This window comes from Oncorhynchus masou, chromosome 10 (assembly GCF_036934945.1).
Source record: "Oncorhynchus masou masou isolate Uvic2021 chromosome 10, UVic_Omas_1.1, whole genome shotgun sequence".
NCBI lineage: Eukaryota > Metazoa > Chordata > Actinopteri > Salmoniformes > Salmonidae > Oncorhynchus > Oncorhynchus masou.
Genome location: NC_088221.1, coordinates 648,316 through 770,211, shown reverse-complemented (window position 1 = coordinate 770,211; position 121,896 = coordinate 648,316). Strand labels below are relative to the sequence as shown.

Genomic DNA, 121,896 nt, shown 5'->3' with positions numbered 1-121,896 from the left:
ACAGAAATGTTATTCCCATGAAACGTGTCTAGAACATTCATATCTTATGTTCTGAGAACATAGCAACCATATTCTGTGTATGTTTGGTGGGACGTTGATGGAATATTTTCCTAACCCACAGAAAACTGGACATATGAATGTTCTTGTAACATTCCCATGAAACGTGTCTAGAACATGAATGTATTATGTTCTGAATACATGGTAACCATGTTCTGGGTAAGTTCTACTTGACATTAAGGGAATGGTCTCTTGGAAACATTCCGTATACATCACGGGAACATTCCTATGAAATCATTAGTTAATGACCTAATGAGACTCTTAAAGTTCTCTGGTTGTGGGAACGTTTTATGTTAGCTGGGCAGGCCTTGTTTGTGTTCTTACGCTAAGCCCTTTAGACTGTAAACAGCTATCAGTGTCGTCATCATCACACAGAGCATGGCATATTGGCTGTGCCTGCATGACTGACTGGAAAACAGTTAGGGGTCAGAGTTCCGGTCATCAGAAGCGTGTGTTGGGTGAGATGGCTGGGTGTCTTCAGTAATTTAGGGAAATCTTGTGACTTGGGATGAATGACATCACAATATTCACTGTTCTGGAGAGGGGGGGGTCCTCACAAGGATAGTAGAACAGGGACATTTCGTAGGATCCCACAAGGAAAAAGGATATTTTAGGTTTAGGTTAGGGTTAGAATTACGGTCAGAATTACAGTTGGGGATTTGGTGTAAAGGTTAGAGTTATGGTTAGGGATAGTTTTAGGGTTTGGGAAAATAGGATTTTGAATGGGAATCAATTATTTGTCTGTGTGTGTTATCATGTACCTGGGGAGGATAACCCTAAGGAGTTAAATGACTGAAAAACACATCGCTCTTTCTTTCAGGGTGTGAGCTCACGATTGTGTTTGTTCGTGTGTGTGTGTATTGCAGGCACTTGAGGAATCATCCGGCCAGAGAGCCAGCAGCAGCAGAAGATTTAGAGAAGAGACAGTGGTTTCAGAGACAGCTGGTATAGTGGGAGAGAGGATATATTACCTACCTATACTGAGAGGAGGAGGACACAGGGTTCTAGACCACACAGCAGATCCCTGACAACACGCTCAAAGCAGCAGTGAGGGTATGGACCAACACACTCACTCACCTCACTCACCTCACTCAACTCACTCACTCACTCACTCACTCACTCACTCACTCACTCACTCACTCACTCACTCACAGACAGACTGACACACACATGTCAATCTCAATCGGACAGGACTTGAGTTGTGTGTGTGTGTTTGGTTCTACTTTGTTATGCTTCTACACACACGCACGCACGCACGTACGCACACACATCAATCTCAATTATCATGCACCCCAGTCGGACAGGACTTGAGTGTGTTTAGGTTTGACTTTTTATGCTGTGTTTTAGGCTCTTAGCAGTATACCTTTAGCCTCTATATCTTAGTCTGAAATGTTGAGTGGTAGTGTTAACGTGATGCTATTTCAAGGGTGGGTATCTATTTGTTTATTTTGGACTATCTGAGGTCATCTGTGAAGTTCACACTGAGCATGTTGATTTTACTGATACCAGGTCTTTGTTGGCATTTGACAGTGGGTGGACTAGTTTAGCGTTTCAGTCAGTAATTAGAGAGAGACTTGGCTCCCACTGTGAGCGACAGACCAGAGATACATTCCAGATGCTTCCACACCATCCTGTAAATTAAGCAAGGAGGGGGTAATAGGCCTCTGTTCCCAAAGCAATGCGCACCACCCCCTCTACCCTTGTACTGGTGTGTGTTCAGTGAGGTGAACGGTTCAGAATTTTAGTGAGGTGTTCAGTGAGGTGAAAGGTTCAGAGTCAGATGGACTGTTTTTATTGTCTCTGTGTCCAGTATGAAGGAAGTTATTGGAAGTTTTGTGAGCCACTGTTAGCATGAGTTCATTTGACTTTAAGGACATAGATAAAGGGCCTCATTCCCAAAATCCCAAAGTATCCCTTTAAGTATAGAGCTGACCAGATTCCCTATTTTATCTGCCAGACAATTATATCGCAAACAACACTTAGTAGACTTCTACTATTCCGACCTTTTCCCTGTCTCTCCTCCTGAACCGACCTCTGAACTCTACCCTCTTCCATTCTCTGCTCTCCACTGCCTTTTCCTCCCTCCTCCCACCATTCCCCTCACCTCCCTTCCTGGTCTCCACTTGTCCATTCTGTCTTTCACCTCTTCTCTCCCCTCTCTCAGAGCCCTCCCTCTTACTCTTTCCTGCCCCTCTAATCTCCACTGTCCTTCCCCTCCCCTCTTCCTTCACCTCGCACCTCAATTTGACCCCTTTTCCTTCTGTCTATCTCCTCATCCCCCACCTCTCCTCCCCCAGGTTGTGAGAGTGTCGCGGAGACGGACTCAGTCTTCAGGATGGCGGCAGACAGTAACAAGGATTCACTGCACTACCGCCGCTCGCTGGTCATCGAGCCGAAAACGACCACGCAGTTCAACCAGTTCCTGCCCACCAAGGACAAGCCAGCGGCCTATGTGCCAGCGCCGCTACGCAAGAAGCGGGCCGAGCGCCATGAGGACAGCCGCCGGAGCTGGGCCAGCCCCATGTACACGGAGGAAGATGGCACCTTCACCAGGTAGAAGAGTCATACACACATCTGTAGCCTATACATCAGAAATCAGCTGCCTCTAATCTTTGACCGCAGGTGCTGCTCTAGCAAATTCTTTTAGATCTCTCAATGGTTAAGTTATCCAGAGGGATGGGGCTCATTTCCTTACTCTTTCTTCCCTCCACTATTTTTAATGGCACATGCTTACATTACTTTATCACAACCGTTTCCAGTGATTCCCGTTAGCCTTTTTTTGTTGGTTAGTGATTCCATTCTCATTCATAAAACGTGGGTCTGCACTGCTTCACTCTACTTTTACACTACTTCACTGTGTTGATTCCACCTGTCTGACCTCTCTCCTCCCCACTCCCTCTCTCTTTCTCTTTCCTAAACCCTCTCCTCTCCCCTGGGCTGTAACCGAATGAAGTCTGGTGGACTGCATGTCAGTCGCTGGCTCTCCTCAGCCCCACCCTCTTCCGGCACCTCCCCCCTCTCCCTATGCACCTAATGGCTCCACCCACACTAGCCACCACGCTGCCGGTCAAAGGTCGATGCAGCTTTTCCATTGATTGTAACATCACAGGAGCACTCTAGATTGTTTTCGTACTAACAGCGATACAGTACTACAAAGCTAAGCTAATAACATTGTTCTTCCATGCCTTGAAGAGCAGTTTGTTTTGAGAGTTGTACCAGTTATATTATACTGAGGAATAATCACTTTGCTGTCTTGCTGTTTAGTCCAATTTGCATCTGAACATATGTTAAGATACTGGCCGTGTCTGAAATATGGCCTGCCTACTACTTACTTAAACTGTGTCCTAATCGTACTACATTCTATTTAAAACATACCGCTTAGTAAAAATATATTCAGTAAGCAACAAATATCAACATACTACTCATCTGAGGACGTAACCCATTTTACACATAATGTTCTGAAAACCATATGTTTCTTTGAGCTTTGTGAGAGTGTGGTTGTCCTATGGTTATTATGCATAAAACCATCCCACAACTTTCTCAGAATGGTGTAGGATCGTTGCTTGGCTTTGGAACATTGTCAGCACATTTTAAGGAACTTAACAAAAAAAACAATTGTCTTGGTATTTCGTTACTTAAACAGAATGATTCCTAAAAGTTCAAACATGGTTACAATTATTTTCCATTTTGGTAATGTTCTAGGAACATTGGGAATGTTCACAAATAGTTCAGAATATGTGAATAAACAACGTTTTTCTGTGGGAATTTCACAACGTCAGCATAACATTTCCTACAGCTTTCCTCATGGTTCTATTTAAAGTCATGTTCTCATTGTTCCGAGAACGAAAACTTTCCATAGAAACCACATGAAAGCTTTCGTAACGTTCAGAGAACGTTCTAAGAACGTTGTTTAAAAACATACACATTCCATTCTCGGCATCACCAAAACTCTCTCTAACCTTTTTCTCGTGAACTGTGTTCAGGTGTGTTGGCCGCACCCACTAATTGGCCACACCTGATCTTTATGAGTTCTTGTTTCCTTTGAAATGGGGTTGGTTTGAACAGACATAAATGAACAGGTTTATATGAGTAAAAAAAACATAGCATGCTACTGTAGCTCCATACTGGTGGCAAAGTGGACGGATTCCATGGATAGAGAAGAGAAAATCATAGGTTTAAATCTCACTGACGCCGTGCCACAATAAAACATAAATGTATTTCCATGATTAATGCCTAATTTCCATGTGTCCTATCTGTGCTTGGTGTTCAGTTAATCCAAACTAGCTAGCCGTGTAACTAAAAATCTTATTGAAACATGTTCCCAGAAGGTTATTTAGTTACTTTAAAATAACCTATAATGTCCTTCCAGGAAAACTTTCAGGGAACCATAGTAAAACGTTCATCATAACCTCACTGCAACCTAAAAAGTAAAGTTCCCAAAACAGGCGAAATTAACACTTCCGTTCTCAGAACGTTTAATGAACTTTTAATGGTTTTAATGGTCAGGAACCAATGGTCGCAGAACCAATGGTTGTTCACACAATTTCCAATGAACCAAACAAGCTATCTGGGAAGTATTGGTGTTCGGACACAGCCATAGTACTGTGTTTGCCAAACACTTACGATATGAATAAGCTGCTTCTGGATACTATTAAAAGGTCCCCTGGTTGATGGAGCCCTGTTTTAAATCCAACACAACCTTCCTTTTTTCTTTTGATCTATCTTCTCTCTGCTACTGCCCCCCCCCCACCTCCCTCCAGTACTTACAACACTTAGCCACCACACACTGCCCCTACCAGCCCCCCAAACTGAAACCCACTAACATCCCGTACGTTGAGCGCTCCCGGTGGTACTCCCCAGGAGCGACCGCACCTTGGTGCCCCGGCTGGTCAAATGAATGAAGCGTGCCCTCCTGAGGCATGAAAACCACCATCAAGACCATCATCCCCGACATCGAGCGGGACGGCGTCATCTTTCAGAAGGTAAATCCGCCCCAAGATGGTCGGCGGTGGAGACCACTGTTGGGTGCTGCTGACCGCTACCACCCGATGTCCAACCTGAGCCATGGGCAATGCCCGCTTGACCCAAGAGGCTGAGGGTGGGGAGAACCGGGAGCAAAGAGGGGATGGGCACCCCAAAATGGACTACATGCTGCTGAGGAAGTTTGGGGTGGTGCTCTGGGTGGAGGTGAGGGCAGTGGGTATCCAAGGTCAGAGGTCATATCTAGGTACATAAGCCAATCCGATGGTCGGTCTGTGCCCTCTACCTGTAGCGAGGTCAACCTGCAGAAGATATTGGCGATTAGGGAGGCGAGCCGGCTGAGATACAAGAAGAGTATGATGATGATTGAGAAGTTAGCCTTTCTGAACACTTAGGAACTAGAATGACAGTCGAAACAACAATACCGCTTCAGTGCCTGTTGCTCTCAGGGAAAATCTCATGTGGCACTCCAAACCCTATATAGGCCATTACTTTTGTCCAGAGCAACATAGGGCTGCCATTTTAAGGCTCTAGTGAAAAGTAGTGCACTATATAGGGAATAGTGTGCCATTTGAGATAGAGCCTGGAATCTCTGAATTGTGTATGGTTGTTTTCTTCTTACACCCCCCCGTTTGATGTGTGTGTGTGTGTGTGTGTGTGTGTGTGTGTGTGTGTGTGTGTGTGTGTGAGAGCTATTTAGTTCTAAGAACACTTTTCTGTCTGTTGTTGACATGCCCTAAATGGCATGTGGATATGCCTTGTTACCGAGTGCTGCTTGCCTCAGAGAAGGGTTAGTCAGGTAACTTAATTAAGCATGTGGATATGCCTTGTTACCGAGTGGTGCTTGCCTCAGAGAAGGGTTAGTCAGGTAACTTAATTAAGCATGTGGATATGCCTTGTTACCAGAGTGGGGCTTGCCTCAGAGAAGGGTTAGTCAGGTAACTTAATTAAGCATGTGGATATGTCTAGTTACCGAGTGGTGCTTGCCTCATAGAAGGGTTAGTCAGGTAACTTAATTAAGCATGTGGATATGTCTTGTTACCGAGTGCTGCTTGCCTCAGAGAAGGGTTAGTCAGGTAACTTAATTAAGCATGTGGATATGCCTTGTTACCGAGTGCTGCTTGCCTCAGAGAAGGGTTAGTCAGGTAACTTAATTAAGCATGTGGATATGCCTTGTTACCGAGTGGTGCTTGCCTCAGAGAAGGGTTAGTCAGGTAACTTAATTAAGCATGTGGATATGCCTTGTTACCGAGTGCTGCTTGCCTCAGAGAAGGGTTAGTCAGGTAACTTAATTAAGCATGTGGATATGCCTTGTTACCGAGTGGTGCTTGCCTCAGAGAAGGGTTAGTCAGGTAACTTAATTAAGCATGTGGATATGCCTTGTTACCGAGTGCTGCTTGCCTCAGAGAAGGGTTAGTCAGGTAACCTAATTAAGCATGTGGATATGCCTTGTTACCGAGTGGGGCTTGCCTCAGAGAAGGGTTAGTCAGGTAACTTAATTAAGCATGTGGATATGCCTTGTTACCAGAGTGGGGCTTGCCTCAGAGAAGGGTTAGTCAGGTAACTTAATTAAGCATGTGGATATGCCTTGTTACCAGAGTGGGGCTTGCCTCAGAGAAGGGTTAGTCAGGTAACTTAATTAAGCATGTGGATATGCCTTGTTACCAGAGTGGGGCTTGCCTCAGAGAAGGGTTAGTCAGGTAACTTAATTAAGCATGTGGATATGCCTTGTTACCAGAGTGGGGCTTGCCTCAGAGAAGGGTTAGTCAGGTAACTTAATTAAGCATGTGGATATGCCTTGTTACCAGAGTGGGGCTTGCCTCAGAGAAGGGTTAGTCAGGTAACTTAATTAAGCATGTGGATATGCCTTGTTACCGAGTGGTGCTTGCCTCAGAGAAGGGTTAGTCAGGTAACTTAATTAAGCATGTGGATATGCCTTGTTACCAGAGTGGGGCTTGCCTCAGAGAAGGGTTAGTCAGGTAACTTAATTAAGCATGTGGATATGCCTTGTTACCAGAGTGGGGCTTGCCTCAGAGAAGGGTTAGTCAGGTAACTTAATTAAGCATGTGGATATGCCTTGTTACCAGAGTGGGGCTTGCCTCAGAGAAGGGTTAGTCAGGTAACTTAATTAAGCATGTGGATATGCCTTGTTACCGAGTGGTGCTTGCCTCAGAGAAGGGTTAGTCAGGTAACTTAATTAAGCATGTGGATATGCCTTGTTACCAGAGTGGGGCTTGCCTCATAGAAGGGTTAGTCAGGTAACTTAATTAAGCATGTGGATATGCCTTGTTACCAGAGTGGGGCTTGCCTCAGAGAAGGGTTAGTCAGGTAACTTAATTAAGCATGTGGATATGCCTTGTTACCGAGTGGTGCTTGCCTCAGAGAAGGGTTAGTCAGGTAACTTAATTAAGCATGTGGATATGCCTTGTTACCGAGTGGTGCTTGCCTCATAGAAGGGTTAGTCAGGTAACTTAATTAAGCATGTGGATATTTCTTGTTACCGAGTGGTGCTTGCCTCATAGAATGTCTAGTTACCGAGTGGTGTTTGCCTCATAGAAGGGTTAGTCAGGTAACTTAATTAAGCATGTGGATATGCCTTGTTACCGAGTGGTGCTTGCCTCAGAGAAGGGTTAGTCAGGTAACTTAATTAAGCATGTGGATATGCCTTGTTACCAGAGTGGGGCTTGCCTCATAGAAGGGTTAGTCAGGTAACTTAATTAAGCATGTGGATATGCCTTGTTACCAGAGTGGGGCTTGCCTCAGAGAAGGGTTAGTCAGGTAACTTAATTAAGCATGTGGATATGCCTTGTTACCGAGTGGTGCTTGCCTCATAGAAGGGTTAGTCAGGTAACTTAATTAAGCATGTGGATATTTCTTGTTACCGAGTGGTGCTTGCCTCATAGAATGTCTAGTTACCGAGTGGTGTTTGCCTCATAGAAGGGTTAGTCAGGTAACTTAATTAAGCATGTGGATATGCCTTGTTACCGAGTGGTGCTTGCCTCAGAGAAGGGTTAGTCAGGTAACTTAATTAAGCATGTGGATATGCCTTGTTACCGAGTGGTGCTTGCCTCATAGAAGGGTTAGTCAGGTAACTTAATTAAGCATGTGGATATTTCTTGTTACCGAGTGGTGCTTGCCTCGTAGAATGTCTAGTTACCGAGTGGTGTTTGCCTCATAGAAGGGTTAGTCAGGTAACTTAATTAAGCATGTGGATATGCCTTGTTACCGAGTGGTGCTTGCCTCATAGAAGGGTTAGTCAGGTAACTTAATTAAGCATGTGGATATGCCTTGTTACCGAGTGGTGCTTGCCTCAGAGAAGGGTTAGTCAGGTAACTTAATTAAGCATGTGGATATGCCTTGTTACCGAGTGGTGCTTGCCTCATAGAAGGGTTAGTCAGGTAACTTAATTAAGCATGTGGATATTTCTTGTTACCGAGTGGTGCTTGCCTCGTAGAATGTCTAGTTACCGAGTGGTGTTTGCCTCATAGAAGGGTTAGTCAGGTAACTTAATTAAGCATGTGGATATGCCTTGTTACCGAGTGGTGCTTGCCTCATAGAAGGGTTAGTCAGGTAACCTAATTAAGCATGTGGATATGCCTTGTTACCGAGTGGTGCTTGCCTCAGAGAAGGGTTAGTCAGGTAACTTAATTAAGCATGTGGATATGTCTTGTTACCGAGTGGTGTTTGCCTCATAGAAGGGTTAGTCAGGTAACTTAATTAAGCATGTGGATATGCCTTGTTACCGAGTGGTGCTTTCCTCATAGAAGGGTTAGTCAGGTAACTTAATTAAGCATGTGGATATTTCTTGTTACCGAGTGGTGCTTTCCTCATAGAAGGGTTCATTCTATCCCAAGAACCAAACCTCACATACTTACTGGAACATGTTTATAAAAGACTATTTGACTGTAACTGTATTTTGAACACATAAACATTCCACCAGGGGTGGAAATGTAACAACATAACCCACTGCTTAAAAAGACCTTGGTTGTTTTAAATGTTTATATTCAGCTTTTGAGGAAGTGGATTGATCGATTAGGTCGTAGGATAAACAAATTGCCTTTTTTAAACCCAGGTTGTGGTATTTTCTGAAACCATACATGCTATACAATTCTGAATTTTTCTGTTCGTGAATTGACTTTGACGGTGAATTTAAAAAGATGTCACCACTATTTGAATAACACAGTGGGTGTTTCTCAATATGCATCCTACCTTGCTCAGAGCATGCAAATTGGCGCACGGGAGAGTTAGCGCATGAGTCAAAATCAAAGTATGCAAAACAGAGCACGGCGGGCACTTTTCGCATGTGTACTCCATTTGTACATTATTTGAAACATGCATAGATCGACGCAAGCCTCAATGAAAAGTATGCACAGAAATATGACGTACCATGTATAAAAAAGGAAGCAAAATGTATTGAAATCAATGACGGCTATTGAAGCGAGAGAAAATAATCTCTGACTTCGGAAATATTACCAATTCACATCTCATATTGCCTGACTACATTATTTTATCTTGATACCTTAATAAACACATACTGTGTTAATGTTGGCATGTTTACCTGCCTACGATACCCACTGAAGTGTGCATGGATCAATAGCCCATAGTAAGTCAATAGGGCTAACTGTCGGGCTAGTTAGCTAACCATGAAGAATTGGCTGTAGGAGTTTTGCCTTGTAAACTAGCTGGCTATCTAGATTATTACGTTTCACTTTTAGTTAGCTGATAATTAGTAAAAGTTTGCTTTGTGTGCATCTTGTTTATTCTCTTTTGCCATTGTCCTGGCTGGAACAAGGTTCAGTGAATAGGGAGGTGTAGCGTGAGGATTTAAAAAAAACGTGTACCTTTATTTAACTTGGCATGTCAGTTAAGAACAAATTCTTATTTACAGGGACTGCCTAGGAACAGTGGGTTAACCGCCTTGTTCAGGGGCAGAACGACAGATTTTGTTTTACCTTGTCAGCTCAGGGATTTGATCTTGCAACCTTTCAGTTATTGGTCTAATGCTCTAACCCAAAATAATGCAGTAGGGGGAGTACGAGTGCTTCTCAAATGTAATATTTTATGCATTCTCCACACTCTCATCCTCACAAGAACATACTCAAGAGAACGTCCTTTGAGAATACACTCAGAGCATGAGCGAGTGGAGCACGGGAGTAAGCATATTGAGAAACACCCAGTGTCTCCTCTCAACAGCAGGTAACTTCACATTGACTTGGGCAGCAGGGAGCAGTATTCGCACAGTGGGGCGAAAAGGGGTTTGAACATGGGTAAGCTCTACAATATATAAACTCAGCAAAAAAAGAAACGTCCCTTTTTCAGGACCCTTTCTTTCAAAGATAATTCGGAAAAATACAAATAACTTCACAGATCTTCATTGTGAAGGGTTTAAACACTGTTTCTCATGCTTGTTCAATGAACCATAAACAATTAATGAACATGCACCTGTGGAACGGTCGTTAAGACACTCACCGCTTACAGACGGAAGGCAATAAAGGTCACAGTTATGAAAACTTAAAACAATAAAGAGGCCTTTCTACTGACTCTGAAAAACACAAAAAGAAAGATGCCCAGGGACCCTGCTCATCTGTGTGAACGTGCCTTAGGCATGCTGCAAGGCGGCATGAGGACTGCAGATGTGGACAGGGCAATGAATTGCAACGCCTAAGACAGCGCTACAGGGAGACAGGACAGACAGCTGATTGTCCTCGCAGTGGCAGACAACGTGTAACAACACCTGCACAGGATCGGTACATCTGAACATCACACATGCGGGACAGGTACAAGATGGCAACAACAACTGCCAGAGTTACACCAGGAATGCACAATCCCTCCCCATCAGTGCTCAGACTGTCCGCAATAGGCCTGTTGTAAGGCAGGTCCTCACCAGATATCACTGGCAACAATGTTGCCTATGGGCACAAACCCACCATCGCTGGACCAGACAGGACTGGCAAAAAGTGCACTTCACTGACGAGTCGCGGTTTTGTCTCACCAGGGGTGATGGTCGAATTTGCGTTAATCGTCGAGGGAATGACCGTTACACCGAGGCCTGTACTCTGGAGCGGGATCGATTTTTCATTGCAGACAGTCTCAACGCTGTGCGTTACACGGAAGATATCCTCCTCCCTCATGTGGTACCCTTCCTGCAGACTCATCCTGACATGACCCTCCAGCATGACAATGCCACCAGCCATACTGCTCGTTCTGTGCGTGATTTCCTGCAATACAGGAATGTCAGTGTTCTGCCATGGCAGCAAAGAGCCCGGATCTCAATCCCATTGAGCACGTCTGGGACCTGTTGGATCGGAGGGTGAGGGCTTGGGCCATTCCCCCCCAAAATGTCCGGGAACTTGCAGGTGCCTTGGAAGAGTGGGGTAACATCTCACAGCAAGAACTGGCAAATCTGGTGCAGTCCATGAGGAGGAGATGCACTGCAGCTGGTGGCCACACCAGATTCTGGCTTTTACTTTTTATTTTGACCCCCCCGTTGTTCAGTGACACATTATTTCATTCCTGTTAGTCATGTCTGTGGAACATGTTAAGTGTATGTCTCAGGTGTTGACTCTTGTTATGTTCATACAAATATTTACACGTGTTAAGTTTGCTGAAAATAAACGCAGTTGACAGTGAGAGGACATTTCTCTTTTTTGCTGAGTTTATAACTCAAGCTATTGACTCAAGCTAATCTCCCAGACGCACGTAACATAGGATGACATCATGGCGTCTGTCAACAGACTGTGGGACAACTAACAAGGAACTTTGTTTCTGCGCAGATTTTTTCATCACTGATCATTTGGATATGATTTCGCAGGTGTTGCATCTTTTGAATTTCGGAAGGGGAGGGGACATTTGACCCAAGCTTTGGCTGAGAGTTTCCATTTAGGGAGGTCTTGGTCTTGTTAGTATCTTTACTCATAAATTATACAGTGCATTTGGAAAGTTTCAGGACCCTTGACTTTCTCCACATTTTGTTACATTACAGCATTATTCTAAAATGGATTCAATATTTTTTCCCATCAATCTACACACAATACACCATAAACAATTTTTTTGCAGATGTATTAAAAATAAAATCCCAAAATACCCTATTACCTACCTAATACCTCGAAATTGAGCTCAGGTGCATCCTGTTTCCATTGATCATCCGTGACATGTTTCTACAACTTGATTGGAGTCCACCTGTGGTAAATTCAATTAATTAGACATGATTTGGAAAGGCACACACCTGTCTATATAAGGTCCCACAGTTGACAGTGCATGTCAGATTAAAAACCAAGCCATGTCGAAGGAATTGTCCGTAGAGCTCCGAGACCTGATTGTGTTGAGGCACAGATCTGGGGAAGGGTACCAAAACATTTCTGCAGCATTGAAGGTCCCCAAGAACACAGTGTCCTCCATCATTTTTAAACGGAAGATGTTTGCCACCACCAATACTCTTTCTAGAGCTGGCCGCCCGGCCAAACTGAACAATTGGGGGAAGAGGGCCTTGGTCAGGGAGGTGACCAAGAACCCAATGGTCACTTTGACAGATCTCCAGAGTTCCTCTTTGGAGATGGGAGAACCTTCCAGAAGGACAACCATCTCTGCAGCACTCCATCAATCAGGCCATTATGGTAGACTGGCCAGACGGAAGGCACTCCTCAGTAAAAGGCAAATGACTGCCCGCTTGGAGTTTGTCAAAAGGCACCTAAGGACTCTCAGACCGTGAGAAACAAGATTCTCTGGTCTGATGAAACCAAGATTGAACTCTTTTGCCTGAATGCCAAGCGTCACGTCTGGAGGAAACCTGGCACCATCCCTACGGTGAAGCATGGTGGTGGCAGCATCATGCTTTGGGGATGTATTTCAGCGGCAGGGTCTGGGAGAGGGAAAGATTAACGGAGCAAAGTACAGAGACATCCTTGATGTAAACCTGCTACAGAGCGCTCAGGACCTCAGACTGGGGTGAAGGTTCACCTTCCAACAGGACAATGACCATGAGCACACAGCCAAGACAGCACATGAGTGGCTATGGGATACGTCTCTGAATGTCCTAGAGTGGCCCAGCCAGAGCCTGGACTTGAACCCGATCGAAGATAGCGGTGCAGCAAACCTTCCCATCCAACCTGACAGCTTGAGAGGATCTGCAGATGAATGGGAGAATCTTCCAAAATACAGGTGTGCCAAGCTTGTAGCGTCATATCCAAGAAGACTCAAGGCTGTAATTGCTACCAAAGGTTCTTCAAAAAAGTATTGTGCAAAGGGTCTGAATACTTGTGTAAATGTGATTTTTCACACACTGTTTTTTACTTTGTCAATAATAGGGTATTGTGTGCAGATTGAGGGATTTCTCTTTTGGGTTTAATTTTAGATTAAGGCTGTAATGTAACAAAACGTGGAAAAAGTTGAGGGGTCTGAATACTTTCCGAATGCACTGTATAATCTCCCCCCAGAACCAAATCGAAAATCTAATTCAAATAAGCTAAATTTTATTCCTGGATTTCCGAGATAAACCCCATACTGTCACCAAGACACTACACCAAAACAGACCTGGGTTCAAATACTATTTGAAATCAACTCTCAAAGTATTTTTTTTTATAGTATTTGAACCCAGGTCTGCACAGTAGCGGTAGATGATAATGGAGTGCAGGTTTGTTACTAAGGAAGACATGAAAACATGAAATTTCCCAATGCTGTGTGACGGGTGAAAGTTGTTGCCAGCCACTCTTGAGTCCATGGCCACGTGAAAACACATTCCGTGTACACACACTCACAAACACACATGCACGTTCCTTATCACTAACACACACACAGCATTTACACACACAAAAAACTATCCATTTAAAATCAAATCAAATTAGATTTGTCACACGCGCCAAATACAACGGGTATAGACTTTACTGTGAAATGCTTGCTTACGAGCCCTTGCAGCTTGCAGCTCATCCGGGATGGCACGTCAATGTGAGCTGTGGCAAGAAGGTTTGCTGTGTCTGTCAGCGTAGTGTCCAGAGCATGGAGGCGCTACCAGGAGACAGGCCAGTACATCAGGAGACGTGGAGGAGGCCGTAGGAGGGCAACAACCCAGCAGCAGGACCGCTACCTCCGCCTTTGTGCAAGGAGGAGCAGGAGGAGCACTGCCAGAGCCCTGCAAAATGACTTCCAGCAGGCCACAAATGTGCATGTGTCTGCTCAAACGGTCAGAAACAGACTCCATGAGGGTGGTATGAGGGCCTGACGTCCACAGGTGGGTGTTGTGCTTACAGCCCAACACCGTGCAGGACGTTTTTCATTTGCCAGAGAACACCAAGACTGGCAATTATGCCACTGGCGCCCTGTGCTCTTCACAGATGAAAGCAGGTTCACACTGAGCACATGTGACAGTCTGGAGACGCAGTGGAGAATGTTCTGCTGCCTGCAACATCCTCCAGCATGACCGGTTTGGCGGTGGGTCAGTCATGGTGTGGGGTGGCATTTCTTTGGGGGGCCGCACAGCCCTCCATGTGCTCGCCAGAGGTAGCCTGACTGCCATTAGGTACCGAGACCATATGCTGGTGCAGTTGGCCCTGGGTTCCTCCTAATGCAAGACAATGCTAGACCTCATGTGGCTGGAGTGTGTCAGCAGTTCCTGCAAGAGGAAGGCATTGATGCTATGGACTGGCCCGCCCGTTCCCCAGACCTGAATCCAATTGAGCACATCTGGGACATCATGTCTCGCTCCATCCACCAATGCCATGTTGCACCACAGACTGTCCAGGAGTTGGCGGATGCTTTAGTCCAGGTCTGGGAGGAGATCCCTCAGGAGACCATCCACAACCTCATCAGGAGCATGCCCAGGCGTTGTAGGGAGGTCATACAGGCACGTGGAGGCCACACACTACTGAGCCTCATTTTGACTTGTTTTAAGGAGATTACATCAAAGTTGGATCAACCTGTAGTGTGGTTTTCCACTTTAATTTTGAGTGTGACTCCAAATCCAGACCTCCATGGGTTGATAAATTTGATTTCCATTGATAATTTTTGTGTGATTTTGTTGTCAGCACATTCAACTATGTAAAGAAAAAAATGTTTAATAAGAATATTTCATTCATTCAGATCTAGGATGTGTTATTTTAGTGTTCCCTTTAGTGTTCCCTCTTCTGTTTGAGCGACATTTTGTTTTTCTAGCTGAGGAATGTAACAGCAGCATCCACATTAATGTAGAAGTGTTTAGAAAGATATTCTGTTCTTATCTACAATAAAAGTTACTCAAATGACACAATCTATTATTTACCATTAATATCTATTGGGCACAAAATCATCTGAAACACAACCAAAACAAACACCAAATGCATCCAACAAGTTTGTAGAGTCACAAGCTTGATGTTTTCATTGCGTGCTAGGAATATGGTTCCAAATACTACATTTTTGACTACTTTAATAGACATACAAGTGAATACTTTTGGTCCCCTAAAATAGGGGGACTGTGTACAAAAAGTGATGTTATTTCTAAACAGTTGAGCTGATATGGATGACAATACCGTCAAATTGAAGTTAGACAGTCTGCACTTTAACCTCAGTCATTGCATCATTTCAAATGTAAAGTGCTAGAGTACAGAGCCAAAACAACAACAACATTTTCTCTGTCTTTTTGTCTACTTTTGGAGTCCACTGTAGTTATTTCCACTCTTGTTCAGGTGGGAGAGGGCAGTGTGAAGTGCAATTAAGATTGCATCATCTGTGGATCTGTTGGGGCGAATTGGAGTGGGTCCAGGGTGTCTGGGATGGTGCTGTGTGTCATGACCAGCCTTCCAAAGCACTTCATCATTACAGATGTGAATGCTACAGGTCGGGAGTCATTTAGGCACGTTTCCTTGGAGTTCATGGGAACAGGGACAATGGTGGTCAGCTTGAAACATGTTGGGATTACTGACTGGGACAAGGAGAGATTTAAAATGTGTCTGAGGCATCTGGATGTATTTACCTCATGTAGACTCCTGTAGAGTTTTCAGTTACACCTACCTACCTACCTACCTACCTACCTACCTACCTACCTACCTACCTACCTACCCACCTACCCACCCACCCACCCAAACCCACCCAAAAGAAGGGGATACTTTAACTGTGATACAAAGCCACCTTCAACAAAAAGGAAACCAAAACCCCAGGAGAAAGTAGAGTGGCATTAGCCATCCCTTAACACAGGTTACTTTACCACCAATCCTGACATTAACCATTAGAGTGAGAGAAGAACCCCCAGACAGTGGTTAGGAATCACTTTACCTCTACTTACTCCCAGAATAGGGAAAAGAAGTCTGGCCCAAATGTGACATTTTTGTCTGTGTGGTTCTCTTCTCTGGTTCTCCTAGACTGCTCCAAAAGCGCGCCGTTGCTAACGAAGGGTGAGTTGACTATGTCTATTCCAAGGAATGTGGCCTGGTCGCTTACTCTCCGCTTTTGCCTTTGTGTTGCTGCTCTCGTTTACTAGCGCCCTCACTCGCTGGCTGACTGCTATACGCTGACACTGACACATTGCTGGGGATTGAGTGATGTAGGGCCAAGCCAAGGGGGGTGGGACACAGCAAGCTCCACAAATCTCTATTGACAAAGCAACAAAGTGGAGTGAGAGGATTGTACACACAATACCAATATGCTGTCATCCAATCAAACATACTATGTATTATGTACAGCTAAGAGTTATAATTGTTGAAGCACAGGTTGTAGACTACCGTAATAGGTTGGTTTTGTGTAACAGAAAGATATATTTATAGCATTATGATTCAGAAGTTCACAGGTAAGTCAGAGTGAATGTTTTTGGCCAAGTCAACTTCGAAAGCTTTTTTTGTATGAAAGGGATGGCTGAGATATACAGCTTGTGTTTTCTAACCCATTTGCCTAAAACCGCATTAGCTTGTGTTTTCTAACCCCTTAGCCTAAAACCGCATTAGCTTGTGTTTTCTAACCCATTAGCCTAAAACCACATTAGCTTGTGTTTTTTAATCCTTTAGCCTAAAACAGCATTAGCTTGTGTTTTCTAACCCATTAGCCTAAAACAGCATTAGCTTGTGTTTTCTAACCCATTAGCCTAAAACAGCATTAGCTTGTGTTTTCTAACCCATTAGCCTAAAACCGCATTAGCTTGTGTTTTCTAACCCATTAGCCTAAAACCGCATTAGCTTGTGTTTTGTGACTCAACTGTTGTTTATATGTTTGCTTACTAATACATGTTGTTACGTGTACTAATACAACATACGTGTTGTTTGTGATACTTTTTAGTCTTAATAGTGTTAAGTAGATGTTTTTCTTTCAATATTATTAATGAATGTTGAACCTTGAAATGGTATTGGTTTACTGTGTACTTACAATAAAAAAACGTTGTTTAAAAGTATGTTGCAGTTGAAAATCACAGTTAATTGAATTGAGATTTAGTTGAACATACCATTGTTGCTACACCTTTTGAGCACATTTCTGATTGGTATGTCCTATTGACATCATGATTTGCACAGTAGTCTGTTACTGACCTTATTTCACTATAGCACTATGTTAGTGTGAAGGAATGCAAGTGTCCCAGAATTCTGGGATAGGAGTGGATTTGATGCATACATTTATAGCCTACTTTATGACTAACATCAGTCTTGTGCACAGTAGGTTTATGCTCCTCGCTGGTGGTCCAATGCCTGTAACTGAGTTGACACTGAACCCGAACCTTTAAACCCTCTTCCCTGGCGGTGTGTAGGAGCAAATCAATGACAGACCTTGCAGTGGACCAGGCAGCACTGAAGCAGGTATGCTACGAGGAGCTACAGAAGATCAGAGAGCAGGTCAAGGAGAACGAGGACCAGTGGCAGGATGTGAGTGTATATATACCTGCAACCACCACACACCTGGGCTGTGTTCAGTAGGCATAATGTAACAAAATGTTTTGTAATGCTAAATAAAAATGTGTGTTTATTATTGGATTAGGATATCCTGGGGTGTATTCACTAGGAACCAAACAGGATGAAACTGGGAAGGACCTACCTCTATTTGTCCAATAGAAACCCTCGTTTTGGTTGCAATACGTTTTCCCTTGCAAAGCGTTTTTCGACAGTGTACACTAATGGATACACCCCTGCTAGTCCCTCCCTGTGTTCGCCCTTTGGTTAGGTTTGGTGCCAAATGAACCCTGTATGCCCCACATGTCCGCTCACCACCAGGGGTCGCACACATTCAACCCAAAAGACTGCTGTTACACTTGACTTAAACCCTCCCTAATATAATAATCAAGACATAACGAATTGATGAGCTAGGCCTGTTTAATCATCACCAATTGTAGTGTCTTCAATCATGTTAATATATAGGCCATGGTTATTGTGTCCTTGTCTGAAATTAGTACACAAGTCAAAGCCATCCCACCTGTCAACAAGTAGCAACATATGATAGATAAGCCTAGTAAGTATTTGATATGGGGAGAATGGAAATCTGAAGAGAACAGCTATTTTGGCCCAGTGTGGTGAAAGGAGAATGTGTTTTGTAAAGGTGGAGAGAGCGAGAGGGAGCTCAGGAGAAGACAAACAATTGTTTAAACATCACTGCCCTCGTTAAATGTCTTCATTGAAGGAAGCACAGCTGAGATTGTGTATTAATGATCACCACATAATACCTCATCCTACTTTTAGATCTATATTTCCTCATTTGAGTATACACTCAGGCCTGCAGTGGCAACTAAACGCTTATAACACCAAGACAATATTCTGGGAAAGATGACCAATCTTTCAAGGTCATTCCAGAACGTTCCACTGTGTCTAACTAAATTCATGTAATTATTCCACAAACTCCTACAACATGCAGTATATGAGTGCGTGTTTTTGGTAAAGGCATCATTCTTACACCTACTCATTTAAGGGTTTGTCTTTATTTTTACTATTTTCTACATTGTAGAATAAAAGTGAAGAGTTCAAAACTATGAAATACCACATATGAAATCATGTAGTAACCAAAAAAGTATTAAGTTATATTTTTTTATTTGAGATTCTTCAAATAGCCACCATTTGCCTTGATGACACCTTTGCACACTCTTGGCATTCTCTCAAGCATCTTCATGAGGTAGTCACCTGGAATGCCTTTCAATTAACAGGTGTGCATTCTTAAGTAAATTTGTGGAATTTCTTTCCTTTCTCAATGCATTTGAGCAATCAGTTGTGATGTGACAAGGTAGCAGTGGTATACAGAAGATATCCCTGTTTGGTTAAAGACCAAGTCCATATTATGGCAAGAACAGCTCAAATAAGCAAAGAGAAACAACAGTCCATCATTACTTTAAGACATGAAGGTCAGTCAATCCGGAAAATGTCAAGAACTTTCAAAGTTTCTTCAAGTGCGGTCGCAAAAACCATCAAGCGCTATGGTGAAACTGGCTCTCATGAGGATCGACAGAGGAAAGGAAGACCCAGAGTTACCTCTTCGGAGGTTATTAGAGTTACCAGCTCAAATAAATGCTTCACAGTTCAAGTAACAGACACATCTCAACATCAACTGTTCAGAGGAGACTCTGAATCAGGCCTTCATGGTCGAATTGCTGCAAAAAAAACACTACTAAAGGACACCAATAAGAAGAAGAGACTTGCTTGGGTCAAGAAACACGAGCATTAGACCAGTGGAAAATGTCCTTTGGCCTGGAGTCCAAATTGGAGATTTTTGGTTCCAACCGCTGTGTCTTTGTGAGACGCGGTGTGGGTTAACGGATGATCTCTTCATATGTATTTCCCACCATAAAGCATGGAGGAGGAGGTGTTATGGTGTGGGGGTGCTTTGTTTGTGACACTGTCTGTGATTTATTTAGAATTCACACTTAACCATCATGGCTACCACAGCATTCTGCAGCGATACGCCATCCCATCTGGTTTTCGCTTAGTGGGACTATCATTTGTTTTTCAACAGGACAATGATCCAACACACCTCCAGGCTGTGTAAGAGCTATTTTGCAAAGAATGAGAGTGATGGAGTGCTTCATCAGATGACCTGGCCTCCACAATCCCCCAACCTCAACCCAATTGAGATGGTTTAGGATGAGTCAGACTGTAGAGGTGAAGGAAAAGCAGCCAACAAGTGCTCAGCATATGTGGAAACTCCTTCAAGACTATTGGAAAAGCATTCCAGGTGAAGCTGGTTGAGAGAATGCCAAGAGTGTGCAAAGTTGTCAAGGCAAAGGGTGGCTATTTGAAGAATCTGAAGTATAAATATATTTGGATTTGTTTAACACTTTTTTTTGGTTACTACATGATTCCATATGTGTGTTATTTCATAGTTTTGATGTCTTCACTATTATTCTACAATGTAGAAAATAGTAAAAAATAAAGAGAAACCCTTGAAATAGTAGGTTTTCTACAACTTTTGACCTGTGGTGTATGTCTGTGGCGTGATAACATGGTGTCTTAACACAGCATTTAGGTCACACACGGGCCCCAATACACAGGGGACCAGAGGCAGGAGGAGCTAAACTCACACAAATAGGACACTTTCTCAGAATTTAGTCCTTTCTCTCGCTCTATAATCTGCAGCTAACCACGTTTACACTAGCCTTCCTGGCCATCCATTAGAGGATTTAACTGTGTCACATGGGCTTTTCCAAGATGAACGTTTCTGAGCTGGTCTCTAGCATGCATTTAATCTCCACAGGACCTCACCAAGTGGAAGAACCGTCGCAAGAGCGTCAACTCTGATATTGTGAAGAAGAAAGAGGAGAGGGAGCAGATTGAGCAGACCACAGAGAGCAGCGGAGGAGGGAGCGGTGGTTTCCTGAGGTCCAGCCGGAGGTAAGAGTGACACCTGAGGACAGGTAGACACCTGAGGACAGTTAGACACCAGGGTCAATACGTTCATTAAGGCACTCAATGTAAAAAACCTACGGAAAACAAATGAGGGTTTCTTACTGGACGTGTTGAGTTGATCCCTCCATGTTCAGGCAGTCCCTCCCTGTTCTTCCATTTGGTGCATTATGAACATGACAGTGGGGACAGGTAGATACCACACCTAGGTTGAATACATACTGGTCTGGAAATGAAACAGTTCCTTTTTTAAATCCATGTGCTGCAGGAAACTACATTGTTAATGTGACAAAACTGTCTGGCAAGGTGATGCCAATTACCACGTTGATTAGCAATCATCTAACAATAACCTATGTAATTAAAGATAGCCTAGTGGTTAAGAGCATTGGGCCAGCAACCGAAAAGTCACTGGTTCACAATCCTCAAGCCGACTAGGTGTTAATGAAATATGTCCTTGACGGTGCAGTTTTGGTTTGCCTGGTACAAGGGCACAACTTGAATACTTTCAAGGATTTGACATGTATTTGACCCTGCTCTAGTACAGTACATATTAGGTTTACTATACTGAGGAAAGGGCACACACTACATATGGCAAGGTGCAGATTGACTGAATGTAAGAAGGAATCCTCACAATGACTGAAAAATATGCTGCTAGAGTAGACACCCTCAAGGACAAATCCTGCCTGTTTATAGTTACTATGCTCTCTTTATTCTTTTAACACACAGATACCAAATGACATTTGGACTAGCCATGCTCCTACAAGGAACACGTCCTTCCATTTTTACAGACAATTAGAAACATAATTCATTGGTTGTAGATGTTTAACTACGTTTGAAGTATTTTGTCATCGGAATTCTCATCAGTATTTTTAGACGTGTGTTTTCACTCTCACTCAAAACTGTCCTCTTACTGTATATGTACTGATTGCACCAACACACGTGTCGATGAAAATGCAGGCACAGATACAGGACCATACAAAGTTAGTCAGTAATTGTCTCTCTGCTAAGTGTGAAAGTGTAGCATAATCGTGGTTTTAATCCTGCCTCCCCTCTACCCCCTCTTTGTTTTATTTTGCCCATCCCCTCTCTATTTTTTTACCCATCCCCTCTCTCTCTCTCTCTCTCTCTCTCTCTCTCTCTCTCCTCCCGCTCTTCCCTTTCTCCTTCACTGTCCTCCCTTTTTTTCCATCCCTCTCTCTCTTCCATTCCCACAGCTCCATCGGCAGTCGTCTCAACTCCCTCGCCGCCCTGGACCAGGACGTGTTTGAAGACTCCACTCCGGTCCTCCAAACCCGTACCCTCCCCCCCAGGAGCTACACCATCGACTATCCCTACACCCCCGTTGAGCGCCCCAGTCCCACACCCCCCTCCGTGCCCCACCCGAGAGAGGAGGACCCCGCCCCCACCACGGCAACCGACAGGGCCTACTCATCCTCCAGGGGTGACATGAGCAACAGTAGTGACCGTCCCTCCGGTTCAGGTAGCGACATCACAAACAACACTACCACCATCGGTCGTACCTCCAACTACAACCGCTACGTTCTGACACCCTCGGAGAGAACCCCGACCCCCTCGGAGAGAGCCCCGACCCCCTCGGAGAGAGCCCCGACCCCCTCGGAGAGAGCCCCGACCCCCTCGGAGATAGCCCCGACCCCCTCGGAGATAGCCCCGACCCCCTCGGAGAGAGCCCCGACCCCCTCGGAGAGAGCCCCGACCCCCTCGGAGAGAGCCCCGACCCCCTCGGAGAGAGCCCTGACCCCCTCGGAGAGAGCCCCAAGCCCGGCCTTGCGGTACACCAGCGCAGCCAAGATGGAGGAGACCTCCAGCACCACCACCACCCCCAGCTTCCTCCCAAAACTACCCGAGCCCAGGCGCCCGTGGGCAGGCAAGGTGGCTGAAGAAGTGACCACTTCCACTGGTGGTGGTTCTCTGTACAAACTACAGCCACTGTACAACTCAATGGAGCAAAAGCCTGTGCCTCCCAGTGTGTCTCGGGTTTCTGCCTCTCTCCCCAGGAGCTACATGAAATCGGATAGTGCTCGCCTCACCTCTGTCATCACGCCACGGCCCTTCGGGAGCCAGTCCACCTGCGTCGCATCGCTGCCACGCGCCTACACCGTGAGTACTGTAGTATACTGCAATATTACCACACCTTCCAGTTTTGTCTGTGTGTAGTTGTTTGTTACATCAGGACTGCTCTCTGCAGAAATAGCTTTTTAGGACATCTAGACGAGAGGAGTTGGGTGATATACTTCAATGGCTGTGTACTGGGTCATGTTCATTAGGACACGCAACATAAAACAAATGTTGCAACAAAAAACGAAAATGCCAGTTTCTTATTAGAGTCCAGATAATCGTTCCCTGTTTGTCTGTTTTCCTCCATTTGGTACATAATGAACATGACCTAAGACTGTAAGAAAGTTGTGTTGTTTGTTGCATTGTGGTCTATTTCCAATGTAGTAGTTGCTCACACCAACTAGCCTGGTCTGTGTACCTTAGGGGAGTAACAGTTCACCAAACCCACGGTTCGGTACGTTTTGCGGTTTTGGGGTCACGGTTCAGTTTTGGTACACTTTAAAATTAACTGCCATTCACAATGTTCTTTGTATTGTCTTTTGTGACCGGATTGTTAAGTTGGGCCTCACAAGTTTCCACTCTGATGCTGCATTTGTAACCATGTGGGAGGGGCGGAATTTACCAGTTGTGAAGTCTTAAATACCAGTCGGATGCATTCATGTTATTTGAACTCGTTGAGAAAAGCAGATTGATTAATGGCCAACAAGCTGTGTCAACCACAAACTAAACGTACAGCTATCATGCTTGTAAACAAATGATAGAATTTTTAAAAACACATTAACACTACAACTGCTAAAGCAGGTATTTTGACTGCTCGGGAATGTAAAAAAACACATTAACACTACAACTGCTAAAGCAGGCATTTTGACTGCTCGGGAATGTAAAAAAACACATTAACACTACAACTGCTAAAGCAGGCATTTTGACTGCTCGGGAATGTAAAAGAAACACATTAACACTACAACTGCTAAAGCAGGCATTTTGACTGCTCGGGAATGTAAAAAAACACATTAACACTACAACTGCTAAAGCAGGCATTTTGACTGCTCGGGAATGTAAAAAAACACATTAACACTACAACTGCTAAAGCAGGCATTTTGACTGCTCGGGAATGTAAAAAAACACATTAACACTACAACTGCTAAAGCAGGCATTTTGACTGCTAGGGAATGTAAAAAAAACACATTAACACTACAACTGCTAAAGCAGGCATTTTGACTGCTCGGGAATGTAAAAAAACACATTAACACTACAACTGCTAAAGCAGGCATTTTGACTGCTCGGGAATGTAAAAAAGACACATTAACACTACAACTGCTAAAGCAGGCATTTTGACTGCTCGGGAATGTAAAAAAACACATTAACACTACAACTGCTAAAGCAGGCATTTTGACTGCTCGGGAATGTAAAAAAACACATTAACACTACAACTGCTAAAGCAGGCATTTTGACTGCTCGGGAATGTAAAAAAACACATTAACACTACAACTGCTAAAGCAGGCATTTTGACTGCTCGGGAATGTAAAAAAAGTATTACTCTGCCATTTAAGTCATGCCCTCCTCCTTCCTTGACTTTTCGTTAGTAAGTCTATAAAACACACTACCGTTGTTAGAATATCACAAATTGAACTTGAGTTATAACCAGTTATAGAAGGGCATGCCATTTTTTGAATGGTTTTCCTCATTGCCCCTCCTTCGCTCCTTCTCCCGACAGTGGAAGGTGCCATGCCCAGTTGATTATCACCCCGAGATTTGCTTAGAAACTGAACCTAAACTAATTTCACACATGAAACAACAGATTATTAAGTAAGTGGCCTACTAAGAGTAGACAGTGAGAGCATGCGTAATTTACAATGGCAAGAAGGCCAAGACGAATGGATGCACATGCTGTGTTAGCGCTGCTACAACATCCGAATGAAAATGATGCTGATGGTGGGGAAGAAATTAATCAACATCTCAAATTCTTCTGAGTCTACTCCTCGGGGGCTTTTCTGAGCCTACACCTCGGGGGGCTTTTCTGAGCCTACACCTCGGGGGCTTTTCTGAGCCTACACCTCGGGGGCTTTTCTGAGCCTACACCTCGGGGGCTTTTCTGAGCCTACACCTCGGGGGCTTTTCTGAGCCTATACCTCGGGGGCTTTTCTGAGCCTACACCTCGGGGGCTTTTCTGAGCCTACACCTCGGAGGCTTTTCTGAGCCTACACCTCGGGGGCTTTTCTGAGCCTACACCTCGGGGGGCTTTTCTGAGCCTACACCTCGGGGGCTTTTCTGAGCCTACACCTCGGAGGCTTTTCTGAGCCTACACCTCGGGGGCTTTTCTGAGTCTACTCCTCGGGGGCTTTTCTGAGCCTATACCTCGGGGGCTTTTCTGAGCCTACACCTCGGGGCTTTTCTGAGCCTACACCTCGGAGGCTTTTCTGAGCCTACACCTCGGGGGCTTTTCTGAGCCTACACCTCGGGGGCTTTTCTGAGCCTACACCTCGGGGCTTTTCTGAGCCTATACCTCGGGGCTTTTCTGAGCCTATACCTCGGGGGCTTTTCTGAGCCTATACCTCGGGGGCTTTTCTGAGCCTACACCTCGGGGGGCTTTTCTGAGCCTACACCTCGGGGGCTTTTCTGAGCCTATACCTCGGGGGCTTTTCTGAGCCTATACCTCGGGGGCTTTTCTGAGCCTACACCTCGGGGGCTTTTCTGAGCCTATACCTCGGGGGCTTTTCTGAGCCTACACCTCGGGGGCCTAAACCGCAAAAATATAGAACAATGCGCACTAAGCAGGTTCCCGTGCCACCGCAATATGAAACATTGAGAGAGGAAGGAACGGCACCCTTTAGATAGAAAAAGCCATGACAAAATGTCATCACTGAGAGAGCAGGCCCTATGTCTCAAATAAAAAACAACATCAGCGACGCACTCACCAGCTTTCCTTGTTTGTGTCATGGACAGCACATCAGGGATTGTGGCTGAGGCGCAAAGGGAGCAAGGAGACACTGCCAGGATCTATCTGTTGATGAGCTGGATGCGTTCATTTCAATGTCCATGGAAGATTGCCCATGGAGGATTCGGTGGAAAGAGCATGTGATATGTAGAGCTTCTGGTCAGACATGTATTAGATATATTTCTTTGGAGAAACCATGTCAGTTCAGAAAGATCATGTGTTACCTCCGTTTGGATGACAAGAAACGAAAGCTCGACGCCTGGAAACCGACAAATTCGCCCTGGTATTCGATGTATAAATAATTGACTAATTTTACTGTTGTCATACCAACACTTATATTCATAATACCATTATTGTTTTTGTGCTGATTTTCACCATCAAGCACACTTGACGCTTATAATGATGTTTTCGGCATTTGACAGCAAGTCTTGCGTTGAGGTATTTTTTGTATTTTGTCGTTATAACAATAAGCTGTTACCATTTTTCCAATATGTATGCTTTCTGTTTCATAGTTGTAACAAAGGCAGTCTATGAATACAATATATTAAACACTAGAAGTCTTGTTTTTTGTTGTTGTTGTGTGTTTTATTTATTATCGCTTACAGTAACAAAATAATGGAAATGCTATTGTTATTTAAAAAAAAATAGTGTTTTAATATTACCTAAGACCTTCACAAACACTACCAAATCATTATTTTTGCGATAACATATATGAAATGTAATAATTACACTGTTAATAATGTGTTGTTGCATTTACCTGTCAAATGCTGTTCTAGAGGTCGTTTCCTTAGTCGCACTGAATAGATGAGTTTTCCACTAGTAATTACCAGTTTGAGGGCTGTTGAAGTGGATTTTCCCAGTCGTATGTGTTAAATTCCCACTTCCCACTTGGTTACATACACACCATGACCCTGCATTCTTCAGTGCCAGATGCACACTTGTGACTCTCATAAAAGGGAGGTGTCTGGCATGGTACTCCGGGGTAATGTGATGGGCTGTCACTGTTAAAGATCCAATGCAGATGTTTTTATCTCTATATCAAATCATTTATGGGTAACAATTAAGTACCTTACTGTGATTTGTTTGAAAGTAAAATGGTTAAAAAAATATATATAATAGGGCAATTTCTCAAGCAAGAATTTTTCCAGGATTGTCTGGTCTGAGTGGGAAGGGGAAAACTAGCTTTCATTGGCCTAGCGGTTTCTTATTGGTCTAACTAATTTACCACCTGGTGTTGTCACCAGACAGGCCAAATCCCATAAAAACAGGCAGAAATTTCAGGGGGTCTTTTAAAACAGGTCTTATGCTAAAAGGACATTAACATAATTTTCACAATTTCACAGTATTATTTCAAACGCATAGTGTGGAAATATATATAAAGCACTTGGAAATCATGTTTTTGACTGCAATGGGCCTTTGAGTAAGCGCAACAATGAATTGAAAACTTTGGCTTGCTTATATAGAGCGAGTAATACCTGTTTGCTAAAGTGGCTGCACAGGGGACGTTTGTAAAGTGTCTGGAGCACTTCCACCAGGCGCATATCCCCGGCTATAAACCAAAGACTGTAACAAATGTACAAAATAGCTCTTGTAATGTCTTTGGCCTGGTCAGTTTCTTTGCATTTCCGTCTTGCTTCAGTAGACTGGGGTGATGTCAGTGTAGATGTGTCAACACACTTGATGTGCCATTCTTGTTGAGCGTGGGGATATACTGTCAATGTTTAATCCACAACTCTGTCCATAGCCATTGGCCCAACGCGCTAACCACTAGGCTACCTGCCGCTCTGACAGTTTAGTCTAGAGATATCCATTTTTTTGCAGGGATGCATCTCAATCCACCACATCTGCCAATGTTGCACTTCCACATTTGCAGTGAAAGGTGGCAGAGCTAGAGCGGTGTTTGTCAGACCGAAAATTGGTCTCAATGCAAAAATGACTGACGCATCCGAACGGTTTGGCCTACAAACTATTAGGACCACTCTATGGAAATGGGAGACTCTCATAAACACGATGCCGTTTTTCCTCACCCAAAAGTGTCATGAGACTTGTCTGAAGGTAACCTTCGGGAAGTATTCAGGCCACTTGACTTTTTCTACATTTTGTTACGTTACAGCCTTAATCTACACACAATGCCCCATAATGACAAAGCGAAACAGGTTTTTAGACATTTTTGCAAATTGATTAAATATGGAATACAGAAATACCATATTTTACATAAGAATTCAGACCCTTTGATATGAGATTTGAAGTTGAGCTCAGGTGCATCCAGTGTCCATTGATCATCCTTGACGTGTTTCTACAGCTTGATTGTAGTCCACCTGTGCTCTATTTGTTTTTAACCTAAAAAACTCCCTAGTCATTGCCGATGACAACCATACCCATAGCATGATGCAGCCACCACCATGCTTGAAAACATGAAGAGTGATACACATTTTATGCAGTTTTACTTTTTAGTGTATTGTTGCGAACAGGATGCATGTTTTTGGAATATTAGTATTCTGTATGGGCTTCCTTCTTTTCACTCTGTAATTTATGTTAGTATTGTGGAGTTACTACAATGTTGTTGATCCATCCTCAGTTGTCTCCTATCACAGCCATTAAACTCTGTAATTGTCAGTCACCAATGGCCTCATGGTGAAATACTTGAGTGGTTTGCTTTTTCTCGGGCAACTGAGTTAGGAAGGCTGCCTGTGACTTTGTAGTGACTGGGTATATTGATACCCCATCCAAAGTGTAATTAGTAACTTCACCGTGCTCAAAGGGATAGTCAGTGTCAGCTTTCTCTTTTGACCCATTTCCCAATTTGTGCCCTCCTTTGCGAGGCATTGGAAAACCTTGGTGTTTGTGGTTGAGTCTAGGTTTATAATTCACTCCTCTACTGAGAGACCTTACAGATAATTGTATGTGTGTGGTATAAAGATGAAATAGTCATTCAAAAACCATTTTAAACACTATTATTGCACACAGAACTTATTTTTATCTATGTTTTATTTCACCTTTATTTAACCAGGTAGGCAAGTTGAGAACAAGTTCTCATTTACAATTGCGACCTGGCCAAGATAAAGCAAAGCAGTTCGACACATACAACGACACAGAGTTACACATGGAGTAAAACAAACATACAGTCAATAATACAGTATAGACATGTCTATATATGATGTGAGCAAATGAGGTGAGATAAGGGAGGTAAAGGCAAAAAAAAGCCATGGTGGCAAAGTAAATACAATATAGCAAGTAAAACACTGGAATGGTAGATTTGCAATGGAAGAATGTGCAAAGTAGAAATAAAAATAATGGGGTGCAAAGGAGAAAAATAAATTAATTAATTAAATACAGTAGGGAAAGAGGTAGTTGTTTGGGCTAAAATATAGGTGGGCTATGTACAGGAGCAGTAATCTGTGAGCTGCTCTGACAGTTGGTGCTTAAAGCTAGTGAGGGAGATAAGTGTTTCCAGTTTCAGAGATTTTTGTAGTTCGTTCCAGTCATTGGCAGCAGAGAACTGGAAGGAGAGGCGGCCAAAGAAAGAATTGGTTTTGGGGGTGACTAGAGCGATATACCTGCTGGAGCGTGTGCTACAGGTGGGAGATGCTATGGTGACCAGTGAGCTGAGATAAGGGGGGACTTTACCTAGCAGGGTCTTGTAGATGACATGGAGCCAGCGGGTTTGGCGACGAGTATGAAGCGAGGGCCAGCCAACGAGAGCGTACAGGTCGCAATGGTGGGTAGTATATGGGGCTTTGGTGACAAAACGGATTGCACTGTGATAGACTGCATCCAATTTGTTGAGTAGGGTATTGGAGGCTATTTTGTAAATGACATCGCCAAAGTTGAGGATTGGTAGGATGGTCAGTTTTACAAGGGTATGTTTGACAGCATGAGTGAAGGATGCTTTGTTGCGAAATAGGAAGCCAATTCTAGATTTAACTGTGGATTGGAGATGTTTGATATGGGTCTGGAAGGAGAGTTTACTGTCTAACCAGACACCTAAGTATTTGTAGTTGTCCACATATTCTAAGTCAGAGCCGTCCAGAGTAGTGATGTTGGACAGGCGGGTAGGTGCAGGTAGAGATCGGTTGAAGAGCATGCATTTAGTTTTACTTGTATTTAAGAGCAATTGGAGGCCACGGAAGGAGAGTTGTATGGCATTGAAGCTTGCCTGGAGGGTTGTTAACACAGTGTCCAAAGAAGGGCCAGAAGTATACAGAATGGTGTCGCCTGCATAGAGGTGGATCAGAGACTCACCAGCAGCAAGAGCGACCTCATTGATGTATACAGAGAAGAGAGTCGGTCCAAGAATTGAACCCTGTGGCACCCCCATAGAGACTGCCAGAGGTCCGGACAGCAGACCCTCCGATCTGACACACTGAACTCTATCAGAGAAGTATTTGGTGAACCAGGCGAGGCAATCATTTGAGAAACCAAGGCTGTCAAGTCTGCCGATGAGTATGTGGTGATTGACAGAGTCGGAAGCCTTGGTCAGATCAATGAATACGGCTGCACAGTAATGTTTCTTATCGATGGCGGTTAAGATATCGTTTAGGACCTTGAGCGTGGCTGAGGTGCACCCATGACCAGCTCTGAAACCAGATTGCATAGTAGAGAAGGTATGGTGAGATTCGAAATGGTCGGTAATCTGTTTGTTGACTTGGCTTTCAAAGACCTTAGAAAGGCATGGTAGGATAGATATATGTCTGTAGCAGTTTGGGTCAAGAGTGTCCCCCCCTTTGAAGAGGGGGATGACCGCAGCTGCTTTACAATCTTTGGGAATCTCAGATGACACGAAAGAGAGGTTGAACAGGCTAGTAATAGGGGTGACAACAATTTCGGTAGATAATTTTAGAAAGAAAGGGTCCAGATTGTCTAGCATTGTCTAGAATGAGTCTATGCAACTTATGTGACTTCTTATGCAATGTTTTATTCCTGAACGTACAGTATTTAGGCTTTCCATAACACATGAATTGAATGCTTATTGACTGTAGACATTTCAACTTTTCATTTTGAATTAATTAGTAAAAAACTCTAAACACAATTCCCCTTTGACTTTATGGGGTATTGCAGGCCAGTGACACAAAATGTCAATGTAATATATTTTTTAAAGGCTGTAAAACAACAAAATGTCAAAGGTCTGAAGGATCTGTAAATATAGGCTCCTTGTTAACCATATAAATATTGACTCCTCAGAAAAGTGTGAACGGCGAGATGGATGTCACCAAGAAGTCGTCGGCCCCCAGCCGCTATAGCCAGGTCATGACCTCCGAGGACGAGGCACGTTCCCACTCCAACTCTGCCAACAGCAGTGGAGGAGAGGAAGACGAGGAGGAGGAAGAAGAAAAGAGTGAGAGGGTAAGGGGAGTGAACCCCACACTGGTCCCTACCCTGGCCCCCTCTCCTGTCCCTCCTCAGACCAGGAGTCCTTTCACTGCACTCCAGCCCCCGAAAATGGCCTCCTCAGCCCCGGTCAGTCCTGTACCTGCAAAGGACACAAACCAGGTAGGCTTAGATTTTGTTTGCTATCAAGCCCCCCCCCCCCAAAAAAACAACAAACAAAAAAAAACACTGAACTAAACTTAAACAACTTAAACCAAATATAAAGTATGTCGAAAAGATGATTGCCTATATATTTGTTTATAATATAATCTTTGAGAACACCAAAATAAAGCTAAACAGTCAGGGGAATCAAAAATTCCCAAAACAATGAATTGAACAGTATTGTTTTTTAAGTTTGAGCAAAATAACACAGCATGAGCCATGGCAAAATGCATAGACTTGCAGGAAATGATAGTTAAAACTGCTAAATGTTCTCTCAGCTACATGGCGGAATATGTAGAATTTCTGGAAATTGGCTTAAGGTTTTATGTTTTAAACATCAAGATAGGGGGCCTCTAAAATGTTCAAACTAATTCATCCGCGCCGACTGCACCCATTGCCACACCACGAGCCAGGAAAAAACCTGATTAGGCAGATAAATATTTTTCAGAGCAAACTTGAGTGAGTGACTACGATTGACACTTGATACTGCATGCATACTGTACTATGTAGTAGTAATGGGGGGGGGGGGGTAGTTACATATCACAACATATTATTTTTGACAATATATCGTATTGTTTTGGCAATATCGTGAGGTCTCGGACAATTCCCAGCCCTTCTATGCAGCTAGTGCGAGAGACAGTAGGAGTGATGCTTGCCATTGTCAGACTGCAATTAATAATTCATAGTGAAGACCAAATGTTATCCGTTCCCTGGCTTGGAACACAGCCTAGCATTCTTAATGTGTGTTTGTGTGTTGTGTAGGAGAGCTACGCTGACATGCGGATCAGTCTCAACCAGAAGCCCAACAGCAGTCGAGACTTTGGCTTCCAGACTGAGTGGGACTCCACTGGAGCACACATCACCTCCATCCAACCAGGTAAACACACACACATACCACGCCACGCCACACCACACCACGCCACACCACGCCACACCACACCACACCACGCCACACCACACACAGACACCACACACAGACACCACACACAGACACCACACCACAGACACACACACCACACCACACCACGCCACACCACACCACACAGACACCACACCACACCACACCACTCACACACATCAGACACCACACACACACACACACACACACACACACACACACACACACACACACACACATATCAGACACCACACACCACACACACACACACACACACTGTAATCACAAAGTAACAACTTCCACATTATATACTTCAGTATTTACTGTAGTGGTTTTGCAGACATGACTGAAGTATCTTTAGAATTCACTATAGTGTTTTGCGGATGACTAGTGTGTTGTAGTAACACCTGCTGACTAGGGTTAGCTAAAATGGCAGACCAGACTATGCCAGTTAATGAGGGGAACACCTCAACCAGAACATAAGACACCGGTTCATGACAGACCACCTATTGAGTTGGGTCAACAGTTCAACAGCACACCAAAATGACTTCTCAGATCAGTCCCACTGGATAGCACTGTTGTATTTCAGAAAGCTTTCAGAGATTCAGCTGACCAAGTTCACAAGGTGACAAAAACAGTGACAAACAATACTGTACTTCTGAGGGTAGGAAATAAAGAACAGTTAACCACTGTATTTGCATAAACAATAGATATTTTAGAAATACATATTACTTTACTTAAAGACAGACTTTCACATGAGTACAGTAGACAGGGAAGAGGTAAGGGGGCAGGGGATCTTCATAAGAGGGAATGGAGGAAGTCTACGACATTAAAAAGGGCACTTACAACAACGAAAGGAATGTACAGTAATATCAGGCAAGTAACTAATCAGATTTTGGGTAATTTTACAACATGACATTCAACAGTTGTGACACAACAACAGTTATTCTGTACCTTTATTTAACTAGGCAAGTCAGTTAAGAACAAATTCTTACTTGAATTCTTACTTCAATTACGGCCTAGGAACAGTGGGTTAACTGACAGATTTGTACCTTGTCAGCTCGGGGATTCGATCTTGCAACCTTTTGGTTACTAGCCCAACACTCTAACCGCTAGGCTACCCTGCCGCCCCAAATGTACTTATAACATCCAGTGCAGTTGGGGCAGAGGTCAGTTGTGAGTGAATGTATCAATGTCCTCTGTTTTTAGTCTATGCAGTATAATGGGCTGACTAGTGATGTGTGTGATGTGAGAATGTATGTGTATGTGATCCTTTAATGTAAGGTGATGCCAAATAAAAATGTCCATCCTGGATGGACAGTTTTATTCTATTCTACATGACAGATTTGATACCATTGATTTGATTCTATTCCAGCCATTACAATGAGCCCTGTATTTCAGTCAGGCACTGCTGGTGTTCTTCAGTTCGTGAGCTAGTAGGACCCGATGGGACCAAGTAACAGAGCATGTGACAGGCCTTATGTAGGGCAGCCTCTATCTGGGTCAGATCTGCTGGCCCTGTCTCTCTCTAGCATATATATATATATATATATATATATATATATATATATATATATAAATGTATGTACTAAGGAATCACTTTGCTATCGCTGCACCACTGTTAAGAAAAGGTACTGATGTCACTCTGTGCACAAAATGGTGGAATCGCTGTTTCTAGTTATGGTAACGGTGATGCTCGCATTCATGCTTATACTGTAGGTTAGGTTTGCCCTAATTTGCTACGGGAGTAGCTGTCACCTGTTGTCATACCACCCCATCAGTGCAGATGAGGGGAGGAGACAAGAAGCAGAAGCCACTTTAAATAATTGAGATGGTTTATTGCAATCACTGACTTGTCCTATCTCGGGCATGTCTTTTATAAAAAAAAGATAATGTAAATGAATGTATTGAATATTCTAAACATACAATATAGTTGCAGTGAAGCCGCTCAACAACTACATCATACCAGTCATCCAACAGACTCCCATTAAGAGCGACACACAAGAAGCATCCAGGGTCAATGCCCTGCTCAAGGGCATGTTGACCGATCTACCACCAGGCCAAAAACCCTCCAAGATCCCCCCACAGTTCCCCAATAGCTGTCCCTCAACCATTCGAGACCCCTCCCACAGTCCCCCCCCCCATAAGAAAAATCTAAAATAAAGTCCATTCCCCACCCTCAAGAACCCCCCCAATACACCAACAACCAAGAGAATGAACTAAAGAGAAAAAAGGAAAAGACAGAAGAAAACATCAATGGAAAAACATTATAAAACTAAATAATATATTTAAATCAAAGGACATCAAGGACAACTAAAATCATAACAGCAATGCCAACTGTGTATGTTTGTGTGCATGTCTGGCACTATTGCATGTATGTGTGTGTTCTTGTACTGTATGTGTTTATTTGAATGAGAGTGTGTGTATATGCATGTGTACAAACACCTGCACTGCATCAGCCTCAGACAAACTGGCATTAGTTGTAAAAACACTGCCCCTCAGTGTCACTCAAACTTACTTTTATGTTATGTTTTATTTAGACTTTATTTTTTACTTTTATCTTTGACCATCATTCTATCTCCCACACATCAACACTCCCACTTTTCTCCAATTCCATATACCAACCCTCAGCTTCCCTCAGCCCATCCCACCTATCTCTGCTGGCCACCCACTTTGGGTTTTTACGCAACACATATCTTTCAACTATGCTGTGATGTTTAGGAAACAATTTCAATCTATCTAATTGAATAGAATGCAAAGGTTGCAAGTTGAAGAGTATTAGTATATAAGTAATTGACTGACCTGGTCTCTCCAGATCTCCTAACAGTACTATTTCTATGGTCAACTTTAGATCAATGCTATGCATTTTCAGCCATTTCTGAACCTGAGACCAGAAACAGACTACCTGAGGGCAATACCAAAATAAATGGTCTATTGGTTCTGCATCCTCACAACAAAATCTGCAGAGCTTCGATGATTTTAAGCCCCAAATATTCAACATTTTGTTAGTGGCAAAAATTCTATAAAATCATTTTAGCTGAAAAGCACTAAGACTTGAATCTTGCGTTGTTTTATATATCAATTCATACACCCTGTACCATGGAATCAGTACATCAAAAATCTCTTCCCAACTATTTTGCAATCTGTATGGTACAGTTGTCAACATCCTGGTCCTCAAATGAAAATGGTATACTTTCCCATTTATGCTATTTTTATTCCTCTTTATTCCTTTTATGCCAGTTTTGATCCTTTATATTGGGCAGACAGACCAGTTCCCAACCTCCTCCCGCTGCCACCTGCCTCCACCATTTTTGGGGTAATGCTGTAATCAATTGGTTGTATTCTTGGATTGCGCAGACCTTTCAGTACAATTATGATAACTCCATGAAGGACATAACTCTACCATTCCAATATACATTATAATTTAAGAACAAAATACCCTTTAAAACATCTTTCCCATAAATACAGGTGTTTTATCAACCAACACATTTGCGTTCAGCCATAATATGTGTTGTAATATTTGTTCTATCTTTTCTGGGGGTGAAATTGAAATTGTAGCCAGCTCTGCAATGCTTGTTTGAAAAAGAGAGATACTTTGAAAAAAGTATCATTTTCAGTTAATTGAAAATGAGACATGGCAATCTGCACAAAGGCAAAAAGGCTATTTTTAAACAATGGATGAGCTTTTCTGATTAATCTACTTGAGAACTATTTAGGGTTCAAATAAAACTTTTGAATGAGTGAAGCTTTTAGAGAGAACTTTAGTGCTTTTATATTTAATAATCTCAACCCACCCAAATCATATTCATTATATAGATAGGCACGTTTTATTATGTCTGGTTTAGCATCCCAGATAACGTTAAATATTCTTTGCTCAAATAATTTGAAAAACAAATAATCAGGAGTAGGCAGCGCCATAAGTAAGTGAGTAAACTGAGATATGACTAAGTAGTTAATCAGGGCAATTTTTCCATAAAGAGACCTCTCCATGGTTGCAGGATCTTGTCTATTTTTACAAGTTTTTTTTATTGAAATTCATTGTGGAGAGCTTATTTATATCTTTTGTGATATGAATACTGAGTATATCTACTTCACCATCAGCCCATTTTATAGGTAAACTGCAGAGAAATGTAAAAGTTGTACAATACGTAATATTGTACACTTATCATAATTAGGTTTTAATCCAGAGAGTACAATAAAGTTATCTAGATCTTCAATGAGACATTGCAGGGATCTAGCTTGCGGACTTAATATAAAACTTGAGTCATCGGCATACATGGACACTGTTCTTAAGCCTTGGATTTCTAATCCTCTAATGCTGTTATTGGCATACATGGACACTGTTCTTAAGCCTTGGATTTCTAATCCTCTAATGCTGTTATTGGCTTACATGGACACTGTTCTTAAGCCTTGGATTTCTAATCCTCTAATGTTGTTATCTGATTTTAGTAGCTAGCATTTCGATGGCCATAACGAATAGACATGGTGACAGCGGACACCCTTGTTTAACTCCTCTTGACAATTCAAAACTCTCTGAGAAGTAGCCGTTATTTACTATATTACACTTGGGGTTGCTATACATTATTTTTTACCCATTTTATAAGAGAATTACCGACATTGAAAAAATCCAGGCATTTATAAATAAAATCCAGTCTTACTTTATCAAATCCCTTTTCAAAATCCGCTATAAATACCATTCCTGGCTTCTTATGTTTCATGATGTTTTATTATTTCTAGTAGTTGTCGTATATTATTTCCAATGTATCGTCCATGTAAAAAACCTGTCTGATCAGGATGAACACAATCTGGTAAAACCCTTTTAATTCTGAGAGCTATGCATTTCGCTAGTATCTTTGCATCACAACATTGAAGTGTAAGGGACCTCCAGTTTTTTAGATTAGACTGGGTCTTTATATTTACCATCTGGGTCTTGTTTTAATAATAGAGACCTTCCTGCTGAGTACCTGACAGACTACCATTTCTATGGGAGTAGTTAAAACAATCTAGTAATGGAGCTTTTAGTATATCAAAAAATACTTGATATACCTCTCCCGGTATGCCATCAAGCACTGGTGAAAGGATTTAATAATTGCCGCAAAAAGTTATTCCTCTGTAATTTGGCCTTCGTACTGATCTTTCTGTACATTTGTTAATTTTCCATTTTTTTATATTATTTGGAAAGAATTCCTTACCATAATCTTCCTTTAGTGGGGAGAGGATGAGACGGAAAAGAGAACATCTGCCTCAAAATATTATTCGGAGAATCATAGATGACTCTGTCTTTAGTAACGAGTTTCTGCAAATTATTTTCTCGGGCCTGTCTTTCTATTGTGACATCTTACCCTTATCTTGAACTCTACATTGCTACTCTGACACCTGTCCTCTATCTCACCCCCTGTGCCCTCCACATTACATGATCTATATCAGAACCCTGTTTTTCTGACCTCTCTGCCCATCTCTGTGCCCCCAGGCAGCCCAGCGGAGCTGTGCCAACTGCAGGTGGGAGACGAGGTGCTGGCGGTGAGTGGACACAGGGTGGCAGAGATGAGCTACGGCGAGTGGAAGAGCAGCACAGAGCAGGCCCTGCAGCAGGGCAGCCTCACCATGGACATACGGCGCCACGGCAGGAACAGTGAGTAGACGACTGGAGAGAAAGAAAGTGTGCGGGCGTGTGCGTGCGTGCAAATGTCTGTGTGTGGTTGTTGGTTTGAGGCACGTTGAGAATTTGTATTTTTAGTGTCAGTGTTGTTTTTGTTTGTTGTGTTGGTAAACTATTGTGCCACATTGAATTGGTCAGTAAATTGTTGTGCTCAATTATTTCATGGCAGTTTAGTTATAATTTCATTGTCTCAATAGTTTTCTAGTCTCTTCTGGGATAAAATAAAATCAAGTTTATTGATCGTGTACACAGATTTGTAGGTGTTATAGCAGGTGCAGCAAAATACTTGTTACTAGCTCCAATAGCACAGTAGAATGTCTAGCAAATACAATACAAATGCACAATCTAAAAATCTGATCAAGAAATGTCAAAATGAGTCCTATTAACAATTCAAAGTAGATATATTAGAGTGAGCAGTGTCAGAGTCCAGAATATAAATATGTGGTCTGTATAGACAGTATATCATTTTGAAAAGAAAAGGGTATGCCCAGTAATAGTTATAGTAGAATGATCTATCTCAAGAATACAGTATATACATCCACAGTATATTAAAGTATATTAACAGTATATGAAGTCACCAGTGTTCAATGTCTCTACAGTATATACATGGGGCGTTAGTCTCAAGGTGCAGGACAGAGTACCGGGCAGGTAGCCGTTAGTGATGGCTGTTCAACAGTCTATTGGCCTGGTGATAGAAGCTGTTTCTCAGTCCCGGCTCTGATGCACCTGTACCGTCTCTGTCTGCTAGATGATAGCAGAGTGAGCAGACCGTTGCTTGGGTGGCTGAGGTCCTTAAGGATAACCTTTTAGTTAGTGATATGGGAGCTCAGTTTTGACTGTCTGTCTGTTTTACTTTTCGTCTGCCTGTGTTTCAGTACTTCTGTTTCTTTCTTCCCTTCTCTGTCTGTCTGTTTGTGTGTGTTTGTTTCTGAATGTTTATCTCTGTCTGTTTCTGTCTTCCCTATTTAGAGTATGTTTTCCCCAACAGGCTTACACATGCTATTATAACACGATTACACCACCAAAACATTAATCAGTCTATTACGTTGTATAATAGACACTTTTGCAGGAGAGCGTGTGAGCCTGTTGGTAAATCCTAGGGATTTGTAGATTGTGCATGGTTTGGGAAGGTGGTTTCTAAATCCTCCCGCTGTTCTTTAGAATAACAAAACAATCTTATTTTCCCTTCCAAGCTGTAGCGTCTGTACTTTGCCCTATAGTTGTGTAGTAGTACTTTTAAAGTACCTCTCCTAATATTGTGCTTTCACGCACACACACATACTCTCTCTTACACACATACATTGTCTTTCACTCTCTCTCACACACACACCCCTTTGATTCTTTTCCATTGTCATGTGTCTGCGATGTTCAGACTGGGACAGAGACCTACCTTCCCTGCCGTGCAAAAGCCATAAGACCATCAATCTGACCAGTATGAATCATCATCCAACACTTATAGGTTCCCCCAACACAGCCACTGTTAACTCAACCACCAGCTTGGCTTTCACATCTCAGGGATCCATAGAAACCACCAAGGAAATCGACATCCAACAAATCATTGTGAGTTTTACACGAAGACCTCATGGTGTTGATGTTCAAGTGTTCAAGTGTTTCTTGTTAGCTTTCTTATCTTACTCACAAATACCCAGATAAGATATTGCATTATCACAAAGTTGCAAATATGTTGTGAAACGTTTGGTAATGGCATTGATATAGGACACAATTGCAAAAAACTGTTGATTTTTGTTAGTTGCATGATCACATTTAATAACATGTATTGATTAAACCCCAAATAGTTCTCAACAGGCTTTTCCTTCATCTTGTTGCAGGATGTGGCATCCATTGGAGTGAATGGAGGTTCCCGTGACAAGACAGTGACCATGAAAAACAAAGGTAAAGAGCATAGAGCAGAGATACTAACCAGAGTTTTTATGACTAGCCTTTATTAACATCAACAAGCTTGAGAAAGCAATGACAACATTCTCTCTTTGGGATTGCATACATACGTGAAATGCTCATTGCTCAATTATGTACTGATGATATTATGATGTTCTGTTTGCTTGTCATGTTGGATATGTTTGTGTGAGCATTTTGGAAAGAGCTGGCCTGAGCTTATATAAGTTTGTTTTTATTTTGAGTGTGACGACGTAATCCTAATGAAATTGTCATGAAATTGTTATGTTTTCAGTGGGGGATAATGTAGATTTTGATAGATGTTACCAATGCCATGATACTGTAGAAGCTATTACTTCAATGTTTCTCTCCCAGCTCCTCCCTTACACTCTGTGTTCCTGTTCTGATTTCTCCATCTCTCACGTAGAGTCTGTAGAACCCATATCTTTGAAAAACTTAAAACGGAGGTCAGAGTTTTTTGAACAAGGTAAAAAGGGCCTGACTGTGCCCTGGTTTTGGTGACGGGTTATTATCAATAGTTTGTGTTACTATCAGGAGGCTGGGTGCTCTGGGCTTCCATCTCTTTCTCTCTATCCCAGTGGTTCTCCTATGGACCTACCTGGTATAAAGGTTTTAGGCTCAACTATGACTTAACCTAATCATTATGATCAATTGTTTTTTAAATTTAGATGATTACGGGAAGGTTGAGAGAAAAAAGTTGAATACTCAGCAGTTCCCCAGGGCTCCGTTTTGGTCCCGCTGCTTTTTTTGTTTTTGTTGTTTGTTTTTAGGTTGTCTTTGAAGCCAATGCCTTTTTCCATCCCCCCCTTTTTCCGACTGCATGTTTGCATTGATGGCAGCTTTGCATACTCTTGGCATTCTCTCAACCAGCTTCACCTGGAATGCTTTTCCAACAGTCTTTAAGGAGTTCCCATATATGCTGAGCACTTGTTGGCTGCTTTTCCTTCCCTCTGCGGTCCAACTCATCCCAAACCATCTCAATTGGGTTCAGGTTGCGTGATTGTTCAGGCCAGGTCATCTGATGCAGCACTCAATCGCTCTCCTTCTTGGTCAAATAGCCCTTACACAGCCTGGAGGAGGGTTGGCTCATTGTCCTGTTGAAAACAAATGATAGTCCCACTAAGCGCAAACCAGATGGGATGGCGTATCGCTGCAGAATGCTGTGGTAGCCATGCTGTTAAGTGTGCCTTTAATTCTAAATAAATAACTGACAGTGTCACCAGCAAAGCACCATCACACCTCCTCCTCCATGCTTTATGGTGGGAACTACGTCTCACAAAGACGTAGCGGTTGGAACCAAAAATCTTGGACTCATCAGACCATAGGACAGATTTCCACCCTTCTAATGTCCATTGCTCATTTTCTTGGCCCAAGTAAGTCTCTTCTTATTATTGGTGTCCTTCAATAGTTATTTCTTTGCAGAAATTTGACCATGAAGGCCTGATTTCACACAGTCTCCTCTGAACAGTTGATGTTGAGAGGTGTCTGTTAATTGAACTCTGTGAAGTATTTATTTGGGCTGCAATTTCTAATCTGGTAACTCTAATGAACTTATCCTCTGCAGCAGAGGTAACTCTGGGTCTTCCTTTCCTGTGGCGGCCCTCATGAGAGCCAGTTTCATCATAGCGCTTGATGGTTTTACTTGAAGAAACTTTCAAAGTTCTTGACATTTTCAAAATTGAGTGACCTTCATGACTTAAGATAATGATGGACAGTCGTTTCTCTTTGCTTATTTGAGCTGTTCTTGCCTTAATATGGACTTGGTCTTTTACCAAATAGGGCTATCTTCTGTATACCGACCCTACCTTGTTACAACACAACTGATTGGCTCAAACACATTAAGAAGGAAAGAAATTCCACTATTCAACTTTTAACAAGGCACACCTGTTAATTGAAATGCATTCCAGGTGACTACCTCATGAAGCTTGTTGAGAATGCCAAGAGTGTGCAAAGCTGTCATCAAGGCAAAGGGTGGCTACATTCAAGAATCTCACGTAAAATATGTTTTGATTTGTTTAACACCTTTTGGTTACTACATGATTCCATGTGAGTAATTTCATAGTTCTGATGACTTCACTATTATTCTACAGTGCAGAAAGTAGTAAAAAATAAAGAAAACCCCTTGAATGAGTAGGTGTCCAAACTTTTAACTGGTACTGAAAGTACCAAATAATGTCATTTCCCCCTTTTTGTTTTTGCATTCAATTTAGCCTATTAATTTGATACAGTCATATTTACTCCTTTAGCAAGTATGTCAATAATTTCAGACCTCACTGTACGTGCATCTATGGCTCTTAAGCCTGAAAAGTTATACTATCACAAGTCTAACTCAGGTGCCATGTGTTGTCAGGTGTGTGGTATAGAATGTTGGTGTGATGTCCAGGTCACACATTGGCTCCCCTCCTACTCAACCTTGCATGCTGTGCTGTGCTGTGCTATGCTGGTGCTCTTGTGTTTTTACTAATAGCCAATGCTTCTGCAATATATCAACATGATTTTTGGTGACTTATTTAGATTTTTGTGTGCTATTCCTGTTTGCATCTTGTGCATGCTTGTTGTGATCTGTTTAAAAATGATTTTATTTTCATGAGATGTTAATACACTGATCTAGTTAGTGTGATGTGCTTTGGTACCTACCATGCAGTATGTTGGTACCTACTATTTGACAGAATATCAAAGACTGGTATTCTGTCAAATAATATACTCCTTGTGGCATTATTGGCAACACTGGAGGTGAATTTAAAAAACACATTTTGTTTGCTTTAGGCTTTATTTTAAAAACTCTCAAATTATAGCTGAGGGTTTGGTTCAAGTTTAAACACCATTTAATAGTTTTAAAAGTTTAAACACTAAAATTCTAGGTGCCAGTCTATGTCCGCTTTAGCAAACTCTTCAGTTATCTTGACAAACGCGGCAATGATGTAGTATTTTGAAATATACAAACAGTGTACTTGACGTGGCAGCATACTGAATGATGTATAACACTCTGAGATATAACTGTAAACATTAGAGCTACTTGATTATGTTTATTATTTTTTTCAAGGAGGATCAGATTCTGCGATATCAGATGTAAGTAATACTATTTAAAAATTAAAAAAAAAGTTTTCTAAAACAAGTGGTTGGGGTTTTTGGGTTGAAAATAAAGCCTCTCAACTGCATTCTCAAGCATGACAGCTTCTTTGTGAGTGACATCTTTACTATGTGGAATAGTTATGGGTTATTTAACTACCACCCGAAGGGCAGGAGCCGTTGCTCCCTTAAACCCCTTGATTGCCCAGTTACCTTGACTACAGGGCAGAGAATTCCCCAACCTTTGTGTCGTTGAGTATTGTACAATGAACAATCTTTGAAACTGGATGATGATTATGATAACTTGAGTGGACTGAATCGTCTGCAGCTCACTTTGAAAAGGCTCACGGAAGGAATAACCTACTGTGGAACAGTTCAAGTACAAGTTTGTACTTCTCATCTTAGTCATAGAAACTGAAATACTGTACATGGGTAGCACATTAATACATAAACGATGAAACAACTAAATAAAAAACAAGTGAAATGTATGAAAATATGTATAAGGGTTGGGGAGACCCAAATAGTTTTGTTGATTGAATTACTTGTATTCATGCATCAGATAGGGGGAAAGAATGTTGTTATTAGTGTAATGGCAGGATAAGTTTGACCTATAAAGGCAATGTCTCTCTTCCGTCAGATGCCTGTTCCCTCCATCGCTCCCTCTAACCACTGGTCCTGGGACCTGGAGGAGGAGCGCCGGAGGCAGGAGAAGTGGCAGAAAGAGCAGGAGCGACTTCTACAGGTGAAACACTGTAGTGGGTGTTGGTGGTGGGGTTGTTTTGATGTGTATGTATGCACATGTGTGTGGACTCATGTGTGTGGGCTCATGTGCATCTGTGTCCACAGTAGAACATTTGGTTCCACATTATATTACATAGACCTTGCTTCAATAGGTGTCCAACCTGACCCCTGCAGAGCAGCTATAGACTGGGGGCCAAGGCTCGTTGTTCCTCCACTCTATATTCCCCGCAGGTCAAACGGCCTAATTTCTTAGTGAGACAGATAGATTTTCTGCCAAGCTTCTACCCAAGTTCACCTACTTTGGGGGACGTAGCTGGAGTATAGCTGAAATAAAATATTCCAGAAATGTTCTAAAAGCACAAAAACCTTATTTCTCTCAAATTTTGTGCACAAATTTGTTAACACCCCTGTTAGTGAGCATTTCTCCTTTGCCAAGATAATCCATCCACCTGACAGGTGTGTCATATCAAGAAGCGGATTAAAAAGCATCATCATTACACAGGTGTACCTTGTGCTGTGGACAATAAAAGGCCACTGTAAAACGTGCAGTTTTCTCACATAGCACAATGCGACAGATGTCTCAAGTTTTGACGGAGTGCGCAATTGGCATGCTGACTGCAGGAATGTCCACCAGAGCTGTTGCCAGAGAATTTGTTAATTTCTCTACCATATGCCGCCTGCAACGTCGTTTTAGAGAATTTGGCAGTAGGTCCGCAGACCATGTGTAACCATGCCAGCCCAGGACCTCCACATCCGGCTTTTTCACCTGCGGGATCATCTGTGATCAGCCACCCAGACAGCTAATGAAACTGAGTAGTATTTCTGTCTGTAATAAAACCTTTTGTGGGGAGAAACTCATTCTGATTGGCTTGGTCTGGCTCCCCAGTGGGTGGGCCTGGCTTGGAAGTGTGTGGGCCTATCCCCTCCCAGCCCACCCGTGGCTGTCCCCCTGCCCAGTCATGAGAAATCCATAGATTAGGGCCTAAGGAATTTATTTCAGTTGACAGATTTCCTTATATGAATGAACTGTAACTCAGTAAAATCTTTGAAATTGTTGCATTTATATTTATGTTCAGTATATGTTTGTCACGAAAGCTAGGAGTGGTGGGTGTGGAGTCAGACGCAGAGAGCAAAGCTTCCAATGTAGACATATTTATTCAGGTGGGTCTAGCCAACATACAGGCACAAGGACCAATAAACAGTTAAGTCCCCCAAAACCAGGCAAATAACGAACAGCAAAAATACATATAAGCAAAACGAAAATCTACCACTGACAGAGAGGAATAAGCCCGCACAAAAGCAGGCGGGCCTTGGAAGTCAAATCAAATCAAATTTATTTGTCACATACACATGGTTAGCAGATGTTAATGTGAGTGTAGCGAAATGCTTGTGCTTCTAGTTACGACAATGCAGTAATAACCAACGAGTAATCTGACCTAACAATTCCAAAACTACTACCTTATACACACAAGTGTAAAGGGATAAAGAATATGTACATAAAGATATATGAATGAGTGATGGTACAGAACGGCATAGGCAAGATGCAGTAGATGGTATCGAGTACAGTATATACATATGAGATGAGTAATGTAGGGTATGTAAACAAAGTGGCATAGTTTAAAGTGGCTAGTGATACATGTATTACATAAAGATGCAGTAGATGATAGAGTACAGTAAAAACATATACATATGAGATTAATAATGTAGGGTATGTAAACATTATATTAAGTAGCATTGTTTAAAGTGCCTAGTGATATATTTTACATCAATTTCCATCAATTCCCATTATTAAAGTGGCTGGAGTTGAGTCAGTATGTTGGCAGCAACCACTCAATGTTAGTGGTGGCTGTTTAACAGTCTGATGGCCTTGAGATAGAAGCTGTTTTTCAGTCTCTCGGTTCCAGCTTTGATGCACCTGTACTGACCTCGCCTTCTGGATGATAGCGGGGTGAACAGGCAGTGGCTCGGGTGGTTGTTGTCCTTAATGATCTTTATGGCCTTCCTGTGACATCGGGTGGTGTAGGTGTCCTGGAGGGCAGGTAGTTTGCCCCCGGTGATGCGTTGTGCAGACCTCACTACCCTCTGGAGAGCCTTACGGTTGTGAGCGAAGTATTTGCTGTACCAGGCGGTGATACAGCCTGACAGGATGCTCTAGATTGTGCATCTGTAGAAGCTTGTGAGTGTTTTTGGTGACAAGCCAAATTTCTTCAGCCTCCTGAGGTTGAAGAGGCGCTGCTGAGCCTTCTTCATGATGCTGTCTGTGTGGGTGTTCCAATTCAGTTTGTCTGTGATGTATACGACGAGGAACTTAAACCTTACTACCTTCTCCACTACTGTCCCATCGATGTGGATAGGGGGGTGCTCCCTCTGCTGTTTCCTGAAGTCCACAATCATCTCCTTAGTTTTGTTGACGTTGAGTGTGAGGTTATTTTCCTGACACCACAACTCCGAGGGCCCTCACTTCCTCCCTGTAGGCCGTCTCGTCGTTGTTGGTAATCAAGCCTACCACTGCAGTGTCGTCCGCAAACTTGATGATTGAGTTGGAGGTGTGCATGGCGACGCAGTCGTGGGTGAACAGGGAGTACAGGAGAGGGCTCAGAACGCACCCTTGTGGGGCCCCAGTGTTGAGGATCAGCGGGGTGGAGATGTTGTTACCTACCCTCACCACCTGGGGGCGGCCCGTCAGGAAGTCCAGTACCCAGATGCACAGGGCGGGGTCGAGACCCAGGGTCTCGAGCTTGATGACGAGTTTGGAGGGTACTATGGTGTTAAATGCTGAGCTGTAGTCGATGAACAGCATTTTCACATAGTTATTCCTCTTGTCCAGATGGGTTAGGGCAGTGTGGTTGAGATTGCATCGTCTGTGGACCTATTTGGGCGGTAAGCAAATTGGAGTGGGTCTAGGGTGTCAGGTAGGATGGAGGTGATATGGTCCTTGACTAGTCTCTCAAAGCACTTCATGATGACGGAAGTGAGTTCTACGGGGCGGTAGTCGTTTAGCTCAGTTACCTTAGCTTTCTTGGGAACAGAAACAATGGTGGCCCTCTTGAAGCATGGGGGAACAGCAGACTGGGATAAGGATTGATTGAATATGTCCGTAAACACACCAGCCAGCTGGTCTAAGCATGCTCTGAGGGCGCGACTGGGGATGCCGTCTGGGCCTGCAGCCTTGCGAGGGTTAACACGTTTAAATGTTTTACTCACGTCGGCTGCAGTGAAGGAGATTTTAAATAGCCCCGAATTAACAACAAATAAGGTACAGGTGAAAACAATCACGACAAAACCAACAGAAAAGAAAAAGGAATCGGTGGCAGCTAGTAGACCGGTGATGACGACCGCCGAGCGCCGCCCGAACAGGGAGAGGAGCCACCTTCGGTGGAAGTCGTGACAATATCTCAAATCAAATTATATTTGTCACATGCACCAATGTCAACCCTTGTAGACTTGAAATGCTTACTTACACGCCCTTTCCCAGTGATTTACAGTTAAAAATCAGAGAAAACATGAGGAATAAAGTACAAAAAAATTAAATAAACAAGAATGAAGATATATATAGTGAGTACCAGTAATACATAAATGTGCAGGGGTATGTGATGTTTGGACTTTGAACAGTCTATGGCTTGGGTGTAGAAGCCTGTCTCGGAGCCTGTTTGTCTGAGAACCGATGCTCTGGTATCATTTGCCGGACGGTAGCAGAGAGAACGGTCTATGGCTTGGGTGTAGAAGCCTGTCTCGGCGCCTGTTTGTCCGAGAACCGATGCTCTGGTGCCATTTGCCGGACGGTAGCAGAGAGCACAGTCTATGGCTTGGGTGGCTGAAGTCTTTGGCAATTTTTCAAGCCTTCCACCTGGTATAGAGGACCTGGATGGCAGGGAGCTCGGCCACAGTGATGTACTGGGCCGCGCACACCAACCATTGTAGCACTTTGCGGTCGATGGTGGTGCAGTTGCCATACCAAGTGGTGATTCAGCCATTCTCTCAATGGTGCAGCTGTATAACTTTTTGAAAATCTGCGGCCCATGCCAAATCTTTTCAGCCTCCTGACGGGGAAGAGGCGCTTTTGTGTCCTTTTCACAACTGTGTTGGTGTGTGTGGACCATGTTAAGTCCTTACTGATGTGGACAACAAGGAACTTGAAGCTCTCGACCCTGTTCTATTCTTCCTGCTTCCTGTAGTCTACTATAAACCCCTTGGTCTTACTGATGTCCTGGCACCACACTGGCACCACACTGCCAGGTCTCTGACCTACTCCCCGTAAGCTGTCTCATCTCTGTCTGTGATCAGGCCTACCAGTTGTTTGATTGTGATTAAACGTTGTTGTCAGTAAGTATAGGGGGCGGGTGACCAAAGCTCCAGAGAAACTTTGTGTGTGTTTGTAACAGGAAAAATACAGTCGTGACCAGGAGAAACTGGAGGAGGAGTGGCGTCGAGCCCAGCAGGATGCTGTGACTGACGGGGGCAGACACCACCAAGAAGTGAGGAACCAAAACATAATTTTCTGGTAGTAAACCGGGGTACAAACTCTGGCTTTGGCTTCATCCCTTTACTGTCTATTCCTCAGGAGCCGAGCAGCAAGAGTCTCAGCCTACCCTGCCCTCTCCGCCAGCCCATCCTGCCCTGGGAGGACCAGGAGGAAGAGAGGAGGAGGAGGAGGGAAGAGGAGGAGGCACAGCGAAGACAGGAGGAGGAGAAGAGGAGAATGGAGGACGAGCAGCGATGGCAGGAGGAGAGGATGAGAACGGAGGAGCGAGATCTGCTGCGTCTTCAGAAGGAGAGGAAGAGGGAGGAGCAAAAGGAGGAGGAGAGGAGACAAAGGAAAGAGGAGGAGCTGAGATGGCAAAGGAGGAAGGAGGAAGAGAGGGAGGAGGAGAGGAGGCACCAGGAGGCTGCTAATCAACAACACATGCAGAATGCCAGAATGCAGGAACAGCAGCAATGGTTCATAATAATAATATTTTCTTCAAAGGGAAATTTCACCCAAATTACAATATGACATATTGGTTTCCTTAAGCAGTCTATAGACAAGGTATCACAACAATCTATGCTTTGGTTTAGTTTCCCTGCCACTGTTTCCACATGCTAACGTTTTAGCATTTATGGCACAAATCCAATGCATGTCATGGTACCTATTTTGTACATCATGCCCAAATTATCCTAAAGTATCTCAAATGGATTATGTAGATGAACAAAGCAACTTTTAGATGATGGTCCACTTTCCATTTTAATGCTTTTTTATTTTGATCTTCTGTATACATAACAGGAATTATTTTTTAATTTTCACCCAGATTCTTTTGTTTAGATGTTTACAATGATAGAGAATTGCAATAATATCATATTTTTTCTTTTCCATAATTCCTCCTTCCCATCCCACCCAGTTAATATCTTGAAGAATATTTGCGTGCAGTCCAAATACACACTGAACAAAAATATAAACGCAACATACAATAATTTCAAAGATCTTACAGTTCATATAAGAAAATCAGTCAATTGAAATCACTTCATTAGGCCCTAATCAATGGATTTCACATGACTGGGAATACAGATATGTATCTATTGGTCACAGATACCTATAAAAAAATAATAAAGTAGGTGGAGTGGATCAGAAAACCAGTCCATCTCTGGTGTGACCACCATTTGCCTCATGCAGCATGACACAGCTCCTTCGCATAGAGTTAATCAGGCTGTTGATTGTGGCCGGTATAATGTTGTCCCAGTCCTCTTCAATAGCTGTGTGAAGTTGCTGGATATTGGTGGGAACTGGAACACGCTGTCGTACACGTCGATCCAAACATGCTCAATGGGTAAGTGTCTGTTGAGTATGCAGGCCATTGAAGAATTGGGCCATTTTCAGCTTTCAATTTTCAGTACCAATCTTATCAACATTGGGCCGTGCATTATCATGCTGAAACATGAGGTGATGGCGGCGGATGAATGGCACGACAATGGGCCTCGGGATCTTGTCACAGTATCTCTGTGCATTCAAATTGCCATTAGTAAAATGCAATTGTATTCGTTTTCCTTAACTTATGCTTGCCCATACCATAAACCCACCGCCACTATGGGGCACTGTTCACAACAACATTGACATAAGCAAACCGCTCACCCACACTACGCCATACACGCTGTCTGCTATCTGCCTGGTACAGTTGAAACTGAGATTCATCAGTGAAGAACACACTTCTCCTTCGTCGAAGGTGAGCATTTGCTCACTGAAGTCAGTTACAATGCCAAACTGCAGTCAGGTCAAGACCCTGAGGACGACAGACACCCATATGAGTTTCCCTGAGACGGTTTCTGACAGTTTGTGTGGTCAGCATGCCAAGTGCATGCTCCCTCAATATGTGAGACATCTGTGGCATTGTGGTGTGTAGCAAAACTGCACATTTTAGAGTGGTGTTTTCCCCAGCACAAGGTGCACCTGTGTAATGACCATGCTGTTTAATCAGCTTATCGATATGCCACACCTGTCAGGTGGATGGATTAATTTAGCCAAGGAGAAATGCTCATTAACAGGAATGTAAACAAATTTGTGCACAAAATTAGAGAGACAACAGTTTTTTGTGCATATCGAACATTTCTGGGATCTTTTGTTCCCTTTACATGTTGCATTTTATTTTTGTTCAGTATATATATTTTTATGGTAGTGGAAAAAGGATAAATTGGCAAATCTAGAGTTTAAGCTGAGTTAAATACTTTCAGCAAGCACACCAATAAAGAGAAGTATGCCAGATAACAGTAGTGGTCTGGCTGAAGCAAGTACACTAATAAATAAATACCAACAAATATCAATAGAAACAAAATACCATTTACATCGTCTTACATGTACAGTTTTAAACTAAATGTAAGGATTAGAAAATAAAATAAAAAGAGAAAAATAAGAAAAATGAAGGCAAAACTATCAACAATAATGTATACTATAGCAACTGCAAAATATATTTTTTTTAACTTAATTCTGTTCAATGGCTTCTTTGTGTGCAAATCATGGTTTCAAATGTTTGAGGGTCTAGTGCCTCTGCCTTATGCTAGTTACCTTCTTATAGAGCCACGGTTTTATTTACATTTATTATACACTACATGACCAAAAGTATGTGGACACCTGCTCGTCAAACATCTCATTCCAAATCATGGGCATTAATATGGAGTTCGTCCCCCTTTTGCTGCTATAATAGCCTCCACTCTTCTCGGAAGGCTTTCCACTAGACGTTGGAACATTTCTGCTTGGACTTGCTTCCATTCAGCCATGGGCAATTATGTTGGGCGGTTAGATCTGGCTCGCAGTCGTATTCCAATTCATCCCAAAGGTGTTTGATGGGGTTGAGGTCAGGGCTCTGTGCTTGCCAGTCAAGTTCTTCCACACCGATCTCGACAAACCATTTCTGTTGCTCCTAGACGTTTCCACTTAACAATAACAGCACTTACAGTTGACCCGGGCAGCTCAAACCAGCAGAGATTTGACGAACTGACTTGTTGGAAAGGTGGCGTCCTATGACGGTGCCACTTTGAAAGTCACAGCTCTTCAGTAAGTCCATTCTACTGTCAATGTTTGTTGATGGAGATCGCATGGCTTTGTGTTCGATTTCATACACCTGCCAGCAACGGGTGTGGCTTAAATAGATGAATTTACTAATTTGAAGGGGTGTCCACATACTTTTGTATATATAGTGTATATTTTTTATTCTAGCCTGTCGATCTTAACTTCTGTAATGACAAAAGTCATCTTAGTGCTTTTAAGGGTTTAAGATTTGTGTGTGTTAAATCTGTGCTTTAAGCTTCGAAGGCTATTTGTAAACATTATCGTTGCATTAATAACGTTTTTTTTGAATGCACTATTGTCTACTTTACATTGAGTAGTAACCTCAAACTCCCACTAATGGTCTTCCTGTGTTTTGTCCTCTCTATTTGTCCGTCTGTCCATGTCTGTCTGTCTCTGTACCCCCTCTCTCTGTTTCTGTCTGTATCCCCTATCCCGTATCTATATTCTCTCTGCTACTGCTGTAACCCCGTAACCCTCTCTCTGCTGGATGGCAGGGTGGGAGACTCCTGTGGCTATACCAAGGTCCAGCCTGAGATATCAATGGCAGACAGGTCAGTGTGTGTATCCCAAGGTCCAGCCTAGACATCCATTGAGTGTGTGTGAGTCAGATCTAGCCTTTTATAAACACATTTCATGCAATTCTACGTCATTTTACATAGAGACGAGCATAGACGAGTATAATTCTTTTTTTTGTGCAACACCAGAGCATGTGAGCTGAGTGGATTGGGGCCTCGCACGTGCTTAATTTGACGCAGTGGGTCAACACTCCAAAAAAAGACCCACTCTCCATCTCCAAATTCACTCTGGTGCCGCTCAAGCATGAGCTCTGGGAATGCTCTACCCAGCATATTTCAGTTCCTTTATCACCATTCTTTTATTTTTGCCTATTCTGTTGTATTTATTTAGCCTACCCTGCCACTAGTAATGCGCAGAGATGTTATGAATCGACCAAGAAGGAATTGGGTGACAAATCATGTATAGTAGCCTATCATTTCATTTGTTTAACAGGAAGCCAACCTCCTTGTTTCTTAAATAGAAATAAATAGGCTCCAACACAAAGCCCTATTGTTGTTAGTCAAATTAAAATTAAAATGGTTTCAATTAAATTTGGTCTTCTTGAGTTTAGCCTACTTGTGCGCTGTCCTTCTCCGATCGATTGTTACTCCTGAAGTGCCACTGTAGGCTACACAGCACAAAATGTTTTACATCAGCCAGAGCAGGCCAGTCAGAGCTCATGTTTGGGATAGCCGATCCACTACAGTGTGCATCCAATGCAGCCTCATTTTATTTTATTTTATTTTACACCAGCAGTGCAAAAACTCGGGAAGGAAGTACATTTTCTTAAAAATATAACTTTGTGCTGTGCTTCTCAAGCATATATTTCTTATTGTCCAGGCTTATTTGTATTTATTTTTATTTCACCTTTATTTAACCAGGTAGGCAAGTTCTCATTTACAACTGTGACCTGGCCAAGATAAAGCATAGCAGTGTGAACAGACAACAACACAAAGTTACACATGGAGTAAACAATAAACAATTCAATAAAAAAAAAAAAAAAAGAGTCTATATACATTGTGTGCAAAAGGCATGAGGAGGTAGGTGAATAATTACAATAGCCTATAGTATATCTGTATTACTATTTAATTTTTTTACCTTTATTTAACAAGTCAGTTAAGAACAAATGGTTATTTACAGTGACAGCCTAGGAACAGTGGGTTAGCTGCCTTGTTCAGGGGCAGAATGAAAAGATTTTTACTTTGTCAATCTAGCAACCTTTCAGTTACTGGCTCAATGCTCTAACCACTAGGCTACCTGCCGCCCCATGTATGCTATGGATCATTTGATTGAGACCACAGGCCCACCTGAAATTGCGCGTTCACCAAAAAATCAGGGATGAAGGGCAACATTGACCAAAATTGAAATGTAATCGATTACAAATTACTTGACCCTCCCCTGGACAATAAAAAAAAAATGGTAAACCCTCTGACTGACTGAAAATGAAAAAACATGGCCTTCCCACATTTTTCTCTGGGTCCCAGTTCTGAAAATGTTGAGCGTTCCCTTACTAGCAAGTACAAGGCATGGGTCAGCCTATAACTAATACAGTATGTTCTAAGAGTCAATACTTAACCATGTCCCCATGTGTTAACCTGGGTGGTGTCTTAAATGGCACCCTATTCCCAATATAGGGCACTACATCTCCCAGTTTATTCCATGTTTCATAATGTGCCAGCCAGATACAATATATTGGACTGTACGTTTTTGAAAATACATGTAATTACCTTCCTGTATTCAAGCACTCCTGAGCGTGTAAACTGTATTTCACTCCAAGGAAGCATCCCAAATGGCACCCTATCCCCTACATAGTGCACTACTTTTGACCAGAGCCATATGAACCCTGTCAAATGTAGTGCACTACAGTATGTAGGGAATAGGGTACCATTTAATCTGTACAAATTAATCTGTTTTCCAGTGTACATTGATTTGAGAGATAATTAATATTTAATATTTAATATTTGCAAATGATGTGTTTTTTTGTGTCTTGCAGGGCAAAGTCCAAATCTACTCCAGAGCTAGATGACGTGGAGAAACGAGAGACTAAAAGTCAGTGGGGATTAATTATAATAATGTGTTATTATTTATGTCTTCATCAATATTAATTAATCCTTATTGACAGGAGGCATGGATCACCTTCGGTGGAAGTTGAACCACACATTATTTAGCTGCTCACATTAGCAAGGGAAGCTGGTGTCGTGTGTGCGTGTATGTGTGTGTGTGTGTGTGTGTGTGTGTGTGTGTGTGTGTGTGTATGTGTGTGTGCATGTGTGTGTGCATGTGTGTGTGCATGTGTGTGCGTGTGTGTGTGTGTGTGCATGCCGTGGCACTAGCGTGCGTTTGGCAATTCATGGGTTGCACTTTTTCATTGTGTTGAACGTTCGTTCTCTTGAACATTCTCAATGGGTACTGATGAAGATTTAATCTAAAGTGCACTATAGAAGCTTGGAAACACAATGACATTTCAAAAGGAGGAAAATAATTAGTAGGAACGTCTTGTCATTCTTTTTATATCACCAGATTGACTTTAGGTGCAGTATAACTTTAGCTAGCTAAGATTGAGGGGACAGCACTGCATTTTTGCTAGATAGCATTAGCATTGCTAGCTTTTTTTTTTTACAAACTGTGCTAGCAAATGGCAACATTGCCATCTCTCTAAAGTAAATTAGAAAATAAAGTTGTGTCCTACTAATTATTTGCCTACTTGAGCAATATCATATTTCCATGCCACTATAGTATAATTTAGATGAAACAGTCATTAGCCTCCATTCAGAATGACTGGGCATCAGTCATCAGTCAGTCACCAAGATGTACGTTGTCCAAACAAAAACAGATCTTTTGAACAATGGGTAAATAATACAATTGTGCAGATACTCCTCTAAGAAAACCAATGGTCCAAACCTCATGTCTCTATCATAACCCATTCAAAAGTTATTGGACTTTTTACCCTTGTAGGATGGCCAAAATTAGGGTGATTTAAAGGAGGCCAGTGAGGAAAGAATTGTGTCAGCTCGGCTGGATGCTGTGCAAGAATTAAGGCTAACCGACAGGCTCACCTTTTAACTAGTCATCTTTCTTATCGATTCCGGATGGATTTAAAACCATAGAGGTAACATAGGTAGTTATGTGTACGCTTAATCTGAAATTCCTGTTATTTTCCGAAGATTGCGCCACTGAGCATACTGCAAGCTTTTTATTTTCAAAGCCTTTTAAATGTATTCAGTTTGTGTTCATTTGGCTTTTTGCAACTTTTTGCACGTTCAACAGAGCTCTGTGCTTAATATTGTATTAGGTTACAAAATCCAACTTTTTGGATGTAATGTTAATGATATGTTAGAAAGACCCCACTGAACATGAAGAACCATATTTGTCATGGTAAAATATATTTTCTAACGAAAGCGCGTTTTCATCAAACCTACAATAATGGCTGCAGTGTGTAGAATGTTCATCCCAAAGGCAACGATGCGACTCTATGAATAGAAGTCAGTGAGTGTCATCTGTATCTGTAGAGGCTGTACCCAGACACTTTTAGCCAAGCTAGTGGTTTGTGTCTGTGCCACTGTGTCAGTGAGTGTGAACACATTGTGCCCAGACTGGTATGGCCGCTCGGGGGGCATGGCCCAGAAGTTACTGGAGGAGGAGTTGAGACGTAAAGCAGACAAAAAGGCCCAGAGTCTCCAGGCCGCGTCCGAGCTGGAGTTGGAGAGGAGAAACATCCTGAATGCCATGCGATACAGAGAGCCAGAAAGAGGTGTGGTTCACGGACTCTGCCATTCCTCGACCGCTCCTGACCACTCCTGTCTAATCAATGTTGGACCCAATCAATTAAGCAACCCAGCTCAGCCGATCAATCGCGTTTGGCATGCACTTCCAGATTTTATAAACTGTCTTGATCATGAATCACTGGTCGTATTGTTGTTTCCTGATTGTTTGATTCCTGATCGATGGATAAATCATAAGCTCTCATCTCCTGACTCCTTCCTCTCCCATTGGCTCTCGTCTTTATTTACTGACTCCCTCTCCTCTCCTCTCTCATTGGTCCACAGTGACTAGCAGCAGTAGGCTGGACGAGGCATCGTGGAGGAATGGCCAGCAGAGCCAGTCCCAGGCAGAGCTAGAGAGGCAGCAGATCCTGCAGGAGATGAAGAAGAAGACCCAACTGACCACAGACAACAGCTGGATCCGCCAGGGAAATACCACCAGCAAGGACCCCACTGCCAGCCTCATCAGCAGGTGCTCGACAGTGGCTCCGCTGGCCTGGGGGTGTGGGGGTGGTGGATCAGTACAGTACACTGTGTGTGTTGAATGATAGATAGGGTTAATTAAGCCAGCCTGACTGGCCCCATCAGAAGGTATACTCTAGCTGGGGCTCCGCTGGCCTATGTTACGCTGTCCGTATTAGGATAGTGCCACATGACTCTGAAACATCTTCTATATAACCGACAATAAAAAATGGAGTAAAAGTTTTTTTAGTTACTTTAAAGTTTTGGGCTCGAGCCTTGGATGCCAGTCTGTTTTATGTTTTCAGAGGAGTCAATATCAAAATAGTTGGCTAAGTAAGAAACATATTGGCCTGTGCTATTCATGATATTTGGGTGCTTACGCTAACCCACAAACATCCACTAATGTGTTCAACATTTTAGAGGTGAGTCTCTGGACAACCTGGACACTGCGCCCCGCTCTTCTTGGCGCTCATCGTGGTCAACCTCGTCCATCGGTGGTGGCGGTGGTGGCAACAGCGGCAGCGGGGTCGGTGGTCGTCCCGGCTCAGCCACTCTGCCCTCCTCCCTCTCCATGAGCTCCCTCAGAGGGGCTGGCGGGAGCAACCCGTCTTCCTGGTCCCAATGCTCGCCATCGCCATCTCCCTCCCCCACTCCTCCTTCTGGCCTAGAAATTGAGTCACGCCCATCCTCGCAGCAACGCAGCAGGTAAAACATCCAATGTCCTATCGCATGGCAGAATACTGCTTAACAAAATAACTGAGTAGGTAGATTTGCTCTCAATCACTGATACAGTGTCAGATATTGGAAATAAAAGTCTGATTCTAGATCTGGGGTTAACGTTTAACACCAATTTTCGAGAATCTCTTATACAATGGCTTAAAGTTATGAAAGTAACTCCAGGTGTAAAATAGTAAATAATGACTACTTCTCAGAAAGTATTCAATTGTCAAGAGGACTAAAACAAGGTTGTCCGCTATCGGCATATCTATTTATTATGGCCATCAAAATGTCAGCTGTTAACATGAGATCCAACAGTAATTTCAAGGGTTTAGAAATCCAGGGCTTAAAAACAAAGGTGTCATTGTACCTTGACGATTCCTGTTTTCTTTTACATCTGCAATTTGGATCCCTGCACAGCCTCGTAGAGGAGCTCGATAATTTTTCTAACCTGATTGCAACCAAATGATTACATATTGGAACGCAAAAAATTACAACTTTTACATTATCGTGTAGTTTACCAATAAAATGGTCTGACTGAACTGGACATCTGTATTCATATCCCAAAAGAAATTATCTCACGACAATACATTTTTATACAAGGTTTTGTGAAAAAATATATGCAAATGTCTGCTCTATCCAAAATTACAACCAACTGATTACAGCATTACTACAAAACGAGATGAGGCAAGTGGAAGAGGGAGAAGGTAAGGAACTTGTCTGTCGGCCCTGCATTAAAGACCAAAATTGGTTAAAGAAAATTGTAATAAATAAAAAGTTATACCAGTTTATTTTAAGGACAAAAAAATGACAAGTGCGCCATACAGGTTACAAAATAGCTGGAGATTTTCGATGTACCGATTCCATGGCACATGGTTTTTGAATTAATACACAAAACGTACACCTGATCCAAGACTTAGTTTTTCAATTAAAATTATAATAACAAACATTTTGTGACCAATATAATATTATACAGTGTCTTCGGAAAGTATTCAGACCCCTTGACTTTTTCCACATGTTGTTACATTACAGACTTATTCTAATATTGATTAAATATACAGTTGAATTCAGAAGTTTACAAATACCTTAGCCAAATATATTTAAACTCAATTTTTCACACTTCCTGACATTAAATTCTAGTAGAAATCCCTGTCTTAGGTCAGTTAGGATCACCACTTTATTTTAAGAATGTGAAATGTCAGAATAATAGTAGAGAGAATTTATTGATATCAGATTGTATCAGAAGTTTACATACACTCAATTAGTATTTGGTACCATTGCCTTTAAATTGTTTAACTTGGGTCAAACGTTTCTGGTAGCCTTCCACAAGCTTCCCACAATAAGTTGGGTGAATTTTGGCCCATTCCTCCTGACAGAGCTGGTGTAACTGATTCAGGTTTGTATGCCTCCTTGCTCGCACACACTTTTTCAGTTCTGCCCACAAATTTTCTATAGGATGGAGGTCAGGGCTTTGTGATGGCCACTCCAATACCTTGACTTTGTTGTCCTTATGCCATTTTGCCACAACTTTGGAAGTATGCTTGGGGTCATTGTCCATTTGGAAGACCCATTTGTGACCAAGCTTTAACTTCCTCACTGATGTCTTGAGATGTTGCTTCAATATATCCACATAATTTTCCTACCTCATGAAGCCATCGATTTTGTGAAGTGCACCAGTCCCTCCTGCAGCAACGCACCCCCACAACATGATGCTGGCAACCCCGTGCTTCACGGTTGGGATGGTGTTCTTCGGCTTGCAAGTCTCCCCCTTTTTTCCACCGAACATAATAATGGTCATTATGACCAAACAGTTCTATTTTTGTTTCATTAGACCAGAGGACATTTCTCCAAAAAGTATGATCTTTGTCCCCATGTGCAGTTGCAAACCGTAGTCTGGCTTTTTTATGGCGGTTTTGGAGCAGTGGCTTCTTCCGGCCTTTCAGGTTATGTCGATATAGGACTCGTTTTACTGTGGAAAAAGATACTTTTTTACCCGTTTCCTCCAGCACCTTCACAAGGTCCTTTGCAGTCGTTCTGGGATTGATTTGCAATTTTTTTGTTTTAATTTTTACCCCTTTTTCTCCCCAATTTCGTGGTATCCAATTGTTTTTAGTAGCAACTATGTTGTCTCATCGCTACAACTCCCGTACGGGCTCGGGAGAGATGAAGGTTGAAAGTCATGCATCCTCCGAAACACAACCCAACCAAACCACACTGCTTCTTAACACAGCGCGCATCCAACCCGGAAGCCAGTCGCACCAATGTGTCGGAGGAAACAACGTGCACCTAGCGACCTGGTCAGCGTGCAATGCGCCCGGCCCACCACAGGAGTCGCTAGTGCGCGATGAGACAAGGATATCCCTTCCTGCCGAACCCTCCCTAACCTGGACGACGCTAGGCCAATTGTGCGTCACCCCATGGACCTCCCGCTTGCGGCCGGCTGTGACAGAGCCTGGGCTCGAACCCAGAGTCTCCCACCCTGTAGGCCTGATTTGCACTTTTGCATCAAAGTACGTTCCTCTCTAGAAGACAGAACGTGTCTACTTTCTGAATGGTATGATTGCTGCATGGTCCCATGGTGTTATACGTGCGTACTATTGTTTGTACAGATGAACGTGGTACCTTCAGGCGTTTGGAAATTTCTCCCAAGGATGAACCAGATTTTTTGGGGGGGTCTTTGCTAGGGTCCTAAGTTTTCATAACTGTGACCTTAATTGCCTACCGTCTGTAAGCAGTTAGTGTCTTAATGACCGTTCCACAGGTGCATGTTCATTCATTGTTTTTGGTTCATTAAACAAGCATGGGAAACATTGTTTAAACCTTTTACATTTAAGATCTGTTAAGTTATTTGGATTTTTACGAATTATCTTTGAATGACAGAGTCCTGAAAAAGGAACGTTTCTTTTTTTGCTGAGTTTATAATTATTTCCCCTCTATGGCCTATTTATTGCCTTACCTTTCTAATCTTCTACATTTGCCTACACTGTACATAGATTTTTCTATTGTGTTATTGACTGTTCGTTTTTTTATGTGAAACTCTGTATTGTTGATTTTGTCACACTGCTTTGCTTTATCTTGGCCAGGACGCAGTTGTAAATGAGAACTTTTTCTCAACTAGCCAACCTTTTTAAATAAAGGTTAAATAAAAAATATAAATAATTATGACATTTGACCCAATTCCTCTTCCTGAACGTGTGTGTGGGTTGGTCGGTGGGCATGTGTATTGGAGCTGCAGGTAGCCTTGCGTTTAGGCCAGTAACCGAAAGGTCGCTGGTTCAAATCCCTGAGCTGACTAGGTGAAAAATCTGTATGTGTCCTTGAGCAAGGTCTGGATAAGAGCATCTGCTAAATGACTAAAATGTAAATGTAATCTCGGTTATCCAGTCTGTGTGTGTGTTCTGGGTTCTCCAGTCTAGTCACAGTTCTGCGATCTGTAATCTCAGGTCAGTGAGTGGCAAGAAAGTCTGTACATTCTGTGACACGGTCCTGGGCAAGGGAGCCGCCATGATCATCGAGTCCCTGGGACTCTGTTATCATTTGACCTGTTTCAAGGTGAGAGTTCAAAGTTCAAGACCAGACCTCCCTGAACTGGAGACAGGTCGTGATTGATCCATTACAGAGACTAAACATATCTTGTCATCTCAGTACTAACCTAATCAACAGAATGAGGCTTTCCTAATATGGATACCATGACCCTGATCAATGTCTTACTAACCTAAAAAGCATGAAGGGGTCACAATCTGACCTGATCCTGTATAACGGCACATACAAAACCAAGGAAACAGAAGTCCAAAAGGGATAGTAACTTCCAATGATATTAACTGGAGTAATGTTTCCACTAACTTTTCAGTTATTTGAAAAATACACTATCTTCCAAATTCCCTAAGCTATATAACTTGCTACAGAAATGGCAAACAGTAATGGCACATTGTTTTCATGGTTTTATGAATGTGTCATAAAATCTGACTGCATTTGTTCTAAACCATACTAATCAATTCTTTACCTTACTATTTCCTAACACCAACACACTTTATTTGTATTAATTCATCCTGGGGCTTCTGACATCACAAGCTTCCAAAAGTCCCTACATGTATGCTTGGGCTTGAACTGTCAGTTTCACTAATCTCAATGGTCTGGCTGTCAGTCAAGTGTCAGGTGTTTCTCATTGGCTCTGTCTATCTGGCTGTGGCTGCGCGGGTATATGTCTTACTGCTCTCCCATTGGCTGCTCCTTTTGTGTCTGTGCAACTAATCTTTCCTCCATAGGGCAACTGTCCTCTCAGCTCCCCATCTGAGAGTGAGGGATCTGGCCTAGCCTTCATTGACCATTTTCCTCTCCCTACCTTCCAGTGCATTGACTGCAAGTCCGACCTGGGAGGATCGGAGGCCGGAGCTGAGGTCAGAATACGGAGCCGACAGCTCTACTGTAACTCCTGCTACGTGCGATTCAAAAGTGAGTTTGACTTTGACTTCAGCTGGGTACCAGTTGAAAAGTGTGGCAACTAGATTATAAAACTCCATAGTCACATTTGACCAGTATCACAAATAGTAACAAGGTTCCTGTTACTATGTGTTCTGTTGTGTCAGTTATATTATGTTTAGTTGTGCCTTGTCATTTAGTGATATGCTGTGTTTGTGTTATCGAATACTATCATTTGATTTAGTGTTATAACCTCGATCTTCTTTCCCCTCTAGCTGGACAGCCAACCTCCATGTGACATCACTGTACTACAGCAGATTCAGGAAGAGACCATTCTTGACAATAACACATGAACACTGCAATCACGACAACAAGCCGTAACACTTTGCTAGATGACAAGTTTAGATGTATTAATGTGTATTATGATTCTGCAAAAAGCCCTTATTCTTCAATGAACTACTACCTTATTATTTCTTATTACTGTATCCATGAGAGGGTGAGATTGACAAAAAAAGTTAACATGTTGATTTCAAAGTATTATTATTATTACCGATTGCTTGTACAAATTTTGAGGGACGTGCATGCACCTGCAAGTTTGAGAGTTTTACATGGAAGTAGGTTTGGAAAATTCTGAAAACTTTCCAAAAGTTCCCAGGTTTTTCAGAAATCCCAGATGGAGAGTTTGGGGAATTTTGCAACGCTACCTGGAAACAATACTGGAAATTGATGTTGGTGTTGTCCATAAGGTTATTGATCCTGATTCCTTCATATTTCAGAAACATAAGAGTTTTTGTGCTAGGCCTAGGGAAGCCTGTGTTTTCTTCTACTTTGGGGTTCCTTTTCATCTGTGCCTTTTTTGTTTGTGATGGTGGGAAGATTATTTAGATTAAATGGATTCAAAAGATATTTAAAACAATGGCATGGTTGGTTAGAGAGAGTGAGCAATTATTGGGGAGTTGTTGTTCTTTCTCATTAATAGAATGAATCTTATACATTTGAGATGTTAAGATAATTTTTGCCAGAGAAACAATATATAATATATGGGATTGAGGCAAATGTTGTTCAATAACATTTGTAAATAAAAATTGTGATCCAGACTCGGACTTTGTCTTTTTTAATAGAAGGTAACTGTATTTTGTCATTCTATTTTGTACCATAATCATTATAACAGTCTCTTGCTGTCTCTTAGTGCTGAGTGATTATCCAAAATCTCATTGTTAAAAATCTCAAGTTTTTAAACAACTAATTGACCGATATTTCAATTAAGTGAATTCCATTTCATAGATTTTTCTGAGATCACTTCTCAGTTTCTGTAGTGATGAATCAGATCAAGCCTGAAAACGTGATTATTTTGTACAAATAGAACCGACCTCAAAAAGCACTAATCGCTATCTCTCATGTCTGTCTTCCCTGTTCTCTCTCATTCAATGAGTTGGTGAGCAGGGTTGAGAGGACCTGTTGCCACAAGAAGGGCAACAACCAGTGAAGAACAAATACCTTAGTATATACAACCCATATTTGTTTATTTATTACCCTTTTGTACTTTAACTATTTGCAAATCATTTGACAATTGGGAGAATTTTATTTTTTTGATGCTGTTGTGAGTAATGTTTACTGTTTGTTTATTTCACTTGCTTTGACAATGTAAACATGTGTTTCCCATGCCAATAAAGCCCTTAAATTGAAATTGGAGAGAGAGAGACAGAAAGAGAATCGAAACCTAATGTCTACATGGCCCACCACTCCACCCTACACGTGAACAGCCTACGACCACGTCCATCTCTACAAGGCAGCAATCCCAACGTTTGCCAGGAACCTGAAGGACGCATAATCACACTCTACTTTAACAGAGCTTTGCTCAATCATGAGGCATCAAAGCCAAAGGAGCTGAATACTATAAAGAAATGCTATAGATGGAAAGAGAGTAGTGTGGAAATCTACCAAAAAACATTTAGGCAACAACAAATTCAATCCCTTCTAGACAATTTCCTTGACAAAATGTTCACTGATAGTTGTGTAAACTTGGCAGTAGAAAACCTAAACCGTATATTTGCCCTCTCAGCTTCCCTATCAAATCAAAACATGTCAAGCAGACAACCTAAGAAAATTAACAACAATGACAAATTGCCAACCAAGTCATAGACTGTTCTCTCTATTACCGCATGGCAAGCGGTACCGGACAGTTTTTACCCCCAAGCCATAAGACTCGTGAACAGGTAATCAAATGGCTAACCGGACTATATGCATTGTGGGCCTCCCCCCAACCCCTCTTTTACGCAGCTGCTACTCTCTGTTTATCATATATGCATAGTCCCTTTAACTATACATTCATGTACATAATGCCTCAATTAGCCCGACCAACCAGTGCCCCTGCACATTGGCTAATTGGGCTATCTGCATTATGTCCCGCCATCCACCACCGCCAACCTCTCTTTTACACTACTGCTACTCTCTGTTTATCATATATGCATAGTCACGTTAACCATATCTTCATGTACAGTTGAAGTCGGAAGTTTACATACAAATTAGTCAAATTCATTTAAACTCAGTTTTTCACAAATCCTGACATTTAATCCTAGTAAGAATTCCCTGTCTTAGGTCAGTTAGGATCACCACTTTATTTTAAGAGTGTGAAATGTCAGAATAATAGTAGAGAGAATGATTTATTTCAGCTTTGATTTCTTTCATCACATTACCAGTGGGTCAGAAGATTACATACACTCAATTAGTATTTGGTAGCATTGCTTTTAAATTGTTTCACTTGGGTCAAACGTTTCGGGTAGCCTTCCACAAGCTTCCCACAAGTTGGGTGAATTTTGGCCCGTTCCTCCTGACAGAGCTGTTGTAACTGAGTCAGGTTTGTATGCCTCCTTGCTCGCACACACTTTTTCAGTTCTGCCCACAAATGTTCTATGGGATTGAGGTCAGGGCTTTGTGATGGCTACTCCAATACCCTGACTTTGTTGTCCTTAAGCCGTTTTGCCACAACTTTGAAAGTATGCTTGGGGTCATTGTCCACTTGGAAGACCCATTTGTGACCAAGCTTTAACTTCCTGACTGATGTCTTGAGATGATGCTATAATATAAACACATAATTTTCCTACCTCATGAAGCCATCTATTTTGTGAAGTGCACCAGTCCCTCCTATAGAAAAGCACCCCCACAACATGATGCTGCCACCCCAAGGTTGGGATGGTGTTCTTCGGCTTGCAAGTCTCCCCCTTTTTCCTCCAAACATAACAATGGTCATTATGGCCAAACATTTCTATTTTTGTTTCATCAGACCAGAGGACATTTCTCCAAAAAGTACTATATTTGTCCCCATTTTTATGGCGGTTTTAGAGCAGTGGCTTCTTCCTTGCTGAGCGGCCTTTCAGGTTATTTCGATATAAGACTCGTTTTACTGTGGAAATAGATACTTTTGTACCTGTTTCCTCCAGCATCTTCACAAGGTCCTTTACTGTTGTTCTGGGCTTGATTTGCACTTTTCGGATCAAAGTACGTTCATCTCTAGGAGACAGAATGCATCTCCTTCCTGAGCGATATGATGGCTGCGTGGTCCCATGGTGTTTTTACTTGTGTACTACTGTTTGTACAGATGAACATCCACAGGTACACCTCCGATTGACTCAAATGATGTCAATTAGCTTATCAGAAGCTTCTAAATCCATGACAGAATTTTCTGGAATTTTACAAGCTGTTTAAAGGCACAGTCAACTTAGTGTATGTATACTATGACCCACTGGAATTGTGATACAGTGAATTATATACAGTGAATTATAAGTGAAATAATCTGTCTGTAACAATTGTTGGAAACATGGCTTGTGTCATGCACGAAGTAGATGTCCTAACCGACTTGCCAGAACTATAGTTTGTTAAAACCTTTTTGGGATACGGGGCAGCATTTTCACTTTTGGATGAATAGCGTGCCCAGAGTGAACTGCCTCCTACTCTGTCCCAGATGCTAGTCGACGACATCCGATCCTTGTTTGCTAAGTCAAACGACACCGCTGGTTCTGCTCACACTGCCCTACCCTGTGCTCTGACCTCTTTCTCCCCTCTCTCTCCCGATGAAATCTCGCTTCTTGTGACGGCCGGCCGCCCAACAACCTGCCCGCTTGACCCTATCCCCTCCTCTCTTCTCCAGACCATTTCCGGAGACCTTCTCCCTTACCTCACCTCGCTCATCAACTCATCCCTGACCGCTGGCTACGTCCCTTCCGTCTTCAAGAGAGCGAGAGTTGCACCCCTTCTGAAAAAACCTACACTCGATCCCTCCGATGTCAACAACTACAGACCAGTATCCCTTCTTTCTTTTCTCTCCAAAACTCTTGAACGTGCCGTCCTTGGCCAGCTCTCCCGCTATCTCTCTCAGAATGACCTTCTTGATCCAAATCAGTCAGGTTTCAAGACTTGTCATTCAACTGAGACTGCTCTTCTCTGTATCACGGAGGCGCACCGCACTGCTAAAGCTAACTCTCTCTCCTGTTCTCTCATCCTTCTAGACCTATCGGCTGCCTTCGATACTGTGAACCATCAGATCCTCCTCTCCACCCTCTCCGAGTTGGGCATCTCCGGCGCGGCCCATGCTTGGATTGCGTCCTACCTGACAGGTCGCTCCTACCAGGTGGCGTGGCGAGAATCTGTCTCCTCACCACGCGCTCTCACCACTGGTGTCCCCCAGGGCTCTGTTCTAGGCCCTCTCCTATTCTCGCTATACACCAAGTCACTTGGCTCTGTCATAACCTCACATGGTCTCTCCTATCATTGCTATGCAGACGACACACAATTAATCTTCTCCTTTCCCCCTTCTGATGACCAGGTGGCGAATCGCATCTCTGCATGTCTGGCAGACATATCAGTGTGGATGACGGATCACCACCTCAAGCTGAACCTCGGCAAGACGGAGCTGCTCTTCCTCCCGGGGAAGGACTGCCCGTTCCATGATCTCGCCATCACGGTTGACAACTCCATTGTGTCCTCCTCCCAGAGCGCTAAGAACCTTGGCGTGATCCTGGACAACACCCTGTCGTTCTCAACTAACATCAAGGCGGTGGCCCGTTCCTGTAGGTTCATGCTCTACAACATCCGCAGAGTACGACCCTGCCTCACACAGGAAGGGGCGCAGGTCCTAATCCAGGCACTTGTCATCTCCCGTCTGGATTACTGCAACTCGCTGTTGGCTGGGCTCCCTGCCTGTGCCATTAAACCCCTACAACTCATCCAGAATGCCGCAGCCCGTCTGGTGTTCAACCTTCCCAAGTTCTCTCACGTCACCCCACTCCTCCGCTCTCTCCACTGGCTTCCAGTTGAAGCTCGCATCCGCTACAAGCCCATGGTGCTTGCCTACGGAGCTGTGAGGGGAACGGCACCGCAGTACCTCCAGGCTCTGATCAGGCCCTACACCCAAACAAGGGCACTGCGTTCATCCACCTCTGGCCTGCTCGCCTCCCTACCACTGAGCAAGTACAGTTCCCGCTCAGCCCAGTCAAAACTGTTCGCTGCTCTGGCCCCCCAATGGTGGAACAAACTCCCTCACGACGCCAGGACAGCGGAGTCAATCACCACCTTCCGGAGACACCTGAAACCCCACCTCTTTAAGGAATACCTAGGATAGGATAAAGTAATCCTTCTCACCCCCCCCTTAAATGATTTAGATGCACTATTGTAAAGTGGCTGTTCCACTGGATGTCATAAGGTGAATTCACCAATTTGTAAGTCGCTCTGGATAAGAGCGTCTGCCAAATGACTTAAATGTAAATGTAAATGTAAATGCTAGTATATGCATATTATTATTAGTATTGGATAGAAAACACTCTGAAGTTTCTAAAACTGTTTGAATGATGTCTGTGAGTATAACAGAATTCATAAGTCAGGTGAAAACCTGAGAAAAATCCAACCCGGAAGTTGGACATCTGAGGATTGTAGTTTTTCAAAGCTTGGTCTACCAAATACACATTGAGATATGGATAAAGTTGCAATTCCTATGGCTTCCACTAGATGTCAACCGTCTTTAGAAACTTGAATGAGGATTCTACTATAAAGGAGGGGCTCATGAGACCTCTTTGAGTCTGTGGTCTGTCAGAGAGCCTTGGTCTCATGACAGAGTTGCCTCTCGTTCCAGTGCTTTTCTTCAGACGTAGGAATTCTCCGGTTGGAACATTATTGATGTTTTATCCATACAATCCTTTAGAAACATGTCAAACGATGTAACAGAACTTGTTTTTGTCTGGATGAAATGCCTGCGTCTCATGAAGATGGATTACTGGGCTGAACACGCTAACAACAAGTGGCTATTTGGACATAAATGATGGAACTTTATGGAACAAAATCAGTCATTTATTGTCGAACTGGGATTCCTGGGAGTGCCTTCTGATGAAGATCATCAAAGGTAAGTGAATATTTATGGTGTTGTTTCTAACTTTGTTGATTCCGAAATGGCGGATATTCCTCTGGCTGTTTTGGGTTCTAAGCGCCGTTCTCAGATTATGCTTTTTCCGTAAGGTTTTTTTGAAATCTGACACAACGGTTTATTAACCTCTCTGCGCACCGAACCCGTTAGCGAGAATAAATTTGACAACATACGGTGATCGCTACATAAATAGTCATAATAAACATTCATGAAAATACAAGTGTCTCACATGGTTCGAAAGCCTAGAATCTTGCTAATCCAACTGTGTTGTCAGATTTAAAAAATTATTTATTGCGAAAGAATACGCTGCGATTATCTGAGCACAGACCCCCATATCAAACTACTTATTAGCCAGCACTTGCGTAACAAAATCACAGATTGCATTGAAATAAATCGTTTACCTTTGAAGATCTTGCTCTGGTTGCAATCCCAAGGCTTGTTGTTACACAATGAATGGTCTTTTGTTCGGTTAAATCCATCCAAATCCAAATCATGCTAATGCCATTGTTTGAAATTAATATAAAATATTATTTGTGATTGTTTTTACAATTTATTTGCAATATATAAAGATGTAATGAAATGGGTAAAGTACATGTTAGCTAGTCATTGTGAGTGAGGGTCTGTTTGTTTGTATGAGAACGACCATAGCATATATATATATAATATATATATATATATATATATATATATATATATATATATATATATATATATATATATATATATATATATATATATATATATATATATTCATTCTTCATGATGCTCTCTGCGCTTTTAACGGACCTCTGAGACTATCACAGTGCAGGTGCATTTATACGGGGACTTGATTACACACAGGTGGATTGTATTTATCATCATTAGTCATTTAGGTCAACATTGGATCATTCAGAGATCTTCACTGAACTTCTGGAGAGATTTTGCTGCACTGAAAGTAAAGGGGCTGAATAATTTTGCACGCCCAATTTTTCAGTTTTTGATTTGTTAAAAAAGTTTGAAATATCCAATAAATGTCGTTCCACTTCATGATTGTGTCCCACTTGTTGTTGATTCTTCACAAAAAAATACAGTTTTATATCTTTATGTTTGAAGCCTGAAATGTGGCAAAAGGTCGCAAAGTTCAAGGGGGCCGAATACTTTCGTAAGGCACTGTATATGGTATTGTGTAGAATGCAAACCCATACATCTCAACACAGCCAGCATACTTCCTCCAATCAGTCTACATTAGAGGGAGCATCAAGGAGCTTGCTGGCTACAGCACCACTGCATCAAGCCCTGTCCCTTCTGCTCCTGCCACAAGTGTTCATCTGCCCAAATATATTTTTGCAGGCATGGATGTGCCTAAGGGCCAAAAGGGCACAGCATGGAGGCGTTGCTGTGTTGTTTGCAAGATGAAGTCTACCATCACATGCACCACATGCTCAGTGACCCTCTGCTTTACATCAGAAAGAGACTGCTATGGCATTTGGCATCAGCAGTATAATATTGTCTAGAGTTTTGGCAAAGTTGGTGGGGTTATATGGCAAAGTGGGTGGGGGCTAGGGTCAGTATGTTATATCTGGAGTACTTTTCCTGTCTTATCCGGTGTCTTGTGTGAATTTCAGTCTGCTCTCTCTTTCTCTCCTTCTTTCTCTCGGAGGACCTGAGCTCTTGGACAATGCTGCAGTACTACCTGCCATGATGACTCATTGCTGTCCCCAGTCCACCCGGCCTTGCTGCTGTTCCAGTTTCAACTGTTCTGCCTGCAGCTATGGAACCCTAAACTGTTCATTTTTACTCTTGAGGTGCTGTCCTGTTGCACACTCTACAACCACTGTGATTTCCACCCGGCACAGCCAGAAGAGGACTGGCCACCCCTCATAGCCTGGTTCCTCTCTAGGTTTCTTCCTAGGTTTTTGCCTTTCTAGGGAGTTTTTCCTAGCCACCGTGCTTCTACACCTGCATTGCTTGCTGTTTGGGATTTTAGGCTGGGGCTATATAAATAGATTTGATTTGATAGAGGACTGAGGGTCTTCCAAATATTGAAAGTGTGTAAAAAGTTACCCATGTAATTTTGTAAATGTGTATATCTATATATATTTTTTTCATATATTTTTTTATCAATAATTATTTTTTTCCCTATTTTTTTTCATTTAATTTTCTATTTTTTTTTGGGGGGGGGGTGTTAGAATACCACTTTGGTATTTTGTATATAGTTATTTGCTTCAAAATGTATACCTTCACCAATTTGGCCACTTGGGTACATTTGGGCTACTTGTCTGGGACACCTGGGTGACTTCATGATACATGTCATGTAGCACACTCATTTTGGAAGTTATCATTCTGAAACTTTGCACAAGTACTGGTTGCCTCTTATATTTTTCACTGAAATTGTCCCCATCATCCTATCTGAATGTTTGTTTTATCTTGTTCATGTTTTTCATTGTTTTATCTAAACCAGATCTAAACCAGATCTATTGTGTTATATTCTCCTACATTCAATTCACATTTACACAAACTTCAGTTAATTTTCTTTCAAATGGTACAAAGAATATGCATATCCTTGGTTCTGTGCCTGAGCTACAGGCTGTTAGATTTGGCTATGTCTTCAGGCAGAAATTACACAAAGTAGGGGGGTAGCTCAAGGAGCTTTTAACAAGAATTTTGTGGAGTGGTTGAAAAACATGTTTTAATGACTCCAACCTAAGTGTATGTACACTTCTGACTTCAACTGTACATGATCAAATACAAGTCCTAGAATCAACTATTAAAGACTATCAGAACCCACTGGATTCTCCAATTACATTGAATGAACTACATGACAAAATACAAACGCTCCAACCCAAAAAGGCCTGTGGGGTTGATGGTATCCTAAATGAAATGATAAAATATACAGACAACAAATTCCATTTGGCTACACTTAAACTCTTTTACATCATCCTCAGCTCTGGCATCTTCCCCAATATTTGGAACCAAAGACTGATAACCCCAATCCACAAAAATGGAGACAAATTTGAACCCAATAGCTACCATGGGATATGCATCAACGTGTCACGTTTGTCGTTTGAACTGGAAATATACTCAGACCAACGTGCAGCGTGATTTGGGTTTGTCACGCCCTGGTCTTAGTATTTTTGTGTTTTCTTTATTATTTTGGTTAGGCCAGGGTGTGTCATGGGTTTATTATGTGGTGGGTTTTGTCTTGGGTTTTTTGCAGGTATTGGGATTGTGGTATAGTGAGGTTGTCTAGAATAATCTAATGACTGCCTGGAGTGGTTCTCAATCAGAGGCAGGTGATTATCGTTGTCTCTGATTGGGAACCATATTTAGGCAGCCATATTCTTTGAGTGTTTCGTGGGTGATTGTTCCTGTCTCTGTGTTAGTTTGCACCAGATAAGGCTCTTTAGGTTTTCACGTTTATTGTTTGTATTGTTCGTGTTTATCTTTTTATTAAACATGAATCGAAATTACCACACTGCATTTTGGTCCTCCTCTCCTTCATCGGAAGAAAACCTTAACAGAATCACCCACCACAAAAGGACCAAGCGGTGTGGTGACAGGCAGTGGCAGCAGGAGCAACAGAGTCTGGATCATACGACTTGGGAGGAAATAGACAGGTGGGCGGTCGACCCAGGGAGAGTGCCGGAGCCCGTCTGGGATTCGCTGGAGCAGTGCGAGGAGGGTTATAGGAGAATGGAGTTGGAGAGAAGAACACGGCGGCGCGAATGGAAGCCCGAGAGTCAGCCCCAAAAATGTATTGGGGAGGCACAGGGAGAGTGTGGCAGAGTCAGGAGTCAGACCTGAGTCAACTCCCCCTGTTTATCATAAGGAGCCAATGAGGAAACCAGAGCCGGTGTTGGAGGTGAGTGAAGCAGAGACTGTGAAGGAGTTAATGGGGAAATTGGAGGAGAGAGTTATGAGGGAGTTGCTGTGTTGGTGCATGAGGCACGGAATTCGTCCGACGGAGCGTGTCGAGGATTTGATGGCACCAGGGTCAGCTCTCCATACTCGTCCTGAGGTGCATGCTAGTCGGCTGGTGAAGATTGTGCCAGCCTCACGCACCAGGCCTCCTGTGCACCTCCCTAGCCCTGCACGTCCTGTGCCAGCTCAGCACTACAGTGCGTATAGCAGTGCTTACCGTGGCGGGCGTGGTACTGGTCAGGCACCATGTTATGCGGTGGAACGCACGGAGTCCCCAGTACGTGTGCTTAGCCTGGTACGCTACATCTCAGCTCCTCACATCTGCCGGGCTAGGGTGAAGATTCAGCCAGGGCGGTTGGTGCCAGCCCTGCTCTCAAGATCTCCAGTACGCCTTCACGGTCCAGTCCATCCTGTGCCACCTCCACCCACCAGCCCTCTGGTGGCAGCTCCCTGCACCAGGCTTCCTGTGCGTGTCCTCGGCCCAGTACCACCAGTGCCAGCACCACGCATCAGGCCTACAGTGCGCCTCGCCTGTCCAGCGCTGCCAGAGCCTTCCTCTTCTCCAGCGCTGCCGGAGTCTCCCGCCTGTCCAGCACTGTCAGAGCCTTACTCCTCTACAGCGCTGCTGGAGTCTCCCGCCTGTTCAGCGCTGCCAGTCTGCAAGGAGCCACCAGAGCTGCCAGTCTGCAAGGAGCCGGATCTGCCAGAGCCACCAGGCAGCCAGGATCTGCCAGAGCCATCAACCTGCCTGAGCTTCCTCTTCCTCTTTGGTTAGGCCAGGGTGTGTCATGGGTTTATTATGTGGTGTGTTTTGTCTAGAATAGTCTATGGCGGCCTGGAGTGGTTCTCAATCGGAGGCAGGTGTTTATCGTTGTCTCTGATTGGGAACCATATTTAGGCAGCCATATTCTTTGAGTGTTTCGTGGGTGATTGTTCCTGTCTCTGTGTTAGTTTGCACCAGATAAGGCTGTTTAGGTTTACATGTTACGTTTATTATTTGTATTGTTCGTGTTTATCTTTTTGTTAAACATGAATCAAAATAACCACTCTGCATTTTGGTCCTCCTCTCCTTCATCGGAAGAAAACCTTAACAGGGTTCCACATGTTTAATAAAAGAAACTCACAATAAACAGCAAGCGAACCGTGACGCTCAAGCAGTGCTCACCGGCAACTACACACAAGCAAGATCCCACAAAGCACAATGGGGAAATGGCTGTCTAAATATGATCCCCAATCAGAGACAACGATAAACATACACACACTAGATCACCCACCCTAGTCACACCCCGACCTAACCAAAATAGAGAATAAAAAGGCTCTCTATGGTCAGGGCGTGACACAACGGCAACCTTGGGAAAATCCTCTGCATTATCATTAACAGCAGTACATTGTTTTCTTCAGGGAAAACAATGTACTGAGAAAATTGTCAAATTGTCTTTTTACCAAATTATACGACAGACCACCTATTCACCCTGCACATTGACAAACAAACCAACCAAAACATGGGCAAAGTCTTCTTTTGCTCTGTTAATTTAAAAAAAATATTTTGAATCAATTTGGCACAAGGGCCTGCTATACAAATTTATGGAAAGTGATGTTGAGGGAATATCATACGACATTATAAAATCCATGTACACAAAGTGGTTGAAATGGGCCGGGTGGTGAGACAGGGATGCAGCTTAAACCCATCCCTCTTCAACATATATATCAACAAATTGGCAAGGGCACTAGAACAGTCTGCAGCACCCGGCCTCACCCTGCTAAAATCTGAGGTCAAATGTCTACTGTTTGCTGATGATCTGGTGCTTCTGTCCCCAACCAAGGAGGGCCTACGGCATCACCTAGATCTTCTGCACAGATTCTGTCAGACCTGGGCCCTGACAGGAAATCTCAGTAAGACAAGCTTGCATGAGAAGTCGCATGACCACCTCCTTCCAGAGGTGGAAGGAGCTGGAGATCAGGTTGGTGTCCAAGCAAACTATCGATGTCCAAGCCCAACGGGCTATTGACAGAGACTCTCCACTGGCAGCAGGTGCACCAGAGGCTCATAGCCCTGATACACATAATGGTCACCCAGAACATTGCATTACGTGGGACCAACGACAGGATGAACAAGCCAAATAATGGGAACTTTCTGAAGTTTGTGGAAATGCTGGGTATCTTTGATGGAATCATGAAGGAGCATATAAGGAGAGCACATTCCAAAGAAACACATGTACACGACCTCGGTAAAATAATCCAGAATGAAATCACTGAAATGCTGGCACAAGAGATCCAGCAGACAGTGTGCAGTGAGCTAAAAGCAGGCACATATTTTTCTATAATTTTGGACTGCACACGAGACGAGCAAAAGAGAGCAGATGACCATGGTGGTGCATTTTATTTCAACCGCGGATGATGGGTCAGTGCGCACGAGAGAGCACTTCCTGGAGTTTAGTGAACTGCTTGAAGCAATGGGGCAGGCATGACCGATCTGCTCATCTCAAAACTACAGAAACATGGCATTGCTCATTATGAACATAAGAGGGTGAATATGCTAACAGGGTTTAAAAGAGAGTGCAGGATATCAAATCCAAGGGCCTTTTTGTGCCATGTAGCTGCACTCGCTGAACCTGGTTCTCTCTGATGCAGCATCGTGTTGCTTGGAGGCGGCTGAGCTTAACACCATCCAAGAGATTTATACATTTTTATCCGGATCTACATACTGCGGCAACGTGCTGAATGATGATGTAAAAGATGGACTCAAAGTGAAACCCCTCAGGGCAACGAGATGGGAGAGCCAGGTGGGGCTGTGAAACCTGTACGTTACCAACTCGGGGAGATATATGATGCGATGCCCTGTTGTCACCTACACCAAGCTCACAGGCAGCTGTGGTGCTAAAACTAGCATTGCCGCCAAGATGAACAACTTTGGCTTCATGTGCACAGTGGTCGTTTGGTATGACATCTTGTTTGAAGTGAACATCACTTGTAAGAGTTTGCACGCATTGAGTTTTAACCTTTCACTAGCAATGGCTGAATTGAACTCAACCAGGGTATTCCTCCAAGACTACCGCTCCGATGCAGGTTTCGCTGGTGCATTAGCAAGCTCAAAAAAGCTGACAGAGGAGATGGGTGTTGAGCCCTGATTCCCAGTGCAGTCCACGGTTCATCCCAGGAAGAAAAGAGTGTTTGGCTGCAAGGGAGAGGATGAGCCTGTGACTGACCCTCAGCAGAAATTCAAAGTACATTTCTTTAATCAGATTCTTGATTCTGCTATCCAGTACATCAACAAGCGCTTTACTCAGCTTGAAGAGCACAGCAGTGTTTTCAGCATGATGTACAACATCCCCACCATCAAGGACATGGATACCGCAGCACTTACCAGGGACTGCGCAACACTGGAGAGTGCCGTTACGTACGAGGATTCCAAGGACATCGACGCAAAAGATCTGAGTCATGAGCAGGAGACTGGACAGTGAGGCAAAACCCCTCGACGCACTGGAGTACATATCCAGATACCAAATGGTCTCCTTATATCCCAATGCCTTTGTTGCCCTGAGAGTTCTTCTCACACTCCCTGTGACAGTGGCAAGTGGAGAGCGCACATTCTCCAAGCTCAAACTCATCAAAAACTACCTGCGCTCTACTATGAGTCAAGAGAGACCCAATGGACTCGCCACATATCAATTGAGCATGAGTCGGCTTACAAAATCAACCTCCAAGAAGCAGTGCGTGCTTTTGCTGCTAGGAAGGCCAGGTGAGAGACTGAAAAACAGCTTCTATCTCAAGGCCATCAGACTGTTAAACAGCCACCACTAACATTGAGTGGCTGCTGCCAACACTGAGTGGCTGCTGCCAACACACTGACACTGACTCAACTCCAGCCACTTTAATAATGGGAATTGATGGGAAATGATGTAAATATATCACTAGCCACTTTAAACAATGCTACCTTATATAATGTTACTTACCCTACATTATTCATCTCATATGCATACGTATATACTGTACTTTATATCATCGACTGCATCCTTATGTAATACATGTATCACTAGCCACTTTAACTATGCCACTTTGTTTACATACTCATCTCATATGTATATACTGTACTCGATACCATCTACTGTATCTTGCCTATGCTGCTCTGTACCATCACTCATTCATATATCCTTATGTACATATTCTTTATCCCCTTACACTGTGTATAAGACAGTAGTTTAGGAATTGTTAGTTAGATTACTTGTTGGTTATTACTGCATTGTTGGAACTAGTAGCACAAGCATTTCGCTACACTCGCATTAACATCTGCTAACCATGTGTATGTGACAAATAAAATTGGATTGGATTTGATTTGATTTGAGTCAACCTGCCTGAATAAAAGGTAAGCGTTGATCAAACACTTGGAAAACTTTGTAAGATTACTCAATTATCTATCAGCTGTTTACTTGTATTTTTATTGATTTAAATAGACTACATCCAAGTCTCACTCTCTCACGCTATCTCTCTCTGTCTCTCTCAGATGATTTGATTTCAGGACCATGGACAGCTATTGAGAGGAAACATCCCTGACTGCAATGCAGAAGAGGAAGGAAGCTACTTTAGGCAGAGACTAAATAGATAAATAAATGCTAAAAATGACGTTGGTCAATCAAATTCGATATGTACAGTTGAAGTCAGAAGTTTACATACACTTAGATTGGAGTCATTAAAACACGTTTTTCAACCACTCCACAAATTCTATGTTAACAAACTATAGTTTTGGCAAGTTGGTTAGGACATCTACATTGTGCATGACGTGTGCATGAAGTAAGTTTTCCAACAATTGTTAACAGACAGATTATTTCACATATAAGTCATTGTATCACAATTCCAGTTGGTCAGAAGTTTACATACACTAAGTTGACTGTGCCTTTAAACAGCTTGAAAAATTCCAGAAAATTATGTCATGGCTTTAGAAGCTTCGGATAGGCTAATTGACATAATTTGAGGCTAATTGACATAATATGTCAAGGCCTACCTTCAAACTCAGTGCCTGTTTGCTTGACATCATGTTGAGATATACCTGCTGGAACGTGTGCTACAGGTGGATGTTGTTATCGTGACCAGTGAACTGAGATATAAGGCGGAGCTTTACCTAGCATAGACTTATAGATGACCTGAAGCCAGTGGGTCTAGCGACAAATATGTAGCGAGGGCCAGCCGACTAGAGCATACAGGTTGCAGTGGTGGGTGGTATAAGGTGATTTGGTAACCAAACAGATGGCACTGTGATAAGACTGCATCCAGTTTGCTGAGTAGAGTATTGGAAGCTATTTTGTAGATGACAGGTGTGCCTTCTTAAAAAGATACAGAAGATAGCCCTATTTGGTAAAATACCAAGTCCATATTATGGCAAGGACAGCTCAAATAAGCAAAGAGAAACGACAGTACAACATTACATTAATGAAGCTCAGTCCATACGGAAAATGTCAGGAACTTCGAAAGTTTCGAAAGTGTAGTCGCAAAAACCATCAAGCTCTATGATGAATCTGGCTCTCATGAGGACTGCCACAGGAACGGAAGACCCAGTGTTATCTCTGCTGCAGAAAGATAAGTTCATTAGAGTTACCAGCCTCAGAAAATGCAGTCCAAATAAATGCTTCACAGAGTTCAAGTAACAGACACATCTCAACATCAACTGTTCAGAGGAAATCAGGCCTTCATGATTGAATTGCTGCAAAGAAACTACTACTAAAGGACACTGATAAGAAGAAAATACTTGCTTGGTCCAAGAAACACGAGCAATGTACATAGACCAGTGGAAATTTGTCCATTGGTCTGGAGTCCAAATTGGAGATTTTTGGTTCCAACCACCGTGTCTTTGTGAGACGCAGTATGGTGAACGGATGGAGGAGGTGTTATGGTTAATTAAAGGTGAAATAAGAAATGTATAAAAAATGGTGTGGGGCTGCTTTGCTGATGACACTGTCTGTGATTTATTTAGAATTCAAGGCACACTTAACCAGCATGGCTACCACAGCATTCTGCAGCAATATGCCATCCCATCTGATTAGCGCTTAGTGGGACTATCATTTGTTTTCAACAGGACAAGGAGTTAACACACCTCCAGGCTGTGTAAGGGCTATTTTATGAAGAAGGAGAGTAATGGAGTGCTGCATCAGATGACCTGGCCTCCACAATCACCCGACCTCAACCAAATTGAGATGGTTTAGGATGAGTCGGACCGCAGATTGTAGGAAAAGCAGCCAACAAGAGCTCAGCATATTCAAGGCAAAGGGTGGCTATTTGAAGAATCTTTGCTACATGAGTCCATACATGTTATTTCATAGTTTTGATGTCTTCACTATTATTCTATAATGTAGAAAATAGTAAAAATAAAGAAATCCCTTGAATGAGTAGGTGTTCTGAAACTTTTGACCGGTGGTGTACTTGTTGACAGTCTGTCAAGATATAGGTCAATGCAACAGTTAACATCCCATATTATTAAATTAGTGCCACTGCGATCTGAGAGTAAATAAAAAACGTCAAGATGTTTGGGCCATAGACGCGGACAAGGAAAAAGTACATTTTTCTGGTCATGTCTGTGGATTGAGTTAAAAAGGGATGTTTTTACACCTCCAGCCTTGGAAGAGAAGGCTGATTGATAAACTTGAGACATCCAGCTGGATCTCAGACACAGCTGCTCAGTGACCTTAATGTGCCTCAATGTTCTTTTTAGCTCTGCTCTACCTAGTTTGCAGGCTTCTGATCCAAGTGTCATGATCAGACAGGGCCTTATTGGCTGTGTTCATGTGGACCATCAGTTCAGCTTGCATTGTTTTTAAAGACTCAATTTCTTGACATATGGCTTTGGTAGGACCTTGTCGGGTCCCTGGAGAGTTGTTATTGTCGATGCTTAAAGTTTATTTTACAAGTGAGTTAGTGACACAATTAGCCTACCACCAATATTCGGATATGCCTAAAAGGCACTTATGTGGCCATTTTTAGTGCATCTTGAAATGTGTTCCATGTGTGGTGGTGCGTAAATATGTAGTGAATGAAAATATTTCCACAAAGCCGTATATAGTTAAGGTAAGGTTTTGTTTAATTGGGCTAGACGTGCCTCTAGCAACCCACCTCAACAACATCCAGTGAAACTGCAGAGCGTGAAATTAAACATTCACGAAAATAAAAGTGTCATACATCATTTAAAAGTTTAACTTCTTGTTAATCCATTCGCGTTGTCAGATTTCAAAAAGGCTTTATGGCGAAAGCATACCATGCAATTATCTGAGGACAGCGCCCGCATACAAAAGTATTAATAACATTTTCCAAACCAGCAGAGGCGTCACAAAAGTAAGAAATGGCGATAAAATAAATAACTTACCTTTGAAGATCTTCCTCTGTTTGCAATCCCAAGGTTCCCAGCTACATATCAAATGGTAGTTATGTTCGATAAATTCCTTCTTTATATCACAAAAAAGCCAGTTTAGTTGGAGCGCTTGATTCAGGAATCCACCTGTTCCTCTCGTTCAAAATGCATACAAAAGAATCCCAAAAGTTACCAATAAACTTCGTCCAAACGAATCAAACAACATTTCTAATCAATCCTCAGGTAACCTAATATGTAAATAAATTATACAATTTAAGATGGAGAACAGTGTGTTCAATACCGGAGATAAATAAATAACATCCACGCACGCCACAAGACTACAGTCAAAATGAGAGCCACCATGAAAAACTGCAAATTCTAGCTAATTAAAAAAAATCAAGCCTGAAACCCTCTCTAAAGACTGTTGACATATAGTGGAAGCCATAGGAACTGCAAACTGGTAGGATTTCCCTTTTCCTATAGACAGGCATTTCAATGGGTGGTCACCTCAACAACAACAAAACATTCCAGATGGATTCTCCTTGGGTTGCCATATCAGTTCTGTTGTACTCACAGACATTATATTAACAGTTTTAGACACTTCCGAGTGTTTTCCATCCGATACTACCAATTATATGCATATCCTAGCTTCTGGGCCTGAGTAACAGGCAGTTTACTTTGGGCACCTCAGTCATCCGAACTTCCGAATACTGCCCCTTATCCCTAAAAAGTTTTTAAGGTAAGGGAGTTTTTGCATAAGAGCAATAGAAATGCAGAAAGACATATGCTATGAAGCTTTACAATGCAATAACTTGTTGATCCCCAAGTGGCAATTCATTCTGAGATGACACAGTGCTTCAAACTGGACAAACGCACACTGACAGTATAACAAAATATAAGCACTTATTAAGGCATCAGTTAAAGGTGCATAGCGCAACTTAAGAAACTAAAAGCTAATTGTAGCCACAGTTCTAAATTATCTGTAGAATAGTCCCTGGGTATTCCTTAATAATGGTCTTATTAACCAGGGGATGTTCTCGGGAACATTCAAGGCCCTGCGACTATTGGTGGATCACTTGAGACAGCGCAGGCGGTGTCCAATTGGAAGCAGTTTGAAGAAAGAGGTCAGACTTCTGAGAGGCACCCCGGTGATTAGAGCAGGTGTTCACAATGAATGGGAGGCAGTTCCTGTTCTTGTTAGAGAGAAACATGAACCCTTATGGCGAAGCACAGAACTCTATGAAATAACTGTAAAAGGTTGGCAATATCGATTCGTGGACACTCAATGAGTCTGACAGTCATTGGTGTAGAGAATAAAAAGAAGGGTTGAAAGAACATACCCTTGTGGTGCATGTGAAAGATATGTATGTATAGATAAGAATCGAAAAACATTGGTGTGGATTTGAGCAGTTTTGTCACATATTTTGCTTGAGGGGTGATATTTTATCTATGGTTTAAGATAAATTATTAAATAATTCTACCCATAAACTTAACCATTAGGATTAGAGGCTATGTAGCATGAACAAGGAGTAATTAAAAATAATAAACACAGCTTGGAGGGGGGAAGAGAGGAATGCATGTGTCTGCCTAACGAAAACAAAGAGGATCCTTAACATGTGTTTGAACCGACCCGGTTATAACTGTGGAAATAAAATAAGACAGCGAGAGTCCCTCCAGGTTTTCCGTATCTGTGGGGGACGAACTGTCAGCTAAGTGGTAATAAACTGTGGTGAGATTTCAGGAGATAATCCAGTTACAGTGTGTAATGTATGTGCTTTAGTGGGTTGGGATGGACTTTTGAAGCTGCTTTGCCTTTGTCGGAGAAGAGGAGGGACCTCTAAAATGCTATTGGACGAAATGTGAGGTATATAAACCAATGTACATGGTATTATGACCAGATCTCTCGGAAATAAACGCTAATGATTCATTTTGAGACTAATCTTTGTCAATTTTATGCAAATAAGAACCTTACCAATTCTTATGAATGGACAAAGTGTTTTGCTACGTTACATTACATTACATTTAAGTCATTTAGCAGACGCTCTTATCCAGAGCGACTTACGTTACAATTTAATTGGTTAATGAACATATAGGAATTCAATTCCACTAACAAGGGGTGAAAGTGGCGTGAAACGCTGCTTGAGTGCCACTACGTCGGTCCCCTCGACGTGAGTATAGAATTTATTCAGCTCGTTGGGTCACAGATTCCCTCCAGATTCACAAGCCTCCTTTATGACTGTGGGTTTACAGCGGACATGTTTTTAATACCCTGCCACGCTGCCTTGTAGTTCTTCTGCTCAATATTAATGCTCGTCTGATTGGTTGAATGAGCAGCTTGATTGGACGAGCAGTGTTCCAAGTGGTGCACATTATGTTTTGTTTGAGAACACCTATAGAAAGATCTAATCAATAGCAACACTGGTGGGTGGGTCGAGACAGAGTCAAGATCGAGTCCGGGATGTGGGCAACTGGTTTGAGACTATGTCAAGACCGAGACCAGAAAAATGCAAGTCTAATTCAAGCCCATGAGTGTAATTGTGTTAAATTACCAACATAATAATAGTTCAAAAGCCCAGTATTTTGTGTTCATACTGCGGAAGAACAGATGTATTCTTTAGCTCAGGGGTTGGTAAACTTTTTCAGCCTGGGACCCAAATGAGAAATTCTGTGTTTTCCGGTGACCCAAGCTCATGAAAACATGACCTCTTTTCAGTCAAATGCGAGGTTTGGTTAGGGAGCCTCCATGCAGTAGAGAGATGAGTTTTAAAACATCATTTCTTTATGTTTATTATTTTTGGTACTTTTTAATCCTTTTTCTCCCCAATTCCATGATATCCAATTGGTAGTTACAGTCCTGTCCCATCGCTGCAACTGCTGTACGGACTTGGGAGAGGTATGGCTGGCCGAAACCTGGTCTCGCCAAGCCGCACTGCTTCTTGACACACTGCTCGCTTAACCCGGAAGCCAGCGGCATTAATGTGTCGGAGAAAACATGCACAGCTGGCAACCAAAATCAGTGTGCATGTGCCCTCAGACTTCATTGTCTGAGACCTCGAAACTGAGTAAAAATATATCTGAACACTAACACCAGACCGAGACACTCAATGTGTGGTCTTGAGACCAGACTCTCGGTATCTAGTACTAAAACACGGATGTCTGCTAACAAATTTCCTCTTGCTTCAAACCTGGCATTTGGTTAATATTCGACCTTGGAAACAATGTTTCACTTTTTGATCCCCATACCATACAGTTTGACCCCCATACCATACAGTTTTTCCTCATTCTGCCACTGAGCAAGCCAGTTAACCCACTGTTCCCCGGGCGCCGAAGACGTTCATTGTGGTTCATTGTGGAACCTCCTTAGATGGTGGGGGTCCTTGCAGGACCCTAAATGCCCAACTTTTGGATTTGAAAGGACAGCAGGTGCAGGCTGAAAAATGTAAAGGTAAGGTATGATCTAAATTGATATTGTTTTACAATGATACCATCTATCTTTCACATTTGTGCAAATCTTTTTTTAAACAGAAAATTGACACAATTCAATGGATATCAGTCAACAAAGAGGTAAGAATATGTAGGCTATAAGAATATGTTGGGCTATAAGAATATGTTGGGCTATAAGAATATGTTGGGCTATAAGAATATGTTGGGCTATAAGAATATGTTGGGCTATAAGAATATGTTGGGCTATAAGAATATGTTGGGTTATAAGAATATGTTGGGCTATAAGAATATGTAGGCTATAAGAATATGTTGAAGGTTAGCTGTATTGGGTGCAGATGACTGAAACTACTCACTTTTGTGTCTGTGTCTGCAGGTATACAGACGAGGAGGCATACAAAGAGGTATGAGCCAAAAAGGCAAACTCAGCTCAATCATTAATTGAATCAGATGGCTCATTCATCACATGCTCTGACATTGACAACTACTTTCTACTGAAAGACGAGCATTGTAATTTTGAAATTCGTAAAGTGAGAGAAGAAGAAATTGTTGTTGTCTATCACGTCACCTGGGTCTAACAACCTGGATGGAGAATTACCCAGTATAATAGCAGACAATATTGCCACTCCTATCTGACATCTCTTCAATCTAAGTTTATAAAAAAAAGTGTGTGCCCTCAGGACCGGAGTTACCAACAATTAGCCAACTTTGAAAACAATGATGTTTGACCAGATACTATTCTATTTTAAGTAAATAAAGTAACAACAGTCTTTCACCACGTGCTAAGCATGACTGATGAATGGCTGAGAGAAATTGATAATAGATTGTGAGAGCTGTTTTGTTAGATTCCAGTTCGGCTTTTGACATGATCGATCGTAGTATGCTGCTGGAGAAACGTAAACGTTATGGCTTTACAACCCCCTGCTATGTTGTGGATGAAGAGTTACCTGTCTAACAGAACACAGAGGGTGTTCTTTAATGGAAGCCTCTCCAACATAATCCAGGTAGAATCAGGCATTCCCAGAGCAGCTGCCGCTTACTTAAAAAAAACTTTAATGACCTGCCACTGGCTCTGAGTAAAGCCCATGTGTCTAACAAAGTGCAAAGTCTGAGCTACTCTAAATAACACAGTTCCAACATATGATGTATTCCTTATTCCTTAGTTCCAACAAAACATATTTAAAAAGGTTCTGATGAAGGTGGTCCTTGCTGAAGGTGATGCTGCTTAACAACCTAGTGTGCAAGGCCTTCAAAGACATACTGAGCATTACTGAGTTCAAGGAGGAGGTCCACTCTTTATGACTACATTTGGAGGGTGTTGTGTGCTGGTGATATAACAAAACCGTTCCAATTGCAGCTCTCTGTCCATCTGTACTATATAGTACTGGAAATAAAATATATAAAAAATATTCGCACAAACACAAATATGTATTTAGGTGGAGAAGTGTTTGGTGTCCTTGGCATGTTTATGGACAGTAAAACCCAGATAACGTAAGCAACGACTATTGAGAAGCAGACCGTAGAGACCATCCAGACACACACCAAAGGCTAAAGGGTGTTACACAATAGCCTTCATTTTAACAATGTCTAAAATGTCCCAATTTGACAGTACAAAGAAATTAAATAGATAATAGTTAAGTTTTAAAAAGTCCTTTAAGAGGGCTCCAATCCTGTGCTTGGTGTTAGTTGGCTCAGGTAACATTATCACGTATCATGTTGAGGTCAATGTCTATTCACAGTTGTTCAGTAGTTCAAGTATTCAACTTAATTCTAGATGCTAATAAGCTACACTGATAACTAGCGCTTGGTTGCCAAATGTAGATGTGTCCCAAGAATATTTTTTAAGTGTGATCATAATCACTAATTTAGCGATCAACTGCAAATGTCCTTCCAAATGAAAATGACCCCACTCCTGCTGATCTGAGCTGCTGAACAGTGCAATTGCACTTGAGATGCGTTTATGGATATGAAAGTGAACTTGCAATTTAAAAAAAGTTTATCTAAGTGGTGAAGCGATCCACTGCCTACGTTTACAGTCAGGGTTTCAATACTTTGTATTGCACATTTAATTCAATGACATAATTACATAGAATATATGATTAATAACGTACCCATGAATGAATCAGTTGATTTATCCACCTATCTATCTACAGTAGGGCCAAGATCACTATCCAAACATTGTCAAACATTGCAATTAGAGGACATGAATAGAGCCACCATGATTCCATATTCTACATGTAAGAGACAGGTATTTGTTCTACATAGCAGTTCCACATAGCAGTAACCAGAGCTGTCACCAAAGGGTGGAAGCATAATCATCATATAATTATGACACCTTATTTTTCTAACAAAATGTGTGTAATTGTAACCTGTGCACACAGGATGACACCTTAATTGGGAAGTAAGGGCTTGTGGTAATGCCTGGGTGGAATAGGTGGATTGCCATCAATTTAACCAACCACATGGTTTCCGTGTGTTTGATGCCATTCCATTAGCTCTGTTCCAGCCATTACTATGAGCCGCCCTCCCCTCAGCAGCCTCCTGTGGTACTGTAGTATATAATACTGGAGAAAATATATATACTACAGAAACATTTTCAGAAGCTAATCTTTATTTTAACAATGTCACAATTTGACAAATCCAAAGACTGAAAAAGACAACAGTTCTGTAAAGAAGTCCTTCAGGGAGGTTCCATGGTCACCCCAGGGCAGGAACACTGAGGGCTCCAATCCTTCGCAGCAGGTCTCTCCTGAATCTTGGGCCTTGTTGCATTGAGTTAAAAGACAATTATTCTCTCAGCAGATGGCATTGTTGAGCTGAGGCCCGGGAGGCCATATACAAGGACTGGAAGATGGTAAAGGAATAAAATAATATCCAAGCAAAACAAATGCTAAAGGAAATAAGTAAATCATTTCACACCACTCAATGGGAAGTTCAAAAAAACTTGGTAAGATATTTCAAAATAAAATTAAATGGGGACTCAAGGGATAGCATTATCCGCTTCATCGGACAACTTCTGTATTGAGCGGGTCATTTGTACTTCATGTTTGAGTTGCTTGTATGCAGGAATCAGAAGGACAGAGTAATAATCTGATTTGCCAAATGGAGGGTGAGGGAGAGGTTTGTAGTTTACTATATTTAACCTTTTTTTGACAGGGAAGACATATTGAGACCTAGGTCTCTTTTCCAAATGTGCCTTGTATAATACAATATAACAATACACATTGTACACATAAAACATCACGTCACCCAGAAAAACTGTTACATTCCTCCATAAATAAATCCCCATTCAATATATATATATTTTTTAATTGCCCAAATGACACCAGAACGTTAAGATGAACTGTATTTTGATGACACTGGAGGTGTTCAAGAGAACAATACCATTCCTTGTACTGAAGCCTACTTTTTTCTTTTTTACAGAAGGGCCATGTTCGACAGTCCAACATTTTCAAACATTGCAGATAGCATATCTATGAATAGAGCCAACTTGATTCCTTATTCTACATTTCAGAGAAGGGTGTTTGTTCTACATAGCATATTTCTATCTGAACATTCCAAAACTTTGCATGCTGTTAAATGCACACCTGGTCAGTTTGTCAGGTGGCAGGTCACATTTGATCATAACCGTAGGGGGACAGGGACAGTGGCGGAAAGAAAGCTTGTAGCAGCACAGTGACTCAATGGTCACCAGTTACAACAGCCAAAGTTATAAACCCCGCCTATTTCTACAATTTATCTTCTTAAAATGTGATTTTAAACGTGACCTGTAACACATAATTGAACATGGAATTAATTATTTGCGTCATCTAACTGCAATGTTCGACAATGTTTGGCTACCGATCTTGGTTCTACTGTATGTGGATAGAAGGATAGGTGGCTAGATCATCTGATTAATTGATGGGCATGTTATTATTCTTATATTCTATATAATTATATAATTTAATTAAATATGCAATACAAAGTATTGTGCCTGGGACTATTTATTGACACCATGGCTGTAAAAGTAGGAAGAAGATTGCAGATTGGGCCGGCAGGGTAGCCTAGTGGTTAGAGCGTTGGACTAGTAACCAGTAGGTTGCAAGTTCAAATCCCCGAGCTGACAAGGTACAAATCTGTCGTTCTGCCCCCGAACAGGCAGTTAACCCACTGTTCCTAGGCCGTCATTGAAAATAAGAATTTGTTCTTAACTGACTTGCCTAGTAAAATAAAGGTAAAAAAAAAAAACAGGACATACTGATTCCACACTTAGATCAACTTTTTTTAAATGGCATGTTCCCTTTCTCATCTATAAATGCATTTCAAGTGCAAGTGCGCTGTTCAAGCAGCTCACATCAGCAGGAGTGGGGTCATTTTAATTCGGAAGGGCGTCTTCCATAGCTTATCAGTGAAGCCTAGTAGTGTCTAGACATTGGGTTGAATATCTTCATGTCTAGAATAAAAACCTCCAGGCTACTGTTATGAGTTAAATAAAAACAAATGGAATTACAGAAAAACAAATCCAGTGAAATCATCCTTTGGAGTAACGCACATGCTGGGGCAATAATTACATAACCAGTGTCTCTAGTTTCATATGAATAGGGCTAAAGGCGATTGAATACCTAAACTATTCTGAATAGACATTAACCTTGTTGCCTGAGCCAGCTAACTCCAAGCACAGGATTGGAGCCCCCCTAAAATACTTATCCATTTCATTTTGGGGGAATTGTCAAATTGTTAAAATGTAGACTATTAAAGGTAACATCATTAGCTTTCGGTGTGTGTTTGGATGGTCTTTACGGTCTTCTCAACAGAAGCTGTTTAAGTTATCTGCATTTTATATAAAACAAATACCATTGACACCACACACTCCTTCACCGTAAATCTCTTGGAACTACCCATCCCGGATCCGGGAGAATTGTCATCAACTACACTAATTAGCATAGCGCAACGGTCAAAAAATATTTATAGAAAATATTCATATTCATGAAATCACAAGTGAAATATAGTGAAACACAGCTTAGCGTTTTGTTAATCACCCTGTCATCTCAGATTTTGAAATTATGCTTTACAGCCAAAGCAAGACAAGCGTTTGTGTAAGTTTATCGATAGCCTAGCATAGCATTATCTCCAGCTAGCAGCAGGAAGCTTGGCCCCGAAAATCAGAAAAGCAATCAAATTAACCGTTTACCTTTGATGATCTTTGGATGTTTTCACTGACGAAACTCCCAGTTAGACAGCAAATGTTCCTTACTTACGCAATGTAGTTTTTTACGCTCATTCTTCAACATAAAGGCATGAAACTACGTCACAATGCTGTAGACACCTTAGGGAATCCGTAGAAAAGGGAATCTGGTTGATATCCCTTTCAGTGGCCAATAGGGGTGCATAGGAAAACAATGGTTTCAAAACATGAGTCACTTCCTGATTGGATTTTTCTTAGGCTTTCACCTGCAATATCAGTTCTGTTATACTCACAGACAATATTTTGACCTTTTTGTAAACTTTAGAGTGTTTTCTATCCTGAGCTGTCAATTATATGCATATTCTAGCATCTGGTCCTAAGAAGTAGGAGGTTTACTTTGGGAACGTTATTTTTCCAAAAATAAAAATAGTGCCCCCTAGTTTCAAGAGTTAACACAAGCACTTCTGAAAATATTTGTACCATATTTTATTTAAAGTATTTTATACTACAGTACTGATGGACAGATAGCTGAAATTGTGAGCGGTTTTGTTAAATCACCAGCACACAGCACCCTCCGAAGGTTGACATGAAGAGTGGGCCACCTCACGGAACTCAGGCATGTCTCTGAAGACCTTACAAATGTTGTTAGGGAGTATCTACGTCAGCCAGGACCACCTTCATCAGAACTTTTTTAATATGTTTTGTTAGAACTAAAGAATAAGGAATACATCATATGTTGGAACTGTATTATCTCAGACATAATTGCACTTTGCTACATCTGTTAAGTGCTGCAAAGACATCATTGCGTTAAGGTGCACATTGACCTTTTTAGGTCACCAGGTGCACATGGGCCTTTTTGGGTGACCAGGTGCACATTGACCTTTTCAGGTCACCAGGTGCGCGATTAAGTCTTTAGTGGTCAGTAACAATAATGCATTAGTAAGTGTACTAAGACATTTACTTAAACATGTTTGAAAGAAATTAAATGCTATTGACCGAATAATACCTGAATCAATGTTGATGACAGACAGCCTTGGCAGCTGTTTGAAGAGCAATCAATTAGTCACATCTATGATCATTTACTTATCGTAGCATATACATGGCCTGTGGTCACCAATGATGAGTTCTCTGTCTCGCCTGTGTGAATGAACATAAATGCTCAGCTTATGAAGGTGAAGCTTTAAAACCTCTCTGGGATATGTGGGACGGTAGCGTCCCATTTGGCCAAAAGCCAGAGAAAATGCAGAACTCCAAATTCAAATAAATTCCTATAAAATTCAAACTTTCATTAAATCACACATGTAAGATAGCAAATTAAAGCTACACGTGTTGTGAATCCAGCCAACGTGTCAGATTTCAAAAAGGATTTTTGGCGAAAGCAAACGATGCTATTATCTGATGATAGCACCATAGTAAACAAAGAGAGAAACCATATTTCAGCCCTGCAAGTGCGACACAAAACGCAGAAATAAAAATATAAATCATGCCTTACCTTTTAACGAGCTTCTTCTGTTGGCACTCCAATATGTCCCGTAAACATCACAAATGGTCCTTATTGACGATTAATTCCATCCATATATATCCAAAATGGCGCGTTTGATCCAAAAAAACACCTGTTCCAACTGGCGCAACGTGACTACAAAATATCTCAAAAGTTACCTGTAAAACTTTGCCAAAACATTTCAAACTACTTTTGTATTACAACTTTAGGTATTTTTTAAAGTAAATAATATAAAAAATTGAAGACGGGATGATCTGTGTTCAATACAGGAAGAAAACAAACTGACGCTCGCCTCTATCAAACAGTACACATGAAGTGACCCTCGTTTTGAACAGGGCTACTTCTTCATTACACAAAGGAATAACCTCAACCAATTTCTAAAGACTGGTGACATCCAATGGAAGCGGTAGGAACTGCAAGGAAGTCCCTTAGAAGTCTGGATTCCCAATGAAACCTCATTGAAAAGAGAATGACATCCAAAAAAATTCTGAATGGTTTGTCCTTGGGGTTTCACCTGCTACATAAGTTCTGTTATACTCACAGGCATGATTCATGATTCAGACATGAACAGTTTTAGAAAATTCAGAGTGTTTTCTATCCAAATATACTAATAATATGCATATATTATCTTGTTGGGATGAGTAGCAGGCAGTTGAATTTGGGCAAAATTCCAAATGCTGCCCCCTATCCTAGAGAAATTTTAATTGCCAAAGAGAAAAACGTGGCAGGCAAGAGAGGAGGGAGCGCATCATTCCAAACAAGTTGTGTCATTAAGATTCACGTGTTTATGCGAGTGTTTCAATGAGAATCCGATCTTATTCTTTTTACTGGTTGTTTTCTTTCGGCTACATACGCATTTAGTCAGTCTAGGATAGGGCATAGCCTTAGGGTTGTGTAAAATGTAAGCATCATTACAAGGAATGCTATCGCTCTCTTGAACATCGTGACAACAATATATGAAGCTCACATTTTGGGGGGACAGCAGAGCCATGTTCGGTAGCCGAACATTGTCGAACATCGCAGATGCAAGGAATAGAGCTTATGTGATCTACATGTCAGAGAGGTGTGTTTGTTCTTCATAGTATATTTATATCTGAACGTTCCCAAAACGTTATATCCTGCTGAATACACCCTTGGTCTGTTTGTCAGGTGGACGGTCAGGTGTGTTTACGATCAGAGGATCACTGATTCGAGCCCAATAGGGGGTTAGGTACAGTGGTTGAAGCAAAGCTGGTAGCAGCACAGTTACTACATATGCACACAGGTTACATATTGGACCAAATCATGAAAGACAAGAATTGTACTTTTGAATTCTGTAAAGTCAGTACGGAAGAGGTGATATTTTTTGTGTGTGTATCAACTGTGACAAGCCATTGGGGTCTGATAATCTGGATGGAAATTACTGAGGAGAGTAGCAGACGATATTGCTTATCCTATTTGCCACATCTTCAATTTAAGCCTACTTGAGAGCGTGTGCCCTCAGGCCTGGAGGGAAGCTAAAGTCATTCCGTTACCCAGGAACAGTAAAGTCCCCTTTACTGGCTCAAATAACCGACAAGTCAGCCTGTTACCAACCCGTAGTAAACTTCTGGAAAAAATTGTATTTGACCAGACACAATGCTATTTCACAGTAAACAAACTGACAACAGAATTTCAGTATGCTTATAGGGAAGGACACTCAATAATTGTCACGAAATCCGCTGAAGTTGGTGCCTCTCCTTGTTCGGGCGACGTTTGGCGCTCGTCGTCACCGGCTTTCTAGCTGCCACCGATCCATGTTTCTGTTTTCCATTTGTTATGTCTTGATTGTACACACCTGGTTCCCATTAAGTTATTATTATTTCCCTATTTAACCCTGGTTCCCATTATGTTTTGTATGTGATAATTCCTGTTATGTGTTAGTCGTGCGCGTTAGGGTTTGTTACCCCATAGTGGATTTATTGTACTGTTTTCCCCCCTGAGTAAAGAACGTTGGGGCTTCCCTGGTTGGCCTATCATGACCCCACTATTTCTTGGCAACAGAGTGCTCTCAAGGGATGGTCACGTCAGTGTTCAGGGAGGTGTATAGGTGTTTCCATAGGTGCAACTACGGTGGAAAGTCCAAACCAGGTCTCCACCATGTACATCCCCCCTGAATATGCCGATTTGGCTCTCACCTTCTGTAAAAAGAAGGCGACTCAACTACCACCCCATCGACGGGGGGGGGGGGGCGCAGCACTTCCCAGGAGTCACTTGTATCCTCTGTCACAGGAGGAGACGGCGGCTATGGAAACATATGGTCACCGAATCTCTGGGACAGGGATACATTCGGCCTTCCATTTCACCTGCCTCCTCGAGTTTCTTTTTTGTGAAGAAGAAGGATGGTGGTTTATGCCCGTGTATTGACTATAGGGGTTTAAATCAGATTACTGTGAAGTATAGTTACCCTCTGCCTCTCATAGCCAGTGTGACCGAGTCATTGCATGGGGCGCACTTCTTCACCAAATTGGTGCGTATTTGGGAGGGGGATGAGTTGAAGACGGCATTTAGTACCACCTCTGGGCACTATGAGTACCTCGTCATGCCATACGGGTTGATGAATGTTCCATCTGTCTTCCAATCATTTGTAGACAAGATTTTCAGAGACCTGCACAGGCAGGGTGTAGTGGTGTATATCGATGACATTCTAATATACTCTGCTACACGCGCCGAGCATGTGTCTCTGGTGCACAAGGTGCTTGGTCGACTGTTGCAACGAGACCTGTATGTTAAGCCTGAGAAATGTCTGTTCTTCCAACAGTCCGTCTCCTTCCTAGGGTACCGCCTGTCCGAGTCAGGGGTGGAGATGGAGAATGACCGCATTTCAGCCGTGGGTAATTGGCCAACTCCAACCACGGTAAAGGGGGTGCAGCGGTTCTTAGGGTTTGCCAACTACTACCGGAGGTTTATCCAGGGCTTTGGTCAGGTAGAGGCTCCCATTACCTCTTTGCTGAAGGGGGGACTGGTGCGACTGCAGAGGTCCGCTGAGGCGAACAGAGCTTTTTGTCAACTAAAGGCTCTGTTTACCTCAGTTCCTGTGTTGGCTCATCCTGATCCCTCCTTAGTGTTCATAGTTGAGGTAGACGCATCCGCGGCTGGGATAGGAACTGTGCTGTCTCAACGCTCGTGTATGCCACTTAAACTCCACCCCTGTGCGCTCTTTTCAAAGAAACTCAGCCCGGTGGAGTGAAACTAGGATGTGGGGGACCGGGAGCTGTTGGCTATTGTAAAGTGGCTGTTCCACTGGATGTCAGAAGGTGAATTCACCAATTTGTAAGTCGCTCTGGATAAGAGCGTCTGCTAAATGACTTAAATGTAAAATGTAAATGTCAGGGCTCTGAAAGAGTGGAGGCATTGGCTTGAGGGGGCTCAACACCCTTTTCTAATTTTGACTGACCACCTCAATCTGGAGTACATCCGGACGGCGAGGAGATTGAATCCTCGCCAGGCAAGGTGGGCCATGTTTTTCACCTGTTTTGTGTTCTTCCGATAAGCATGAGGAGTGGGCACAGGTCTCCAACCTGAGACTGCCCCACTCCCAGTGTGCAGGACTCCTGGTCATGGGAGGAGATACTTGACGGCAAGGGACCCTGGGCACAGGCTGGGGAATAATAATTAAACATAGTGAATTATTCAATAAATAGCATGTCATCACATTAATGACAGTCACGTCACCGGATTTCATAATTTTATGGATGCTTTAAAAAGCTCCTGTGTTGACTTTTCTCATAGTTTTCAGGGACTAATATTTGACTTATTGAAATCATGTCATCCCAACTGTTAAAACCTGTTGTGACTAGGGGGCAGTGTTTTCATTTTTGGAAAAATAACGTACCCAAAGTAAACGGGATATTTTGTTAGGACAAGATGCTAGAATATGCATATAATTGACAGCTTAGGATAGAGAACACTACAAGTTTCCAAAACTGTAAAAATATTGTCTGTGAGTATAACAGAACTGATATTGCAGGCAAAAGCCTGAGAAAAATCCAATCCGGAAGTGCCTCATGTTTTGAAAGCTCTGCGTTCCAGTGCGTCCCTATTGAGCAGTGAATGGGCTATCAACCAGATTACTTTTTCTACGTATTCCCCAAGGTGTCTACAGCATTGTGACATAGTTTTACGCATTTATGTTGAAGAATACCCGTAAGCGGCTACATTGTGTAAGTGGTCACCTGATGGCTCTCAGAGTGATTCTCGCGTAAAATACAGAAGTAGCCATTTTTCCAATCGGTCCTACTGAAAAACCAATTGTCCCGGTGGATATATTATCAAATAGATATTTGAAAAACACCTTGAAGATTGATTATAAACAACATTTGCCATGTTTCTGTCGATATCATGGATATAATTTGGAATATTTTTTGAAGTTTTCGTGAACGTAATTTCCGGTCGATTTCTCAGCCAAATGTGAAGAACAAACGGAGCTATTTCGCCTACAAAAATAATATTTTTGGAAAAAATGAACATTGGCTATCTAACTGGGAGTCTCGTGAGTGAAAACATCCAAAGCTCATCAAAGGTAAACAGTTTCATTTGATTGCTTTTCTGATTTTCGTGACCAAGTTGCCTGCTGCTAGCTGGACATAATGCTATGCTGCTATCGATAAACTTACACAAATGCTTGTCTTGCTTTGGCTGTAAAGCATATTTAGAAAATCTGAGATGACAGGGTGATTAACAAAACGCTAAGCTGTGTCTTAGTATATTTTACTTGTGATTTTCATGAATATTAGTAATATTTATGTCCGTTGCGTTATGCTAATTAGTGTCCATCGATGATTGCGCTCCCGGATCCGGGATGGGGAGTATCAAGAGTTAATCTTTCTCTGTACTGAATATCCTTTATGTTGAATGCTTTTTCTCTCTCTTGTTGGATGTCACACTTAGCCCTAAAAAGAGATTATCTGCTATCAGTTAAGAAGCCATATCTCAAACGCGGAAAGGAATTGTGCACTGACCTTTGCACTATGAATAGAATATCATGCTGTATCTGAATTCCTCCCCAATATTATTGCCGACTGTGAATCGTATATCGGGTTGAAAAAACTGTACTGCTCATTCAAAAGAGATTAAACAGCAGGATTCTCAGATTGTGTCGAACCCAAAAGACAACTTTCATGCTCAGTAATATGCTACAATTCTCAAGAGCATGGTTGGGGAAACTTGCATAGTGTTTCATTGCTTAAAGGTTTAGGTGGTGTCTGAATTGTAACTGCGTTGGAGCTGTCAAATCCACAAGCAGCTTATCGCAAACATTGCAATTGGATGTACGAAGTTGCATAGGAAGAAATCCCATGCAGCAAATTCAAACACTGGATTATGCTGATGTGAATCCTTTAAGGTCCAATGCAACTGTTTTTATCTCAACATCAAATCATTTCTGTGGCATAATTAAGTACCTTACTATGATTGTTTGAAATGAGAATGTGGAAAATTGAGTTAGTAGTATGTTTCTAGATGTTGACCCTACCTACCAGCCATGTAGGTAAGTTACTCACCATTGAAGTTGAAAGCAATGGCCTTTGGCAATAGGGGCCTTCTTGGCGGTGGGAAGCCCAGACCGGATACAGATTTCAAACAGCTTTGCCACCCAGGATTCAGAGGTTCCTGTGCCTTCATCTCTGGGGGCTTCCACTTCGAGATCAGTTCATGATGAACCTGTGCTTTTGTCGTCTATTCTGTCTCCCTCTCCGGTGGCTTCTACCACGGGTTCAGCTGTCGTCATCTGCAGCTCTATGGTCAAATCAAATCAAATGTATTTGTCACATACACATGGTTAGCAGATGTTAATGCGAGTGTAGTGAAATGCCTGTGCTTCTAGTTCCGACAATGCAGTAATAACCAACGAGTAATCTAACCTAACAATTCCAAAACTACTACCTTATACACACAAGTGTAAAGGGATAAAGAATATGTACATAAAGATATATGAATGAGTGATGGTACAGAACGGCATAGGCAAGATGCAGTAGATGGTATCGAGTACAGTATATACATATGAGATGAGTAATGTAGGGTATGTAAACAAAGTGGCATAGTTTAAAGTGAGTAGTGATACATGTATTACATAAAGATGCAGTAGATGATAGAGTACAGTAAAAACATATACTTATGAGATTAATAATGTAGGGTATGTAAACATTATATTAAGTAGCATTGTTTAAAGTGGCTAGTGATATATTTTACATCAATTTCCATCAATTCCCATTATTAAAGTGGCTGGAGTTGAGTCAGTGTGTTGGCAGCAGCCACTCAATGTTAGTGGTGGCTGTTTAATTAACAGTCTGATGGCCTTGAGATAGAAGCTGTTTTTCAGTCTCTAGGTCCCAGCTTTGATGCACCTGTACTGACCTCGCCTTCTGGATGATAGCGGGGTGAACAGGCAGTGGCTCGGGTGGTTGTTGTCCTTGATGATCTTTATGGCCTTCCTGTGACATCGGGTGGTGTAGGTGTCCTGGTGGGCAGGTATTTTGCCCCCGGTGATGCGTTGTGCAGACCTCACTACCCTCTGGAGAGCCTTACGGTTGTGGGCGGAGCAGTTGCCGTACCAGGCGGTGATACAGCACGACAGGATGCTCTCGATTGTGCATATGTAGAAGTTTGGGAGTGTTTTTGGTGACAAGCCAAATTTCTTCAGCCTCCTGAGGTTGAAGAGGCACTGCTGCGCCTTCTTCACGATGCTGTCTGTGTGGGTGGACCAATTCAGTTTGTCTGTGATGTGTACGCCAAGGAACTTAAAACTTACTACCCTCTCCACTACTGTCCCATTGATGTGGGATAGGGGGGTGCTCCCCCTGCTGTTTCCTGAAGTGTGAAACATCTCAGATCCCAGGACAAAAACCCTGTGCTATCCTGGAGCATGAGTACAGGACCCCTTCTTCATACCAATGGGTAAAGAGAAGATAGGAAGCTGCCTTGGCATCTACAGTTTCTCGACAGCTACCGGGAGCTGACACTGACATAGTCCCTGTGGAGTCGAAAGACATTAGGAGGGCCAGCACGGAACTGCTGAAGATTGATTTTAAAGAACTGATTATATCTCTGAAAGATTATTATCTTTCAGATAATTCCAATTATTTCAGGCCCGGTACCATCTTTGTGAAAGATTCAACAGGCTACTGGCATTACACACCTGGCTAAAAGACTACTGTAGTTCTGTTGGCTTAACTTTTCAAGATAACTTTGACATTTTTTGGAAACTGAAGATACTCTACAGGACTGACAGAATCCATCCAAGTCATCTTGGCTCCTGGACCCTGTCTGCGCATTTCAGGACTGAATTGAGAGAATGACTTGCTCAGATAATCCCTACCATGTCACTCAGTTGTCATAGTACTGCTGCAAATGGATACAAAAAAATAAATAAACTCACCATGGAACAATTTTTACTGAGTTACAGTTCATAAGGAAATAAGTCAATTGAAATAAATTCCTTAGGCGTACCCACTTGGAAGCCGGGCACACTCACTGGAGAGCCAGGTCCAGCCAATCAGAATGAGTCCCTCCCCCGCCTCCTCCTCAGACAGGTGAAGAAGCCAAATGTGGAGGTCCTGGTCTGCGGTTGTGTAATGGCTGTTGGAAGAAGAAGGTGTGGACCAAAGCACGTGCAGGGAGCTGGAACAGGCCGCACTGAGATCTCCTGGCGAACTGGGGAAACCGTGGAGACACACTGGAGGTCTGGAGAGCAGGGCAGGCACCATCCTTCCTGGCTGGATCCTCACCCTAGCCCGGCAGATGCGGGGAGCTGGAATGTTGCGCACCGGGCTACGAACGCGTACTGGAGATCTGTTGCGCCAAGCTGGCACAAGACGTGCAGGGCTGGGGAAGTGCACAGGAGGCCTGGTGTGTGGGGCTGGCACAGTCTTCACCAGATGGCAATCTCCCCATCAACTCCTTCACGGTCTCTGCTTTGCTTCCTTCGCTCACCTCCAATTTCACCCTGACTGGCTCTGGTTCCATCCTCGGCTCCGCCGACCGTCCCGTGTGCCGCCCCCCAAATGATTGGGGCTGCCTCTCGGGCTTCCTTGCCAGCCGTGTTTCCTCATACCGATGGTTTCCCTTTCCTGCTGCCTCCGCTCTCCTGGCTGCCTCCACCTGTTCCCATGGGAGGAGATCCCTTCCAGCCAGGATCTCCTCCCATGTGTAGGATCCCTTGCGGTCCAGGATGTCCTCCCATGTCCAGTCCTCTCTTCTACGCTGCTTGGTCCTTTGGTGGTGGGTAGTTCTATAACGGCTGTTGGAAGAAGAAGGTATGGACCAAAGCGCAGCGTGGTAAGTGTTCATGATTTAATAATAGAACTGAAAAACAAAGAGAACGAACAAAACCAAAACAGTTCTATCTGGTGCAGACACACACAAAAAAAAACAAAAAAAACTATCCACAAAACACAGATGGGAAAAGGCTACCTAAGTATGGTTCTCAATCAGAGACAACGATAGATAACTGCCTCTGATTGAGAACCACACCCGGCCAAACACACAGAAATAGAAAACATAGAACACACAACATAGAATGCCCACCCCAACTCACGCCCTGACCAAACCAAAATAGAGACATAAAAGGATCTCTAAGGTCAGGGCGTGACAGGTTGTGAGGCTGATTGGACGTACTGCCAAATTCTCTAAATCAACATTGGAGGTAGCTTATGTTGAATGCACCAAGCTGTCTGTTTAAACTACTAACACACAGCCGACACCCATGCCTACCCCACAAGTCATGCCACCAGAGGTCTCTTCACAATCCCAAAGTCCAGAACACACTATGGGAGGCACACAGTACTACATAGAGCCATGACTACATGGAACTCTATTCCACATCAAGTAACTCATGCAATCAGAAAAAAGAAGAGAAAAATACACCTTATGGAACATCAGGGACTGTGAAGACACACACACAGGCACATACCCATGCATACTGTACACACAAACATGATAACATACGCACTATACACACATGGATTTTGTGTTGTAGATATGTGGTAATGGCCTGAGGGCACACACTTAATGTGATGTGAAATCTGTTGTGACACGTATTGCAATAGTTTTAAAATTGTATAACTGCTTTCATTTTGTTGGACGCCAGGAAAAGTACCTACTTCCTTGGCATCAGCTATTTGGGATCCATAATAAATACAAATACCTAAACAGCAGCCGCGCGCCGATTTCAACAGCTCTCCAACACAGTTAGACTTCCAATACTGCCGAAACAAAAGCAATGACAAGCACTTGGTGTGTCTGCTAACCCAGGTTAGCGCTGATCTGATTGAATCCTGGCCCTAATCTCGGAACCCAGAACCATATCTTGTGGCGCCGGCCAGCTACTTGATTTGACCTTAATGTTCACAGTCTGAGATTACATCTTATCATATGTGGTCGGTGACCTCCCATCAATTTAATCAATCACTGCAATTCGGGGATGTAATGGCTGTCAAAGTTATTAACAGGCGAAGCTTGACCAGATCACACCATGCAAAACTCAACGTAGGTAGTTGAACTCTTATATCAAGGGGTAACTTCAGGCAACATTATACCCTTCAACTCCTAAATTTGTCGTGATCTCTCTTTGGCTTTTTAAAAAGCCAGAAGTCATCTGAATACGCATTCCCTGAATTACTCACTGAGAGAAATGCATTTTCTCTTGAGTACTTGACTTGTGAACTCCCGCTCCTCTCGTCTCCTCTGTTGTCCTCTCCTACTCTTTCCCCTCTTCTTCTCTCCTCTCCTCCTGTCTGTCACTTGCTTCCCTTCTCTTCTCCCGTCTCTCTCCTTCCCCTCTTGTCTCTTCTTTTCTCCTCTCCTCTCCTCTGCTATCTCATCCCATCTCATCTAGTCTCCTCTCCCCACCTCCTCTCCTCCATACGCCTCTCCCTTCTTCCTTTACCCTATCCTGTCATCCCCCCATACCTCCATCATATCAGAGTAGACAGATTTTTCTCGTTCTACATTCACATAGGAACAGCAAGTTACAGAGTTTAGGGTACATACGCAGAGGGCGTTTTTGGGCACGTAAAAGGTACTATGCTAAAAACCAAGATAATTACTTATTCAGGTACTGGAATCAAAAGGACCAGAGAGAAAAGTAGAGAAACTGTTCTTCTTCCTCTCACTTTTAATACTCTGTGAAAAAAATTTAACCTTATTCCGTGACTGAACAGAATTGGAACAGTTGAATTGAAACTGGAAAAATTGCCATTTCCCTTGATGGGCCTCCTTCAGCATTCTGATCTGCTTTTGTTCTCCCTCCTTACCCAAGCTGAGTGGGTCGCAGTATTGCCAGGATTGAAATGCATTGGACTTTCATTTTGGGGCTAAGATAAAAAATAAATATAGAGAAATGGAAAATGTAGCACGACTCATGAATGATAAGGCTGTTTGGTCGCAGCTGGAACACACAGATACGCTTGAGAAGTTATTACGCCCGGGGTGACAGGAGACCAAGTTTTCAGGCCCTACATTCATTACTCCTGCTTCACTGTTAAGACTGAACATGAACTTGAATACTGATGTCGAGTTAATTCTCCTGCTTTCTCCTCTGAGATTAAAATGTGTGTTTTTGAAGAGGATGAGTGGTGTTAAATGATACGACACCTTAGATTGGATGCTATCATTGCTGGCCATGCTCCCGACCTAGTCAATGACCTGCCTAAGCTTATCTGTCTATGAGACATTCAGACTATTCTATTTCTCTAGATGCCACGTTACACCATAGAGGAGGGTAGGCTTTGTATTTGACTGCACATTTGCCTTAGCTGGGACATACTCGGTATGTACATGGTATTAACTCAGAAACCATGTAAATGATAGATACTTACCTCAAAGAATTCAACACAAATATTGTATCTTTCCTTTATTGTTAATTGACAAAGGTATCGCTATACATAGCCTTGCATTACTTGCCAATTGTGTTGAATTCTTTGAGGTACGTACCAGAAAGTATCCAGTCAGTCAGCTTGAAAAAGATGTGTGTCACCATCCAGGCCGATGTCACAGCAGTGGCATGTTAGGGAGATGTCAATAAATGCATTATGTACCTTTCATCACTAAAGCTATGTTAGCATTCACTGCATTGCACAAGCATTTTGTTAGTGTCATATTGATATTTGTAAATTCACATACAAGATTTAGTTAATAGCCATTGATTGTAATACCTCCAGGGTCCTGTGGTGAAACGACTGCTGTGCATCGTATTGGGCAACAGCTTTCTTCCCGGGCCGTGTTCACAAAGCGTCTTCAGAGTAGGAATAGTGGGCCAGCTCCCCGTTGTCAATGCAATCATATTCATTTCTTATCACCAATACATCATTAAACAGGCAGGGAATGAAGTGGTTTGACAAAATGTGTTCAATAGTAAGTAACTAGTCTTTAAAGTATAGCTAGCTAGCAAATGCATAGTTGTTATTTTCTAGAAACCTAGCTACAGTCCACTACTGAGATCAGAGACTGATGTTGTGAGTTCGGTAACGTTAGCTAGCTTCCCCCCAGCAGTTTCAATCTAGCTATTGTCATTTTTACCAACTTTCTCAATCAGATGGATAGCTATCAAATATATACATTTTCCCCTCACATCTAAAGCTGCCTGAAAGCTTGCCAGCTGATGGTAAAGTAGAGTGAATAAGTCAGAAGACAGCTAGCAATGCCAAGTTCATGCCTTTTACCCCCCAAACGAATGTACACAAATAAGGGACAATTACCTTCAAGAAGATAGTTTTGGTTTTATTTTAGTGCTTCAGGCTCAGAAGTAATAGTTCTACTTGTTTGTAGAAAGGGCTTCTTCTCCAGATGTTGGCACCAGTCAGCTCCAGGGTCTTTCTACTGAATTGTCACAGATCCCTCCGGAACTCTGTCATTACGCACACCTGGTCCACATTCCCACTTATTGTAATTGTATATACTGTATGTGCCCTTTGGTTCACCATTGGAGTGCCGATTATTGTACCAATGTCCGTTGTGCCTGTGAGTACCTGTGCCTTGTTGTTTTGGCTTTCGTGCCGCTTGTATTGCGCAGATGATTACGGGTCTCTTCCCTTGTGGTACTCCTCGCTCTTTTGTTTGGGTCTCAACCCTGTGTTTTGTATACGTGTTTGCTTGGTCTTCTTGATTTACATGGCACGCTGTAATTTTGGTGAAATAAAAAACCCTATTAAGCATTCATGCGCCTCTCTCCCGATCCTTCACACAACGTGACATGAATTAACATCACAGACAAAATCATAGGCTGCATCAACCACTTGAGGGGGGGGGGGGATTTTACTTGCAATATGGCCTTCGACTTCAAAAAGTCCCATCTGAGGGGCTATTGGAGCAAAGATAAGAGACACAAAATGATCAGCTGTATGGATGCCATTTACAAATATCTACACATTTTCCTCTGTGTGTGTGTGTGTGTGCGCGTGCGTTCGTGCCTGCCTGCCTGCCTGCCTGTCTGTCTGTCTGTCTGTCTGTCTGTCTGTCTGTCTGTCTGTCTGTGTGTGAGTGCCTGTGTGTCAGTGTGCAAGCGCATGCTGTGTGTTAGCGTGTGTATGAAATGCCATTGCTTTGCCTTCCCTTCCAAGCTGTTTGTGTATTGGAAACATCAAACTGATAGTCCTGACATGAAATTAAGGACAGATTTAAAAAAGCCTTGTCCTCCCTCTCTGATATAATTCTAATTTACTATGGTTCAAATCAAATCAAATTTATTTATATAGCCCTTCGTACATCAGCTGATATCTCAAGAGTTGTACAGAAACCCAGCCTAAAACCCCAAACAGCAAGCAATGCAGGTGTAGAAGCACGGTGGCTAGGAAAAACTCCCTAGAAAGGCCAAAACCCAGGAAGAAACCTAGAGAGGAACCAGGCTATGTGGGGTGGCCAGTCCTCTTCTGGCTGTGCCGGGTGGAGATTATAACAGAACATGGCCAAGATGTTCAAATGTTCATAAATGACCAGCATGGTCAAATAATAATAATCACAGGCAGAACAGTTGAAACTGGAGCAGCAGCATGGCCAGCTGGACTGGGGACAGCAAGGAGTCATCATGTCAGGTAGTTCTGAGGCATGGTCCTAGGGCTCAGGTCCTCCGAGAGAGAGAAAGAAAGAAAGAGAAAATTAGAGAGAGCATACTTAAATTCACACAGGACACCGGATAGGACAGGAGAAGTACTTCAGATATAACAAACTGACTCTAGCCCCCCGACACATAAACTACTGCAGCATAAATACTGGAGGCTGAGACAGGAGGGAGACACTGTGGCCCCATCCGATGACACCCCCGGACAGGGCCAAACGGGAAGAGTGATAAGGGATGACAAGGGGGAGACTGTGCAGAACCCAACGCTCCACAAACAGGGCTGCGGTGTCATTTTAGTTCTCCTAACCTTTTATGCTTTCAGTGTTACCAGAAGCAAGGGTTTAGGGTTTACCTGGGAGTACAGCAACAGTCTGTCTCGCAGCCATTCTGCCCAAAAAATGTATGTAACAACCGGGATAAATATTTATTTGCACACCTGTGTGAATTCTGTTATACAGTACCAGTCAAAAGTCTGGACACACCTACTCATTCAAAGGTTTTCTTTATTTTACTATTTTCTACATTGTAGAATCATAGTGAAAACATCAAAACTATGAAATAACACATATGGAATGATGTAGTAACCAAAACAGTGTTAAACAAATTAAAATATATAATACATTTGAGATTCTTCAAAGTATCCACCCCAACTTTTGACTGGTACTGTATATGGATAAAAATGTATTCACCCTGAACATGAGACTTGCATTTATTTTAGACCTTTTGAATCATAAGCTCTAAATGTATTTGTCTTGATGTTTAAGTTACCACAGAAGTTAGCAAAAATGTGAAAAACAATGTGACAAACATGCAATGGACAAGTTATTGGTTAGTAATTTTACAATACAACTTTTTAAAAGGAGTTGTTTATACAAAACTATTGCATTTGGTCTCTCCAAAATGCTGGACTCGCGTTCCACAGCCCAGCAGAAACACCTGGGGATTGCAGGATGAACAAATTGTATTTTTTATTCAAGTCTGGGAGTTTTGGAGTGAGTACAGTATATCAAACCATTGGCCCTGGATAATATGCTATGGCAGACTGCTATGGCAGACAGGCAGACTGCAATAGTGAAGGAGGTTTACATAGCAGGAGGTTGGTGGCACCTTAATTGGAGAGTAATGGCTGGATTGGAATAAATAGAATGGTATGGAACTCATCAAACACATGGTTTCACTCCATTCCAACCATTATTATGAGCAGCCCTCCACTCAGCAGCCTCCTGTGGTTTACATAGTGCATCAAGTATACTATTATGAGTGGAGCTTATTTTAGTGCATTTTTCACACTGCCAGCTCCTATTAGTTCTATAGAGAATCTTAAAATCAAATCAAATGTTATTTGTCACATACACATGGTTAGCAGATGTTAATGCGAGTGTAGCGAAATGCTTGTGCTTCTAGTTCCGACAATGCAGTAATAACCAACAAGTAATCTAGCTAACAATTTCAAAACTACTGTCTTATACACACAAGTGTAAGGGGATAAAGAATATGTACATAAATATATATGAATGAGTGATGGTACAGAGCAGCATAGGCAAGATACAGTAGATGGTATCAAGTACATTATATACATATGAGATGAGTATGTAAACAAAGTGGCAGAGTTAAAGTGGCTAGTGATACATGTATTACATAAAGATGCAGTAGATGATATAGAGTACAGTATATACGTATACATATGAGATGAATAATGTAGGGTATGTAAACATTATATTAGGTAGCATTGTTTAAAGTAGCTAGTGATATATTTTACATCAATTTACATCAATTCCCATTATTAAAGTGGCTGGAGTTGAGTCAGTGTGTTGGCAGCAGCCACTCAATGTTAGTGGTGGCTGTTTAACAGTCTGATGGCCTTGAGATAGAAGCTGTTTTTCAGTCTCTCGGTCCCAGCTTTGATGCACCTGTACTGACCTCGCCTTCTGGATGATAGCGGGGTGAACAGGCAGTGGCTCGGGTGGTTGTTGTCCTTGATGATCTTTATGGCCTTCCTGTAACATCGGGTGGTGTAGGTGTCCTGGAGGGCAGGTAGTTTGCCCCCGGTGATGCGTTGTGCAGACCTCACTACCCTCTGGAGAGCCTTACAGTTGTGGGCGGAGCAGTTACCATACCAGGCGGTGATACAACCCGCCAGGATGTTCTCGGTTGTGCATCTGTAGAAGTTTGTGAGTGCTTTTGGTGACAAGCCAAATTTCTTCAGCCTCCTGAGGTTGAAGAGGCACTGCTGCGCCTTCTTCACAATGCTGTCTGTGTGGGTGGACCAATTCAGTTTGGAAGTTCAGAGGAACTTAAAACTTACTACCCTCTCCACTACTGTTCCATCGATGTGGATAGGGGGGTGTTCCCTCTGCTGTTTCCTGAAGTCCACAATCATCTCCTTAGTTTTGTTGACGTTGAGTGTGAGGTTATTTTCCTGACACCACACTCCGAGGGCCCTCACCTCCTCCCTGTAGGCCGTCTCGTCGTTGTTGGTAATCAAGCCTACCACTGTTGTGTCGTCCGCAAACTTGATGATTGAGTTGGAGGCGTGCGTGGCCACGCAGTCGTGGGTGAACATGGAGTACAGGAGAGGGCTCAGAACGCACCCTTGTGGGGCCCCAATGTTGAGGATCAGTGGGGTGGAGATGTTGTTGCCTACCCTCACCACCTGGGGGCGGCCCGTCAGGAAGTCCAAATTGGAGTGGGTCTAGGGTGTCAGGTAGGGTGGAGGTGATATGGTCCTTGACTAGTCTCTCAAAGCACTTCATGATGACGGAAGTGAGTGCTACGGGGCGGTAGTCGTTTAGCTCAGTTACCTTAGCTTTCTTGGGAACAGGAACAATGGTGGCCCTCTTGAAGCATGTGGGAACAGCAGACTGGGATAGGGATTGATTGAATAGGTTCGTAAACACACCAGCCAGCTGGTCTGCGCATGCTCTGAGGGCGCGGCTGGGGATGCCGTCTTGGCCTGCAGCCTTGCGAGGGTTAACACGTTTAAATGTTTTACTCACCTCGGCTGCAGTGAAGGAGAGTCTGCATGTTTTGGTTGCAAATCAAATCAAATTTTATTTGTCACATACACATGGTTAGCAGATGTTAATGCGAGTGTAGCGAAATGCTTGTAGGCCGTGTCAGTGGCACTGTATTGTCCTCAAAGCGGGCAAAAAAAGTGATTTAGTCTGTCTGGGAGCAAGACATCCTGGTCCTTGACAGGGCTGGTTTTCTTTTTGTAATCCGTGATTGACTGTAGACCCTGCCACATATCTCTTGTGTCTGAGCCGTTGAATTGAGATTCTACTTTGTCTCTATACTGACGCTTAGCTTGTTTTATTGCCTTGCGGAGGGAATAGCTACACTGTTTGTATTCGGACATGTTTCCGGTCACCTTGCCCTGATTAAAAGCAGTGGTTCGTGCTTTCAGTTTCACGCGAATGCTGCCTTCAATCCACGGTTTCTGGTTTGGTAATGTTTTCATCGTTGCTATGGGAACGACATCTTCAACGCACGTTCTAATGAACTCGCACACCGAATCAGCGTATTTGTCAATGTTGTTGTCTGACGCAATACGAAATATATTCTTGGCACCAACAGAACGTTCTATTCCCAGCTTATTGTTCAACATCACAATGCCTGCTTCGCTATTGTTGGCAATGAGACCTGCTCACTTTGTTTTATAGTTCAAATGTAAAGAACAAAATGTAAACAACAAAAATAATATTGGAACTCTGCGGTCTTCCCATTGTTTCCTATGGGGAAATATAGGCATGTCTGTCTATTTCACCAAATATCTCGCAATGTTTATATTTAGATTTTTTTCAAGGTGTGAAATGGCTAGCTAGTTAGCGGTTGTGTACGCTAATAGCATTTAGATCGTCGACGTTACTTGCTCTGAGACCTGGAAGTAGTTGTTCACCTTGCTCTGCAAGGGCCGCGGCTTTTGTGGAGCGATGGGTATTGATGCTTCGAGGGTGGCTGTTGTCTATGTGTGCACAGGGTCCCTGGTTTGAGCCCAGGTAGGGGCGAGGAGAGAGACGGAAGCAAAACTGTTACACGGGCACCATTTTAATCAGGTGAATCTCCTCTTTGTAATTATGTAAGTCTGGGCAGCAAGCTCGTTTGTCATCGATCGCTCGACCAGAAATTGTCAGAAGGTTGTATTTTTCCCCCTACTTTCTCATTATGCAGACATAAGCACAGTTGACACCATCGGGGTATGGATGTTTACTTTCTACACAAGTAGTTTTTTTCCAGTTTCGTCAACGAACAGATTGTTGTGGTAAAATAGAAAGAGATTCATTTTTTATGGAATTCTGAGCATCACTCCAGTCAAAACAGGCTCTGTGAACTTTCAATTCCTTTACTTTGCTATGGGTTCACGCTCGTGCTCCAGCTTAGCCAACGGTCTTAGGCCATTTTTCAGCCTTGGGTGAATTTTGACTTGTTCTATTATCCAGCCCATAGATAGCCAGAGTGAATTTACGAAAGCACCCAAATATCCATTGAGAAAGCACAATGACTCCACCATTTAAGTAAGAATGAAGGGAATAATCAAGTCAATAAATGTTGGCTAGTTAGATAGATAGCCTATAGTTAATGGCAAGTTTGATATATAACTACTAACGTTAGGTAGCTAGCTAACACACTGGTACATACAGCTGTAATGATATGCTATGTGGTTCATAAGGACAGCGTAGCTAACAAATTGTCAGCTAACATGACGTGTAAGGTAACTTCTTTGAAAAGCCATTACGTTATTACATTGAGTAGCAAGCTACGCCTTGGTTGTTAGGGCAAATCTGGTCGGGGGGGTTCACAACTACAGTGCCTTGCAAAAGTATTCGGCCCACTTGAACTTTGCGACCTTTTGACACATTTCAGGCTTCAAACATAAAGATATAAAACTGTATTTTTTTGTGAAGAATCAACAACAAGTGGGACACAATCATGAAGTGGAACGACATTTATTGGATATTTCAAACTTTTTTAACAAATCAAAAACTGAAAAATTGGGCGTGCAAAATTATTCAGCCCCCTTAAGTTAATACTTTGTAGTGCCACCTTTTGCTGCGATTACAGCTGTAAGTCGCTTGGGGTATGTCTCTATCAGTTTTGCACATCGAGAGACTGAAATTTTTTCCCATTCCTCCTTGCAAAACAGCTCTAGCTCAGTGAGGTTGGATGGAGAGCATTTGTGAACAGCAGTTTTCAGTTCTTTCCACAGATTCTCGATTGGATTCAGGTCTGGACTTTGACTTGGCCATTCTAACACCTGGATATGTTTATTTTTGAACCATTCCATTGTAGATTTTGCTTTATGTTTTGGATCATTGTCTTGTTGGAAGACAAATCTCCGTCCCAGTCTCAGGTCTTTTGCAGACTCCATCAGGTTTTCTTCCAGAATGGTCCTGTATTTGGCTCCATCCATCTTCCCATCAATTTTAACCATCTTCCCTGTCCCTGCTGAAGAAAAGCAGGCCCAAACCATGATGCTGCCACCACCATCTTTGACAGTGGGTATGGTGTGTTCAGGGTGATGAGCTGTGTTGCTTTTACGCCAAACATAACGTTTTGCATTGTTGCCAAAAGTTCAATTTTGGTTTCATCTGACCAGAGCACCTTCTTCCACATGTTTGGTGGGTCTCCCAGGTGGCTTGTGGCAAACTTTAAACAACACTTTTTATGGATATCTTTAAGAAATGGCTTTCTTCTTGCCACTCTTCCATAAAGGCCAGATTTGTGCAATATACGACTGATTGTTGTCCTATGGACAGAGTCTCCCACCTCAGCTGTAGATCTCTGCAGTTCATCCAGAGTGATCATGGGCCTCTTGGCTGCATCTCTGATCAGTCTTCTCCTTGTATGAGCTGAACGTTTAGAGAGACGGCCAGGTCTTGGTAGATTTGCAGTGGTCTGATACTCCTTCCGTTTCAATATTATCGCTTGCACAGTGCTCCTTGGGATGTTTAAAGCTTGGGAAATCTTTTTGTATCCAAATCCGGCTTTAAACTTCTTCACAACAGTATCTCGGACCTGCCTGGTGTGTTCCTTGTTCTTCATGATGCTCTCTGCACTTTTAACGGACCTCTGAGACTATCACAGTGCAGGTGCATTTATACGGAGACTTGATTACACACAGGTGGATTGTATTTATCATCATTAGTCATTTAGGTCAACATTGGATCATTCAGAGATCCTCACTGAACTTCTGGAGAGAGTTTGCTGCACTGAAAGTAAAGGGGCTGAATAATTTTGCACGCCCAATTTTTCAGTTTTTGATTTGTTAAAAAGTTTGAAATATCCAATAAATGTTGTTCCGCTTCATGATTGTGTCCCACTTGTTGTTGATTCTTCACAAAAAAATACAGTTTTATATCTTTATGTTTGAAGCCTGAAATGTGGCAAAAGGTCACAAAGTTCAAGGGAGCCGAATACTTTCGCAAGGCACTGTCGCTCGGCTATTAGACAATTATTTAGTAAAGGTTGAATAGTCTATTGTTCAGCTATTAGCCCTCTTCATTCTGCTCCTGAGTGGATCGCTTGTGGGCTTGCTGGCAGGATATGGCAGCATCTTCGGTTGTGCGTCAAGAATTCTGCATACAGTAGCACGTTTGTATGAAGGTGTGGTTATTCACAGGCAAAATGTTATATGCTACGGAGTTACATTTGTGTCTTTTTGTCAAGAGCAAAACCTTTTTTATTTTCAATAAAAAATGATTGTTCTGAAAGCAACACAAAGGAAGTCAAAGCAGACACCTACAAAGATGGCATCTCAGGTTAGCATCACTGGGCTGTATTGACGTATCTTAAACATGACATCTGCTGCTTTATATTGAACGATCATATCTCAGGTATTGTTTTCATATCTATAAAAAATAAGCTGTTTTCTTTACTTTCAGAGTGTGAGCTGATCAAGGGGTTGAACATGTAGATATAGCCAGATGTTCACTGTCCGAGGAACAGCCCGAGGAAGCTTTATTGCTGGCAAAAGTGTCCATAACCAGAGGTAATTAACTGTTCTGTGTTATTTTTCTCCATCTCTGCCTGTCTTGTTGTACATGGAACCTGTCTCACATGCATTCATTAAAAAACTCTTAAGATGTCAGCTGCTAATTTTCAGGTTTACATCACATAAACACAGCCATTTTCAGTGGACTATCTGTTGCTGCCAAGTCATGATTTCCCTGGGGGTTAGCCTTGCAAAAATCAAGTGGTGATAGCCTTCATAGCCCTCTATATTTAAATATTTCAGGTACACTCCGATAGGTGTCTGCATCACATACAGTATCTTCTATTGACATTATCTTCGATTGTTTGTCCTCATGTGTCTGTTTTTCAGCATAAGGTACTCTGTAGCCTCTTAGTGTGGACACCAGCTGAGACCACACACACACAATAACAGTCTCTCTTCTTCACTTCATCCCTCTCCCCCTTCTCCCTAAATCCTCTAGGTTATATCAGCTGTTTTGGTGAACCCCTCCACGCATCTGAACTGGCTGGCACAGAGGGCACAGCATGATCGTAGGTGAGATGTCACTAGGTCGGGTCAACAGGAAGCATTATTAAAGAGATGCTTCACATTGATATACAGACCAAGATGTAGTAGTCCCAGAGTTAAGGTCAGTTTTACATTTCACCTGATGATAATAATGATGACTGCCCGTGTTAGAATTTAAAAAACAAGGCTTAATCATGCTCTCTCTCCATCTGCCTCTCATCTGCAGGTGTGTTTTAATGTGAGAGAGGAAGCCAGTTCCGTCATCGCCACCTTACCCGCTCCCTTCGGGCAGCTGGGGGCCCAAGGCTGGTTTGGAGACACCGCAATTGTGATGAACTGAGAGAATATTAGGCTAGCACTGTAATTCATGAATCATATGTCGTCTGCCGCTGTTCTTACCTCTTTCCCTTTCTGCCTTCTACACCTCTCTCTCCACCTCGTCTTTCTTCCTCGTTTTATAATGCACACCATATGTCCATTGAAGTACAGATCAAAATTTTATTGATAATATTACAATTATCATAATTATAATGCATTATGTATTTATAACACCTGGATAATGGCCTTCTTTCAATAAAGCGTTTCACATTCTCCACTGGTTGAAATTAAGTATCTCATTGAAATACTACCCTGTGTCCTCAGATTAATGCAGATGAAGGGAGTTAGATATACATAGTTTTATCTTCTTCTCTATATATGAATTACAAATCAGCCTTTACTTAAATCATGTTTCTAGTCTATTCAAATCAAATCAAATGTATTTATATAGCTCTTCTTACATCAGCTGATATATCAAAGTGCTGTACAGAAACCCAGCCTAAAACCCCAAAAAGCAAGCAATGTGGGTGTAGAAGCACGGTGGCTAGGAAAAACTCCCTAGAAAGGCCAAAACCTAGGAAGAAACCTAGAGAGGAACCAGGCTATGAGGGGTGGCCATTCCTCTTCTGGCCGTGCCGGGTGGAGATTATAACAGAACATGGCCAAGATGTTAAAATGTTGAGCATGGTCAAATAATAATAATCACAGTAGTTGTCGAGGGTGCTGCAAGTCAGCACCTCAGGAGTAAATGTCAGTTGGCTTTTCATAGCCGATCATTGAGAGTATCTCTAACGCTCCTGCTGTCTCTAGAGAGTTGAAAACAGCAGGTCTGGGACAGATAGCACGTCCGGTGAACAGGTCAGGGTTCCATAGCTGCAGGCAGAACAGTTGAAACTGGAGCAGCAGCACAGCCAGGTGGACTGGGGACAGCAAGGAGTCATCATGCCAGGTAGTCCTGAGGCATGGTCCTAGGGCTATCTCTCTGAGAGAGAGAGAGAGAGAGAGAGAGAGAGAGAGAGAGAGAGAGCGAGAGAGAGAGAGAGAGAGAGAAAGAAAGAAAGAGAGAATTAGAGAGAGCATACTTAAATTAACACAGGACACCGGATAAGACAGGAGAAGTACTCCAGATATAACAAACTGACCCTAGCCCCCCGACACAAACTACTGCAGCATAAATACTGGAGGCTGAGACGGGAGGGCTCAGGAGACACTGTGGCCCCATCCGATGATACCCCCGGACAGGGCCAAACAGGCAGGATATAACCCCACCCACTTTGCCAAAGCACAGCCCCCACACCACTAGAGGGATATCTTCAACCACCAACTTACCATCCTGAGACCGAGTCTGCGTCTCCCACATGGGTAGGCAGACCATTCCATAAAAATGGATCTCTATAGGAGAAAGCCCTGCCTCCAGTTGTTTGCTTAGAAATTCTAGGGACAATTAGTTGGCCTGCATCTTGTGACCGTAGCGTACGTGCAGGTATGTACGGCAGGACCAAATCGGAAAGATAGGTAGGAGCAAGCTCATGTAATGCTTTGTAGGTTAGCAGTAAAACCTTTAAATCAGCCCTTGCCTTAACAGGAAGCCAGTGTAGGGAGGCTAGCACTGGAGTGATATGATCACATTTTTTGGTTCTAGTCAGGATTCTAGCAGCCGTATTTAGCACTAACTGAAGTTTATTTAGTGCTTTATGCATGTAGCCGGAAAGTAGAGCATTGCAGTAGTCTAACCTAGAAGTAACAAAAGTATGGATGAATTTTTCTGCATCATTTTTGGAGAGAAAGTTTCTGATTTTTGCAATGTTACGTAGATGGAAAAAAGCTGTCCTTGAAACAGTCTTGATATGTTCGTCAAAAGACAGATCAGGGTCCAGAGTAACACCAAGGTCCTTCGCAGTTTTATTTGAGACGACTGTAGAACCATCAAGATTAATTGTCAGATTCAACAGAAGATCTCTTTGTTTCCTGGGACCTAGAACAAGCATCTCTGTTTTGTCCGAGTTTAAAAGTAGAAAGTTTGCAGCCATCCACATCCTTATGTCTGAAACACAGGCTTCTAGCGAGGTTAATTTTGGGTATTCACCATGTTTCATTGAAATGTACAACTGTGTGTCATCCGCATAGCAGTGAAAGTTAACATTATGTTTTCAAGTGAGATCCCCAAGAGGTCAAATATATAGTGAAAACAATAGTGGTCCTTAAACAGAGCCTTGAGGAACACCGAAATGTACAGTTGATTTGTCAGACCATTCACAGAGACAAACCATTCACAGAGACAAACTGATATCTTTCCGACAGATAAGATCTAAACAAGGCCAGAACTTGTCCGTGTAGACCAATTTGGGTTTCCAATCTCTCCAAAAGAACTAAGGTCTAGGAGCACAAGGACAGATGCCATTAAAAGGTCATTTACCACCTTCACAAGTGCAGTCAGTCCTATGATGGGGTCTAAAACCAGACTGAAGCATTTCGTATACATTGTTTGTCTTCAGGAAGGCAGTGAGTTGCTGTGCAACAGCTTTTTTTTTTTTAAATTTGAGAGGAATGGAAGATTCGATAGTTTTTTATGTTTTCTGGGTCAAGGTTTGGCTTTTTAAAGAGAGGCTTTATTACTGCCACTTTTAGTGAGTTTGGGACACATCCGGTAGATAGAGAGCCGTTTATTATGTTCAACATAGGAGGGCCAAGCACAGAAAGCAGCTATTTCAGTAGTTTAGTTGGAATAGGGTCCAGTATGCAGCTTGACGGTTTAGAGGCCATGATTATTTTCGTCATTGTGTCAAGAGATATAGTACTAAAACACTTGAGTGTCTCCAAGGTCCTGGCAGAGTTGTGCAGACTCAGGACAACTGAGCCTTGGAGGAATACGCAGATTTAAAGAGGAGTCCGTAATTTGCTTTCTAATGATCATGATCTTTTCCTCAAAGAAGTTCATGAATTTATTAATGCTGAAGTGAAAGCCATCCTCTCTTGGGGAATGCTGCTTTTTAGTTAGCTTTGCGACAGTATCAAAAATACATTTCGGGTTGTTCTTATTTTCCTCAATTAAGTTGGAAAAATAGGATGATCGAGCAGCAGTGAGGGCTCTTTGGTACTGCAGGGTACTGTCTTTCCAAGCTAGTCGGAAGACTTCCAGTTTGGTGTGGCGCCATTTCCGTTCTAATTTTCTGGAAGCATGCTTCAGAGCTCGGGTATTTTCTGTGTACCAGGGAGCTAGTTTCTTATGAGAAATGTTTTTAGTTTTTAGGGTTGCGACTGCATCTAGGGTATTGCGCAATGTTAAATTTGAATTCCTCAGTTCGGTGGTTAAATGATTTTTGTCCTCTGACGTCCTTATGTACGCAGAGGGAGTCTGGAAGGGCATCAAGAAAGGTCAAAATCGCAAGGAAACCTGATCACAAAATCGACGGAGAAAAAATCAATCCGCCAGTCTATTTATTGTCTATTGGAAGGAAAAATACTTAAGGGTGGGATTACAGTTCCTACAGCTTCCACACGATGTTGCCAGTGTTGTGATTTCGATTCAACTAAATCCTTGGTCATCTGAGTAATAGCCACATCCGGTTTTCAGGTCCACAGCTGTGAAAAATGGAACCGGAAAAGCTGGCAACGTTTCCCAAACTTGTGCCTATTGAATACAGATCGCTCCGTGATCAATTTGATCGTTTATTAACTCTTGAAACTCCCCATCCCGGATCCGGGATCGTGACTAAAGCCTCAGGCTCATTAGCATAACGCAACGTTAACGATTTCTGAAGATCGCAAATAAAATGAAAATAATGCGCCTACTCTCAAGCTTAGCCTTTTCTTAACAACACTGTCATCTCAGATTTTCAAAATATGCTTTTGAACCATAGCAATTGACTAATTTGTGTAAGAGTATGCTAAGCTAGCTTAGCATTTTGAGTAGCATTTAGCACGCAACATTTTCACAAAAACCAGATAACCAAATAAATAAAATCATTTACCTTTGAAGAGCTTCGGATGTTTTCAATGAGGAGACTTTCAGTTACATAGCAAATGCGCAGTTTTTCCTGAAAGCGTCTGTGTGTAGGAGAAATCGCTGCGTTTTTTACATCACATTTGGCTACCGAAACGAACCGAAAATTCAGTCACCTACAACGTCAAACTTTTTCCGAATTAACTCCATAATATCGACCGAAACATGGCAAACGTAGTTTGGAATCAATCCTCAAGGTGTTTTTTCACATATCTCTTCATTGATATTTCGTTCGTGGAAGCCTGCATTCTTCTCTGAATTCTGTGGAAAAATACTTGCAGCTGACTTTTGCGCACCAATTTCGGCGCAGGACACCGGGCGGACACCTGGTGAATGTGGTCTCTTATGGTCAATCTTCCAATGATATGCCTACAAATACGTCACAATGCTGCAGACACCTTGGGGAAACGACAGAAAGGGCAGACTTACTCCTCTCGCATTCACAGCCATATAAGGAGACAATGGAAAACAGAGCCTCGAAAATCCATTTCCTGGATGCCGTCTCATCTTGGTTTTGCCTGTAGCTCACGTTCTAGGGCACGCACAGAAAATATCTTTGCAGTTCTGGAAACGTCAGAGTGTTTTCTTTCCAAAGCTACCAATTATATGCATAGTCGAGCATCTTTTTGTGACAAAATATTGCGCTTAAAACGGGCACGTCTTTTTATCCAAAAATGATATAGCGCCCCTAGAGTTTCAAGAGGTTAATCGAAAAAAATACCCTATTGTGATGTTTATGGGACATATAGGAGTGCCAACAAAGAAGCTCGTCAAAGGTAATGAATGTTTTATATTTTATTTCTGCGTTTTGTGTAGCGCCGGCTACGCTAATTCCTTTGTTTACGTCCCCTTCTGGTATTTCGGGGTGTTGCATGCTATCAGATAATAGCTTCTCATGCTTTCGCCGGAAAGCATTTTACAAATCTGACTTGTTGGCTAGATTCACAACGAGTGTAGCTTGAATTGAGTACCCTGCATGTGAGTTTTAATGAACGTTTGAGTTTTAACGAGTGCTATTAGCATTTGGCGTAGCGCATTTGCATTTATTGTTAGCAAGGTGGGACGCTAGCGTGTCGGGTGGGCCAGAGAGGTTAATGGGGAGAACCGGTAGAAAGTTTCTGTCGGCTGAATGAGCAACACGGGTTGAGCATTCTTACAGCATTTCCCTCCAGAAGCCATGAGAAAGTTGTCCGGCTGCGGGGACTGTGCCAGGGGATTTATAAAAATACATTACTATCTGTACTTACTGGTGACACAGACGCTGTTTCATCCTTTCCTACACTGAAATGACCCTTGCCTAACGATTGCGTCTGAAGCCGGGCTTGTAGCACAGCTATCCTCGCCGTAAGGTGATCGTTCTCCTGTGTATTTTGAGTACAGCGACTGCAATTAGAAGGCATCATGTTAATGTTACTACTTAGCTTTGGCTGTTGGAGGTCCTGATGAACCATGACCAGATAAAGCGTCCGGAGTGAAAAAGTTGAATAAAAAATAAGGTTGAGTGAGGAAAAAAAGATTTTTTAACGGTAATTAAAAAGTAAAAACTGTAAAGTTGTCAGGTAGCAAAGTAAGGTTGGCAACAAAGCGCACAGCAGCACGTAAACAAGTCTATTGCATAGTTACGATGTGTAATAATTGATGTCCCAGGAGCAGGAGTGGTAAACACCGTTGAAGTGTATAATTGTAATACATACTTGCAGACACAGCATAATCCAGTGAATATATTCAATGTACAGGCTACAACGTGGGAATCTCATGCGTGGGAATAACTACAGGAAATGTGTATATAGGACTTGCATCCTTGGCACAATATTCTACTCTATCCATAGGCTTCATTAATGTCATTCAGTCTTGAAGTTGATAGAACAACTATGATAGCTGAGCTATGAATATTAGTTCAGAACCTAACATTTTAGGGTCCATACACAGATTGGCTACATACTGTATCTAGCTACACATCCATAGTCATACAGTTATTTTTATACTCCACTACATAATAAGCAAATAAATAGTTAAGCTAGCTATGTTAATTCAGCTGCATTGCAAGGCAATTGTACATTCAATTGTGCAGTCAATGCTTTAGCTAGCTAGATTCTTTACATCCACTGTTTCACAAGATGACAGCCTGGTTTGCTGGTTTTCTCAGGAGTCCCTAAAACATTAAACAACACGAATTATAAATTCATTCTCCTAACACTAGCTAGCTGGCTAATGTTAGCTAGTCAGATAACTTGCTAAATAGCGATGTTCGTGAATTAACTTTATGACAAAAAAATATGCACAAATGTCTGTCTCTACATTAAATAACATAATCCTCTCAATTGTCCATTTTTTGCTTGACTCATTATGCTGTAACAATTTACATCTGGTTCCACCATAATGTTTTGTCAGCCATCTTCATTGAAGAACGTCACAAAGCAAGGGAGGTTCACGTCAAAATTCATCATTGGAACCACTCGATTGGTCATATAAAAACCTTGGGACCCACATGCATAATGAGTGCTCTATCCCCCCCTTGTGGTGGTCTGGAGCAATGAAGCCATGATGCTGAGTACCTCTAAGTCCTGCGGTGCACGCTCGCAACTTTTAAAGGAGGAACCACTGAAGTAGGTTTGTGTCAAGGACTGGAATGCTGCTGGGTTTTTCATGCTGAACAGTTTCCTGTGTGTATCAAGAATGGTCCACCACCCAAAGGACTTCCAGCCAACTTCACACATGAGAGTGGGCCAGCATCCCTGTGGAATGTGAGAGTTCATTCCCCTGACGAATTCAGGCTATTCTGAGGGCAAAAGGGGGTTGGGTTCTTAATGCTTTGTACACTAAATACAGTTGTATTACTCCATTGTTGATATTTCATGTTTATGGTATAATTCAATCAATACATCTTTTTTTGTTTATTGGAATTTACCTATTTGTTAAGGAAATCCCCTGAGCACCCTTTGTTTAATTGGCTTAGAAAAACGGCTCCCAGGCAAAGGAGATCATTGCTATTTCAGAGAGTTTCTGGGTTGTTGTTTAGTTCTCTGTCTTTCTGTCAGAACTTTAAATGTCATGTCAATCAATCACACCAGTGGGATGGACTGCTGTTGTTCTCTCTCTCACACGCGCACGCACACGCACACGCGCGCACACACACACACACACACACACACACACACACACACACACACACACACACACACACACACACACACACACACACACACACACACACACACACACACACACACACACACACACACACACACACACACACACACACACACACACACACACACACACACACACACACACGCACACTCCTCTGCTGGAGGATACAATGTTGCTGAGCTCTGATCCTGTTTCCCTGCGGTAGACCCCGTCTCCATCAGCATCCCTCTTTTCCTTCTCCCTCTCTTTTGACAGAGTGTGCCCAATACATTGTCCCCCTACTCAAAGTGTCCCCCTCTCAAACTCAGTAACTAGACATCAATTCATAACTGACCAAATTGTGAAAGACAAGCATTGTAATTTTGAATTTCATAAAGTCGATGAGGAAGAGGTGAAAAGGTATTGTTGACTATCAACAATGACGAGCCACCTGCCTGGGTCAACTTCGATAGAGCATTACTAAGGATGGAAGCAGACTATATTACCACTCTTATTTGCCATCTCTTCAATCAATGCCTACATGAAAGATTGTGCCCTCAGGCCTGGTGGGAAGCAAAAGTCTTTCCACTACTAAAGAATAGCAAAGCACCCTTTACTGGCTCAAAAAAGCAGACCAATTATCCTGCTACCATCCCTCTGTAAACTTTTGGAAAAAATGATGTTTGACCAGATACAATGCTATTTTACTGTAAACAAATAAACAACTGACTTTCAGCACACTTATAGGAAGGGGAACTCAACATGCACTTACACAAATAACTGATGATTGGCTGAAAGAAATTGATAATACAATGCTTGTGAGAGCTATTCTGTTGGACTTCTGTGCAGTTTTTGACATTATCGATCATAATCTGCTGTTGGACTATATCCTGGATTGAGAGTTACCTGTCTAACGTAACATAGAGGGTGTTCTTTATTGGAAGCATCTCCAACAAAATCCAGGTATAGTTGGGTATTCTCCAGGGCAGTTGTTTAGGCCTCTAAATTTTTTAAATCTTAACTAATGACCTGCCACTGGCATTGATTTTAAAGCCTGTGTGTCTATGTACAGTATACTGATGACTCAACATTATACGCATCAACAAGTGAAATCACTGCAACACATAAAGAGCTGCAGTCAGTAAAAGAATGGGTGGTAAGTAGAAGCTAATACTAAATATTTCAAAAACTAAGAGCATTGTACTTGGAACAAACCATTCACTAAACCTCAACTCAATCTTATAATGAATCATGTGGAAATTGAGCAAGTTGAGCAACTGTCATGGTCAAAACATATTGCGAAGCTCTGCTTTCTTGACATTGCTCTCAACAAAACAAGTCCTACACGCCCTAGTTTTGTTGGACTACTGCCCATTAATATGGTCAAGTGCTTCAAAGAGGGACAGAAATATCCAGAAATAGCCAGAAAAGAGCAGCACGGCTGGCTCTTACATGTACACAGACAGTTGACATTCATGTTAATCTCTCCTGGCTCAAAGCAGAGGAGAGATTGACTGCATCATTACTTATCTCTGTGAGAGGTATTGACATGTTGAAAGCACCGAGCTGTCTGTTCAAATGACTAGAACACAGCTCAGACACCCACGATTAAAAGACATGCCATCAGGGTCAACACTGTCCCCATGTCCAGAACAGACTCCAGGAAATGCTCAGTACTACACAGAGCAATGACTACATGCCAGTCCATTCCATCAAGAAACTCATGCAAGCAATACAATCAGATAAAACTACACCTTATGGAACAACTATGTAGAGGCACACACACATGCATACTTACACACACACACATTTTAATATGGTGGTATTATACATTTTGTGTGGTAGATACAGTATGTAATGGCATAATCATGTTATATAATGTACTGTATTATTTATTTTAGTTTTTGTGTGACGTGCCTTATTGTATTTGGATCTCAAGAAGAATAGCTCCAGCACTTCAGCAATCAGGCCTTTATGGTAGAGTAGCCAGACGGAGGCCACTCCTCAGTAAAAGGCACATCACAACCCTCTTGGAGTTTTCCAAAAGACACCTAAAGGACTCTGACCATGAGAAACAAGATTCTTTGGTCTGATGAAACCAAGATTGAACTCTTTGGCCTGAGTGCCAAGCGTCACATCTGGAGGAAACCTGATATTATCCCTATGGTGAAGCATGGTGGTGGCAGCATCGTGCTGTGGGGATGTTTTTCTGCAGCATGGACTGGGAGACTAGTCAGAATCAAGGGAAAGATGAACAAAGCAAAGTACAGAGAGATCCTTGATGAAAACCTGCTCCAGAGTGCTCAGAACCTCAGACTGGAGAAGGTTCCCCTTCCAACTGGATAACGACCCTAAGCACACAGCCAAGACAACGCAGGAGTGGCTTCGGGACAAGTCTCAATGTCCTTGAGTGGCCCAGCCAGAGTCCAGACTTGAAACCAATCAAATATTTCTGGAGATACTTAAAAATAGCTGTGCAGCGACACTCCCCATCCAACCTGACAGAGTTTGAGAGGATCTGCAGAGAAGAAAGGTTTGCCAAATTCAGGTTTGCCAAGAAGACTCAAGGCTGTAATCGCTGCCAAAGGTTCTTCAACAGAGTTCTGATGAAGGGGCGAAATACTGACGTAAATGTGATATTTCCATTATTTTTATATACAGATGCAAAAATGTTAAAAAAAAAACAGTTTTTGCTTTGTCATTATGGGGTAATGTGTGTAGATTGAACAAACTTTTGAACTGTTCCCTCGAATAGTGCACGAAGAGAGTTTATCTATATTTTTCGTAGCTGTCTATTAACCACCACAAACCGATACTGGCACTAAGACTGCACTCAATGAGCTGTATAAGGCCATAAGCAAACATGAAACCGCTCACCCAGAGGCGGTGGTCCTAGTGGCCCGGGGACTTTAATGCAGGGAAACTTAAATCTGTTTTATCTAATTTCTACCAGCCTGTTAAATGTGCAACCAGATTAAAAAACACTCTAGACCACCTTTACTCCACACACAGACACATACAACGCTCTCACTCACCCTCCATTTGGCAATTCTGACCTTAATTCTATCCTCCTGATTTCTGCTTACAAGCTAAAACTAAGGCAGAAAGCACCAGTGACTTAATCAATAAAGAAGTGGTCAGATGACACAGATGCTAAGCTACAGGACTGTTTTGCTAGCACAGACAGGAACATGTTCCGGGATTCTTCCGATGTTATTGAGTACACCACATCAGTCACTGGCTTCATCAGCATGTATATCGATGATGTCGTCCCCACAGTGACTGTAAGTACATACCCAAACCAGAAGCCATGTATTACAAGCAGCATCCGCACTGAGCTAAAGGGTAGAGCTGCCGCTTTCAAGGAGTGGGACTCTAACCCAGAAGCTTATAAAACATCCCGCTATGCCCTACAACGAACCATTAAACAGGCAAAGCGTCAATACAGGACTAAGATTTAATTGTACTACACCGGCTCCGATGCTCGTTGGATGTGGCAGTGCTTGCAAACTATTAGAGACTACAAAGCGAAGCACAGCCGAGAGCTGCACAGTGACATGAGCCAACCGAACCAGCTACATTACTTCTCATGCTCGCTTCGAGGCAAGCAACACTCAAGCATGCAGGAGAGCATCAGCTGTTCCGGACGACTGTATGATCATGCTCTCCATAGCCAATGTGAGTAAGACCTTTAAACATGTCAACAGTCACCATACCACAGAGCCAGATTACCTGGTCAATGTTTTTAAATGTATCACTTCAATATGTTAATGTTGCCTTAACTTTATTTTGACCCTACAGTATATGGTCTTCCACACCTACAGTAACGGAACTTGACATTCATTGATTTAAATAATTTAAAAAATATATATATTTCTACAGTTTACATACTGTATCAGCTCTACTCCGAGCATGCACTGAATAAATGGCAAGTGTCTTCACTAACATTTTCAACCTGTCCCTGACTGAGTCTGTAATACCAACATGTTTCAAGCAGATCACCATAGTCCCTGTGCCCAAGAACACAAAGGTATCCTGCCTAAATCACCAACAAACTATCATGGTCTAAACACACCAAGGCAGTGGTGAAGAGGGCACGACAAAGCCTATTCCCTCTCAGGAGACTGAAAAGATTTGGCATGGGACCTCAGATCCTCAAAATGTTCTACAGCTGCGCCATCATTGCATGCTATGGCAACTGCTCGGCCTCTGGTCGCAAGGTATTACAGAGGGTAGTGCGTATGTCCCAGTACATCACTGGGGCAAAGCTTCCTGCTATCAAGGACCTCTATACCAGGAAGGCCCTAAAAATTGTCAGAGGAAGGCCCTAAAAATTGTCAAAGACTGCAGCTACCTTAGTCATAGACTGTTCTCTCTGCTACCCTACGGCAAGCGGTACCGGAGCGCCAAGTCTAGGTCCCAAAACCTTTTTAACAGCTTCTACCCCCAAGACATAAGACTCCTGAACAGCTAATCAACTGGCTACCCAGACTATTTGCATTGTTTCCGCCACCCCCCCTTCTTTTACACTGCTGCTACTCTCTGTTTATTATATGTACATAGTCACTTTAACACTATCTACATGTACGTATTACCTTTATTACCTCAACTAACCTGTGCCCTCGCATATTGACTATGTACCGGTACCCCCTGTATATAGCCTCGCTACTGTTATTTTACTGCTGCTCTTTAATTGTTAGTTATTTTTATTTAAATGTTTAGCTTATCTATTTTTTATTTAACACTTTTTTTTCTTAAAACTGCATTGTTGGTTAAGAGCTTGTATAAGTAAGCATTTCTCTGTAAGATCCACACCTGTTGTATTCGTGGCGTGTGACAAATACAATTTGATTTGATTTGCAGGGGAAAATAAAAGGCCACTCTTAAATGTGCACTGGGGCTTTAAAATATGTAGCTCGTAGTGGAAGAATGATAGAAGGTGATACTCGCAAATGATGACTAGCTGGCGTGGGAGCACAGCGTGATTACTCAATCATTTGATTTGATTTGGTTTATTTGATTTGATTTGATCATGATTTATGACATTGTTTGGATGACTGACCCTTTGTGGGCTATCAC

General features: G+C 42.5%; 1 protein-coding gene across 5 annotated transcripts; it reads left to right on the top strand.

Annotated features, from left to right (window-relative positions):
- Positions 1-989: 989 nt before the first annotated feature.
- Positions 990-62,164, top strand: lmo7a (LIM domain 7a). 5 transcript variants are annotated; one of them, XM_064975635.1, is made up of 24 exons: positions 990-1,110; positions 2,355-2,610; positions 16,362-16,394; positions 17,729-17,843; positions 20,650-20,786; positions 22,013-22,916; positions 30,991-31,299; positions 32,101-32,215; positions 37,707-37,868; positions 39,355-39,455; positions 39,725-39,788; positions 40,216-40,275; positions 42,853-42,878; positions 43,516-43,620; positions 48,002-48,094; positions 48,181-48,557; positions 51,648-51,704; positions 53,702-53,757; positions 55,301-55,459; positions 55,755-55,941; positions 56,352-56,636; positions 60,092-60,200; positions 60,998-61,100; positions 61,343-62,164. In XM_064975635.1, the coding sequence occupies exons 2-24, from the start codon at positions 2,393-2,395 to the stop codon at positions 61,363-61,365; spliced, it is 3,798 nt and encodes a 1,265-aa protein (XP_064831707.1). In that variant the 5' UTR covers positions 990-1,110; positions 2,355-2,392; the 3' UTR covers positions 61,366-62,164. The 5 variants fall into 5 exon arrangements, with proteins under 5 accessions (XP_064831707.1, XP_064831704.1, XP_064831705.1 ...); XM_064975632.1 differs by having other exon boundaries at positions 39,268-39,455; XM_064975633.1 differs by lacking the exon at positions 16,362-16,394 and having other exon boundaries at positions 39,268-39,455.
- Positions 62,165-121,896: the final 59,732 nt, after the last annotated feature.

What these genes read in the sequence shown, in the direction of transcription:
- lmo7a (XM_064975632.1), top strand. Translation starts at nt 2,393, where the DNA reads ATGGCGGCAGACAGTAACAAGGATTCACTGCACTACCGCCGCTCGCTG. An exon ending in CTGCAAAGGACACAAACCAG is followed by an intron (nt 31,300 to 32,100) that starts GTAGGCTTAGAT and finishes TGTGTTGTGTAG; the next exon opens with GAGAGCTACGCTGACATGCG. An exon ending in GGGGCAGACACCACCAAGAA is followed by an intron (nt 48,095 to 48,180) that starts GTGAGGAACCAA and finishes TCTATTCCTCAG; the next exon opens with GAGCCGAGCAGCAAGAGTCT.